Here is a 144,179-nt window from a genome sequence, read left to right as displayed (position 1 = left end):
TTCAGAGATGCTGGGCAGCCTATTCAGGTGTCTGACCACTCTTTCTGTGAAGAATTTTTTTCCTAACGTCCAGTCTAAACCTACCCTGTTGCAGCTTGAAGCCATTCCCTCTTGTTCTATCACTAATTACCTGTGAGAAGAGACCAGCACCAACCTCTCTACAGTGTCCTTTCAAGTAGTTGTAGAGAGCGATGAGGTCTCCCCTCAGCCTCCTCTTCCTCAAACTAAACAGTCCCTGCTCCTTCAATTGCTGCTTATAAGATTTATTCTCCAGGCCCTTCACCAGCTTCGTTGCCCTCCTCTGCACTCGCTCCAGCACCTCGATATCTCTCTCATATTGAGGTGCCCAAAACTGGACACAATACTCAAGGTGTGGCCTCACCAGTGCTGAGTACATGGGGACAATCACCTCCCTCCTTCTGCTGGTCACACTATTTCTAATAGAAGCCAGGATGGCATTGGCTTTCTTGGCCACCTGGGCACACTGCTGGCTCATGTTCAGCCAAGTGTCAATTAGAACCCCCAGGTCCTTTTCGCCAGGCAGCTCTCCAGCCACACTTCCCCAAGCCTGTAGCGATGCATGGGGTTGTTGTGGCCCAAGTGCAGGACCTGGCACTTGGCCTTGTTGAAGCTCATACCATTAGCGTTGACCCATCGACCCAATCTATCCAAGTCTCTCTGCCTCATGCAGAACAACACTCCCACTTAACTTGGTGTTATCTGCGAACTTACTCATCATAACTTCAGGTACATCTGAATACTATGTTGATCCCAAATTTAAACTGATAATACTTTTTACCACTCCACCATTTGTATGAGAATTTTGGAAAGTCTTGATCTTATGATACCAAGCACTAAGTTTATGAGAAACATGGAACAAGATGAAAAGGTAATTTAATTAGTTGCTGTAGGAAAACAAACCAAACAAAAAAACCCCAAACTCTAAACAAAAACATTGTTCCAATTGAATTTCATTCTAATCTCCTGAGATGTTTTTTTTTTTCCCTTCTTGCCACTTTTATTATGAGAATTTCTTGTTTGTAGAATCATTTTTTGAAAACTTCTAGTGCCAGACGGATTAGCAAAGTGCACTGTCTGACATGTTGCAATTTTCCCCCTTTTACAAGGCAGCCTATCCACAGCCTCTCAACATCAGCCGTTATATATTTATAGTCTAAAGTCTGGTTTTGCACTTCAAAAGTTGCTGTCTAATTTCTGTACAAGAACAAACCTCGGCTAATGTTTATGAATCATTCTTTCCCTGCTAGTCAGAGACTAACTATAGGTGGTCTGAACCACCTATAATGCATCTAAAACTCTGCTTCAGAAAAGCAATGGGACTGATCAAGTACTAAATGCTATGCAGATCTTCAAGTGCCTTGCTGATCAGGACCCGATCAAGGTCCTGTTACATCAATCCATTTAAATTAGTCCTGATCTGCAACCCCTCTACTCACTGCTATTTTTGAATTACAGTTTTCATTTACAGACTAGACCAGGTACCGCTGTTTTTATGATGAACAGAATATGAAGAAGGATGAAAGATTCATGAAATATATTTAATTTGTGATCTACCTAATGTGGAACAGATCTTGTATCTCTAGAAGTGAATGTCTAATATGTTACCTAGAATTGAACTGAAATTCGGGTTGATAAAATTAGGCAAAATTTTCATATTTTTAAAGAAACCTTGCTTTTACTTTCTTCATTGGCTTTTTTAGATCCAGTCCTGTATTCATGCTTTCCCTTTTCTTTATATCTTGGTCTGTCATTTGCCTCATAGCAAAATAAACACGTTTTCAGATACAAAATATGCTATTTATGCTTAGTTCATGATTTCCATTTACTGTATACTTGCTTCCTGCATAAACACCCATAACAAAATGGGAATGAATAATCAGATCAAAAGACTGCCTGATACAGTAAAACTAAGGGTGGGGTCATGCTGAAGCTTATGTTGTATAGAATCAGAGCTGAAATGTAGCGACAGTTGAAATTCAGATACAGCTAAAATCCCCTAAGTGTCTGTGGCTCCTTCAGTAAACTGTATTCAAAGTGAAATTATCTCCTTTTTCCTGACCTGACTATTAAGCTATCATCTCACTACAGTCACTCTAGCATTTTCTAAAATTAATGGATTTATTAGTGATTCCTGAGTCTGTGTGGCTGGTTTTAGCTGAAGCTACAATATCGCCTTCTATTCCAATTTTCTCGTACAGCTCCTTACTAAAAGAATAGCCCTATCTCTGTCTGAGATTTATATAGGTTATGCATAGTGTAATACCGCTCTGTTCACAGGTACTAGTTCTTAACATTACCATAATAAAAATAAAGTAATTAACAAGATATCTAAATAAGCATTGAGGAACATTAATGAGGAAGTTTCCCTGCATAAGAAGCTTGTCTTCTGAATGAAGTACACAGATAAATATTAATAAGGAAATAGGACAACAAAAGGTGTTAGGATTTACTAAGTTTCATATATATTGATACAGATGAAATAGGAAGAAGCGCAAGGAACTGTATCACACTTCTTTATAACTTAAAAACTGGGTACTGTCTGGAGACGGAAGAGCTATAGGTTTCTACCTTTTCTAGAGTAACCTGTCTGTGCTTTATTCTTTACAAATGATCAAATACTTGAGCTGCTACATAAAACCAGCGTTGAGTGAGCGCTCTTCAACTTCCATAGAGAATTCTAAGATACAGTCCTGCATTAAGGAAGGTATCTTCTAAATGTAATGAGTAACGTTCACAAATCACGGGAAGAAACAGGATTCAAGGAAGTCACTTAGCAAGTGTCTTTTTGTGAATATTATACTGAGATAAACCTCTCTCAAGGCAATTCTTTGGAGCATAAACACCTGATTTAGGATTGTAGATTCTGTTTCAGAAGTTATTCAAACAAAAGTTCAGTACAGCTCCTCAGAACACAGAGATTACAAAATCCCTTTTGGATCTCAGCTTAGAAATTTGTGGACGAAGATGAAAAATTAGCTATTATTGATAGCAGTCCATTTTTATTTTATTTTATTTTATTTTATTTTATTTTATTTTATTTTATTTTATTTTATTTTATTTTATTTTATTTTATTTTATTTTATTTTATTTTGCTAGCTCCAGTCTTTTAATCAAATACATGTGCTCAAATGTTTATTCTGAAACTAATTTCCCCCCTTTAATTTAGTCCACCTTTCAGTCTGAGTCTGATTTCTCCCAAGTAACCTTAAGCTTGTAACTGAGATTCACAGTTAACTGAGATTCTTTACAGTGGGAAAAAATTAGTATTACCTAACCAAAATAGTTCATGGATAGAAACTGATTTTCCTAAAGTACAGTGAATGTGTACATCTGTTTTGTCCGTTAACAATGAGAACATAAAATGTTGGCATTCACCTGCAAACTCCTTCCCCATAAGAACAGTCTAACATGCTCTAAACTCTTCATTGCTCCATCAGAAACATACTCATGGATTTTAAGGTCAAAAGAACTCAAAGAATCACACAAAAAATTACACTTGAAGTAACCTTTGAAGACCATCCAACCATCTGCTGAACACAGAAAGAGCTGCAAAGCTAGATCAAGTTGCCTGGCTTCGCTTTCAGACACGTTTTGAAGATGTCCAAGAGCAAGACCTTTCTTCTCTCCTTTAGTTTCAGTGCTTAACAATTTTTATTGTGTCTTTTCTTTCTATCTCGTATCAAATGAAAATTTCCCTTGCTGCAATTTGGGACCATGTTGTGCTGTCCTTTCTCTGTGTATCTCTGAAAAGAGACTAGTTCTATCATCTATCTTCTATCTTGGCTGTAGCTGAAGACTTGAATAATGCTCCCCCTTCTCTTTTCCAGACTGATGTACATGTAATATACTCCAGCTTTCTAACTGTTTTAGTCATTCTTTTCTGAAGTCACTTTTTTGATTGGAAGGCCAAAATTAGACAGAAGACTCTAGATGGCACGTCATGCGTGTGCCAAGTAAAGGGTAATAGTCACTTCCTAAAACTTACTGGTTGCGCCTTTGTTAATGCAGCTCATTATGTCATTATTATTTGTTGTCAAGAGGACACACTGCTAACTTGTGCTAGCAAGAGTCCTGGTCCTTTCTTGCAGAGCTGCTACCTAGCTAGCCATTCCCCAGCCTGTACTGGTGCATGCAGTTATTTTGCTTTGATAAGGGCACAGTTTATCCTATAGCTCGGAGTGCTGGCGAAATTGCTAAGCTAACAGTACTGGTCCCTGAGGAAGTTCACCGGTGACTGTCTGCCTGTTGGACTTCAGACTATGGACTGCCAATCTTTGATTCCCATAGTTCTGCCAGTTTTTCACCAACTTTGTAATCAAGCCATCCAACCCATATTTCTGTAATTCAGACAGAAGAAAACTCTCTCAAAGTGAAACTTTGGGAAACTATTTCAAAAGCCTTGCTATGAGGTAAATAGCATTCACTGTGCTCCTCTTGGCCAGAGAACCAGTCATTTCATCATAAAAAGCAATCAAATTGGTCAAGCATGATTTGTCCATCATAGATATGTGCTAGCTGTTCCCAATCACCTTCTTGTCCTTCAAATGACTGGAAGTAGCTTCTGTGAGGGTTTTGCTCCATAATTTTCCCTGTGGTGGATGTGAAGCTGCAGTTCCCTGAATCCTCTTTCTTACCCTTTTCAAATATATGACATTTACCTTTTCCCAGTCATAGCTGGAGCTACTTTACAAAGGTATCAACCAGGTTGCCTCACCCCTTTGAAAGTTCTCATCAAAATTTATGGACTTTTACATAGCCCATTTATTTAATTTTCTTCTATCTCAGTTCTACTTTATTACGGGTAGTACTTCTCTCTCCTAAACTTTACTAATAGGCATGGAAACCTAGGAGTAATCTTTGCCAATAACAACTCAGGCAAACATCGGGTACCTAAGCTTTTCCTGCAGTCTTCAGCACAAGGACTCCTGTCCTATTCAATAGCAGACCCATATTTTTCCTTGGTCTTCCTTTTGCTGACAGTATTCTTTTATCTTGCTGACAGTGCCGGTCTTGAAAGGGGTCCTCACCAGTTTTAACTCCAGCTGGGATATGGCCTTCTTAATTCAGTCCTTGGTGCCTGGACAATGTTTCTGTATTATTACTCATAGCTCCACATTGAGCCAAGCTGGCCTCTGGCCACGTCTGCCTGTTTTGTGTAGATCAAGATGGATCATTCCAGTGCTTTGAGGAGGCTGCCCTTGAAGATTTTGCCTTTCAGGGCAGCCTCCTAAGAGTTCACATTTACCAATTCCCCAAACAAGCCAAAACCTACTCTCCTGAAACACAGGATCTTTGCACTGCTGTTACCTTCCTTGCTTCCCTCAATGCTACCTCATGGTCACTGCAGATGATGGCTGCAACTCTCACATTCCTGATCAGTTCTTCTTTATGTGTACCCAGCATAACATCTCTCTTAGTTGGTCCATTCAGCATCTACAACAAAAAATGATTACAGCAATCTAGCTTAACCTTCTGTGTAGCATCAGCCAGATAATCGCACCCACCCTTGGCTCTAGAGTTGTGCCTGGTAACTTGTCTTTGATTAAAGCATCTTTTACAGAAAGGAATTCAGTATTGATCTGAGGCCCCAAAAATGGTGAATAAGCCGCCTTTGTAGACAGTTTTCCTTCTTCATGAAAAATTATTTTTTATTTGAATTCATCTGACTTTACCTTTCAAATTTGGTTAATCTTCTAGCCTTTTATGCTAGGATAAAGACCCCTTTGGCATTTTTTCTTACAAAGGTGCTTACACGGAAAAATTGTTATAGTGCAGTAAATATGGATGATCAAGTTTTCAAGCTGGGATAATATCTTTAAATATCTTTTTGCTTTCCGGGACTTGGAAGTGTAAATGTTTCAGTAAGGAGAAAGAGCAGTGACTCTTGATCTATCTTAAAGTTTGTCTAAAGGCTTGAGCTAGTTCATTCAGGCATTCACTCAGCCAATTCGCTCATTCCTTGGCTCTATTGTATATGTAATAAGCATTACTCTGGGCCTCAGGTAAGACTTGAGCTGGAAAGTAATAGTATAACCTTATCAGAAGCAAAGAGTGTAGCTTTTGAAACAATGACTTTTACATAGTGAGTATGATAAATGAAAGCACTTTCCTCTTGTTTAAGAAACTAGGTTTTTATGAGTTTATTGTAGGATATTTAGAGGGATGGAGAAATCCTTTATTTGAGTTTGTAAATTTTATTGGCACTAGTGTTCTTATCTTCTATTTTAATCCTGGGATTTATTGCTTTTTATTTCAAAGCAATAAGAACTGAAGAGAAAATTCTCAGCACAGTGTTTCACACTTTTCTGCTCAGGTGTAGAAGGGCTTTTTGCCTTTCTTTTTCTTCAGTTTAGCTGACACATTGAACCTAGTTCTTTATGTATTTGCATTAGTAGTCATTTAAACACAGGGTTTTAGATGTCATCATTTAGGAAGGGTTTTTGTTTGGTTGATTTTGAGGGTTTTGGCAGGTTCTTCTTTTTCGTTGTTCTTTCCCCCCAGTAAGTATCTTTCTTTGATTTAGTATTTATGAAATTAATTTAACTACAGACGTTCTAAAAATTTCCATCCTCATCTCTTTTTTTTTTTTTTTTTGTGCTCACTTCTCTCCTGTATTTAGTCAGCCTCTTTAGTTTTTCCAAAGTTGTATGTTATGTTTAAAAGCAACTTTAAGCTTTGGAGTTCAACATATTAAAGTATTCTCAGAATGATGGATGGCAATTTTCTGAGCTCAATTAATCTGCAATGCAAACTAATTTCATGATGTTGTCACAATTTTAAAAATCACTGAATACTCTTAGAAAAATCCATTTTTCTTTCACTTATTAACATGAACATCAGCTATGAACTTCATTGTGAATGTTGTTTTTTTTCACTTACACATAGTAAAAGTAGAGAGGTAAGTTTAATTTCCTGAGCTTGTTCTGTTCAAATTTCTGTGTTAGTTTCTTGAGTGCAGAACTTGGCATAGAACACTTGCTGTCTGAGGGTTCTCTAAATGGGAGGAGACAGGTAAAAATAGCAGACCAGAAAAGAAGAGTCTGAGCAGTCCTCCAGCTGAAAGATTATGCTGACTCTGATGTCTGGTCTAGGGCCTTTGCCATTAGTGGGCAGCTCATTTTCAAAGTTAGTGCATTATTATTTGATTTAGTGAAATAAAGGAGGGGATCCTCTACAAAAAGCAGTGAGTGGGAGCATCACTTACTCCTGGAGTGTGCTACCAGGGAAATTTAAATTAGATGTTAGGAAGAAATTCTTTACTGTGAGGGTGGTGAGACACTGGAACAGGTTGCCCAGAGAAACTGTGGATGCTTCATCCCTGGAAGATTCAAGGCCAGGTTGGTTAGGACTTTTGAGTAACCTGGTCTAGTGGAAAGGTGTCCCTGCCTGTAGCAGGGGTGTTGAAACTAGATGATATTTAAGGTCCCTCCTAACCCAAACCATTCTATGATTCTGTGACCTGTGATGCTTCTTAAGTGTAGACAAACAAAAAATGCAGTGTGGATTTCAGTTTCTCTCAGTAGGTCACTTCACTTTCCACTTACCACATAGCAACTTTAATAAATTCACAGCACTGCAAGACATCAATGACCTAAACCAATGAAATTAAACAGAACATAAAGGAAAAACGTTTCAATATAGGTACATGAAGTCTGTTACTCTCTGAAGTTTTGTCAATCTGTATTAACTTTCTAGATAATGCTGTAGAATCCCTCTAGCATCATCAGTGGGGGAGAAGCATTTCTGTAAATTCACACATCCATTTTTAAAGTGTCATGGCAAGCACATGGAAAAATCTCATATGTCTTCTTTTTCTTTTCAAGATCTACAGATGGAACCAAAATGATTACCTTAAATCACAGTTATTATACAAAAAACCATATTATCCCCATAAACTTTTGTTCTATTACAATTTGTTTTTATTGAAAGAAGGAACCCTTTTATCCCTATTGAACTAAACAGATTATCAAGTGTTATAAGCCCCAGCAAACTGGAAAGAGTAACTCTTCCCTTTCTGACCCAGTCCACATTCCATGGAGCATCCCATCCTTAAAATACAGCTGACAGCTTTTTATCCTTTTCCTAGTGCATACCTTTCTGTAGAGTCAACCTGCAAATGGGTGTTTATCCTGTTGGACTGAAGGACAGGGCATTTTCCTAAAAAGCAGCAATTCCACAATGAATTTGGTCAACTGAATTTGCAACTGTTGGCAAACAAGTTTCTGCATCTACCAGAAAATATACTCTCCAGCTTTATTGCAGCTGTGAAAAACATTATGTTGACAAGAGCTCTCTGCTTCAAACGCTTGACTTTACTTTGTCACTTAAATTATCCATCAAGAGTCACATTTTCTAATGAGCGTCCTTTGATGTCTTGTTCTTCTTAAAGTTAAGTATTTCAGTATGCCAAGGTGACTTCAAGGAGGAAATGCACTTAACTTATTGTTCATTTGAAGGGCTTTTCTTATGGACAGCATGATTATCTCATCTTGTCAGGGAGGTGGCCAGGGGTTAGCTTTTGTTCTATCTTTGTCCTTTTTCCTCCAGCTCCAGTTTCGTGTTCATCCTCTGCCAGAATACAAATCACGGCAATGATGTGTGTTGGACAAAATGTCCATCATCTTTCTGGGGCACATCTCTGTGAAACGATAGCCTTTGTAACAGGGAAGTGAATATAGTATTGGTACAATCAAACCGTGGTAAGGTATAAAGTTAGTTTACAAGACTCTCAGTCCCCGCAATAAGGGTGAGAGAGAAAAAAAAGGAATCTTTCCACTCTAATAGCTAACAGCTAAAATGAAGTGTCCCACAGCTAAGGGTTTCTGATCCAGATACTGGTCAGCTATGTTTAGAAATAACTCCACACTCTGGATTTAAGGCACTTGGGATGCTCATCTAAGACCTCAGAAGTGAGGATTTTCCTTTGCTTGTTATGGATTTCCTGTTTAACTTGGAGCAAGTCACCCAGGTCCAGTTACTGCTTATCTCCCAATGACTTTAGTATCTTAGGTGTGGCTTTTATTATTATCCAGTTCTGCATGTGCAACTGGCATTTCTATTCAACTATATGTTATTTAAACTGATATTCAGATGTTTGTTGATAAATACACAACAAAGGTAGGTAACAAAACACTAACCAATTAAGCTAGATTTACCATACAGTTAGGTAGCTTTCATTTTGAGGCAGGCACAGATTGTGCTTCTTGCTATATTCTTGAATTTCAAGTTTCCATTCTGACTGTGAAGTCCCAAACTAAAAACCCTTAATGCCTTGCTGGCACCTCCAATGCTTTACAAGACTTTGTCCTACATAAGTGGAAAAGTGGGACAGAGAGCAGTACTAATTACAGTCTACCAATTCTAGATTTGTTTTCTGAAACCTGCTACAGGGGAGGTCCTTCCCACCATTTTCACTGTTACAGAACCAAAATGGGTAATACTTCCTACTATAAAATAAAAGCTAATTTATCCCAACTAGGTAGGTCAAGTTTGTAGCCTGAGACCACATACGTTTGCTTGTAAGTCACCAAAAGCCATAATCCGTGAAATCTATAAAGAACTTGTGACCAGGATTTGTTCGTCACATATTTAGATGAGTCTGCATCTCTTGCTCTTGTCGTTAGATACATATGAGAAGATATTTGATGTGAACCAATCTCAATGGATATTTTCATGTTAATTTTTTTTTTCACAGTTGTTTCCCACAGTATAGGACACAGTACCTTTGGCATCATTACTTAAAATTTGGTCATTACAGTGGCTTTCCTTGTTGCTAGTGAAACAATAATATTTCCTTGCACATAGCAATTATTTTTATTCATCCATAGTCTGTGTTGTCAGAGCCTCATGATGAGCATGCTACCTTGATGTAGTCAAACGTATATCATGAAAGTAAAAACAAGAAAACAAAAGCCATTTGATGGATGAGAAAGCAAAAATAAATGAATGAATATTCTGAAAAACAGTCAGCTCAAGGAAAGGTTTACAAGATTAAATTTAAGTTTGGGAAAACTGACTGAGGCAAATGACTTTAGATGGGATTTGAAAGCATGGGGTGGAGACTATCTCTCCCCCTACCATCCACCATCTTGCTAGAATTCGTTCATCCATCCTTCATTTAAATGAACATATTCTGGTTTCAGTCTTGGAGTTAATATGATTGTCTGACAAAGAGAAACAAATTAAAGTCCATGAAAAAAAAAAAAAAACTATCTTCTGAATTTGAAAAGCAATAAACTTTAGATTAACAACTGCTACAGTTTTATTTTAAATTCCAAGAGGATTGAGGGTTTGGATATATATTTTTTTTTCCTTATGATATGACTTTGAAGGTAAAAAGGTCATACTAGTTTCACCTGCTCACTAATGGCTCTGTGGCAGAAACTATAATTGATTGTAAAGGGGTTTTTTTGTCATTCTTTATGGATTCAGATCCTGCAGATTAGAAGCTTCGGGGATTATCAGGCAGGCACAGTCAGAACTGAAGAATTATCAGAGGATAATCTTGTACTATTGCAAACTCCCTGCTATTAAGTATCATCCAATCATTCATTCAAGGAATTGTTATATATTTGTTCAGCTGCTCTGCATTGTTAAAGTCTCCTTCACTCCCTTTCAAATTTACTTTCATACACTGTAGAAGCATTATAGATAGTACATAATAAGTCTCTGCTGTAAAGAAAGAGCTGATTCTTTTTAATTTTAATTTTATTTAAACCAAGGTCAAGGTTGAAGAATCATGCCCACACACAGAACTTAAGGTAATAAAAAGTTATTTGTTAACTTTTTCTCTTGGTTTCCTTAGACTGGCTTCTCTTACTTTCTCTTCAACTCACATTTCTAGCTAGAGAGCACTACAGAGGCCTAACATAAGTGGGTCAAGAGGCATGCAAAATAAGAGCAAATAGACATGAATTTCTTTAGTTGCTGCTTTTGCTATTTAAGGCTGGCAAGTTCTAGAAGAAGGGGAATTTTGAGAAATCACAAGAAGACATCCAGTGCCCTATAAAGACCGAGGGAGTAGGTACCAATCTCTCTATGGCTTTGGCTACACCTCCCCACTTACCTTCTCCTATGATGCCAGCAAGAAAGTCATATCAGAGAATTAAGTTGAAATGTCTTGGTGACTGTACTGAGTTGTTCACTAAGAGATTGATGACATCTGTCCCTTTGCACGGATGTCACTGATGACACAAATTGCAGGGCCAGGGGGAATAAGGCCTTGACACTCTGGAGATAACCCTAGGCAATGGTGGGAACAGGTTGAAAAATTACATCATTTATTCGGCGGTGCTTTGTGCTAATTTTTAGATCATGAGTAAATGTGAAGGGCTGGGCAGATTCTGAAAGGCTAGAAAATAACGTCACCAAGACTTGGTATTTCATGTGATCTCCTGTGTGTGAAACGCACTGTTCTTTTACATTAGCAGAAGAAACTGCAGCCCCACATGCTTTTCAAAACTCATGGATAAAGGCAATTTCTCATCTCTGAAGATGAGCACTAATCAAACGTTAAAGTATGACAACTTCACAAATTACCTCCATTAGCTGAGCTGCTACATCATACTGTGTGTGTTCTCAGTAAAGTCCAATTTCTAGGGACAATATTTTAGCCAAAATATTGGTGAAATAAGATTAAGCTCATATGTTTTATAGCATAGTAATCACAGACAAAGCACACATATGTGGTCAATTACAGAAATGGATGGGATGTGATGTTACAAAACTTCCCAGTCTGTGCAATCAGCTGTGTGTGCCTACGAAGATGAAGCTTTCTCATTTACTGAAAACAGATGCTGGACTCCTTTTGGAAACCTTCTATCAACATAAGATGTCTATGCACCAAGTGAAAGATTCAAGAGTCACATTTCCACTACCATGATTATTGCCCAATCCTCCTCTTTAAATATACACGGTGGGAGATGGAATTGACAACAGAAGCATTTTTTTGACCTGCAGAAGTTTTGTATCTTTAAGTGACTCAACTTTCCAGGAAAAATATTTTCTCATCTGGAATTTTGGGCATCTAATAAACTAGATGTGTGTTTGTCTCTGTGAGTGAGTACATGCTGTATCCCATGGGCATGTCAGTACATGCCTAGGCAAGAAATTGGTGTAAACTGCTAGTGTCTCTCATGAAACCCCATATTGAATTAATAATAACAAATGAGAAAATACATATTTCATATCTTCTCCATTTTTTCATAAACAGTATTTCTGTTCATGAGAGCTGCAACACTGATTATCTAAGGGGAAAGAGATATTTCCCAATAATTATTTATCTGTTTATTTAATGGGCAACTTTCAAGCAATTAATTACATGAAACAAGCTGAATCTTTGAAAAAAAGAGGGGAAAAAGTGTAAGTCCTTGGAGGGCCTGATCATTTTTTAGCTTGTTACACAACTCTCTTGATGAGATTTATAACTTTTCAAATGGAAGGAGCAGTTGCCCTTCTGAAAAGAGTTCCCGAATGGAAAAGTATTTATTTCAAACCAAGTCCACAGGGGGAGTTAGATGTCTGGCCTCACTTGTGCAGCTGACAAGATGTAAGTGCTACTGATACTCAATGGGTCGGCTAGGAAATTCAGTGCATTCAGTGCTGACTGCTAGGACCCTGAATCCCATAGGTGACGCTAAGAAGAGAAGATGAGTCCCATATCACCCTGAGTCATACTGGACAATATTCTGGGCTTCCAAGAGCCTTAATCCCTTTCTTGAATTTAGACTATTCTTTTAAAAGTTAAAGAATACTTTGTTTCAGAACTGAAGTCCCTCTGGCTGTAACTGCGTGGCAGCTCCAGGACTTACTTGAAGTGCAGAACTATTCAGCTTCCCTTTTGCCTAAACAAACTTAAACTTCTCTTTCTAGGTATATGACTAACTATACATTTGTGAATAAAGCCCGATAAACAAATGGCATGCACCAGGAGGAATATTTTGTCTGCTTCCCACTGCTCTGCCCCAGAATGGCAAGCAATTGTGTATACCTGCCTCTCTGTTTACCAAATAAAATAACATTTACACCTTTTTTGGTTTATCATTATAACCCTACAAATATTCTAACCCTGAATCCACACCTTCTGTTTAATCTGTTCAATTTTGTATTACATATAAAATTATCCACTGGGCCAGGGAGCTTATGGACACAGTCTGCAGCCTAATATTTATGGAATTCATGTAGAGAGAAAAAAAAAAAGATCTTGACTGTGTTCTCTGGGTTTCATGGCGAGCATTCAGTCATGGGAAACAGTGTACAGGTTTCTTCCCCTCTTGTTATAGAACAGTTCAAAACTCTGTGATCATCCAGTGAGAAGGTAGTGCTGCCACCCAGAGGGAATGCAACTGGCTGGAGAAATGGTCTGACGGGAACCTCATGAAGTTCAACAAGGAGAAGTGCAAAATCCTGCACATGGGGAGGAACAACCCCATGCACCGACGTATGCTGGGGGCAACCCAGCTGGAAAGAAGCTTGGCAGAAGAGGACCCAGGCATCCTGGTGGACACCAAGTTTAACATAAGCCAGTGATGTGCCCTTGCTGTTAAGAAGGCTAATGATATCCTGGGCTGCATTAGACAAAGTATTTCCAGCAGGCTGAGGAAAAAAGATCCTTCCCCTCTGCTCAACACTGGTTAGATCACAAGCAGAGGTCCAGTTCTGGGCTCCCCAGTACAAAAGAGAAATAGACACACTGGAGAGAGTCCAACAAAAGTCCACAACGATGATCAAGGGACTGGAACATCTCTGCTATAAGGAAATGCTGAGAGAGATGAGACTGTTTAGCCTGAAGAAGAGAAGGCTCAGGGGGGATCTTATCCCTTCAATGTATATAAATACCTGAAGGGAAAGTGTAAATAGGACAGAGCCAGTGGTGTCCAGTGACAGGAGAAGAGGCAATTGGCACAAACTGAAATACAGCACGTACCCTCTGAACATCAGGAAACACTTCTTTACTGTGAGTGTGTCTGGGCATGGACACAGGTTTCCTAGGGAGGTGGTAGAGTCCCCCTCCTTGCAGGTATGCAGAAGCCACCTAGATATGTTCCCGGGCAGCCTGCTGTAGGCGTCCCTGCTAGAGCAGGGGAATTGCACCAGATGACCTCCAGAGGTCCCTTCCAACCTCAACAAATCCATGATACTGTGATTTTGTTTATCTGGAAATACTTGTTTTAATTGTAGTTTTTCTTCACCTTTGTGAAAAATGTGTGATCAGATTATAAATGTTTTAATTTATTGTTTTTCTAAAAAAAAACCCAACAACAACAACAACAAAAAAAAACACTCCCAAACCATCTAAGTTATTAGTCTGAAAGACCTTATGAATGATTCATTATCAGTGCCTGATGCTGGTTAATTACATTGTTCATACAGTATAATTCCTCCTTACTCACAGTTTGACCCTGTGCATTAGGTTCAGGGAGATGAGAGTTAACTACATAAATGTATGCACCCACAACTTTCTAGGCCATATTTGCCCCCAGATAATGATTCTGGAGCCCTAGTTCCTATCCTGAATTTATGTTCTTTTTCAAGATCAAAAACTACTCTTTTTTAGAGCAGAATGCTACCCAGCATACAAGCCCAACAGTTAGGATGAAAGACAGGCAGACAGATAGACAGACAGACAGAGTCATCAGGTATTTAATTCTCTCTGGTTCAACTCCTCAGCTCTCTAAACTCTCTCAGCTCTGCTTAAGCACATGCAAAGTCTTGGATCAGTAGCGAATGTTGAGTTTATCATACATAGCTCACAGATGGATATATTACAAATGCAAACAAATATAATGGATAGGTATTGAATAATTGCCATGTGTTCTGACTCACACCTAATGTAAGCAAGATCACTTTGGTCCCTTGTTTCCTGGCTGTTGTTAGATTTGGTTCATATTTATTTTGTTGCTTTAGCTGTTATTATTTTGTCAGTTTCAGGTGTTTCCTTTGATTAACACACAGCATGTTTTCCCTTAGTCTTTTTCTTTTTCGTACTAGCTCTGTCATAAACTGCCAGGTACATTATCTTTTTATATGTAAAGGTTGTTACAGAAAAATTCAATAAGCAGATTTTTAAAAAATCATATGTATATTTTTAATCTAAATACATATATATGTTTTAGGAAAGGAAAATAGATACATCTGACAGTCAGACAATTGTGATACAGAGAGCTATGTATTCTCAATACCTTTTATACTCACAGTAAATAGGAAGTGATGTTCAGAGCACTGAGAACTCTTCCATCAATTGTTTAGTCACATTATGGAGAAGATTCCACCTTATATCTTACCCCTTCTCTCTACCATCTCAAATGTCCCCTATGCGCTGTATTCCTGTTTTGTACCTGGTCTATTGGGATCCCATTACAATTGACGGTGGTCAGAAACAGTGCCTCAGGACTGAGGTTTTTGGTGTGGTTCATGGCAGAATCTGATCTCACTTTGAAATACGGATTTTATTGATTTGGATTCTGTGTCTTCAAAGAATTTTGTTCTTTTTACCACTGCTATAGCAGTCATATGGAATCCTCCATACTGAGCAGCTTGTGTGAGCCAGCCCAGTGCAAGCTCTCTGCAAGGTCTATGTAAAGTCTTGGACACAAATTCTAGCTTGAGTAGGACTTCTTATGTGGAGCTGGCTCATTGCTCCATTTTCATTCTGGGAGGGGAAAAAAAAAGCGTAAGAAAAAAAACGACCTCAAAAGTATTTGTGATCACTTCTGTTTATGTTCCAGAAATTCTCTCACTAATATCAAGACTGTTGTCATGTGGTGAAAAGGACCTGGTATTACAGCCTTTGAGTTGCCCTGGATATGTTTTGAATATTATCCCAATGCCACAGACAACTTAATGTGTTGGGCAACGAGTAAACCCATAGCAGGTAGAACCAGGAAACCTGCCTCCAGGCTTGAATTTATCATTAGACTGGGGCAATGGAAGGGGGGTGAGGTGGGGGGGGGGATAGACAAAGAAAAAATTATTTGTCTTTCATTTTTCTGATAAAGACAAATTTTGTTTTCTTTCCTTCAGGATGAGCCTTGAAATGTCTGAATGCTGAGAGATATTAACAGCAGACCAAAGTGCTATGGGTGCTATAGGTAACTACATCCACACATGCCACAGCAGAAGTCAGAGAAAATTTGCTCAGCATCAGTAGTCTCCTACATCCACAAAGGACTGGAGCCCTATTGAGAGTTTTGGGGAGAGTAGAAGAAGCTGTTGCATTGAAAAACCCAATGAAAGAGTTAACAGAAGACATGCCTCCTTCCTCCAGCAGCCTTGAGCAGTTGGTGCCTTTGCCATTAAATATTTTCACATGCAGGTTTTCTATTTGCCTTGAATTACTGAAATACACTAAGCACATCTCTCCAAGGACCCAAAGCGATGGTGTAATAGGTTCCTGCTAATAGCTTGAAACTGTACAGCAATCTAGTTTTAAAATACAACACAAATCTTTATCTAAAAGCACTAACACCTCACTACCGTGTTCGCAGAGTATGTTTTCACATTTCTTTTTGCAGTGCCTAGCAGGGAGGGGGTGGGCGGGGGGGAAACAACTACAAGAGAAATGATGCATTCCGGGCAAAGAGCCAATTTAAAAAGTCTGTTCCCTCCAGTTTGCTGTCACTTGTCGCGGTTAAACAAAACATGGAATAGAAAAAAAGAAATTGGCTTCAGTGTAAATGTCAACATTCTGATTAAAGCAAACATGAAGCACTCACAACTCTTGACAAAAAAAAAAAAATATTAAATTGAATTATGAAGGGTATGCAAATGAGGCCCTTGGTCTGTGTGATTAAGGGTATGTATGAATTTGCATTTTCTGTTTATATTATTAAAGCCAATGTAACAGAGCTGGGTGCTCAGGAACATGCAGACATGCTTTTGCGGGGGTCAGAGTTTTCCAGCATGTTTGTGTAAGTTGAGTGAATTAGCATGTAGGTGAAACCCCAGGTGTGGGCTGCGTATGTTGGGTCACCCTTAGGATACGCAGGTGTGGTAGGTAAATGCACATTTCTGATCTTTGTCCGCCTTGGTTTGCATGGATATGTAGAAGTGAGAAAAGGAAAAACAAGATGTTTCTTGGCTTCAGAGAGATATTCCACTTTCAATATACAAATATGTAAATAATGTTCTCAGTCAATGTTGGCATCAAAAAGAGACTTCTGAAACAGGGAAGAAGTAAGACTTGGAAGTTAAAACAGAATCTGGAAGGAAAAAAAAAAAAAAAACCCTCATCACTTGAGAATACTTGAAATGTGCTGTTTTCCAAGAAGGATAATGGAGAATTATAAAAAATATATTAATAATTTAAACCTGGGTAGGATATGGTCCCAGTTCCTCTGTAGCTCGTTAGGCACAGATCTTGGAAATTGAATTGTTTGAAATGTGCTTTTGCAAAGCTCTTGGTATGCATTCATGACATAAAATTTTAAAGCAAGTATAATACATTTGAATTCCATAATTAAAATTAATGGGAAAATGAAAAATAAATGGCCTGCACTGGTCCAGTTTCCCTACTGTGGAATATATTTTACTGGTATGCTGTACTGCGTACATGGTGTGTTCATGTGGTATACTTAAGATTTTTAGCTTTTTGTTTTGGTTTGGTTTTCCATATTGGTTTGTGTCTATGAATATATTTGTATCTATGCCTTCAACTATTCCCTCATCAGTAAATATGTAAATGCATAAAAATAGTACATAAACCACTGGACAACTTGCCTCACCTGGCATGAGAAAGCATTTCTACTTAGCCTAAAGCAATGGCTGTGTACTCAAAACATTTTATTCATGCCAGAATTACTTCAGGACACTACCTACTACCTCCTCCCTCTCCTCAGAGAATGGTATGTACAGAAAAGGAATCTGAGGAGATTACTACAGATTTATTTTTAATAACTGCATTTAAAAACATAAATTATGTTGTAAAACCTGTATAGCAAATTTAAGGACTAGTATGAAATAAACCAGGCATGTTCAAGTTGTGTGAGGGTTTATCTGGGTTGCTAAAAGCAATGGCTGCCTGCATTTTACTTGTTTGTTTGCTACAAGAAGACTACAGTAATGTGTTCAGTGTAGCACTTAAAATAATCTCAATCTGTCCCCTGGGTTCATCTTTTAGGAGTTAGCTTTTTCTTGCTTTCTCCCAGCTTTCTAACATTCCTCGCAGAAAATATTATTGCACTGCAATTAACAATCTGATTATCTATCCAATCTAATTATTTGTCCATACAAAGAAAGGATAAACATGTATTTGATATTTTTCTCATGTATCTTGTCAAAGAGATTGCACTCTTATGGTGGTATATAAGCCTCTGTTATCCAGTACACCTGTCCTCTTCACTTTTCCGACCCACAGGCACAAGGTCTTAGGATGTGATAATTAGTCTAAGATCCAGTACTGCAGCACATCCCATGCTGTATCTGTTGGATTTCTGAGATCTCTGTAGCAGTTCATCGTTTGTCTTTTTCATAAGAGGCTGCTGTGGTGATTTCAAAGCCTTTTTAAAATGACATTAGGCTCAGATGTTCCTCTGTATTCCTTCCCCAAACCTTTTGTCATTTTACTAACTTATTCACCCTTTTATGGAAAACACATTTCCTTTCCCTGGGGCATGGACAGAGAAATGCACTCGAGCAGGAAAGTGAACAAGCCAAGCTCACAGCCTAACTGTGTGAGACCTGATTGCTACAGACAGGTTTTCTACAAGTTTTAGTAGAACTCCAAAGACAGAGGGCTCTGCATGGGGCAGGCCTGGACACGTGCACATCGGACTGGTGGACTAACAGCAGTTTAGGGTTTAAGCCATAGCTGTTACATGGACTTGCACCCAGCAGGCAGTGAATAAGAAAATAAAGCTGTAAGAGTATTTTCTTTTCTCCCCTAAAGAACTGCCTACTACAACTCTACCCTGGCTTCCAACAAGTATGCAAAGGTATGTTCATTACTTGCAGTGATACTGTTTCTGTGGTCAAATGAAGCCTAACTAAGAGGGAATCTAGGTTTAACAACTGACTCAGTAGGGGCTGAAATGGCATGTTGAAGCAGGAACAGTCATAAGAGTACTAAGTGATTCTGCCTACTTTTAAGGACAATTGGGCTTTAGGCTTCTTTGTAGTCAGTTTAAAGCAACAGTCACAATGCCTTAATTAGACATCTATAATATACTTTCACTGACTTCAATGAGTGAAGGGCTGGCCAAACAGTAAGAGGAAAAGCTCAAAGAATTGTCAAGTCATCTGTCTGAAACCAAAGCAAACACATATATTTTCTATCAATGGAAAATTAAATTATGGGACTCACTGAGACTCAATTGTCATTGTAGAAATCATGATAACAAATAAATGACATCATCCCCCTTCCCCCGCCACCATAAAACAGATTACATAAACTCCTGAAAACAGAATTCCATCAGCACAAATTAATTATGATGGTTGAAAAGCAAAGTTGATCATAGACAGCTCATAAACTGCTAATTTAGAGATTAAATAAAGGTGAGTACTTGTGTCTGTTTTGTTATATTCTTTCCCATGCACCCCTGACCAGTCATTCTGGTGGAGAACATATTGGCTTTTCTGGCCTTCCGTTTTTAGCCAGTATGGCTGTTCTTACACAAGCATTTTATTCAGTTCTAGAATAATGGATTCTGAGGTTGAGCTTATAGTCATCACTTTATATATATATAAAACGAAAGAACAGCATGTATGCTTCATGTTTCATTAATACTAACCATGTCTGTAGAACTGTAGGTGACTCAAAGGCAAAGAAAAAACATAATAATGATTTTGGTGATGTTAAAAATAGATTTGGCTATCCACCTCATCACCTTTCACACACACAAACACTGAAAAGAATGCATTTTCCATGGATTTACCCAAATATTCTCAGTATTTCTCAAGTAAAGAGCCCACAACATAAGATATCACCACAATGTCATGGTCAAGATTCACAACTTCTGTAGGTTAGAGCATTGCAGAGTGCCTTAGTATGAACAGTGCCCTAATTTTTACAGACACAGACCAAACCCTCCTGTGAATGCAGTCACTTCATTGTAGAAGACCACCAGATCAGTCAGGTAGGAAATGAATTCTTAAACAATTAATTTAAGAAGAGTTCGATGGGGCTTTGGGCAACCTGATCCAGTAGAAGCTGTCCTTGACCACAACAGGAGGGTTGGAACTAGATGACCTTTACAGGTCTCTTCCAACCCAAACCATTCTATGATTCTATGGTTCTATTACAAAGAACGACAGAAAGAAAAAAAAATATTTACATATCTCTTTCTCTCTCTCTCTCTCTCTCTCTCTCTCTATCTATCTATCTATATGTATATATCTTCACTCAACAATGCAACTCTGGTATGAGACCAACCGTGACTGTAATGGTAAGTACAATAAAAAGGCTGATCTCTTGAGGGACAGGCATCGAAGAGAAGAACACTGATTTAACCGACTAAATAACCAGAGACTAAGAAGTGAGGAAACTTTTATCTCGCTGTAAGGTAGTTAATGTGGAGATAGAATAAACAAAGGCAAATAAAGCATCTGCTCCTCCAAGTATGTCCAAGAATAGGTTAGAAAATACCTTTTTCAGTTTCTCTAGGCCCCTGAGATCCATGTGTAATTTTCTGTAGTCTAAACCATGCAAAATGTGTGCAAACATCGCTTAACCATACTGCAGCAGCCCCAGTCACATCCTTGTGGTAAAATTTGTCCCCCCTAAAAAACAAACCTGCTTCTTTATTAACTGTAATTAACTGTGAATGTATGTATGCAACCAAGCAAATACTCCCTTGATTTGCAGATTAAAATCATACACTTAAAGCCATTCAGCTGCTCACATTTAGTTATAAGAGTTCATCTACGGGCTTAATGTTAGGTGTGTGCATGCGCACGCGCACACGCGCACACACACGCTTTCCTTCCCTAATCATGTCAAATATCTGATCCAGGTGCAAGGAGATTATATGTGCCAGCAGAGCCATCACAGTGGACAGTGCTTACTTTCTCAGCCCACACTCATAGTCAAGAACTGCAAGTAAGTTTAAGTAAGAGAGTTTTAAGCCACTAAGGTTCATCTCAGGGTTGAAAGGACCTATGGGCAAGCAAAGAATTGAGGGCTATATCTGGTCAAATGATGAGCAACAATGGCTTAAATAAGCACTTAGGTGCTAAATGTACCCATGTTTTTTCTCAGCTTTTCTATTGTGTTGGGTTTTTTTCCTAATTTGATTCTTTGAATCCTCTCCTGGCTACTCACAACCCTTCTGAACTTTTGCTGCATCTTAGCTCAAATGGAATGTCAAGCTCAAATTCAAAGTGCATGAAACACTTGCTTACTCAAATTCACCTCTTTAGATACTACATACCATAAGTTCCCACTAAATTCAGTAACTGTTAATAGAACCAGTGGTGATAATAAGGAGAAAAAGGCTTGATTTGCTGTTGTAGCAGGCAACCGAATAGCTGTCTGGAGTTAACATCAATATAAAAAGAAAATTTTGAAAATCCTGCTTCGTTTTACCAACACTGAAACCTACATTTTTAAGGGAGGATTGGTGAAACAAAGTGGTTAAATTTTGAAATATATTTAAAAATCCTGGCAATATCACCTTCCTCATAAGAGTGTCTTGAGAATTAATCCTTGTGTTCAGGCATTCACACAGCAATTGTCTTTTTTGAAATTTACACCCTGCTTCTCTGTCATCTTTATTACTACAAGGTTAACTCCAGAGAAACAAAAAGCTTTATCAGGGAGAATTTCCCAGTTATAGGCCTTAATAGACAAGCACTGACATCTCCAAATCCAGAATAGTAATTGCCATTAATTATCATTCTTCTTGGTAGTCTTAGACCAGAGACCAAATAGACCTTGGAGCTAGACCAGTAAAACGGTTTCTGCTACTCCTGATTATCTTGCTTTTTGTCCTTACAATTATATTAATTCTCCGATTACAGAATATTGTACAAATAATAACTAATTAAACAGTTCATTGAATCTATGCTTCCAGGTTAGAGGTTAAAGTGAAATATCATCACTTTCCCACTCTCTTATTTATTATTTAAAACTTCTTCTTTCTCTGCTTTTTAATTCTTTTTCTTTTCCCAGGAGAAAACTCTTAAATTATTATTATAAATATGATTTCTATTAAAGATAAGCTTTGGAGTGTATCTTTATTAATCCCAGAGAAGATAACATTCAATCAGCAGAAGAAAAGAAGTGTGAAGAGAAAAGAAGCATCAGGATGAAATACTGAGTGATGCAAAAGGGAAAGAATTGAACAGTTTTTGTCTCGTCTTTAGTTTGTATTAGATTAGTACACCAGTTACCGTGTGGGGCTTGTGCTGCTGGAGAAAAAAAACAGCTAAACAATTTCAGGGAACATAAGGTTTATCCCTCTATCCTAAAATAAGGATTAACTCACCACTGATCTAAACAGGTGTTTATTTAACTTCTTTAAAAATCTAGTCGAGACCTCACAATGTCATTTGACAATCTGTTTCAGAGTTTAACTTTTCTTATTGTTGTGAAAACTTTTTTTGTATATGTGATCTTAGGCGAGAAAAAAGAAAAAAAAAACATCAAACTGCTATTTATAAACAAACTGAAAGTAGGAACACCAAAGGTGGAGAATTATTCAGATTGATGTAGAGATTGAACATAACAGTACATAAAGAAATAAATGAACCTTAAAAATGTGCTACATCCTTCATCACAGAGTAATGGGCTGAAATTCTGTAATCTATAGAGTCTGAATTCTATCTTTGATTTTCATCTAAATTCTAGGATTAGACTTTAATCATGCATTTATTGCATTTCTGAATGTGGAAGTATGATTTGGCAGAGTTTGCAAAACAAGCCAAACAACAATTAAGCTAGACATAAAATTTCTGTACATAAAGACTAGAAGACATCATATCAAGAGATTATCTAGGTACATATAGATGAGACGCTAGAAAACATGAATGACACAGAAGAGCATTACAGCCAATATTGAAGCTAATGCTGCTGCCTGCCAGATGAGGTCAAAGTCATGCTAAATTGCTAATACGGCAATCAAAATTATTTTAAAGCTGCTGCTGCTGAAGTCAGGAGTCCTGGAGTCCATGTATCAGTATCTGGATTTTCACTGAGTTTAATTAAAGTTTTCTGGAGAAAACAGATAGCAGTTTTCCATACACAAAGAAAGAACATTGAATATTTATTTTGTTTTGGAAAGCTGGGGTCCAGTTTACACTTCTTAGGCTTTATATTCTGAATTAAAATTTAAACCCTGTGTCCTTCATGGAGATGTTTGCCCAAAGTACTTACTCCCCTAAGTAATCAGCAGAGGCAGATAGAGATAGGCATGTTAGAAAGCCTCCAAATGGCAACCTGTCATTAACTTATGCATGTTATTGTGCATTCATATGATCCCAGATTCACAGGTCCATGAGTTTGGAAGCGAACTCAGTAAAGCTGTACACCAACCTCCTTCCCAAAGCAGATTCAGCTCTGGGTACAGAACACACTGCCCAGGGCTTACATAAAATTGGATCTTCAAAAATCTCCAGGGACAAAGACTTCACAGTCTCTCTGTGCAGCTTGAGAGCTGTTATTAAAGAGCAATCTCACATTAAAAAAACATTAAAAACATTATTATTTTGGTATTAGCCACACTGAACTACCCAAAACAGAAACAGACAAAGCCAAATCACCATCTTTTACTACTACTGTGGAGCACGACGTGATTCTTCTATGTGCTTATACGTGCCTTTCCACTTTGCCCCCCTTCCCTTCCCTTCCCTTCCCTTCCCTTCCCTTCCCTTCCCTTCCCTTCCCTTCCCTTCCCTTCCCTTCCCTTCCCTTCCCTTCCCTTCCCTTCCCTTCCCTTCCCTTCCCTTCCCTTCCCTTCCCTTCCCTTCCCTTCCCTTCCCTTCCCTTCCCTTCCCTTCCCTTCCCTTCCCTTCCCTTCCCTTCCCTTCCCTTCCCTTCCCTTCCCTTCCCTTCCCTTCCCTTCCCTTCCCTTCCCTTCCCTTCCCTTCCCTTCCCTTCCCTTCCCTTCCCTTCCCTTCCCTTCCCTTCCCTTCCCTTCCCTTCCCTTCCCTTCCCTTCCCTTCCCCTCCCCTCCCTTCCCTTCCCTTCCTATAGGACTCAGATATATGATGTCTGCTGGAATCCATCCACCTCAGACAATATGTTAAATTTCTCTCTTGCACAACTACAAGTCACAAAAAATGTGAGAAGGAAGCTATTTGATCTCAGCCTCATTTTCTGTATATCCTAGCTCACAGAATTTATTTGTATGTTTGTTTTAGGTTTTAGTTTCCCCCCCAAAAAAAATAAAAAAAAAAAAACCAAAACAAACAAACAAAACACCTATTATAAAACACAATAATAATGAGGCTGAACATATCAGCCTTCAGGAGGCCTACACCACAGGTAAAGGACAGGACAGACTAAAACACTGTCGGCACATGAGTCCCTGCAACATGAGGACTCCGATCCTTGTTTCAGCCTGAGCACAACAAGCTAGACAAATGCCTAAAAGCATTCTCTGTCACTGTGTACCAGTTAATACTACACTTTCAGCCATGGCCAATCTCAGACTGAGGGGTTTTTTACCCTTTTTTTTTTCTTTACTTTTTCTTTTTCTTTTTTTATTTCCAGAAATGCATGCTTTTATATTATACGATGCACTGGAGGAAAAAATCCTTCTGACCCTGCCAAGTACTTGTCTATAGTGTGGTATTTGCTTATAAACAGTGTCTTTATGCAGAAATCTGAGAATGAAAATCCTACTAAAGACAATGAAATTTATTTTTTTTTTGTCCTCCCAAGTACTTCTAAAAACAGTGTACACGCAGGTGACTCCCACTATGTCCACAAATAACAAATTTATTTTAAAACTGAGATCAAGGCATTTGTTTCTGAAAAAAATAAAATAATAACATGATATCACCATCAGTTCTTTAAACGATAATGAATCAACCACTTTCAATGGGATAACGTTTTAAAGGTTCACCTGTTTACTTGCTGGACTGACTGCATTTCTGAGTCCCTGCATACAGGTGCACATCCTGTTTGCATCCTCATTCCATCCCAGAGAGATACTCAGGAGTACAGTAGCTCCTTCACACACTGTGGTTTCCAAATAAAGGTCAGATGAAAGTCCTAGCATAGTCCAGCAGTTTTCTGATCTCTACAATGATATGAGCACCCCAGGACAAACATTAGTATACTCCTCTGGGTCTTTTTAGACCTGAAGACAATATTACCCATACCAGAAATAGGCAGACTCTGCTTGCTGCTCTTACCCTTGACTAAATCACAGATATTTTCCAGTTTTAAGTACCTGCGTGAAGTTATTATAAGTCATCTCCTTGCTCTTCTTTCAGCCCATTGAATAAGTTGAGTCCTTGTTGGTCACAATGTAGATTTCATTTTCCAGTCTGTTTGCTGTTTTTATTTTGTGTGTGTTTGTGCACTTCTGAACTATTTTTGATACTTCAGCATCCCTGAACCATGAACACTAAAAGTAGACATCATATTCTAATGTCAACCATTAAAAAATCCCATACAGAAAAGACAGGCCACTGTCTTGCCTGTACTTCATAACTATCTTGTTTTCCCTATTCGCATGGAAAAAAAAGAACTCACATCTAATAGCTTATTTACTGTTGGATACATCTGACTGTATCACAAGGAGAGCATTTATTGATGTGATTATCTTCCAGGACCCTAAAATTTTCTTCTGAGTTCCCTGTTTTATAGAATAAGTTTTTTATTTCTTCAAGGTGTGGTCTACTTCCCTGATCTCCTAACACAGCATTTTTAATTAAAGTGTATTAAATCACATAAATTGCATTACGATAATTTAAAATGATCATTTCTGAAGACTAGCCTGTCCCATACTAATTTTCTAGCAGCAGTTAAAAAAGATGCCAGTAAATGCTGATATACGGTACATTACTTTAGGAGATATGGATGCACTTTCCACAAAAGTAAAACGTGAAAATAAATGATTTCCTGGGACTTAAACATTTTGATGCTACATTTTTTAAATGTTCATTCATATTAAAGTTTTAAAACCCTCACTTCAAACAGTGCTTGTCTCACAACTTCTTTTCATTTATAAATTTTATGAATGAAGATTTATAATCACTGTTTAGAATGATATTAAAAATAAAACAAACCCGAATGTCACAAGACGAAGAATCAAACCCTGTAGGACCGTACTGCAAACAACTGTACTCCCTGAGTTCTCCCCTTTAAAAGATCTCTCTTAAGATGAAAACCAGCTTTTGTTCTATCCTATGTATTCTCTGGAAATCTCATATAATGCAGACTTTAGAGAAATAATTATATAATATGAAATCAAACACTTTGGAGAGGTCAGCTGTATTCTATCAATGAACCTTGTCTTTAACAGTGGCCAGTATAACTGCAATTTTATTTATAAGATATAAAATTAATACAGACACAGACACAACTTCATATTTCCTTTTATGAGAACAAAGGATGAAAAAGTCATTTACTTGCCTTTGTTGGTACTGTCCATGTTCTTAGGAAAGGGGAAGGTGGCATATTAAAATTAGACACACATTTCTTCAACTGGTACAAGTGGGTCTCTTTGAGACGTCAATATTTTATGAACTGGTTTGCCTTGTAATTGGGAAAGCTAGTGATTTAAAAGTAAAATGACAATCAAGCAGCCAATGTGAGAAATTAGGCAATGTCCATTATATCAGAGATGTGCATAATTTATGAACTCTGAATTTCAGCAATGAAAATAAAAAAGTCTGATTGTTGTCTTAGGGTCTGATTGAACCTAGCTGAAGTGATTTTCCAGTGATATTGGTAGCTTGCAGATCAGACCCTTTTTGTTCAAATAAGTAATTACAACTACATCTACATAAACAAAGCTTTGGAGAGTTTTGTTTGTTTGTTTGTTTGTTCATTTAATTGGTCAAACATTTTAACTGAATCATGTCTTTGGGAATTCCTAATCCTCAGTGAAAACTAAGGGAAAAATAGCTACAAGAATACACAGAGCCATCACAGCCACCAGTAAGTGTAAACAGTGAGAAGACAGAGAAATTGTTTAGGTAACATGGTTGATCTATAACTAAGGCTAATTACCCAGGGTCATCGAAAGCCATTAACACATATTTAAGGTGTTTCTTATCAGGACCATACTTAAACATAGGCTTAGTTGTGACCATGTGCTGACATACAGTCATGTTTAATACTCTTCCCCTGCATCAAGGACAGTGGAGAATGACAAACACAAATTCAATTTCAGCAGAATAATCATGTCTTCCTGTATTGATGAAATCTACGGGGGATAAGAAAGTTTTCTTCTGCACAAACATCACTGAAAATGACAGCTAAATTTTAATGCAAACAAAAATAAGGAAAAAAATAACCTTGCAATCCTTCATCAGAAAGTTTTAGTCCCATAAACGGAATTTTTCCCATCTGAAGTCTGCATTTCTATGACAGTCAACAGCATTGTTCTGAAAGTATTCAGACAAAGAATGTATATGCAGTCTGTTTCCCAAGAAGTGTGTATTAATATACATTTAGATCTATCTATCTATCCTGCTAGCTATAGCCATATCTAACCACAATAAAACAGTTGAGCTCTCTCAAGTGTTATGCCTTTAAGTTAAACTTTATTGAAATAAAATAAGGAAAGAACAATACATTTTGCATTCTTCAGAAGCCAGTGTTCAATAAATACTAAGTTTTGATCGATTGATACGGTGTCATATTTGACTAAAGAGGTGGGAAAGTTGCTACTGTTGCTTTGTGCTGGCTAGAAGAAGAATGCACTATTGATTTTATATGTTGGATGGGCTGTCAGCGTACAGTGCATTGTTGATTTTGACTTTTATAGCCAACATGTTTCCTTTAATTGGATCATTTGTAAAAGAGAGGAGGGTACCTGTTCCCTTCTGACAGTGACTGATTACAATCATTTCATGTTTGTCAATATTTGATAAACCCACGGTTACCCAACAACATGGCTGAAAGCAGCATCTTTATGCATTTGCTCGTTTCCCCTCTTTCCTGCTTGTGATTTAAGTCTCAGTGTAACCAGCAGTTCTGCCAGCAACTCCTTCTTCATCTTTTCTTTTTTCTTTTTTTCTGAAATAATTTTCTTACATTCTTACTTCTTGTAGAACAAGATAAAGAGAGAGAGAAAGAGAGGAAGGAAGTTTTTACTTTGAGTCAACATCCTTGCCAGTATCTCTCGGTAACAGAAAAATTCTCGGACACACATCTATGTCCCGTCCTTGTTGCTCTTATCACTATTTTTGATGATAGGCACAATTCTGTAACCTTGTGGCTGAGCTTTCAACTCTCTAATAAGCTAAAACAAAAAACAATATCCCAGTATCCTATCATAAACCTTTGTCTTCCTCCTTCTTTTTCTCCTTCCTATTATTATTGGGTTTTTTTCCATATTCTGGAGGCAAATTAAAATATCACTACAGAGAGGTCTGGAGCTCAGGGAAGAACAGAGATGTGTGCACAAAGCATTGTTATAAATTATTTGAAGAGAATTCATGTTGGTATTTTAATTGTGTCTTTGATGCTCAGTTCACAGATGGCTGATAATTTCATCTGATGTACTGAACAGTTCTATGTTTTACTCTTGAAAGAGAAGATGTATTCACAAGTTAGGCTCAATCTTTGTTCTCTCCTGCTTAGTAAAGCAAAACCTTTTTCATTTGCACCTATGTTAATTAGGACTTGTAATGTAAATGCGATGCCATCAGGGCTGGCAGGAAAATCTTCAAGGCATACAGGGCGCTGAGGTGGGCAAACACTCCAGGCCACAAGCTTCACTTCACCATCTGAACTTTAAGAGAGCCTCCCCTGGGCATGTCAGAAGTGCCATATCTGGGATAAGACACCCACATTTGGGAACATCCAGAAAAAGCAGAAAACACCTGGGTTATTTGCACCTCTGGAAAGTCGCTCTGCAAATGGAGCAGCTGCTGAGCCTTGCCCCACCACCTGCCTTAAGGTGACGAACACCCTTCCTACAAACAACATACGGGCAGTAGCTGTAGTTGCTTTGCCATGCAAGCCAGATATGAAAAAGCTACGTAAAAACATGGAGCTTGTCCTGAACTTGCCTGTCTGATGGGAACAATAAGTTACTAAAATGTAGTCTACTTAGAGGAGAGGAAAGCAGAGGAACTGGGTCCCTATGTCTACCTGCTTTGCTCAGAAGAGCATGTGAACAATGTTGTCTACTGCTGTTCCCAGGAGCTGAATACTGAGCACAGCAAATTACTTCTAATTCTATGTCCAGAACTCCTAAGAGCCCTGGAGGCCTCCAAAAACAAATAGAAGGGAGTCAGAGGCATAAGCATTTACTTCAGATTTATTTTAATGCAAGCACAGGGGGAGAAAGAGAGACTAGCTTCAGAGATTAAAGGAACAAAAGAATTAAAGCTACTGGCTTCAGTGTCAGAACAAAGTCGAAGGCAATGTGTCCTTGGAAACAAGACAGCTCATCTTTGTCCAAAAGAATACAAAATAAAGTTTCAATGTGACAGTGTAACTGGACCAAGAGGTCACCAAGCAGCAGATGACAAAATAAGTGACGCTGAAAAGAGTGCGAAAAATTAAATTGTGTGGTAATTCACTCTCTCCCTTTCCCTTAATGCCTCTTAGAATTAGCAGGTACTTATCCACCAAAAATCACAGTAGATTTAAGGCAAGCAGCATCTTGTGGATTTTAAAACCAAGAGATTTCTCCTCTCCTTCAAGTAAAAGCCAGGCTGCATCTGCGTGCCTGCATGCCTGGCCAGTAACAGAGGTGTGCATGTGGTCCCAGTAAACACATGCACATGTGCACACACGTGCACATGTGCTGCATACAGATCAGCAAAGACAAGGAGCAGTGCCTTTACCTAGATAAACTTCAACAACATTCACCTAAACAGGCACACCATGGATGGCCTGAAACAATTCCTCCCTGCCAGAGCAGGACCAGTGTCACATTCATACTCCTTCACTCTCTTGATTTCCAAGCACACCTGTGCACATATCTTTTGGATATTAACACTGGGTTTCAGTCAGCCACTGTTCATGCCGAAACCCTAGGTCCCTACCCAGTCACCAGCTCAGACCCTGGGTGTGGAGGCTGGTCTCCCACTCACTGGTTACTCCAGCTTGAACTGCACAAGCAGTGATCAGGTGCAGGACTCTGCCAGATAAGCACTGACTAGATACTTGCTTACAGGCAATCAGTCGCTTTTAGGTCTTGGCTACATGGATCTGTAAATTTGAGATCAAATCTGTTAAGCAAAGCAGCAGCTTTAAGTGTTTAAGTAACTGAAACACACCTCTTTCCTAGTAAGAAACCCTTTTGTAGTAATGAAAGCAGCTTATTAATCAGAATGATTTTTGAATTGAAGTGCTTAAATTATTGTTTTGTAAGTGAAATAAAGATCACTGTTTAGGAGAGAAATGACATTAATCATTAAATCACTCTTTACATAGAAGCTCAGAGGTCATCTGACCTAGCTTCAAACATCTGCAGTGTAGATCCACTACACATAACCAGTCATGGTTAATGATCACTGGAAAGAAACACCTCTTTCATGAAGATATGTAGCAAATTCAGCTCTACTTCAATTTATATAGTAGTTTTAGAAATATACATTAAATTAGATGTATCTATTCTACACTAAGTGACTAGGTTATTAATACAAAAGTAGGAGATGTGGTTTCCATTTTCTACTGAGAATGAGTCTTCTAGAGATTGTTTTTCAATGTTTTTACTGAACCTGGGTACCTTTGAAAAAAATAAGGGACAAGAGAAAGCGAATGCCTCTGTAACATAGTTTGTTGGGCAATATATTTATGTCAGAGCGTTGGTTCTAATCCCTGTTCCCCAGGTTGTTTTTGTGTTTCATAGAAACAGTTACCAGATCAAATGTATCATTTAGTAAAAAATAATTTTTCTCAGCTTTCCTAAAGAATGGTTTTGCCAAAAATAGACATGAAAATGAGGACTTTTGAACTCTAAACCAACAACAACTTGAGCATCCAAAATATTTCATTTCTGTAAGTATTCAAAAATGTAACCTTTTCCAGTGTGAATTAGACTGGATTTGGAAATGCAAACTGCAGTACTTTATTTAAATGAGTGCTTCATTAGCTCTTTGTTGATATGTTCTAGACTTGGTATCCAGACCAGATGGATGTTATGTGTATATATGTTGATGTGTATATACGTCGATGTATATATATGTCATATATGCATTGTATCATATATACCAGGAAGAATAATGGTTGCTCGTGGATGTTCCACTTCAATGAAAAAACTTTGCCAGTATACTAGCCTGAAGTCACAAAGGTTTCCGTACTCCAGCTCCCGTGAGACATCACGTGTCTCACGTGGTGGAGTGATGGAGACATCACTCCAGCTCCCGTGCCCCTCAAAAATTTAAGTCTATTTATATTTTTTCTTTTTTTAAAGAGACATTTTATTTGCTTTTCTTTATTATTATTATTATTGTTGTTGTTGTTGTTGTTGTTGTTGTTATTATTATTATTATTACTATTGTTGTTGTTGTTATTATTTTAAAGTCAACATTTTGAGTGGGAAATGCTGAAAAATAGAATCCTGTGTTTCTTTTTTCACATTAGGAGAAGAAACCAAACACGTCGGAAAAGTGACCCCAACACACAACACATACACATTTCCTATCAATTTCTCTTCACTTATTCAATTTTTTTTTGGAGCCAGGGGATGGTGATAAAATATTGACTTCTGAGATTTCATTTTGGGTCTACCTGTAAGCGGAATCCAAATAAGTGTTCATCACATTCTGTGCAGCTCAATAAGATGCTCAGTCAGTCTAGTGGGTCTCACGTCCTGCACGGCATTATCATCTCTATTAAACATACCATTTTGTTAAAGATATGTATCCAAAAGAATGATTCCAATTAGGCAGTGATCATTATGAATGAGTGCGTGCTATTTTTTCCAGCAATGTGCATTTGTGTCAGCTCAAGAAAGAATTCCATATCCTATTAATTTTTATCCTTGATCTTATCCCTGCCACTGCATTCAGGTTCTCTCATCCATTTTAGGTCCTTCTTATTCACCTCGATACCTCTAACCAAAGTATGCATGGCTGCTAATATCACACCTTAATTGGGGATATTAGAAACATAGCCCAGCCTTAGTCTTTCAAACACCCTGGGTGAAATTTCTATAGGAACAGATTTGCAAATCACCACATGCTTGTCACAATCTTCTTTCTGAAAAACACAAGCGAGCCCACACACCCACACTTTCACACACAAACCCACATGAACTCCCCCTCATACCCTTTCTTTTAAGGGACTAGTCATTTTTATTCATTTCAATAGCAAGTGTGAAATAGTAGCTTGTCATTGCTCTTTTGTAGTGCTGCAACCCAAAATTATAAATGGGCTGACATTAATGGGAGACCAAAATTTAGTGTCGTATCGGTAGTGGGTATTGAAAATGTTTTGATATGACAGATGAAATACCTGCTGCAGCAAACCTTTGTTAGACTTTAGCTAACTATATTTGGCTAGAGGGAAAAAAGAAAGGGCTGCAGGCAACTAAGTTTAAAGGTATTTCATTACCTCCCTCCCCTCATTTCCACCCCAAGAGCCTGTAGGACCCATGTCTCCATCTCAAGATTTTAAAAACTGTAACCACTTGTCAGCTGCATGTAAAGTCGCCTCCTCAGCCTCCTGGTAATTTCTGGTGACCTGTGCACAATATTCAGTGTTGACTGAACAAGACAAGACAGAGCACCTATGGCAGATCCCATCCTGAGACGTAAATGCCCGTATTTCAGAACAGTCATGGTACTTGGTCAAAACCCATTGCTCTTCAAATTGAAAGTGCATTAGAAAGATGGTGCACATAGTGAACTTCGGTCAGAACATGTTTACATGAAAACTGTCTCAGCTGAGATTTATATTTAAAGTTCCTGTCTAATGTCTGCTAAATTGGTACTGAAGTGCCCCATCAGCAGCCCTTAGTCCAGATTTTCTGAGAATCAGAAACAGAATCCAAATAGTCTAAATACTGGTCCAGGGACATTTTTCCAGTTACCTCCAAAGAATCAGTGCAGCAGTTATTTTCAGCTGATGATCATTTATTCAGCTTCTTACCTGACCTGTCTGTATACTAGGAATAAGACTAAAAATCTCATGGGACCAGTCAGAACAAAACAATGAAGTAAACCAAAACAAATTATAAAAACAGATAAGCCAGTTTTGCTTTGCATTTAAGACTAGCTTAAAATTATTTTGAATATTGACTCAAAGCTCTGAACATTTTTTTTTCTTTTTTAATCTGAACTGCTCTACTTTCTCCATGATCTTATAAGCCTATTTTGAAACTCTTCATAGAAGGAAACAAGGCAGAGAAATGTACGAAAACAAAGACTGCAATTCATTAAAGTTATCTAGTTAATTTTCCCTGGAATCAAAGCAGACTGGACTTTTTATTTAGTTTGGTGGAAGTCCAAATTTGTAATTAGTAGGATGTCAGCAAAGATCCCCTCCCCTTTTCTTTACAATCCTTGCTTCTTTGATACCAACCCTTTCTAATGAATAATTTTTAGAGATGTAGAACTATGCTAATTACGAAATCAACTTGAGTTCTGCTATTAGACAAACTTGATGTGTCTATCATAGAGACATGGGGAAAAACAAACTAAAATATATCAATTCTACCTAAATAGATAGCATGCCCTAGATAAGATTATGATGAACACAAACTTTCATCTGTCCTCTTCTGTTGAACTGAGCTTCTCAAAGGATTTGAGGTTTTGCTTTCTTTTTACACTGTGCTGAATCCCTCCATCATGAGTTGCTACTTAGGAAAATGCTACGTGAATAACTGAGTCCATCCCGAGCCAAAACAGTTCTTAAATGTATGCTTAATTTAAAGAACATGATGATTTCTCCGTACTAGGAAAATCAATTCATACTGTGGTGAAAATGGAGTAACTATATTTTAGTAGAAGTAGTAGCAGCAATAGAATTGGCAGTAGTGGCAGTGATAGTAACAATAGTACTATTTATAAGACTAGCAACACAAGAGAAGAGTTGGAATGGATTTCAGAAGTTTAGCTACCTGTCCAAGAGTAATCTTAACTGTATGCTATCACATATGGGAATTATTATTGTTTTTCTTGAACAATAAATGCCACAATGGCTTGTGTCTATGTCAATTCGCTCTTCCATCAAAATATCGCAAAGTTAAATAACAATACAAATCATAATTATTCAGATAATTTTTACATGCTTGGTCTTTGTACTTTCCTTATGTTACTGGACTATAGCTATCTAAGACACATTGTACTGCACTGTAGTTACGACAAGAATTTGGACGCTATCTTCACATACCTGCTAGAATAAACCCTGTGATCCAGGTTGGTCTTCTAAAAAAAATCTCATGCATTTAGTTAGCAATTATTTGAGATAGGATAAGTCATGAACTAGAAAACCTTGTAGTTCTACAACATAAAATATTTGGATGTCAAATTTAAGAGATATCATCAATTTGATGATAGTCTAAATCCAAGTGGAAGGAATCAAAACTTAGATATTCTATTCTGTCCGGGCAGTTCTGCAGTGCGTATTTGTCTGTGAGTCCTGACTCAAAAGATTTTTGGGTTCATTTGTCTGTTGTTGTTTTTTCTGCTATGTGCAGCTCACAAGCTGTGGTAACACAAAGCAAAGGCCTGATTCTGCATCTTACTGTGGATTCATGAAGGGCCATGAAGAAGATCAGGGGACTGGAGCACCTCTTCTATGAAGGTAGGGTGGGGCTGCTCAGCCTGGAGAAGACAAGGCCCTGGGGAGACCTTATAGCAGCCTTCCAGTACTCAAAGGGGGCCCACAGGAAAGATGGGGAGGGACTTTTGATAGGGAGCTTATCGACAGGACGAGTAGTAATGGTTTTAAACCTAAAGAGGGGAGATTTAGATTTACTATTAGGTACTGTGGGGGTGGTGAGACACTGGCTTAGGCTGCCCAGAGAATCTGTGGATGCCTCATCCCTGGAAGTGTTCAAGGCCAGGTAGGACAGGGCTTGGAGCAACCTGGTCTAGTGCGAGGTGTCCTTGCCCATGGCAGGGGGGATGGAACTAGATGTTTTTTAAAGTCCCTTCCAACTCTAACCATTCCATGATTCTATGATTCTATGATAATTATACAGTCAGCTCTTTCATGCTTTACCAAAGGATGTTAAACATGATTAAGCCTAGGGTTCCTCTGTTCCTGGACAACTCCTTTCTTAAAACGTCCAATATACTTCTCCCTAACAGCCAGGAGGCTCAGCAAGTACATAGTTATTTATCAGAGGGAGGTTTTAAACATTCCTCCTATTTCCTACATACTTTCAGCCTTACACCTGCAGACACTCACGACTGTTTTGTTTTTATCATTTTAAAGTTAATTAAACAATTTCTCTACACATGCCCACACATATTCACAAAAGCGCATATCAAGAAACAAGTTCTCATTTAGTGTCTTTTCCCAGAGAGCCAAAAATGTCCCATTAGTATAAAGAACATGGAACTCAAAACCTGAGTTATTTCAACAGACCTGTATACTTCGGCTTGTGTACAAATTACACATCACTAGTTAAAAAAGAAGATGCACATAATGTATGGAACGAACTCTTTCAACTTTTTTTTTTCCTTTCCTTGCTGCTATAATTTTTATATCTCATTTTACCTCTGTAATTAAGACAGGTCTGGTAGGTATTTAAATTAGCCTGGCTTTCATCTCTATCACACATTCATTTCAAAACTTTTATGAATATTTAATAGAGGTTTTATAATTCATGGTGATGTGATGAACAGCCTTTTGGCCGTTAAGTCAATTGACAGAAAGGGAAGAAAAAAAAAACCTGGGGAAAAAAAAAAAAAACTCTCTTCAGGCAGAAATAATAACGATTCTATTTCTGTTCCTAGATTGGTGATTACACAGTCACCTGTTTTCACATTAAACTTTGATGATAAATTACTCAGCAACCATGATAATATCAGAAGTTTTACTGGCCAGAACAAATTGCCAGTAATTGCTTGCATGATAAAGGGAAAGAGCTGTTTCGTAGTCCTTCTGTCCTTCCCCTTAGGGAATATCTGCAACCCCATAATCAAACTGCTTCTCTCCATATATATTTCTTTTTCTCTCTCTCTTTCTTTTTCCCTTCTACTCTCTCCCATTTAATTTTTTTTTTGTTGTTTTATTTCAAATCATTTCAAAGGCAACTCTCTCAGCCTTTAAAGAATATATTAACATCCCATTAACACTGTCGTGATTTTTGCATGCACATCAAGAACATGGGCCAAGAAGGCCAGTTAAGTTTCAGATAAACTTGAGTTCAAACAGGTTCTTTTATTTATTTATTTACTTTTATTCAGTGCCCTTAATAAATACTTTAAAACTATATTTGGATGGGGTATTACCAATAGATTTTCAAGCCTATCAAAGATACAATTGTGAAGCATGTATTTTGTATAGAATTTTTCATAGCGAAATGGCTCTTATTATTATTACCCTCATCATCAGAGATAAATCACCACACTAAATCACCAGTGCTGCACTTATTGCTGTTATTGCTATCATTATTGTAATTTTGCAATTATTATGATTATAATTCTTCTTATCAATGTTAAAACTAGGAATACTGTTAAGATCAGAGCTTTCTTTATGGTAGATCTCTTAAAAGCACAGAGTGGTAGCATTTCCCCACTGGGAATCACAACAAACAGCATTCACTGCACTGGGAGAATTTCTCTGTGTGTTCTGGACAATAACATGATGTGATACTGCCTCTTTTGGGAGCCCATGTAAGTGAGCTCCAACCCTGGCAGCAGGAGACCTTCAGTGGTGCAATGGTGATCTGCTTAGACCACCACAGCTGTCAGCTTTCAGGACCCAGATAAGATTTCTATGACATGTTGGTTTCCATCATAGCTGGGTCCCTTGAACCTATTTGCCTTGAGTGCAGCAAGTTACACAAATAATACAATTTAATGTATATGTATCATCGTATGTATGCATACTAAAGGAGATTTTCCAGAGGAGGGGCAGGCTATGGGGCAGAAACCTGCTTCTGTTATTTTTTTGGTATTTTCTTTTTGTCTTTTTTTTTTTTTTCCCCTGAAATATTAATAACTTTTTTAAAGGGCCCAGAAACAAGGATCCTGACAACACTCACCAAAAAAAACTCGGTTTAATTCAGAGATGTCTGAACAATACTGATGACTGTATTATAACTATTCACATGTTTAAAATCACACTTGTGCCATACTGAGCCAGTGTACATAGAACTGGCGTATCTTCCCTGACCATAAAAAGTATTTTTTTTTTTCTTTTGTTACAAGAGGTAACTTGAGTGGTAGGTACCTGGATATCGTGCATGTTTGAGTGTGTGTGTGAGAGAGAGGACAATAAATAAATCAATAGCAAATTCACTTTCCAATTATTCCAGAATACGAATTTACTGAGTAAAAAAGCATAAAGGAAAAATATGTTCTGTATTATTATTATTATTATTCAATCTTTTTCAGTGGGAGCCTGGGTTTCACTAGTACATCATAAATAAGAACAAAAGTCTCACCGGATAGCCGGGGTTTGTACCCCTTTTCTTCGTAGGTTCTGTTAAGGTAAATGTACCGTAAAAGTTGGTTAGACCTAGAGGTCGATCTGGACATGATTATGTTTAGCTTAGTAGAGTAAGGGTTTTAATTAATCATTGATATTTCTATCTGCAGAATCCATTCTCTTCAAAGGAATCTTCAGAGCTTCAGCTCTAAATAAAAGAGGGGAAAAAGCGTTGTCATGCAAACATGAGCCCATAAACATGAATGCCTTCTTTCTATCGCTTTTGATGTGTGAACACAATGACATTCTCTAGCTGGCAAGTACCAGATGCTTTCTTCTTTATTGCTGGCTGGAGCACCTAATAGGCATAAACTAACTGCAAACAGGACCCACATGGATTTTAGCACATTTAGATCCTGAATAATTTAAATAATTTGACTTCAATGATGCAGGATTGATTCAAATAAGCAAATGTTTACAGGATTATAGGTGTGAAAGACTATCCATCTAAGATTTCAGACTATTTCTCCCCCAATATTTCTGATTTCTGTTGATATTATAAATCTTAACCCTACAAATCTTTATACATATGCTTATCTTTAAGCACATGTGTTTTCACATGTAATATAATCTTAGAATCATATAAAAATGTGGCTGTTCAGGATCAGAAGATACCATCTAACTCATCTGCCTGTCCTATGACAGGATCAGAACTGTCTTCATCATTTTAACAGAACACTGTTCTAATAATTCTTAGAGAATTCGCTGGTGGAGTCTCCACAGTGCTCCCAGCAGATGATTTCTATGCTTCACTGTCCTTTTCATTAGAAAGGTTTTTCTGATGTCTAGAGTGAATCTTCTTGCTGAGCCTTTAAGACCAATCCTTATCTTGCACGGTAAACAAATTATCCTCTTCCTCTTTCCATTTTTATATTGAGGCCATTTCCACTGCCCCTCTCTATCTTTTGTACACAAAACAACCATTTATTTCAACTCATTCATTTAAATAAAAAAAAATAGAAAACAAAAGATGTCATAACTTAGAAACACTAAACTGAAGGAGTTTAAGGATGGGTTCGTATGTCCTTTTTGCAATACTCCTTTCTATATGTAATGCCAATATCATAACATGAAGTTTGCCCTTTTCTTTTTTGCAATACAATTAACTATAAAGCTGTATCCCTTTCTTAAGAATCAGAAAATCACATATTCCATTGTTCCCCTTGATATATTTATGTAGCTGACTGTGCCTACTTCAATGCACTGTTCCCTCTTGCCTGTGCATTTCCCAGCTGAATCTAAATGAAAAAGCTTTTTTAAGTTAGAAAAAAAAAATAAAATTAAAAGTTTAAGAATTTAAATAAATTCTCTAGTTTGTCAGAACTATTATGAATTTGATTTATACCCTTCAATAAATTTACATTTCCTCTTGGCTTATGTAAGGAATGTGAAAAGCAACAAGAAAGGCTTCTACGAGTATATCAACAACAAAAGGAAGGCTAGGAAAAATATGGGCCCACTGCTGAATTGGCATGGGGAACTAGTGGCAAAGTACATGGTAAAGGCAGAGACATTCAGTGCTTTCTTTGCCTTGGTCTTTACTGGTATGACCGACCTTCAGGAATTCCAGGTCCCTGTCATCAGAAGGAAAATCTGAAGGATATAAGACTTTCACTCAGTAGAGGAGGATTAGATTTTGAAACATTTTGATAGAATGGTCATACTCAAGTCCATGGGACCCTATGGGGTGCACCAGCAAGTGCTGAAGGAGCTGGCTGATATCATTGGAAGATCACTTTTCACAGTCTTTGAAAGGTCATGGGAGACTGGAGGAGGTTCCTGATGTCAAGAAAAAAGAAAATTTAATCTCTACCTTCAAGAAGGAGCACGCAGGGAATCTCAGTCTGGTCAGCCTCACCTTGGTTTCTGGGGAGGTGGTGGAGCAACTAATTCTGGAAATCACTTCCAATAAAAATGAATGACAAGAAAGTGATCAGGAGTAGTCCGATGCATTTACAAGGGGAAACTCAAACCTGACTAACCTGATAGTCTTCTTTGATGAGATGGTGGGTGAAGGGAGACCAGATGTTATTTATCTTGGCTTTAGAAATGTTTTTATCACTATTTCCCTTAGCATACTCTTGGACAAACAGATGAAATACAGAGCCAGTATGTGGACACAGAAGTGACTTGAAAATGGGTTGACCTGCCGGGATTAAAGGGTTGTGACCATCATCATGAAGTCCATCTGGAAGCCAGTCACTAGTGGTGTACCCCAGGGGTCCATACCAGACCCTATACTATTTAACACCTTTGTTAATGACGTGGTGCTGATGTTGTGCTGTTATTCAGAGGTACCTGAACAGGATGGAGAATCTCATGAATTTCAAAAAAGGGAAGTGACAGTCCTGTGCCTTGGAAGCTATGACACCATGTACCAGCACAGGCTGGGGAACAACCAGATGAGAAGTAGTTTTGCAGGGAAAACACTGATGGTCCTGGTGGCACCAAGTTGACCATAAGCCAGAAATGTGCCCTTGCAGCAAAGGCCAACAGCCTCTTGCGCTGCATAAGTCAGAGCATTGCCAGTAGGTCAAGGGAGACGATGCACCCTTTCTGCTCAGCACTAATGTGACACATCTGAATTTCTGTGCCCAGTGCTGGGCTCACCAGTGCGAAAGATACATGGACATAATAGAGCGTGTTCAGTGAAGGACCACAGGAACAATTAAGGGACCGAAGCCCTGTCATACTAGGAGAGGCTGACAGGGCTGGGACAGTTTAGCCTGGAGAAGTCTCATTGGGAATCATACCTGTATGTATAAGTATGTGATAGGAGAGACTAAAGAAGACAGATTCTTCTCAGCAATATCCAGGGACAGGGCACGTGGCAGCATACAATGAACAAGAGTAGTGATATTTGAACTGTACTTCTTGTCAACTATTCATTCTTTCCTGATACTCCTATTTTCACAAAACTCATTACACTAGTACAGAAGGAAAGCAAATGAATTGTTCTTGACAAAGCGACTCTGGTTGCTGTATAACTCTTCCATGTCTGTGAGGCATTTACAAGTTGCTAAATATTGTATGATTTCTTTTTTTCTTGGAACTGAATATAGCCTGACTACCTCATCAGTCTTACCCTTCTTCCTCAGCTTTGCTCCTGTACCCCAGTTTTTAGACATTATTTCAAACCACTAGCAATGATTACTAAAAGAGGTATGATTTGGGGAAATGTGTCTTTTTGTGGCACTTTCAAATACCTTGATTTTCAAAGGATGTTCAGAATATACCAAAAAAACAAGTGCCCTATCACAAGTGAAACACCTTCAGAAACTGCCTGGTTTTGAACATCTTCTTATGTTGTTCAGGGATTTGAAATTATTATTATTATCCTCACAGTAACATCTTTGTGCCCATTGAAATTGAAAGACTTACACAAATATATGAAGGCAAAAAGCCTGGCCTTAAGATAGCCCTGACAGTATAAGTCGAAGAATCTAATGTTGGAAATTAATTATTTTTTTTTGGGGGGGGGGGAATAAAGAGTTTTAAATCAATGGGACATACTGTATATATTATTTCTTACTTCATATAAAAAAGGAGATTTTTCTAATGTGGATGGGCACAGAATGTTCTACAAAAACAAATAAATTTCTTGTTCAGGGAGAAGTCTATATCGTGAGGATTACTTTCTTGTATGTAATATTATAAAGAAAGGCAGCTGGAGATGTAGGTGCATTAACCCAGTTCTGAGGTCTTCATTGACATGTTTTATTACTCTGGAGAAATCTCTTAAGGTCTCCTTTCCTTTATTTCTCCATGGTGATATATTTTGTCTCTGTGGTGTTGTTATATTTTTACTAAGGTGCTACATGGACATATAAAATAATTTTCACAAAATTTACAGGCTGAAATGTTCATACACAGTAGCAGTGTCGTCCCTGAAACACGGAGTATGTTCTGTCTGTCTGCCTGCCTTTATCTTTCTCTCACACATATACTTACATATCCAAACCCAAAAACAAAATTTATTTATTTTTTTTATTTTTTTAAATAAACTGGAACTGAAAAAAGAACATCTGGAATTATTAGATAAATGTTTTGGTTTTGCTTTTTTTTTTTTTTTATTGAAAGGGAACTGATTTTTCTTTTCTTGTTTTTTCCCCTTTTGTATTCTTTTTACCCTGAACTCACATGGAGACTTTCCCACTTATTCTCAGTAGTGTTTAGTTCTCTCCATGAGTGCTTGAGGTAGTAGGATTGTTTCACTGATGTCAGTCTCCAATTCTTTTTGAAATCAAAGGTCCAAAATGACCTTCCAAATAAAGGGATTACACACTAAGTGACCTTTTCTGAGATTTTCCATAGCAAATATCCTGGTAACAGGTGTCCATAGGAGAACAGGGCTTTCTGTAAGCCAAGCAGCGTGATAGAATGAACCCCTAGTAAAGACAGCAGCAGGTTCTCAGAGGTTACCTTTCTGACCCTTTCTTTCCCTCAAGTATTACACAAAGTGGTAGTGCCTCACTACTTCAGAGGCCACTATTTCTTAAACACTTTGTAAGTCACTTACTATTTTTCTTCATCCAGGAACCCTTTCATACCCAACCCAAAATGTTCTGGACTGATCTTACAAAGATTGCTACAAGGTGAGGAAGACAGTGCCCTACAACATTTGTGTTATTTTACAGAAAACTAGTCTTCTTGAGACAATTCATATTTTGGCTTGGGTACCATTAACAAATATGTTAACTCTATGTGACAACTGATTAATTTTGGTTTAAGGTTATGAATACAAAACAAAGCATGCTGGTATGTAACGTGAATTTTAATGATGTCACAGCACCAGTAAAAGATGAGAAAGATAATTCAATTTGCTTTCTCTGAAAGGTCAGTTCTCTTGAGATGAAATTTTCCCTGAGGGTGTCAATGCCGCTCACTCTTTTTCTTTCTTGCTTTTTCTCGTTCTTTGGAAAGTGAACATTTATATTTAAACAGAAGAGTATCTGGACTTTTTGTTTTGTGTTCCTTTTTCTTTTGGAAAAGTAGTGTCAAAGAGGAAAAAAAAAAAAGAATTCCAGATGTTTCATTTTTCAAACTCTAGTCCATAAATATTTAAACAATGTGCTTCTTGCTATTTTAGTTACTTTTGTCTGTGCATGTTGCACCTGATTAGTTAAGCATTGCATGGAATCTGGAAGCACAGATACAATCATTTTCTGGAACAATTTTACATTTGCACCTTGGAATACGGCAGTGGGGAACAAATGATAACAGGGAATGGGATAATTCCATTTTTGCATTAGACATGAAAGATTTCATTTGGGAAGGTACTAACTAACTCTGGCAAGTGCTGAGCAACTTCTGTTGCCAGCCAGGTTGATTCTATAGCGCACATTTTTGTAGGAGACCCTTGACACTCCAAAGCTCAGGGATCAAAATCACAAGTTTATAAGAAAATAGAGTATTACATATATGATAGTTAAAAATAAAATGTGGATCATCTAAATGAAAGCTGATTCAACTGAATAATAAGAAACTAAATAAACTGAGATTGATAACAAAGGATCTTGATCTCTAAAGGACAGTTTCTGATGGATGAGGGGAAGCTAGCTGGGCTAAGGAGATCTTGAGTGAAGAGCAACTCTGGAATTCGTTCAAGGTATGTGATTTGAAAAAAGAATCTGTCTCCCTGCTATAGGGGTTAGTGCGTGAGAGGCGTAATGACAATAGGTAGAGATGGGTTGAAAAAAAAGGATATGAATAACTATCTCAAGGGCTCTAAGATTAATTAGAGAATGTAAAAGACAGGACTTGTAAAGGAAAATGAACTGAAGCTGGCCGAAGTGTAGAGCAGGTCTATTACACTGATCAAAACGACGAAAAGCCTGTCATAGGAGAGGACATGAGAAAACAAGGTTTGTTTACCGAAGAAAAATGAAGACTTAGAAGGATATGATAGTTGTATATAAATAAATGAAGGAAGAATTCACCACGGAGAGACATGAGCTATTTAAGCTAACACCAATGTTGGCATAAGAATAAATAGGGAAGGTTGGCCATGAACAAATTTAAACTGAAAAGAAAATGAAGAAGATAAAAATTGCTAGAGCAATTCAGTTCATTCAAGAGATCAGTAAATTTATGGATATAATTATAATGTATAGTGTCTATAGGGGCAGAGGACTAGGTTTCTTAGGATTTTGCTTCTGGTCTATGTTCCCATCTTGCGAAAGCAGAAAGTAATGACAACTGAGTAAGCAAAAATTATGCATAAAAAATAGCGCATGGACATTTAACTGCATCATTTGTATCAATTAATCATTTATTTATGGCATCCTAAATTCTGGAATTTTTTTACTTATACCTGTTTAACTTGGAACTTCCACAACCTTGTTTTTTCATGTATTTTTCTTGTTCCTGATGTTCAAAGAACAAAACATTAAGATATTTGTGTAAAACAAACAAATAAAGCATCCTACCCTCAACCTGCCTATAGTTTTAATTTCAAAAACATCATGTCTATTATATATATGACCGTACTGCGTATTTTTGGAAATCTGTTAGATGTATGTGTTCGCTGTTGACTATGAGTGGTATGCATCCAAGGATTCAGTCAGACCTCAAACCCCTTGAGAGCACTGCCTATCCAAGTTCTTGGTGAGACTAACAGAATAATATCTAAACTACATGCTTTCAGATTCCTTCTCTCTATGAATTTAAGATCGAGGTAATCTGTTTTCTTCACGTCAGTTTATGACATCAAGAGTAATTGTCATCTAATTCCCGGTTGTGCTAACAATAAAAACAGAAACTGCTTTTTAAAATTAATCTCACTACTATACATGACTTAGAATTATTTAACTTTTTAAATCAGTATTTAAATGAAGCACAATAAGGTTAAAAAGTTTGATTTAATCATCTGCTTAGGGAAAAGAGACAGCTAAATTTCGTCCTTTTTAGAGATGGTTTTTTTGTTTGTTTGTTTGGGTTTGGGTTTTTTTGTGGGGTTGGTTCTTTTTTTTTTTCCTTTTCTTTTCCTCTTGGGAGAAACATCAGGCTTACAATGTAAGCCAAACTCATAATTTTCTGACTTGTCAAGCTCTGTAGCTCATGCCTAAAACAAATCTTTTCTACTACCACTGTTAATTTTGACTTTCTAAAACTCTAATGCCTTGAACAAGTGCAAATAGACAATCACTGGTAGCCCGTTACAGCTGTTGAGCTGGTATACAGAGCCAGCAATCACTCTCACTTTCTTTCCTTCTTTCCTCCCCTTTCCTTCATTCTTCCTCAGCCTAATACTCACATACTTTTCTCCCTGAGCTACCTTACCTCTTCCCTGATTGGGAAAGAGAGTTGGGGTTTTGTCAATCTGTAGAAAAGAAGTCTCCGAGGAGACCTTATTGTGACTTTTTAGTATGTAAAGGGGGCTTATAAGACAGACAGAGGCCTTTTTACCAAGGCCTGTAGTGAGAGGACAAGGGGCAACAGTTTTAAACTGCAAGGGGGTACATTTAAATTGGGAAGAAGGAAGACTGTTTTTATGATGAGGGTGGTGAGATACTGGAACAGGTTGCCCAGAGATGATGCAGATGCCCCATCATTGTTAAGTGTTCAAGACTAGGTAGGATGTGGCTTTTAGGAAACTGGTGTAGTAAAAGATGTCCCTGCCCATGGCAAGGGCGTTGCACTACATGATCTTTAAGGTCCCTTCCAACCCAAATGATTCTATGATTCTATAAAAAGAACCACTTTGAGAGTTATACAGTCAAATATGGCAAACCCTGTAAGTTTTGATTTAAATGCAACATAGAAATTCTACTGAAAAACTCAAAGCAATTTATTATAAATATATTCCACTCCTTTGAGATTTTGGAGTGGGGTTTGTGTGTGTGTCTTTTGTTTGGCTGACCCATTTGTTGTTTTTTTTTAATATTATTTTTTAAAGTGATCTAAGATTTTATTAGACAGGATACTTTCTTATACAGTCTTTTAAGTTTCTTCGGACAATATTTCTATTTAACATGTGACATACAACTTCTTTATATGAGAGATCCACTGTTAGTTTCACAATGTCATCAGTGTTTTGAAGGTATAAATTAAATATTAGTGGCAGTCTGAGAAGCGCACAGCAAAGTGTACAGCAAATGTCTTACATGCTGCCAGTGAAATCCCTCACAGACATAGAAGAGCTGTCCAAGGTTTATGAATCTGAGAGGAAATGGGGGTAAGATAGAAATAAAATCTGCTTCTGCCCATTCCCAGTGTTCATGAGTGGTATCGAACATCACACTGGATCCCACACCTTTATTTTCACATATTCAGCTCAGATTTTGCATGCCATGGATGGAATTGGGGGGAGAAAAAGTAAGGAAGCACTGTCTGGTAACCCTCAGCCTTTAGTCCTTTTCATGACTCAACTTTCTCCCTCTGTTCTGCTGTAGGGAGTTAGTGGTAAGGAGAGCCCAAAGTTACCTTTCATTTTTCATTTGGAGCGTAAATTTTACTTTTTACAAACACAAGAGGCAAAGACGAAAATAGGGTGGAACAATGGAAAGATGATGTGCTGCAGAGCATTTAACTCGCTTATCATTTTTTCTGTATATAAGCTGTTCCACAGCCTTTTAAATATGTTACTTTATCCTTTGAAACTCATTTAATGAATCCAGTCTCTCCAGTCTCCCTCATGGTAGATGGGAAACACTGAACTGGAGTTTTTCCCCACCAGACTCAGATGAACTGCACCATGTTTATTAATGACTACAGAAATCTTTCATGGCAACGTGCCTTCAAATTTTGTACTTCTAAAGGAATAACGACAGACTTACTCCATTGTTTATGTTATGATGTATTTTATGATTTTATTTCTGCCTCCTCTGTCCTCATGCTGTTTGCCATGTGCCTGTGTCTCTTAATTTGGCCTTGCAATACTTTTGTATGTGTCAGTCTCAAGCTCCAGGTATCTGCAGACATGAGAGGTCTGAATAGCAGGAGGTAATTATCCTTAATTTACAGACCAAGGTTAACCAAGATACATACAGTCTTAAAGATAACAGGTCTACAGGGGTTTGTAAGACCTTCCAAGATTGTTAAAGTCAGGATTTTAAGCACTGCTGCTCTTCTCCATAACCAAGGGGCTAGACATCGAATAGTATCCTGCATTCACATTTGCCCCCTAAAAAGTCTGCAAGCCAATGAGGAAAGGTAGGTCGTCTGCATGTTCTCAGGAGTATTTAATCTTTTTTTTTTTCTTTTGAAGAAATAGGAGAAGAGCTGTGTGCTTTTCAGTTATGGTGTGTCTTTACTTTGCACTGGAACAGGTGGAAAGGCATCATACTAACTTTTCACTCAAGGCATGGGAGAGCTCTAAGCAATCAACTGACACTATGTTTATGCTAGCAGATGAATGCGCCCAAAATCCTTTTACTGGCACAAAGAGCCAGTGTCCATACTATTTAATTTCTTAGCATGCATAAGGGCTAGAGTTACATGGAACCAGCTCTTTTTTTAATCCAGTCTGGCTGTTAAATTGGAAGCACAAGACAATAAATTGCTAACTTGTTTTCATCATTGGGTTGTCTTTTTTGGGAGGTGTTTTGTTTGTTTGCTTGTTTGTTTGCTTGTTTTTCAGCACGGAAACAGGAAGGGAGCTTGGTTCAAATTACAATTAAACTCCTGTATTTAGGTCAAACTCCACATAGGTCTCAGTGCAAACTAGTTTACTTTCCTCAGTTTTCAGATGCTAACCTGCAATGCTGAAATAAGGATTACAGTTGCCTTAGGCTCCTGCTATTCTCAGTAACAAGAGACAAGTATCTCCAGGGGACAATTTAGACCACAAACTTCCAAAAAAAGCAGCTACAATGAATCCATGCCTAATATTCACGAGTATCTCAGTTTCCTGTCTGGAATATTGTAGAAGTCCTCTTTTCTTTTTATTAGCATTTGCACACGCAGGGTAGAGTCTATAAAACATACAACAGGTAGTTTGGTCCCACAGGTTTCCAGTCCATTTAGATTAGCATTCCTGTTGTGCATGTGCATGAAGAAAAGCTGTCACAAAATTGCTACATGTCAAAGACTAAAAGTATCCAAAACACCAGCATCTTGATCATAACTTTATCTTTCAGTTTATGAAATTGTAAAAGCCTTCTAAAACAAAGTTTGCTGTAGGTTCTTAAAAACAATCTCTCTGCCTTATATCACTTCGGAATCCTTATCCCTTTTATAAACTGCTTTTTATATGCACTCTATATGTAAATAAATTCTGTTAACTGCTGTAACTGATATCCATATTAACTTTAACGATGTGCGAATATGTACAGTCCAGCACAAAAAGAACACCATGAAGACTGTTTGTAGTCACTGAAAGAGAAATAATCTGTACTTTTTTTTGTCCCTCTGATTCTTTCCGCTAATACAGCACTTGCTCACAAAATAAGTATGAAGAAAGAAATGTTGAATGTGTGGATTGCAGACAGCCTTTTCCCGAATGAGGTGAAGAGGAGCTGCATCATCATTTCAACCTCCATCCTTACCACCTGCAGAGTAAAAAATGAAATCTTGTCACGCATGACAAGGATAGATTCATGCTTACCTTTGTCTGTGAAAAGAAGGGGAGAAAAGTAAGGTTGGGAGGGAGTGGGGGTAAAGGACTAAAGAAAAGAAACTTTGTAATAAATTTCTATTCCAGATGTTCCACAGATCCAGAAATGAAATGCCACCTCCCAGCAAGATACAGGCAGTAACAGTAAGCAGCTAAACTTTTTGGCCCCAAAAGAAATGGAGGAAAACAAACCTCTTGCTGTTAGGTATAGGGCTAAGCTTTTGAACACACAGAAAGGGGAAGACAAATCCTATTAGAAGTGATTTAAGGGTCAGGATTCTTCAAATTAAATGTAAACACAGCATAGACATTGACATTTGAGTTTGTTACCTTTTGTTGCCATTAAAGGCAATGAAGTGATACAAGCATTGATAGACCACACCCATCCTTAAGAAGATGTTTAAATAAATCAGATGTACAGCAGACTACAAGGGTCAAGCTTTTTATTCTCTCCGCTTACCACAAAGCTTACTTAACTCGGCTTGCATTATGCATCTACTTTGTAGATATCAAAACATAGGTAACTCCAGTGGAGAATATCTTTACACAGGAAGAGCAAACCTGGAGATACCTCCAGGTCAGCTGGGACCTGACTTAATCCACGCTGACGAGAACAATGGGGCAGTTGAACGCCAGATAGAGCACCAAGCAAGTCTGTGCTCCACCACCGTATGGGTGATAGCTCACTTCTGGTCTGTCTCTAGGCACATGTCCAGGCAATAATAATATTAGAAATAAATACATTTGAGGGCAAGCCTATGCTTGTTGTTAACAGAACCTGAAATAAGAGATTAACCTTGATAACTCAAGTCTGTTGTTAGATATGGTGATGAAACGCTTTTAAAGTTCATCCCTTGCAGTCTGAAACAAGGCTTCCATAAAGATTCCTTGCCTGTATCCTTTTAATTGTATAGCCAAGTGTTCATGAAATAAGTTAATTGTTCTGCAATACAGTTCTGTTGACAACACAGATAATACCTATCCTCTGTTTGGATCTTAACTGTGTTATTCCAGGTTTTAGACCAGTAAGGGTAATGTGTGAGAAGGACTGCATTTTTTTACAATATTGTAATCTTGTCAGGATAACCACATTTAATTGTCTCCCCAGATTCATTTATGGATGTAATGTAGCTGAAACCTTGAAGACTTCTGGACACGTTGTTAATAAATCTTGAAATATAAATAGTGTATGGCGTTTTGGAAATATCTTACAAACATTTCTGCACACTGAGTGGCTCTGTAAGGTGCATGTTAGGACCACATTTTAATTATTATGACTACTCAACTTCGAAGACTATGGTCTATTATTGTTTCCTATTATCAGAGTTAACTCAAGTGGTGGGGATCAAAGCTCTGGTGTTGCAGGTATAAGATTCAGCACAGGCTGGTGCTCTGCGATTAGAAATATTGCCTACACCACTGTAGAAAGATGAGATTTCTCTCTAGTTGAATAAGAGTGAGCCTGTTTCTGTCTTTTTTTAATGACATCTTCACAGCTGGACTGACATAAGTGATTTTTGGTGCTTGGTTATTTTTGTTGTTTTTGTTTTGTTCTTTATTTTCTTAATATAACTCAGAATACTAATATCTCTTAGTGTAATTTTCACAGTTTTGGGGTTGCCTTCATTCAGTAATATTTCCACAATTTCTATTTAAATAGTAAACCAATAATAACGGCAGTTATAATAATAATTACATAACTAGAAAACAAACAAACAAACAAACAAACGAACAACAAAGGTGAATGAAAAGTAATTGGGGAAAATGCTATAAAACCTGAAAATGGGAAGGGAAGACTAAATTTAGGATTCCTGAGGTTTTCACCAAAATATTAACACATGTGCATGTGCTTTATTACATACCAGTCTTTTGTTTTGGCACCTTGTTTAATATCTAAATCGTTTGTTGTGAAATATAAGAATGCTATGTTCATCCTTTTTTTTTTTTTTTGGTTTCTTGTGTCTTCCTTTCAATTCCTCTCCCCTACCGTGTACTTACCCATTTCACTTCATGCCTCATTAGGGCGCCGAGTCTAAACAGCCAGCTGGATGTGCCTGGCCTGTGTATGAGCATCCCTGCACCATTGTTCTGATCGGTAACGCTGCTCCCTCTCTCCCCTTTGAAGCTGCTCCAAAGGAACTTTATCCCTCTGTTCCAGCTGCCATTTCATTAAGCCCTTGCTTCACAGGATTTTCCACAACCATTGACACATCAGAGCAAGGATGTAGCCATTAAAATAATGAAGGGGAAAGAAAAAAAAAAAAAAAGAAAAAAAAAGAAAAGGAAAAGAGATGGGAGCAGTTCTAAAATGACAATTGAAAAGGAGTACAAGGTTATTTAAAAATAAAAGGCCAGGTATAACCTATTTTTTTTCTTGATTCTCTCTCTTTCTCTTTCTCTTTCTCTTTCTCTTTCTCTTTCTCTTTCTCTTTCTCTTTCTCTTTCTCTTTCTCTTTCTTCCTTTTTTCTTTCTTTCTGTCTTCCCCTTCCCTCTCTTTCCTTCTCTATCTCTCTTTGTTCTTCCTTCCTCCCTCCCTTCTTCCCTTCCCTTCCCTTCCCTTCCCTTCCCTTCCCTTCCCTTCCCTTCCCTTCCCTTCCCTTCCCTTCCCTTCCCTTCCCTTCCCTTCCCTTCCCTTCCCTTCCCTTCCCTTCCCTTCCCTTCCCTTCCCTTCCCTTCCCTTCCCTTCCCTTCCCTTCCCTTCCCTTCCCTTCCCTTCCCTTCCCTTCCCTTCCCTTCCCTTCCCTTCCCTTCCCTTCCCTTCCCTTCCCTTCCCTTCCCTTCCCTTCCCTTTCCCTTCCCTCTCTCTCTTTCTCTCTTTGTCTTTCCTTCCTTCCCTCATGATCTAATTCCTCTGCACACTTTTCTCCTTGTAGAAACTTCACGCACACACATACATATGCAAACACAGACACATGATCACAATATCAACATATATACTGATAGGCTACAAACGTGCTTCCCACCTCTCTCTGCGCATCAGAGAGGTCCATGAGTGGAAATATTTGATGTCTAGGAGGCTCAATCATCCCAAGCTGGCAGCTGAAGTCCGGGTGAGGGAGGTTTTTTTGTCAGAACTCAAAATTACAGAATCACAGAATCACAGAATCTTAGTGGTTGGAAGGGACCTCTGAGATCATCCAGTCGAACCACAAAAAAAAAAAAAAAAAAAAAAAAGCACCCACCTACTAAACTCCACACCCACAACCCCACACACAACACCCCACCACAAACCAATAATCTTGGGCACTAGAGCATGCCCTGAAGAGCCATGTCTACACGTTTCTTAAATACCTCCAGGGATGGTGACTCCACCACCTCCCTGGGCAGGCAGTTCCAGTGCCTGACCACTCTTTCAGTAAAGTAATTCTTCCTAATATCTAATCTAAATCTCCCTTGCTGCAGCTTCATACCATTTCCTCTGGTCCTGTCGTTATTCCCTTGGGAGAAGAGGCCAACTCTTGCCTCTCTACAGTTTCCTTTCAGGTAGTTGTAGAGGGCAATGAGGTCTCCCCTCAGCCTCCTCTTCTCCAAACTAAACATGCCCAGCTCCCTCAGCCTCTCCTCATAGGACTTGTTCTCCAGACCCCTCACCAGCTTGGTGGCTCTCCTCTGGACACGCTCATTTTTCATAGGTGGTGAAATCAAAACCACTTAAGTCTGAGCTCCTCTCAATTTGTTTTATGTTTTTGGAGGGAAAAAACACTCCTCACAAACCATTTTTGGAAAGGACTAGAATTACATATAGGAGTTTAACACTGGTGAAATTTAATTTTAAAAGGTGCGCCATGACAATCAGCATTTTCAAAGGCTTGTACAGGGTATTCAAGTAAAATTTATTTGTTAACCTTAAGTGCCAATCACCTCAATTACAGCAACAATATTCCCACTTTAAGTAAAAGAAGACAGATGAGTGGAAACTCACACTCAAAAGCATTTAACTCCTTTCCATCCCCCCAAAATTATCCTGTTTTATTGAACAAATTCCAATTCAGCCTGAATAATTGTGTCAAGATTGCAGACAAAGATCAGAACTAATCCTTGCCAACCTTAGTATGTGTTGGCTGTAGAATTCCTCCTTCATCATTACAAAATATAGGCAGATCTTAATTGCAACTTAGTCCACATAAAATCAGACTTGATTATGGAAGGTGTCTCTTTCCATCCATTGACTAGAAAGGGAGCCAGACTTGACTAGCTCCCAACTTAGGCACCTCAGTTAATTGCCTAAATTTAGCTAGGAAAAATCTAGGCCAGAGCAAATCCTGCAAGGTCACACAGCATGTTTATGACAGAGCTGGGATTCAGTTCACAGGGGTCCTAGTCCCAGGCAAATGCTATTACAAGACAGTCTTTCCTCCAAGTAATTAATTCTCATTTTGAAGGTTTCAGATGAGGTAGTGGGACACAGCCACTATTTGTTCTGGGTAATTATTCACACTACTATCCATAAAAGTACTAGAAATCAGATATGACTATGTTTATGAGCCTTTGTATTCTTAAATTGTTCGAATTTAAGCCTTTTTTGCTATTTTATTCCCATATACATGTGTGTGTACACTTGTATGTGTATATACATCTGTATGTATTTTCACATGGATGTGTCTGAACAGTTTCTATTCAACTTCCAGTACTGTGTTTATAGTTTATTTTGATTTTATAAGATTTACTTTGTTTCAGTAATGGTGAAAACTTGTTTTTTTTCTTTTTGTCTTTTTTTTCTCTATTGCGTTCTCACACACTCTCTCTCTCTCTCCTTTTTTTTTTTTTTTTTTTTTTTTTTACAGCAGGCACATCTGCCCTATGGATGAATTTATTTCCTCAATCTCATGGTGCAATATTGCATTTCAGTTGTCACTTTTGATTTATCGTTACTTTAAACATTAAATCTTCCTTTGCATTTTTATTGGTTTCATTAAAAACATTCTGCTCGTCTTTTCATTTATAACCTATATCAAGGGAAAAAAAAAGAAGAACAAAAAACCATCCCAGCTTCTGCCTCTCTGCTTTCCTTCCTCTGTCATATTCAGGATGCTCCCTTTCAATTTCACCCATTTTTCCAGGTGATAAAGTCAAAGCAATCCACTAGCCACATGTGAATAAAATAAAAAAATTTGAAACTTAGATCTTTTGTTACAAACAGAGTTTGTAAAAACATTTATTAAATCTAATAACTTTTGTGTTTAATGAGGCACAGAGCATATGTCAGAAGTATGGTGTCCAAAAGGCAGAAGCACAGAATAGTTTATCTGGCAAATGTGTTACACAAGGTTTGACCCTTAAATTGAGCACTGGGAGAGATAAATAGGGTAATCAAAAGCACTCCCTTACAGTCACATGAACTTGGAGCCATCTGGTCAAGGCAAAAATAAATCAGTAATGCAACTGGAAATTATCTGTAAAGACCTTTGGGGATTGGTTGAAGCATTACTACAGTCTCTTTCATATCAGAGAATAGAAAGAAAAGAAAAAGAAAAAAAAAAATAAAACAAAGCCCTCAAAACCCAAAACAAGCAAACTGCTTGTAAAGATGATGAAAGTGACTATAGTTAACACAAAAGCTAAGAAACCAACAAGGTTCTTTCTTTTTTTTATTTTTTCCCCCTCTTTTTTCTTTAAGCTGGAAGGAAAGGTTTTGATCCAACAAGTTTATTCAGAATTCCAACAAAACAAAAAAATATTTTTATGTTTTACTTTTTGTTGTTACCTATCAAGGCTAAGTTCAATAGAGAAAATTTTCCTTAGCTTATGAGATATCAACAGATAAAAAGTTAGTTATCTTTCAATTCCATTTTTTTTTCACAAAAGGTTAAACTTGTGAAAAAAAAATAGGTCCTCATATCTTGCTGAAGTAGATTATTTAAATAGATAAATAAATAAATAAATAAATAAATAAATACTTCTCTGGTATAGGCTTTCAGCTTTTCTGTGATCAAATCCATGCTAAATTAAACTCTGTAAATCCTGATTTTGATACTGAGGTTTGAAAAAAGGTGAACTGTTGTGTCCTGTGGGGGAGAGCGTCTGTCATCTCGTCATTGGCCAATGCAGCCTAGACCACGACATACTGACTATTTAAATTTTTCTTACCTATATTTTGTTTTCCCTTTCCATAGCTGTACTTAGAAATATACCCTGTCCCATATAAGGCACAGCAGCCTACAGCTCACATTAGTCTCTCAAGAATATGTTCAGCATACCAGAATAGTTTGTGATTCACTCTGGTCTTCTCACTGTCTCAGCTGCAAAACTACATCGCCTCAGCAAATATGTTTAAAGCTGTTGTGTCTACAGTAGCTGTGGAAACTAAAGTGCAGACGTCTTCTGAAAGACAGAGTATGTCCTAGTTTCCATTTTTAACTCTTTCTGGGACCTCCATGGTGACCTAGTTGGTGACCCAACTACCTCTGTTACATACTGCACCATTTGTCTATGTATACTGCAGTTTCCTTGAATGGGGAGTGTCTCAGACTTTGTTTCTGTACAGACTTTAGCACAGTCTCTTTTGTACCTTTCTTAGATACGAAAATTGTGGGAATAAAACTATGAAAAAGAAAGCAAAACCTATGACCATAAAAAGAATCACATATCCTTCCTTCATGTATAATGAACACGAGCTTCTACTGGGGATTTTCTTTCCATTGCTCTGCAATACTTTATTCTTCTGAAAAAGCCTATTATGTGCAGATTGAAACATTAGGATTAATTACACCAAATGCTGGTGTAAATCCTAATGAAAAACATACATCTCTCCCACAGCCTGAATTCCCTGGAGAAATCTTGAAAATATTGACTTTGACAGTTTTTGCTGTGTGACTGATTGCATAAGTAATATAAAATACTTTAATAAGTAACATTTTGTATATGTGTATAAGTGTACACATGTGTATGTGTATGCATGTATATATGCCTTCCTAGATAAGACAAAAGGATTTCCTGAGGCTAAATTAGAGCTCATAATTCCAAAGAGCTTGGCTCTTTCATCATGATGCTTTTGTCTCGATTATCTCTGGATTCTCTCCCTCCCTCCTCCCACACCCATTCTCTTTTTGCAATAAGGCTTGTGTTTGATCTCTGTGTAAATAAACCAAGCATCAGGAAGTAGCTAATGGATCCATCATGGGAGTTTGAAAATAAAGTTGAAAAAATTGCTTACACGGTTCATTCACCCAGAAGGTGTGTGCATTTTGGTGCTGAAGGTTATGGAAATTTAGCTGGTGATAGACAAAACTTCTTAGACTATAGCAGGTGATTTTCAGTCACAAAGGGAAGAGAGACGCCCTGCTCTCTTTGACTGTCTATGGGGGTTGAGTGCCTGGTTTCCATCTGACTTTGAAACTTGTTCTGTAGATTTAAGGCCTGAAGGAACCATTACATTCAGCTTGCCTGATTGCTGCATGAAATAGGCCAGAGGATTTCTCCTAATAACGCCTGCATAGAGGAGACAAATTGTGGTGGAACAAGACAACCTAGAGTGCTGCTCACGTTTCATACATAATCTCATTAATCTGTAAACGGGCATGGTAAACGTATCTTCCTTTTCCATCCCACCCCGTGGCCCAAATAGTCTTTGCACTAATAAGTGCAGTTCCTTTCATTGACCAGGTCCCAATATCCGATAGACAAATATCTCAATACCTGTTCATCTCACATCACTTTTAATCAGCTATTTAGATGTAAAAAGATCCATGGACTCTTGGTAGTCAGTTGAATCATTCAGACTTTCTTTTTCCTAACTTCCATTAACATGCACATTCTGAATGGATGAAGTACCAAGAGGCACTAAAAACATAACTCTGAATGTATACAATTAAGAACTGTAAAATAATCTACTTTCTATCTTGGTATTCAGAGGTCCAGAGAGCATCAGAAAGGATAAAAGATGTGCTTTGAAAAGTTAAGTTAATTTTGTATGAACAGTATGCAAAATAGGTCTCTGTATACAATTTCATATCTCTGTTATCATCATGGCATAAAAATGCTCATATACATGGATTGTTTTCTTTCCTGAATGATCAATAGATTTATGTATCCACCTATCTAACTATCTATCTAGTGTGACACCGATTGGTGTCACTATGTATACACCCTATTGGGTTTTTTTTCATGTTAAAATGTATTTCTATGTTCCAGAATCTCTCTGTTTTATTTGGGTATATTCAAAGGCATTTTTCTCCTGCCTCATTAGAGAATAATTTCTGGAAAGGTACCATTCTTCAGACAAAGAGTAATACTCTGGAGTCTAAAAATGGGGAAGAGGAAAACAAGCTGATTTATGTTAAGGGATACAGGACTTGAAAATATACCCCAGGGTGAAATAAATATTACAATACCACAATAATATCCTTGCTTTGCCTTGATGTGCAGTACAGTAACATTATGAATCTCTCTGTATAGTTCTGTAGTCCTTGGAGAATCCTGCCAGGGACAGATTCCCATAGGGCTTGATACACTCAAAATGGGCCCATCTCCGCCCTGAGGATGCGTGGGAAAGAAAATAGACTATCACTAGCAGTTTAAGGTCACTCTGAAAAAAAAAAAATAAAGGAACCAAAAAAACCCACCAAAACCAAGTACACCTAGGAGGGTAGTGCAGACCTTCTAAATTCCAATCACATTGATTAGATTAATTATGATATTTTACTCATGAGGCTGTTCTTCAGACCACCAAGCATATTCAAAAGATGCATGAAAGAAGTTTTCAATGACAGAAATACAGCCAAACATCAGACTAGCTGTTGACACAGTTGTCTTGTCTAATAACAGCTAATGAATACTGCAAGTGAATGTGTGGGGCTGGGGGATGGTAAAGGAAAAGGAAGAGAGGGAGCTACATTATGAGAAGGAAGGACTTTCATGGGAGCAATATGTCTTACAATCTAATTGCTCTGTGTTTTATAGAACTTGATCATTAGGGTATCCTGCTTATGGTACCGCAGAGATGTAATGGTGAAATAAAGCAAGAGGCTATTAAACAGAAAGTTTAAATATAGCTACAGGGACAGATACTTCATGACAACTTGACAGATGTCTTGGAGTGATCACTGGTTCCTTCATCACTAATTACAAAATCATTTGTCTTAAGGAAAGGACAAAAGAGAAGTAATTATGAAAAACATGATTCTTAGGGGATAAAAAAGATAACATCAGTTTAAAACATTGAAGCGATCATAACCATTTAGAATCATTATTAGTTTGCTTGAGCCAATGACAGCTTGGTTTTCGAAGCCAGTGGGAACAGAGCTTCCTATGCCGAAGAGAAGAAAACATTCAATTTCTTGTTATGCTAAACTTATCCTCAGACTCCAGAGATTTCTTTGATGAACAGTTCATTAAAATTTCCGACCGCAGATGAATTTGAGCTAAAATACACAAATGTTTTAATTATACATTCCTTTTTAATTACACTAACGACTTGTAATGTGTTTATGTTGGTTTAGAGTTTAATTTCTTCTCTTAGATTAGGTGGTTGACTTAAGGATTGTGCTTTTCAGTAAAATACCATGATTCATCAATGTTTGATCATGAGTTAATCCAAAAATATTAAAGCGTTGCAATCCTTGGAGGAATAGTAATGCACACACATACACAAGTACAATTGCATTTTCCTTTCTTTTGCTTAGGGGCAGCTAAACCTTTGCAACATTGCATAGCAAGGCACAAGTGTCAAGAGACAGAAGCAACATTCAGGAGATCTGCTGCTGTTAGGATTGCAGTTGGGAGAGGCACAAGATGCAAAAACCAGTACCTCTATGATTCAAGATTAGTTGGATGATTAGTCGTCAGAAAGAAATGCAGTAGAGGGGGCAAGATTCACCTTTTAGATAGTTTTGGGCAATTGATTCTTAATCACAGCCAGTCTCTGTGTTGCACATAGAGTACAAGAATGACCTTTAGGTGCTTGCTAAGGCATCTATGATGTTTAAAGTTAGGAATCTAAACTAAACTCTTTGTGCAGGCTTCTTCTAGTCACTGGAAACACATGGCACCTCCAGAGAGTGGTTCGCATCTATTTTAGACACCTGTATAAATCCTGGTTAATCTGCCACAGACATGTATTTTACCTTGTGTCTATAGAAGATGACTAAATGACTAGTTTAGAGAACATGCACTACCTGTGGGTGACTAAAGTTAGGTTTTACACTTCAAGAAAATGCATCATGAGTTTTGTGAAAGAAATTAAAAAATGTTGCTTCCTAGGAAAATGTTAGGGCAAAAAAGGTAGGGAAATTGCTTGCCTGCCTTTATGGCCAAGTGACTGAATCAGGTAGGATGCAGAGTTTGGATGGAGAGAAAACATATGGTTGATAGGCAAGACCACTAGGACATATGGATGCCCCCCCCCCCCCGACAAATGCAAAATACATATATTTCTACAATTGTTTCTGGCTGTGTTTATGGGAAAACTGGACCATGTGTAACTGCACCAATACATTCATCCTCACTTCACCGATACATTGTTTTGATCCACTGATACATGTGTTCACTTTACCATTAGATTGCATCCGCTCCTGGTATTTCAGAAAAGGACTATTTGTCTTAGTTCTGGGACATCTGTACTGGTTAAGTATCCACATCAAAAAGCAGGTTGCCAAATTTAGGTAGTAATTGGGCCCACTGGCTCAGCAAGCTTTCACCATTGAAGATATTACAACCTTCTTAAATGGCATTCACTGCTGTTGGGGACTTCCTTTAAATAAGTCTGCCTCCTTATCCTCTTTCAAATCCTCCACTATTCTTCTTCCTTGGCTATAAATAAGTAAGCCTGACAATAGTCAAACTGCCCAAGGGCTGCAAGTATATTGCCCATTATGGAAATTGCTATACTCTCATCATTTTCTTACATTTTGCTTTGCTTGCCTGTCTGCTGTCTGTAATATCTTACAAACAGGGAGACTTTTTTTTTTTTTTTTTTTTTTTTTGTATGTGAATATACAATCCTCAGGGTGATGGAAATCTTGCCTATGGCTATTGATCATAATTACTTTATTTAAATAATAAAGGCATTGTCTGGTCAAATCTGGGATGGGCTGATTTCTAACTGCTTTGATGAAGATACCTCAAAACCAAGCAATGGTTTTGAGAAGCACCAAAAGCTACTGTCACCCGGGTTACCTATCTGTCACACATTTTAAGCAGAAGAGAACATAAAAGTGATTCAGGAGACACTGAAGGGGAGAATGTGGAAGGGGGGGGAAAAAAAAAAAAAAAAAAAAAGGAAAAAAATGTTTTAGCAGAGACTGTCCTCAAATAGGAGGTATTTGTTTGTGACCTGGCTTATAAAACATCTATCATACTTTCTGTAATTCAACTGTATGGAGTTGTCTGTTGTCCACAAAATCCTTGCCACTCACTAGCAACTAAGAAAACAGTTGATGTGCTTATGTGCTTGCACGAGATCTGCCTGGCACTTGGACACGCAGCAGCACAGATCCCACTGGAGAATATCACATTCCCCTTTCAGCAAGATAGAATAAGGCCTGTTAATTAGAGAAAAATCTCACAGCTGAATTAGTAACATGATCAGGTGCTCACACTGGGACAGCATGTAGTTGAGGAAGGTGAAATTGCTTTGTTTCTGGGATGGGATTCAGCTCACTAAATGTAGGCATTGCAGAAGTTCCTATTAAAACTCCATCTTCACCAATTGTCACTAGAAGAATTAGTGCTAGGGTGCAATTCATTTATCTCAGAATAGATCTGTGAAATGGGTCAAATAAACTATTCCTTAAAAAGTTCTTCTATCTCTGGGATCAGCTATGTCTGTACTGAAGATAACTGCAGTTAGATGAGATGAAAGCCACACAAAAAGTTGTACTGTTGTCAGATGATAAAACCAAAAGGTATCTCTACCCATTTGTGTTATAATCATCATTGATAATTATGGTGATTTCAGAGATTTATGTCAGGCTAGGATACTGCTGTGGTGGATATTTTAAAACCAGAAAGGGATGAAAAGACAGGAGTTATTGAATTGAATATGGATTTATATACATAGATTCAGGCTTTAGAGGTGTACAGACAGACAGACACAGTTTGCTCTGTTGACTCTTCAACTTGGCCAGACTTCATTTAGTGAATGCTTGGCCATGAAGAGGATTTGCATTTCCTAATTCAAGCACAACTAGGTTACATTAAAGACTTAAATTTTTGAAAAATGATACATAAAATCTTACATCTTAAAAACAATACTGCAAGTCTTCCTCTGTCCTGCCCTGTAGAAAGTGTTCTTATTCCTTCCCCTGCTTCAGACTTCTTGCAGGATCTTTACAAACTACTTCATACCTGCATACCCTACCAGCTTCATCCATGAACTGGGCTGTTGGTGCTTTTTCACAACAATATTGTGAAGAGAAATACATTCAAGGCTTTGGGTTTCCTGCAAGCTCTAGAAATGAAATCTGTATGACTAGACTAGGAACACATACTAAATGGCAGGTTTTGTATGGCTTCATGTTTCATATGACACCTAATCGGGGTGGAGAAAACAAAATCTATTGTATTCAGTTGAATTTAAAGTTACTAGTTAGTTGTTAGCTGTTTTAGACCATTCTATATGATTTATTTATTTTTTACACTTACTTTTTCCTCCCTCTTACCCCCCTTTTAGGTGGGTTATTGGGTTGCTCTGTGTGAAGGAAGGTAAAAATGTTCTCCAGCATGTATACGAAGCACAGCATTCTAATCCCCACCGTCACCTTTCCATGAAGCTACAGTAAGATAAATAGAGCAATATCCATATTTTACAGTCTATAAAATCCAGATCCTCTTTAAAAAATACCTTATGTGTAATGCATACACTTGCTAGCTTATTTATCAACATACACTTATGCAAAATGTATATAGATAGGACATTTTGTTTTAGGGCTAAACCAATATTTACTTGTGGAAAGCACTCAAGTGTATGTCTGCAGAATGGAGGAGAGCTTGAAAAGACTCAGACGCTCTAGGAAACAGTAAGCAATAAAAATACAATATATCAAACTTGTAACTAACCTCACACCTCCCTGAAAAGAATAAGGGTTGGATTGTGGTTGGAAATGCTTGCTTGCAGGAGGTCAGCTGCAGAAGGTCGGGGGCAGGGGGGTGTGGTGGGGCGGGGAGAAGAGAGGGTTGACCACTGACGTAAGACATTTCACAGTAATGTTTCCTTTCTTTTGTTGTGATGTTTTGCAGTAATTAATGCATTTTGGGGCTGTAGTTGAGCAGGACTAAACCAATAATATTTTTCACAATGAGAACAGTCAGACAGTGGGGGTGGTGGATTCCCCAACATTGGACACTTTTAAGATTTAGCTGAACAGAGTACCGGGCCAGCTTGTCTAAACTGTGCTTTGCCAAGAAAGGTTGGATCAGATGATTCCTGAGGTCCCTTTCAACCTGGTATTCTATGATTCTATTCTATGATTCAATAGAGTCCTGTATCTTCATTAAGACTGGGTAATAAGATTGTATTAGAATGCTATTCTTTTTGAAATATTTTTATTACATCACATTTCCTTATAGACTGCTGGCCGTTTCAACCCTGTTCAAGAGCTAAAGCAGGTCTCAACTCCCTCACATGCGAAAAAATGCAAAAACAAAGGTCCCAGCTGCTTCTCTCCTTCTGCCCCCAGTTCCAGGCAATGTAGGTTTTAGATATAATACTGGAACTGAGAAATAGGAGCTGACAATGAGAAGTTTAAGATGAAGCCTGGACCTGAACATATGAAGCTACGGGTCATTAGGCATGGCTTCAAAGTTTGTGTTACGAGTCAGCTTTTCAACAGAATTTTTGGTAGCAGAACTTAAGTTTAAATTTTACTTAAAAGGAAAAAAAAAAAGAAAAAAAAAGAAAAAAACAAAGAAAGAAAGAAAGAAAAAAACCCAAAAAAGATAAAATAGAGGAAAAAAACAGTTGAAAGAATCTAAGATAAGAAGTTTTGACATTAATAAATCCCTTCTTTTTTCATTATTTTTTCCTTACATTCTTTCTGGTGCCCATTTCACCAAATACAAGAGCTGTGAGTGCAAAAAACCACACATGTCCAAAACCAACTTTCTTCTTCCTATCTTTGATACAGTATACTTACTGTACTAACTTTTACCTTACTGAGATCTAGTTATGTGACTTACATCTACTCATTTTATGAAAGGTGTGGAGAAGAGTTTGAGTTCTTGTTAGAGCTCAGAATTGCAATGTCTTATATTGAATTCTCTTTGGGTGAGTTTCACAGTTGCACAACACAAAAGATTTCAAGCAATTTTCAAGACTTTTATGTTGTCGTGGGTGCTGGGAGATCCATTTTTGTGAGTCATTTATTGATATTATTGTCCCATTTTTCTCCCTTCTGGGAGTTACACTAATCAGTTCTGGGGTTCTGTCAATGGAATAAAAAGAAAAGAACCACATCAATTTGTATAGCTTCTCCAATGGTAGTGAAATGCTTCCCTTACTTTCCACATATTTTACTCTCCTCATCATCGCTGCTTCTAATATTTCTGTGTATTGTCTCAACTGCCTGGATAAACAGAGGGAGACAGTGAGCTGAAAGTCTCCCATAGCATAGGAAGACATTGATTTGGAGACCCATAGATTTAAAGAGCATCTTTGTGAACTGGTAATAACACACATGCATTTTTCAAAGATTCTGGAAGTAGGTGGTATATGCAAGTGATTTATAAATTAGACCCTTAATCTCTAAATTGATTGTACTAAACACCAGATTAGGTTGATTGTTATTTTGAATTAGTCTTGTTATGTGATTACAGCAGGGCCTAAGTATTCACATTAAAATAGCTTCAGTTTAGAAAGGATTCTGTATCACACCAGGAACAATAGAATCTTTCAACTAGTTTTGGATTTATTCTGCAAGCCTGTATTCTCATCATCAGTGCTACAAATTCTTCTTTGAGACTATATATTCTGTTTAGCCACTAATGTTTGGACTTCCAGCTGCACTGAACACTATTGCAGACAGTTCCTTATCTTTCATATCCCACTGCATCATGCAAATTGTTTGGCTCCCAGGATGTTCTGCATTTGTCATCATGGCATACTAGACAGACAGACAATTAAGTGATGAAAAACTTTAATTCAGCTTCCCAAACTGTACTTTGGAATTAAAGGGTAAAGCAGAGAAGAAGTCTACAGATTTGGGGGCTTTATCTAAATTCAGGATATTCCCTTGTAATTTGTTAGCTCCAAAATGCCTGTAGACACAGGCAAAAAGAAAACCTCAGCAAAAACCTGTCTTACTAATTAAAACACCCCTGAAGCATAGCCAGTAGGTAAGATATTTAACAAACATTAAAGAAATTGCAAAAGATGTATTTCTCAGATAAACTTCCCCAAAGAACTCCGAGGTTTCAAAATTGTTTTCTGGAAAACAGACATCAGACACAAACTTGTGAGTTTCAAGCAGGTCTCTTGGCAATTATTTGCACTTACACTGAATATGCTGCCTCGCAGATCATTGTGCTCACCAGTCTCAGTGCCCTGAGTGCGCTCCCCTCTCTTTTCAGTTTGGTTGCCTGCGCTTAAGGCCAGCTCTCTGATATGGCTCAGGTGCCTAATTTCAGTTCAGACATTGTGGGAAAAAAAAAAAATATGGGTGAAGCATCAGGGTAGGCTCCCTGCTCTTGGGAGCTGCTTTTAGTCCAGGGCTCTCAACATTGGTTTTAGCTGTCGGAACTGGGCTACGCTGTATTGCAGCCATGTCCATGCCTAGTTGTGTACCCTGTTAATGCAGGCCCTTGCCTGGATGCTGACCAACAAACTTGATTTTCCAGGCTGATGTCAGACATGACTCATTGTGCTAGACTTTCATGGCAACCACAGAACACAATTTTGACTCAGGTTGCTATGTCCAGATCTGATCCTGACCCTGGATTGTTTATTCCCCTTGGATTTCTATCACCACTAGGAAGCTGTTCTGTGGCCACTGGATAGTCACCTCAGCCTGGTTACCCTCCCTGGACCCTCTCTGGTTGGGTACTGAGGGATGTGCCCTTTGTTGGTGAGGCCACTACCCTGCTTGGCAGCGTGCCCTTGCACAGATTAAACTAACTGCCTGCTGGGTTTCATTAGTAAGAGTGAAGCTTGCAGGCCTTGGGAGATGATTATTCCCCTCCATTTACCACATGAGAGACCTCTCTTGAAGTACTTGCTCCCCCATACAGGAAAGACACTGACATAGTGGAGTCAGTCCAGCAGAGCAGCTCCAAAGTGGTGAAGAGACTGCAGCATACCATGTATGACATGGCTCTCGTAAACCTGTAGAAGAGAAGGCTCAGGGAGATCTTATTGTTGCCTTTGGAGGTACCAAACAAGAGGTATCAAGCACAAGTTGTAACATAGGAAATTCTAATTAGATACAAGGAAGGAAACTGTTACCATGAGAGTGGTCAAACACTGGATCGAACACTGGCTGTGGGATATCAGTCCTTCGAGATATTCAGTACTTACCTATATATGCCTTGAACAACCTGAACCAGTAAGACATGCTTTGAAGAGGAGCTTGGACTAGATGACCTCTGGAGGGCCCTTCCAAACTAGTCGATCATTCTCAGACAAGAACTTCATGGCCAGCTAAGATCACACATTTATCAAGATCACTTGTTCAGAATCGGGCAGTGAAATCACAGGTTTGTTTTGAGAAGGACATGCATGAACACCATGAACCACTGTCTGGGTGAAAATCCCTCAAAGTGGCCTCAAGTGAGTTAACTTGGCTTCTTTTGCGAGCACAGCTGATTGAAGACCTCATAATTTATAAGCCAGGACATTCACAAAGGTATTTAAACCATTCCCTTCAAGTTCATGTTTCAGTTAATTCTGATTAACACTCTTAAACTTTCCTTGATTAACTAAAGGCCCCTTGTGGGACAGGAAAGATGCACACTTGAACTCTGCTCTTTTACTTCTTGAGAAAGTGCTATAATTATTGTCCTCCTCTGCTGTTCAAGGCCCAGAATGTGAATAATTCTGGCTGTTATGCCCAAAGTTAAAATCACAGAGATGTAGAACACACAAACCTGACCTCCCTGGAATTCTGAAACTTCTTTGACTTTTGTGGGATAGAGATCTTTCACAAGTGTTTAGGCATCTGTCAGTTACCATTGTAACTTTGAAATTAAAAATTCAGATAGATTTAATTCATCTGTGTTTTGAATTATGTGACTAGAAATTAAGTATTCTGTAGACTTGAAATTAAGTACCCTGTACTGCCTTCTCAGATTTCAGCATATAAACTGACATTTGGTATCCTTTTGTTTTAGGTAACATAGCTAATCTACAATAAAAGATGAGACGTATGACTCCATATTTTGACACAAACACTGACTTCTGAAACGTATCACCTTATTTCTCCTTAAAGGTAGGAGCAAACTCCTAAACCTTTATTTATTTGAGTCTTAATTTTCAAATAAAAGCATAGAAAATCCAAGATTGCCTGTAGTAAGAGGCTATTTTTGCCATTCCTTCTATGTTTTAAAGAATGTGGACTTCAGCTGGTTTTGTGTTGGGTGTAAATTAACTGCCAGATGGATTCAGGGAGAGAATCTTCCTTACTGCAATATTGTCCAATTAGATGACATACTGCAACTGCAATTAAAAAGTCAACACTTGCCACAGCACAATATGAAAGATATGCCATAGAAAAATAAAGCAGTATATCAGATACTATGGTTTAGTGACTGTAACTGATGGCATTTTAATAACTCTTATATTGTGGTTTTAAACCTTCACTGGTAATATCTAGTAGAGCTAGCGAAAACTAGCAGTCACAGTTCCACAGATATTACATTATTCTGACTTATTCATTTAGCTGCATAATTATTGTTGAGTGTTGGATCTGAAGTCAACCCATAATATTTCAAAATGGCTTGCAGGACGATGATTTTTTTTGACAAACAGTAAAAAAATTGAGTTAAACTGAACTCTCTATGTTAAGATATCAAGATGTTTCAATTTTTTTGTGATGCTATGGCCATAATCTATTTTTTTCCCCTAGTAAGCTAAAATTTCATGACACCTGATGTTGTTCCATGGGAAATTTTTGTTCCCGATATAGGAAAATGTTTAACCTATTATGGAAACTCTAATTTAATTGTACCCTCTGTAGGAGACACAGAGGTGTATCACTTCTTGGGTTTTCTGTTTGATTGTTTTTTGTTTGGTTGGTTTTTTATGTTTCCTATGGTTCCTATGTTTGTTTTTAAGTCATTATGTGACAAGGAAAATTCTGCAAAGACTATTTCACTCCATCATAAATAATCCTTTTTGTAAATAGGTCTATCTAATCTTGCAAGTTTCAGGATGGTTCCCATTGTCTCTTTTCCCTAGCTACAATTCATTACAAAATATGGCAACTACCAAGCCTCATTTTTCATTATTTATTATGTCCAAACCCAGTGGTGGATTCTACATGCATTTTCAGGCATCCAGCCACAGAGATTTATGAGTCAGTGCAGCTCTATTTATGGGTGGAGTTTGGCTCAGAAGACATTCAGGATAATGAATGAGTTGCTATGTTTGGTATCAACCAGATATTGATACATTGCTGCAGAAAAGGAAGAAAAAGGAAAAAAAAATAAAAATCAACACCTACTCAGTGATAAAAGATAGGACTAAAACCTGAAGATCTTCTTTCTTTTCTTTTTCTGATTGTTTCATTTTTCCTCAGACACAAGCCTCCAGGAATGCTGAGCTTTTCTGCTTGTTTCTTTGTTTTTCAGGGTGAATGAAAAGTGAATCAGAACTCAGATTTACCTGAATATGTTATGATTTCTGACCACAAGGTGAAGACCAGTGCCATGCTTCATGGAAAGGACTAGGAATTAAGCCTCTTAGATTGTATCCATTTCTCCATGAATGATTGGTGAGTGTTTCAGTGCCTCAGTTTTCCTTGACTAAAGCAGATTCTTACTGCAAATGCAACATAAGACTATTCATTGTGTTTGATTAGTTGGAATTTGAAAATAGCAATAAGAAACTTAGATTAAGATATGATTATCAACTGCTAAGTAACTTCTAGCTGGCTAACTGTTACTTTGCACTACTCTAAAAGGGACCTTTGCACTACTCTAAAAGTGTAGTACCCTTTAGGGTATCTTGGATTTCCACCTGTCACAACGGTGTGGCATAGAATAACAGGACAAAGCAAAATTCTGAGCATACAGGGCACAGAACAGTATATAACACATGCATTAAAATCTTAGGCTCCCATCTTGAACATAGGAGCATCAACTTGTCAAATCCACTTCCCAGAAATGCTTCCAGTGAGATGTGAAGTAGAAATCAGAATTGTGACTTGAAGGGCAAAATAATAAATTACTATCTTCCTATTGGGAACACTGGTGGCTATTTTCTAGTGTGGGCCTCAGAACTTATGTTTTTGGTGCTTTGGTCAAAAAAGAGTTCAGGTAGTTCTAGATCAGTATTTTAACATCTGATGGCCATTTCCTCTGATCCTTACAGGAGCAATTTTTAAAGAATGTTGGTTGAATTATACCACATAGTTTCACAGCAACTTAACTTTTCCTAAAATATCCCTCTATTGCTTCACTTGTTTGGGAACACTAGTTATACAGTTCCTAACCTGGGGGTAAGTTTCCACTACAAAGTGGTGAAAACAGGACAGGATATGAGTCAACCTATGGCCTAAAAGAGCTTTGTATAAATTTAAAGTAAGAATTAACAAGCAGGTATACCAAATAGAAAAAAAACAAACAAACAAAAACAAAAACAAAAACAAAACAAACAAAACAAAAAAACACAAACAACAAAAAAAAGTGAAACCCAAAGTGGCTCTTGGTGTGACCAGGAATTGACCCTATCTTCTGATTTTGCTCCAGGAGGGATAATCATCTTGTGGAAAAGAAGTATAAAGTTGGAGAACAGTAATACTTCGACCCCTTCTGCTATTCAGTCGATGACTTTAACTCTGATCTCTTTCCTTTGTTTAAAAAAGGAAGACTTAACACTGACTGAGGCTCTTAGTTGAGCTGCCTGAAGACACACAATGTCAATACACTTTCTTCCTTCAGTTTCCTCCCCACTGGACAGGGACATTTGCAAAACCCTTCAAGTCAATTAAGCACCAAACTGCTTTTGATTCAAATAACAGTCCCATACCAAACACTTTTTCCTTTTTTTCCAAACCACACAGAACACCCTGCTTCATTTTTTAGAATTCTTTAGATAACACTGAAATTTAAAGTAGCTAATTAAAGTTGATTGTAGGTGCACATGGAGGACAGAGTGGTAGATAGATAGGGTAGACCCTAGTGCAGATGTGTCAACATCAATAGGAAACTGGGGCTCCTAGTTCACCTCCTTTGTCCCCTTAAAATTAGTGAATGCCCAGGGAGTCGGCAGGGGAAAAGAGAGAAGATAAATCACCTGGCTACAGCCCTTGTGAAATGCAAGCACGTTCCACACTTCTGTTTCTTAATAAAATACACACTAGTCCCCAGGAGACATTGGTAGGGAGCTGGGGAGAGAGTCATTTTTAATGGGTTCATTTCATTTATGAATGGAACACTTTCTCCATTCTTCCTCCCCTCCACCCCCCCCTTTTTGACAAAACTCTCAGCTTCTTGAGATGTGAAATAGGTGAAAGAAAATACAGTTTGGGACCATTAATTATGCTTTCTTATTGAGTATATAAATTTGATGTCAAGCAGGCCAGGCTGAATGGTATATATTTATTTCAAAAATATCATCTCTGTGAGGCATTGCTGCATCATCCTATTGATTTAGGTATTTTTTTGTTATTGTGCTTGATGCTTTTATGAAAGGCAGGCTATTAACAAACTAAATTGAAAAACTAGTGAGTCAGACTTTTCTTGGATGATCCTGAGTGCTACTTGCATGCAGCTTTAAATTGGAAAATACTGTAAAAGACTTATTTTTTTAATGGGGCAGTCTCCTCTTTGCAATCCATAAACCTTATTTGTTGTAAAGAGAAAAAAAAAAAAAGAAAAAAGAAAAAAACAAGATAGAATTCTCATGCTCCACTGCAAGTTGCCTATTTTCCTCTCCTATCTATAAAAATGTTAATCTTTTCATTTCAAAGGGTCACTATTTTTGACCTTGTTGGACGTTTGTATTAAAATCCTGTGTAAAACAAGGTCCTTTTAAAAGAGCGACATAGAATATTTTGTGCTCATGCAAACAGGAGCCAAGAAGTAGCTGTTTGCTGCTTTCCTCTCAAACACAAATCTACACCAGTAAGGCTGGGTGGATTGGGGTCAGAGACACCAAAGGAATGAGACTGACTCTTTTTGGTGCTGCCTGGGGCTCCTCCCTTCCTTTCTCCCTCACTCTCTCCCCTTTGCTGCTCACAGGTTTTCCTCTAAGTTTCATCATCAAGGAAAGGGAAAAATCTAAAAGGAAAATTAATGAAAAACCCTAAAATTACACTTGGTTACATTGGAAAGCCATAAATCACCACACAGAAGTAGGTCACCTGGAAGGCTTGAGCACCTTAGTAAACATCGAAGGTCCTGATCTTGTTGCCCTTTTTGTGTGACAAAGACAAATTGGTCAACAATACAGTTGTATTGACTTCATCAGTCTGTTAGCATGAGTCATGAGCAATGAGGGGTGGTCCTTGGCTTTGGAACATGATTGCAGCTCAAAAAATCAAGGTTAACTTTCTACCCCAGAGTGTAAGCACAAGTGGAGTAATTTTTGTCTGTCTCTCTTCTTTTTTTTATTCCCCCCCCCCCCCAACTTGGTCATAGAATCATAGAATCATAGAATGGTTTGGGTTGGAAGGGACCTTAAAGAACATCTAGTTCCAATGCCCCTGCCATGGGCAGGGATGCCTTCCACTAGACCAGGTTGCTCAAAGACCCATCCAGCCTGGCCTTGAACACTTCCAGGGGTGGGGTATCCACAGCTTCTCTCGGCAACCTCTTCCAGTGTCTCATCACCCTCACAGTAAAGAATTTCTTCATAATATTTAATCTAAATCTCCTCTCTTTCAGTTTAAAACCATTAACCCTCGTCCTATCACTCCACTCCCTAATAAAGAGTTCTTCCTCATCTTTCCTGTAGGCCCCCTTTAGCAGACAATCTTAGCAGAGATTCCGGGAGGATCTGCTCCATGATCTTTCTGGGTACAGAGGTGAGACTCACTGGGCTGTAGCTCCTCGAGTCTCTCTTATTTCCCTTTTTGAAAACAGGGGTTATGTTTCCCCTTCTCCAGTCAGTGGGAACATCACCAGACTGCCACTACTCTTCAAATGTAATGGAAAGCAGCTTAGCAACTCCATTGGCCAGCTCACTCAGGATCCATGGATGTATTTCATAAGGTCCCATGGTCTCATGTACCTTCAGGTACCTTAGATGGTCTTGAACCTAATCTTCTCCTATAGTGGGTGGTTCTTCATTCTTGTAGCCCCTGTTTTTGCCTTCTTCAGCTTGAGTGGTGTGGTCAAAGCCCTTACCAGTGAAGACCGAGGTAAAAAAAGTCATTCAGCACCTCAGCCTTCTTCATATCCTGGGTGACCAGGTCTCCTGTCTCCTTCCGGAGAGGGCCCACATCTTCCCTTGCCTTTATCTCTGACATACTTATAGAAGTTTTTCGTGTTGTCCTTGATGTCTCTGGCCAGATTTAATTCCACCTGGGCTTTAGTTTGCCTAATCTGGTTCCTGGGCACTCGGACAGTTTCCCTGAATTCCTCACAGTCTACCTGTCCTTGCTTCTACCTTCTCTAGGCTTCCTTTTTGCTTTTGAGCTCCTTGTTCATGTTGGTGATGCAAGTGCAGGAGAACTGACTTACTGGGTCAGGTCCATGACAGAGATCAATAAAGGAAACCTAAGAAAGAGTATAACAAATCAGATAGTGACTGATACTTCTTCCACATACTGTCTCAGACCTTAATAAGTTGCAGCTCTGGGACCTGTACAGTCAAATATGTAATCTCCATTTTTCACAGTCTTCAGTGGATTTTTCTTCCAGTATTTTTCCCTGTTGCATTTTGAAGTCATGAAAACTTTCAGTGTCTATAATACTTTGTAGTATTGAGTCCCACATTATAACTCTTCACTGTGGGAGGAACCACTCTCTGGTCTATGTTTTGGATCCATGTGCTCCAGCTAATGAGTCTCAGTTGGTGTCAGCTTTGAGAAGAACCAATAAGCAAAAAGCACTTCTGCCTTAAGACTCAAAATGAGAAATCTGATGAGTTTCACATAAAATGTCATGACTGTTTGCGGATTTTGACTGCTAACTACCAGATTGGATCAAAACAGAAAATACTGAAAAACATAAAAACATTTTAAAAAACCCTCTATTGGAAAATGAAATATCAGAAATTTCAGAAGACATGCTGGCCTTATTGTAAGGTTCCATACAAAAATTTGTAGATTTTTCAGTGGCCATCTCAGCAAACGTATTAAAGACTCACATTCTGCAGAAATCAAGCATATAGTGAATCACCAGCTGTTCGGACTGATTTTGCCTTCACTCCAGATGCAAGATCAGATGGCACAAACCTAAGCACTGAACCTTGGTGACAAACTTAATTCTACCCAGACGCTGTATGGGGCCCTCATGCACATGTTATTCCAATAAACCATCTCAACATGGGCAGTCTTCTGAATTTTTCTTTACTTAGAAGTTTCTAATGGCAGTATACTTTGAAGATATTTATTCCAGCTGTTTAGTAGAGGACAGAGAGGCTTGAATTTTCTATTTGCCTGTTTCAAGTCCTCACTGATAATCAAGACATCATACCAAAAGGAGATGTGTATTTGTGATTTCATTTAATATAAACCTCAAATGGAAGGGAAATGTTTGCTGTGTCTCAGGAAGGTGACTTAAACCAGTGTTTAGTGTATGCCTTGCCTCTCAGTGCTAGTGTCTTTGATAGTTGTAAATGTGATCCTCAGTGACATGTAAAAACATACTTGTTGTATCGGCACTACTGTGATGTCTTCATAAATTATAAACAGAACAACAAATTAAGCCTTCTTCCAGTTCTCCCTTTTTCCCAATATAAATAGAAACATTGCAAAGAAGAAGGTAATGTACACATGAAAGTCTGTCATTAGCTGGCAACTCTCAGGGCATCCCAGCTGCAGTCAGACCCACCTCCCTTACACTGAAGGAGGAGAATACTTATTGCACCACCAGCTCTGGGCAACTAGTGGACTCCTCACCTCCTGACCGCTGGGGATGATAATGAGTTTGCTACGCAGACCAGCAAGCTAATAGGAAGGAGAGTTAGGATTTAGAAATCTGGCTGGTTTCCAGGTAAACAGGATCTCAAGAGTGGTTCATTTCTGCTGATTTCCCAGGGCCTACACCGCAATGCTGTGAGAACATGTGATTTTTACAAAGAGAGGCAGAAAGAAAGGTAAGCAATACTTTTTTTTGCCCTCATCTCACCTCTTGTCTCCTTAGAATGAGACTTTGTGATTTCATAGGACTCTTCAAAATTGCAGGATTTCTTATCCTCCAGTTGGAATAATATGTTGGCCTAGCCAAAAAAAGCAATAGAATGTAGGAATAGCAGAGCACTAAAAAATGCTGCAATGAAAAAACTGAGTCTGAGAAACAGACACCCTGGCTATTTAGCCAGGGTCTAAATAATAGACTCTAATACTAGCCTAAATAATAGACTCTTTTGGTTTTAACATGCCCATGCCAACCTTTTAAGAAAATCTTAACAAAAGAAGAAAAGGGTCAACCCAGAAGAAGACAAATGAGATGCACTTGAGCTTTCAGGTAGATAGACAGAGAACAGTTTCATGTATGGAGTGTAGACACTTCAGAAACATTCCTCTTCCAACAAGTATTGAAATTCAGCAAAAAGTGATTATAAACACACCTTTTAAATTTGGTCTCAAGCTCCTTCTGGGATGCAAGGAATTCAGGGTTGTTGCTTCCATATCAAAAACCCTTCAGCACTCACAGACAGCACAAAACCCATCTCTGACCCAACCTTGCCTTCTTCCTACTGACAGATCATGCCCTCTCAGCCTCGACAAGCACCACCAGAGTCTGAAGTTAGTTTCCTCCACGGAGGCTTTGCCGAGGGTTACACTGTGGCAGGAGCAAGCTGTTTTTCAGAGCAGGGAAGGCAAGGAAAAATGAAGCTTGATGCCAGCACAGTGGGGTATATAGTCTCCCTGTTTGTCTTTAAAGGGGCACTACCAACTTAAAAATCACTCTTCTGTCTGAAGCTTCCTTATCACCTGCTGTTACAAGTAGCACTGTCAAGTACCGTAGCTGAGAGAAAGCATGTACTTGGAGTTTTCTGGTGTATTTTTGTTTATTTGTTTGTTTGATTAGTGTCAGTTTGCACCTTTGTTTCATTATCAGTATTGGGTCTAAAAGCTGCTTAATCATGCTTCTGGCACAACCCAATTGGTTGTCAGTCTGTGTGGGTTTTCATCTCAACAGAAGAGATGTTTTTTGTGTATGACTGTGCATGAAGGGAGGGGTGAGAAGGAGACAGAGAATGTAATTCAAGAAAAGGTGAAGAGAAAATAAAAATAACAGTCACCTTCTAAAAATTAACCGGGTACGCTGAGAACATCTCTTTAAAGCAGTAGCAGACTCAGGAGAATAATCAGTGCTAGCGCACTGAAAGTGCAGCTTTTGCTTCAGACTACTAGGATACAGGCTACCTTCTTCTACTGTAAGGTAGTATTTAGGAGCAAATTCTTCCACAAAATAATATTAAGCTGTTTTATACAAGGGGAAGTTTTTCTTACTAGTAAATGGAAATTGGAACCTGGCTGTAGTAGAGCTCTTTTTTGACCTATAGCACTGTATTAGGGGAATTATACTGTACAAGTAAAAGAGAAGAAATAGCTTAAATGGCAGCCTACCCCCCAAGGGAAACCTGACTTCAGTGGTAAACTTTAACTCAATTTCAGTTCCTTTGAGGTCAAATCTACTTCAGTTTTGCTTGGTTTCTTGTTTCCTTTTTTTCCCCTTTCCCTTTCCCTTTCCTTTTTTTTTTTTTTTTTTTTTTTTTGACTTTCACACTGACATTTGTTTTGAATGGGATCCTTACCTCTTTTTTTTTTTTTTCTATCATTAAAGGAAAAAAAAAGATCATTCTCTTTCCACTCTCCCCTTCTGCTTGAAGATGAAAGCTATGGGCTTCACTAGCCCTAGAAGGGAAATAATAATAATAATAGCATCTTCTATTTAAATAGTGCCTTTCATCCCAAAGCAGATTACACGTTGGGCCAATTTGTGCTTCCAGTTACATGGCTATGCATCCAGAATAATTCTGTCAGAATCAATAGCGTCTCTCTGGACTTATCCCAGAATTAATTTCTATAGGATTTAGGTATGTAGAGGTCACTACATCACCCTTCCCTGTTTCAGCAGATGTTCAGCATTCAGCAGTAGCATGTTAGTCCCCAGTCCCCCAAGCCCCCACCCCTGTCCATAGATGTTCTCCATCACGGCTACAGCATGAGCACAACAGTTTATGGCTGCACAAACCTTCAGGTTCAGTCATCATCCAATGGCGTCAGAGGGTTCTGATGACCCTAGACAAATTTTCTTTGATCTGAGGGAATGTGTGGCATAATAATGTGTGTGTGTTTTACAAATCACTCTGCACTCATCTATATCAGAGATAGGATCATTGCAGTCCTGACTGAAGAACCATGCTTCTGAGGTCCTGGGCACTCCCATCCCTCTGCATTACATAGTACTGCAGGTAGCAAAGAATAACATAGACAATATGCACAAATAGAGCTGTTGAATGATCTGGGCAAGATGCCAAGGTTAGGATACAAAACCACTTCCCACTGCTTCCATCTTAGTGTTATCCTTTTCTTATGTCCAGTTGAAATTCTGGGGGCACGGTTCTTTTTTCCCATGGTTTTATAGTGCCTAGCATGGGGACTATGCTTCTAAATGTTACTACAAGAAGCTAAAAGTTATGTTAAAGTGTTATTGCAATATCTCTATAACTGTAAGATGAAGGAACAACTGTGCTGAAGTGCACACTTTGACCACACACTGACTGCTTGTCAGGATGAGGCTACAGCATGTATCATCCCCACAAGTGCCTTAGTTTCCATGGACTAAAACCCCAGCACAGGCAGGAATAGATTGACTGTACAAATTCTGCAATATGTCACTCAGCGTGGACACTCAGGCACAGAATGGTGTGAAGCACATTGGAATGTCTTTGCTTAGCAATCTTGGCACAACTACTGCCAATATCTGAAGTCTTTCAAATTAGATTAGCTTAGTCATGCTTTGCTTAAAAGGCCAATGTTTTATGTTTTCTGGTGTAACCTCTAATTGTTTTCTTGCCCAGACCTTTGTAGTTATCCCTTGAATTGATCCCTTGCATTTGTGGGCTTTCCCAGAAATCTGACGTGAATTTCATTCAAGAATTTCTCCAGGCAAGCTTGCCTAGAGATCAGTCTAGGACTGAGCTCTTTCATGGTATTTCTGGTACTTTCTACTTCAGGGTATGGTTGAAAATACCATAAGAACAACCTATTTCACAGCATTTTCACATGAAAATGAAACTTAAAAATGAATGAAGCTTTTTCTAAATTAGAAAAAAGGATGTTTGGATCAAGTTCAGTTTGAAGTTTGAAGGGTGAGGGTAAGGAGGATTTATTCTATCCAGAGAAATTGGTTTGGTCACCCTCAGCTACAGACTGTACAAAATTCACAATATTATGTAGCTGGTTCTTGTATAAATAGATTGTACATTTACAAAGAGAAGGATTAATACCATCTTCCTTAATTACATCCTATAATTCATAGCAGGATAACCTTGTAAAAGATCAAACAGTAATGGGGGCAGAAAGGGCTTAGTGTACAGTATAGCAAGAGTTTGCCCTTTCCAATATACCGTCTGCAAAGAGTTGTGCAGGAAATGACCGTTTAGAAACTCAAGAGCCAAGACGAGAGCCGGGGTATTACTGTTGCAGGGCCTGAAGCTGTAAATGTTTATTCATGTAGCAATCAATTCTAGCTAGCTACCTCTGATGCAGACACACATACATATATGACCTCTCTGTATCAGAACAGATCTCAATAATTTATACACTTCTCTAAACAACATCTTTATGAAGTGGGGTGTTTTTTCTTATTCTACTCTTCTGAGTAAGAGGCAGAAGTGCAAGGACACTGGGTCTGAAATGTTTTCCAGTATCAAAACAGGATTTATGTCCTCAAGATAAAGAAAGGAATTCAGAATCATCCAGCATTGGCTTATTTCTAGAATCTGGGGGGGTTATAATTTGGGGAGTTTATAAACAGTGCAGCATAAAATAGAGTCAAGCTCACTCCAGATTGTCTTTTTGCTATCTCCATGTTTGTTTTCTTAATGAATGGACCAACACCTCTACCCCATAATTTTGAGGGGCCTACAGGAAGGATGGGGAGGAACTCTTTATCAGACAGGACGAGGGGTAACGGCTTCAAACTGAAAGAGAGTAGGTTTAGATTGGATATCAGGAAGAAATTCTTTACTGTGAGGGTGGTGAGACACTGGAACAGGTTGCCCAGGGAAGCTGTCGATGCCCTATCCCTGGAAGTGTTCAAGGCCAGGCTGGATGAGGTTTTGAGCATCCTGGTCTGGTGGGAGGTGTCCCTGCCCACAGCAGAGTGGTTTGATCTAGATGTTCTTTAAGTCCTTTCCAACCTGAACCATTCTGTGATTCTGTGATAATTGACTTGACTGTATAATGTGGTGTTTAAGAAATTCTACACAGAGTGGATGATGAACACTTGCCTTCATTTTTGCTAAGGATCCTTACTCTGTGTGTGTTCATTAGCCAAAAGGTGAGCACGCCAAAGTTGTGTCATTTCCACCTCAAAAAAAATTACCTGTTTTCAGGCTGTAGTTCCACTGTCTTTAATGTTTGTAACTCCTTCTTTATGCAGCAGTACAAGTTTGGTGTAGATCAGGTGAGAGCACATAACCCATTGGTTTCAAATTGGAGTAGACAAGTGACAGATTTATATTTTGAGGCTAGTTGTATCCCACCTGTAGAAGATCACAGATCTGGCCTGAAGTTAGAATTGTAGTCATCAGTTCATCCAGCATAAGGCTTAAGAGTGCAAAGGTAATTCATCAACACCCATTGAGCAGGATTTAACAGAAGTCTTTTCTTGGTCCGTGTGGTGCTTTGAGTTGACCAGCTGTGGGGCTTTTGTCTTGTGGTAGGAGGTAGACTGTATCAATGCACCAGGTTCTCTATCAGCCATCATTATCAGGAGGTATCCCATTCTTTCAATCTTGGACATATTGCTGATATGAAGTGTTAATTCAGACATTTTTCACCTTAAGAAGGATGAGAGTTCAGATATGTTCCTGGAGTTAGTTTTGCCTGTTGACTAGGTCTGCACTGCTGCCTGCTCAACATATGGGTTTTGTAAGCTGCTACATGCAAAGTCCCTGCACTGGTGTCTGCAGACCTGACACTTGGCTTAACAAATCACTTTGCTGGAAAGAGGCATAAGATTTATCAAAGATAGTCCAGTGCTAAAGCTGGAGTGTCCAATGGGTTCACTTTGTACCTTACCTTCAGCAAGTTGCCTGGAGTCACAGAGAAAGGCTGAAAAAAACCCAGAAACATGAACCTGTGTGTTTGACTAGTTTCTTATCCCAAAAAACTTTGTAGTTTGAAATCACTGGCATTGAGATTATTCACTAAAGATTAAGGAAACCTTCATTCATCTTCTTTTTTTTTTTCCTCAGTTTGATGGGAAATATTTTTATTACTTTTTTTTTTCCCTGTCCCCTACAACCTCTACAGTGTCTGCGTGTATCTCTGTTTTATGCCTCAGCTTTACCATTTTATGTTTTTCTTTTGCTAACTGGTGACAATTATTCAAACCAAATGTAATTTTCTTGTGATTTCATTTCTTTGGAGTAGAACAGAGAAAAGGACTCCAGCTGTTTATATGCAGTATGTAACAATTAGAAATTTAATTTCCAGAAGCTGGCTGCAGGTGTGGTAACAGTACCAGGAGAGCAAAGCCAGGTCGTTACAATGACTCATCTCAGAGTGAATTTTTATCTGTAAGCCCATATACACAGCTTCCAGAAGAAACACTGACCGTATACTAAGTTGGTAATGTGCTACTGTCCATCTTCTTTCCTGTGAGGGTCCACTAGCTACAAAACATTGAAGATGTAATGTACCAGCAAAGTAAGCTACAGGTAAGGGACAGATCATTTATCACCACAAGTTATCAGGGCTGTTCCTATGTTTGAGGTAGGAAACTTCAGTTTCATAATCCCATCTCTCTGCAGCCATTCATGATGGGGAATCTTGTTTCTCCTTCTGGAAAGCTAATCTTCAGCCTTAATGTTTATGAGTAAATTAATATGAACCTTTTATTTCAGCAACACTGTCTCTAGCTTGCATAACTTCTCCTTAAAAGCCACAATATTCTCACTTCAATGTATGTATAGAGAAAAATTGTACCTTTATTCAGCCCTTGTTTTCCCAGGTTAAACCCCACAAGTTATTTTACTCCTCTCTTAAATCAATATTCTAGTCCAATCAAAACTGATTTTTCCTAACACTATTTTCATACCAGAAAGGGGGACACTACTTGATATACCAATTGACTTATAAAATCACAGTCATGCTTCCTTTGAATAGAATTTTATTATTATTATTATTATTATTATTATTATTATTATTATTATTATTATTATTATTATTATTATTATTATTATTATTGTCACCTCACATTTCTGATCAACAGCTTCTGATTGGCTAATACATAGAGTTTATGTTCTCTTGTTTCTTCCCTTTTCTGTTATTCACAGTTCAAGAACTTTGAACACGGCACAAATGAGATTATTTGTGCCTCAGTAAGAGACGCTATACTTTTCCTAATATATTCCTTTCTAGGTCTATTACTTAATTCCTCCATCTGCTCCTTTTCTGCAGTCCCGATTCCCCTTTGTGTTGACAAAGTGTCTGGTTTTGTGTCATCAGCAGTCTGAAATAACTTACTCCCGTTTCCAAGTAATGAAAGGGAACAGTGGTTCTAGCCTATCTGATCAAGAATACTGTTCCCCTTGTCTAATAATTCACCAGCCAGCTCCTTATACATTTATAGTTCCTCAGCTAACTCCTCAAATAATCTCCATCCCCTCTAGCTTCAGTAATAATTTCTAGCATGGACCATATTAAATGGTTTCCTGAACTCCAGGCAGATTAGATCTATTAAATTTCACTTGTCTAGAAAATCAGTTATTTTATCATGGAATGGTATCAGTTCAGTTTGGCAGTCTATCTTTGGCAAACCTATTTTATCTTTCTTATCTTTCTGTCTTTAATATTTTTTTTCAAAATATATTCTAAAACCTTGCTTACTATTGAGTCTAGACCAATTGGTCTATAGTTTCCTAGGCTAGGGATCTGATTTAAAAATAACAGGATGATTTTTGCTCTCAGAGAGGATGCAAGAAATGCCTCACAACCCAGCCCAGCTAAGGAGAAACAATATGTGCAAAGAATACGAAATGTATCTTCCTGAGACGAGTGATGACCTCCTCAAACATAGGTGGTTATGAAAAGCATTGTCTTCTGAGTACCAGGTGAGCATCCTTGGCTTAGGCAGTTCAAGCACTCACTTCATAGCGCTCCTCTCCTCACTGTCTCTGGGTTCTGCGTAGGACTGCTGCTGTCATGCCTGGTTCTGTCCAGGCTGGTCACAGATAGAGAAAGAAAGAAAAGAGAAAAAAAAAAAAAAAAAAAAAAGAAAAAAGAAGGATTGACAAAATTTAATTGAACTGTATACTTGTCACTTTCAGGGAGCTTTATGAAATCATTTGCAACTTCTCCTCAGGACCACTCCTAAATAGCACAAATTATTTTTCTAGTTTTTCCTCCTGGGAGTTTTCATTTCTTATATTTGCAGCCACCCCAGTTTAGCTAGACTTTTAACCACTCAAAGAGAGCATCCTGAAAGATACTTTCCGCTGCCCAAAAGACAGCTTAACCTTCACTGCATCAGTCAAGGCTGTTTGGCCCTACTCAGAATATCCTTAATTGTGTCTGCATCAAATTGCAAAGTTCTCTTCTCCTTTACCATCTTCCTCTTGCTTTCCCTTTTTTTATAGCTGCTTTCTAAGTTGCCCCGGTTCCCATGACACTATGATGAGTTTAGGATCATTCACGGTGTTTAAACCTTTCAAGAACATTTTCCACATGGAGAATCCTCTTAAAGTGAATACATCATTGTACATGATTATCCATGCTTAAAGGAACAATCAGCAGAACAATATGTCCTGTTCTCAATGTTTCCTGTGAACTGTGCTTTCTTCTTGCTATTTCTTACCCCTCCTGGTTGGTTGCAATTAGTTTGTCTGAATAGTTTCTGGGTTGGAAAAGAGCTGCTGGTAAATTGTCCATCAACAAGCCATAAAATTTTGTTCTGATTAGAGCAAGTATGTTTCAAAAAGATTGCAATGTGAGTTTGAGGCTCTTTCTACCCCTCAAATCATGACTTGAAGCTGATCAGGAAATGTTCCGTTCTGTTAAAACTTAGCTTCCTCAAATCACTTTCCTGCCTTCTGTACTTTCTGAATTTCCTGCTCACTTTGCCCTTCTCTCTCTCAGATTTTTTTGGACACCAAAAAAAACCCAAGGCTCCAAACTTTCACTTTTCTTCCTCTTCTACTTAGCCTTCGTCATACTTACCTGAATTTACTGTCAATAAGTCTGTTCAAAATGGGAAGAATGTCTGGGACATGTGGTTCCCTCTCCATTGTTCCCCCTACAATCTGAGCAGGTCCCATCACCATTTCTCATATCAATGTCTTACATCAAGAGTTTTTCCTGAGTGACTTGACCCAGGTAAGGATTTAACCATGAGCTCTAATGATTCCCATTTCTGCTGCATTAGTAGAACAGTCCTAAATTCTAAGTTTACCATAGTAAATTAAACAGTGCCAGATTCACAAACTCTTGAACTTAATTAATGTGCATGGGGTGTTCCTCCACAGCATTCTCTCTCAGTCAGCATGGCACATTGTGCTGAGGCATTGCAGAGTCTTTCACATGGTGATTGTTCCATTCCTGTTCATATCAGTGCCAAAGAGCAACCCTGGATATTTTTACATGAGTAGTGTGGATGTACTATAAACATATTTTGAACTGTTACTCTTCTGGGATTACTGGGAGCTCACAGTAGAGATTTAGGTGGCCTATCTATGGTAGCCTCAAAAAGGCTGTCTCGGTTAAAATATATTAAATATACCTATTATATAAAAATATATATAATATATTATATTTTATGTAAATGTGTCTAAATATACGAAAATATTTTAAATATAATATAAATATACCTATCATTACCACCCTACCCCTGGCTTCAGCCACACCATTCTCCATTCCTTCCCCCATCCTTGCTGTGAGTGTTTTGTGTTTTTTTAAAAATAAAGTCTTTCTTATTCACTGAAGAACTGCTTGTATGGGAATTTTTCACTGGCTCCTTGTAGCAACTATAGAGAATTTAGAAAACACTAAGTGGTGATTGTTAGCTGAGTTGGTTATTTCTTTTTTTCCTATGTGACTGTTAAGGATGTGTGTTTGTATGTCTGTGTGTATCTATATACACAAAATAAATCTGGAAAATGGAAATTTCAATTGGAAGTGTTTTCTTGTAGTAAAAAAATCCAGAAGATTCAGCTTTCTGTTTTTGAAATACAATGTATTCAAGTTGCATGTGCTTTTAACAAAATAAGTACTTTCACCTCTGCTTATGCTTTCTTTTCTTTTTTTTTTTTTTCTCCAAAGACAGAAAACCTACTATACATAGCCTGCCCTCTTCCCTCAGGCACAGAGGCATTCTCAGTGTCTTTCTCCATGTTCTAATACTTCTACAAAATGGGAAGTTCATATGACAACTGCAGTCAAGTCAGTGTAAAACTTACATTCAACCTCAAGTTCACAGTTCAATGGAAACAGCACTCAGCTTCGAGATCCTTATTGCATTTGGATTTTTTCTTTCATAAAGCACATACTTTTCCTTGAGCAATAGCAACAGCTCTGATGAAGACAATAATCTCTGCAAAAGACTTCATTATAAAATATAAGTTCTGAAAAGGTTACACATTCATTTCAGCTGTTGATGTTTAATACTTCAGCCAATTATATCTAGATAACAAACAGATATCTATAATTACAAATATATATTTTTCTCTTCATGTTATAGTTTTGATGGGATTTTTGTTTGTTTTGCTGGGTTTTTTTTTTTTGTGTTTGTTTGTTTGTTTCCATTAGTCATTGATTTGCATACATTTTTTCACTAGATAGGATACCTGTGACAAGTTTCAGGTTTCCTACATTTAGTCATCTCTGCAAAGTAATGTCCTAAATACTTTAGGCACAGACATTTGTAATCACTATACATCTCTGCATAAATAGATATAAACATATGTGTGTGTGTGTATCCATATAAAGTATCCTATAGGATACAATCTGCAGTCAATAAACAGGGATTCTGAACATTATATTGTTAACTAAGGTAAGATCCAGTTCAACTAATTTTATACCTCTTAAAGTTGGGTGTTTGAATAATTCATTTGGCTTGGCTTCCTGTACGTTTATTGGAGAATGACTGCAGAGGGATCTTCATGACAGGTCTCTTAGGTATTGACCTCCGGCTGAGACTATGGATGTCCTGGAGAATCTCCCCTCGTTCCAAGACATGAAGAGGACACAGATGAACGACTTGACTAGACAGCTCATTTCTTGGTAGCAAAGCTTAAGTCAGATAGATGACTATTTAAGTACAAGCTAAACTTTTTAACAGGGGAGATACACTGTTGCTATCATGAAGTTTCTGAAATACTCCAAGTTAGACTGTGGTATTCCACCGCTTTGTAGCAAAGGTTGAAACTGAAGATTTTGCTCACAAGAGCAAATTGAATTGCACAAAATGTTTTAGTATTCATGGGATTTGTCTCCTTAGTTGCTGTGCAGCATCACAGGTCACAGATAAAAACCAAGGCTGCATCCCCATGATTAAGGAAGTGATTTTGGTGCCCAGGCACTGGGACCTTCTGAAACAAAAAGGCACTGTATAACTGTGAAGATATGACTGATAGTTATTATCAATAATAATGCTACTAAATAACAATCTGAAAAAATACAAGTACTCTGGTGATGAAAAAAATATTTAGCTACTGCTCATTTCATGTTAATGAGATTCGATTTTTCAATCAGTATGAAGGACATCACCTGTGCTCCTTGCCTCCAGGTTTATCTACATGGGTGGAATAGATTCTGAAAACTAGCACTTACAGAACTTTCTCAGAAAGATATTTCCAAATGTCAGCATTTTCTATTACTTTGTCATTGACTTCTAATATGTTTTCAGAATGATTTGGTCCTTTCTTGGGTAAAGAAGAAAAATGGAAATTGAAAAAAACTTATATCATTCATTATTATGCAGCTTTCGCATTGCAAAACACAATTTATAGCTAAAAACTCACTTTCCTTTCTGCTCTGCCACTTCAAATGTCCAATGCTAAACAGAAAGTGCTATAAAAATGTCTGCCCTCACTCGAAGAGATTCAAATGATTGACAATAAAGTGGAAAACTGTTAAACATGTAACCTTGGCATGAGTTCCATGGAATATTTATTCATCCACTGTTGTATTCTTTGGTTTGTTTTGTTGTTTTATTGGATTGTATTCTATTCAGTTGTGCCTTGCAGCACCTATACATGAGTTAAATGTCTGCAGTGGTACTCCTGGCAGAAAGAAAGCAACAGGAGACAGCTCCCAGACCCAGAACGTATGTGCTACGGGCTGGCTCAAAATTTTAGGGACCTGTAACTGTCTACTCTGAGGGTCAGCGTGCCAACACACTATGTAGGAAAAAACTACAGAAATCACTGAAGGCTGGATGGGCATGATCATTTCCAGTTGCCTACCACTCTGAGGCAGAAAGTCACCTCATAGAGCTATGTTACTGCTTTGTGCTTGGATGGCTTCTCTGGGTGATGAATAAGTTAAGGCTGAAGCCTAGACAGCTCCTCACTGGGTGCAATATTGGGTGAGTAGTTGCTGTAATCCCATATACAAGTGCAGCAACACTAAGTAGGGCAATGGGGAGGGCTTACTCCTTCTTCCCCCTAAAAACACTTTCCTGTGAATTTAAATACGGTTGTTGCAGCCTAATCCTATATAATTCAAAACATAGAGGTGACTATAAATTAAACCTGAAAGAATTATTACACTTGAAAGGTATTTTAAACATCCACCGTACTGCTGGCTGCCTGTTGTTTCTCTACCTTTGTGGGATTTTTTTCCTCTTTCCCTGGTAAGACAATGAATTATTATTTTCCACAGAAAAGAAATCTCAAAATGTAACACTCTCAGAAACAATATATGAAATAGGACATTTCCAAAACAGAATCTTTTCAGCTGTTATTGCAAAACTCCACTGTGGTTCACGAGTAAAGGAGAAACAAACAAGAGAACAACAACAACAGCCGGGACTAAAATGCACACAAATAAAAATAATAAAAAAAATAAGGAATATAGAGGAATTTACTAAGTTTAGCTAGAATAAGCAAAGGGCCTAATGCACTGACTTCATTGATGCTGAGTGGACTAAGGTTTTGTGGGGCTGCAACATGTATGATTGTTTTTAACATCACTTGAAACTGAGGGTTCTCATGTAAAAGGCTACAGCACTCTTAACCCCTTGGTAAATCTGCACCTGTGCACAGTCATTTCCTGACTGGGATCATTTTTTGCTTGAAGAGCTCAATCCCTCACTCTTGTAGGTTAGACTGGTTTTCATTTGTGGTTCACTATCTCACCATTGTCTGAGGTGTCACTGCACTCTGAGCAATGGCCTTCAGAACTAAAGAAAAACTTACTTTAGCCAGTATGTGCTCTACTTCACCAGGTGGTTCGACTGTGTTCTGTTGTGGTTGGGGTTTTTTGATGTTTTGGGGCTTTTTTAATTATATTTTTTCCCCCTACTTCTCCTTTATCTTCCTTCACACACACACACACACCCCCACACACACCCATTTTGGGAACAACATGGGTCATTCACATAGACTAATATGGTTAATGCCCGGCCTTCTTCTACAGTGATGGTGAGGAATACATCTCTCTTTGGGACAATTCAGAGTCCAGACAGCATTCCAAATCATGCTCTGGGGGATCTTTTTCGACAGACTTTTCCAATGCCTGTTGAACAAAGACAGATGCCCATAAGACTAAAAGCAACCATTTTGTGGTTTATGTTTTCCAGCATGAAGTTTTTGTATCCTATTTAAACAGTGGTACTACAAATTATTTTGATAAACTAACTCAAGATGAAGAGGGAGCATGTTAGATGGCAAAAGTTCTCTTGTGGGAGAAAATTTTTGTTTCTGTTTAAAGGGTATGACTCTAATGTCAAAGGAAAATAACTGCTTTCCCTCAAGCAAGGGAAAATAAAGGAAGTAAAATAGTTTTGGGGAGAGGTTAATATGTGATGCAAATACTCAATGCAGCACTATAATTTTCATAGCTTGATTAATTTTCTATAACTATTTCTTCTCTTTCTTCTATTTCTTCTCTAGGAAAAAAAAAAAAAAAGGAATGTCAGTGAGATTTCCGTTGTCCGAGTTAGAGCTTTGATTTCAGAGTTTCCTAAAATTTCTGAAGTGTTAGGTTCCCAGAAAAATATTAATCCAATTTCCTGATGACAGAAAGAGTACAAATAAGCAAGCTCATCTGTTTGTTTGTATTTGTTTCTCTGACCGGCATATTTGTGTCTGAGCATATAAGTATTAGTGCTACAAGGATCATCTTGCAACAGTAAATGCTAAAAAGGAGCAGGAGATTATCCACAGAAAGGGCAGTGGAACTGAAGGTCCTGAATGTTAGTTTTCTGGTTTAGTCTTGAGAAGGTTTTTCTTACTCAAATTTTCCATGGTGAGGAGAACCACAGCATGTGGAGCTTTAATGCTGGGCAGGTTACAAACATGGGCTGAGTAGCTCCCTCTGCTAACACACAGAATCACAGTATGGTAGGGGTTGGAAGGGACCTTCAGAGATCTTCTAGTCCAACCTCTCTGGCAAAACAGGTTCACCTAGAGCAGGTTGCACAGGAACTCATCTAGACGGGTTTTGAATACCACCTGAGATGGAGACTCCACAAACTGTCTGGACAGCCTGTCCCTGTGTTCTGTCATCCTTAAAATAAACAAGTTTTTCCTCATGTTCAGATGTAATTTCATGTGTTCCAGTTTGCACCCATTGCCCCTTGTCTTGTCACCAAGCAACGCTGAAAAGAGTTTGGCCCCATCCTCTAGACACCCCACCATCAGATCTTTATAAGAATTGATGAGATGTCCCATGTTGCCCACTTGTTCTCTTATGAGGTAATGATGATTCTATCAGCAGTAAAAAAAATCCTTATGGTACTGAAATTTTTTTTAGCAACCCTTGAGTTAGGGTGTGCCTTACTCTGTCCCCGTGATCCATTTCTTTTCTGTTGATAGGTGAATTTCAGAGGAATGACAATATGTCAGGGTCACAGATAAGAACAGTTTATCTACTGCACATTTCACAGTTTGACTGAACTAGACCTCAGTAACCAAGTCACTTGGTATAACTCTATCAGGGAATGAAATTATATTCTTGGCACACTGCCTTCATTTTTAAAGGCTGCCTTCTATTTCGTTTGTGCATGGCTTCTTCTTCCTGGGATGCAGCATGAGATATTTTGACTGAATGACTTGCATATGTAATGCTCTGCTCTTGTTTAGGTTTATCGATCACTGAATCACACTATCCCAATTGAAACATACAGCCTACATTAATGTCCTTTTCTTTAAATAAGGATAGATTATACAGTTTATGAAAAGGAATGGCAAAAAGGCAATAATATTAACAATTTCTAAAATCATGCTTCTTTTGGCTGCCTTCTTACTCAATTAGGAAGTGATGTTTCTCTGATAAGTTAGAGAAGCCAGTAATATGATAGGAAGTCATTAATACAATATAATCACAGCATAAGATCAAACTCATCTCCTGTCTCTTTACCTTGTCAAGAGTTTCAATATTTTATGTTGTAATGTGATGACCAGAACTGATCGCTGTAATCTAAGTGTGGATCTGACTAATGCATTGTATAATCAAAGATTTTCATCTGACTTAAATTCATTTGCATTTTCTTGCTCTTATTGTAGAAAGGGACCCCTAAGATTTAGTGTGGTTAAAGATCAAATTTCTTCATAGTTTCTCTTCTGAAAAGCTGTTAAATTCCTTTTTGGCCTTGAAAGTCTGCATCAAATGTTTAGGCATATCTGCTTTCTCTCTCTCTCTCTCTTTCTCACTCTCATGGATTTTCTTGCTTTCTCTTGCTCTTATTTCAGACATTCATTAAAATGTGTCTATTTATTACCCACAGGGCATGAAGAAAACATAAGCATATCTCTTTCTCTCCCCCTTTTTAAAAAAAATCTTAATTGTGATTATTTTTTTTTATTTTATAATTATTATCTACTGTTTCTTTTGATTCATATCAAGAAGGGTTAATTACAGCTAATGATAAAAAAGAATAAAAGGTTGTGACCTATACCTTCTCCCTTTTCTGCACATGACGTATGAGGTCTTTAGGCAAGGCAGTGCTCAGAGCGAGCCTAGACAGTCCCCTTCATATTGGTGCTACCCTGCAGATCAGCAAAGGATTCTGTTCCTAGCATTGGGGTAGATGTATCATATTCTAATAAATTGCCCAGACACCCACAATCCTTTTACAAACCTGAAGATGACTTTTCCACCCTTTCTTGAAATATTTTTCTACTTGTATCTGAGTTTAACATGGTTGTGACACTTGTTAAATCAAAACTCATGCCAATGGCACTCGAGCTTCTTTTTAGGCATTCTCACCCTGTGCATAATAGCTGAACAACATGTTGTGAAGGCTCTCTAACTATCAGCCTTTTTCTCTGTTGTACATGTAGGTTGCAAAGGCAGGAAGGACTTATACCCTTAAGCCCTCTAAACCTAATGGATAGAGTTGGGTAAGAAATAGCCTTGCAAATATTTTTGAGCTACCATTCCCAAACCTTTGTCATGTCGAGTTTCAAGAAAACGTGCAACTCACAAAGCCAGATTATTCTGCACTTTTAGAATCAATCAAAATATTTAACTGGATAATTTGGAAAGGTTTCATTTCTAGATCAACATTTTCCTTGAGGTTTTTCCTGTTCCTGTCATTTTTAATTTTAAATACGCATCTAGAACCATAATAAAAATGTGTCCCTTGTCCCTTAGAAATCATGAAAATGCCACATTTTTTCGGAAAAAGATAATACAGTTCTGTTACTTTAACTGAGATAACTTTTAGCTAACTTGGCAAAACACAGCTCTAATGGGAGTCTGCCTCTGATTTGGGCATCTACAGTGCTATTCTTATAACATGTGCTTTTGAATTTTTATCATAATACAACAGATGGAAGGTGAATATTTTTCATAACTACCTTGGCAGAAGAGCTAAATTTCCATAGGTGAATTTCAGAGTATTGACAAAAATTGCAAGTCAGAATTGTCAATTGGCTTGAGTTATAGCTCTGAGCTATTGATTTGAGTGGAACAGCTGAAAGCACATAAAGTTGAACACAAGCATGAGTGCCTACAGTAGGACCTCAGCCATATGACTTAGTAGAAGGCATTTATCTAAATCCTCAAGGGGAATCTGAAAATACTAACCATGTACATTAAATCAACAATACTTTACAGTTTCCGGAGTTAACATCAGGACAACATTTTCGCTTAGAGATTGTAAGACCTTCATGACAAGGATATAACAATAAAGCAATAATAATAGTTTTATATAAAGGCTAAAAAATACATAAACATATCAGAAATTAACTCCAAACTTTTACAACATTTAATTGAAAATTATAACCTTCCTATAGCTTGTTTTTGTCCACCTTTCTGTGTTTTATAGCAAAGATATAATTTTCTGTTTAATGCTCTAAAAAACAAACCAAAAACAAATGAAATGTTTTCATCCTCTGTTACATTCTCTAGGACTTTTTCCTTCTGAAGTGGCAATTTCTGTGATTCTCAGTGCTAACCTAATGGACTTAATAGCTGAGCTCCAATAAAATGACCAAGAACCCTGATATTTCTCTACTTAGTCACAATGGCACTTTAGGTTAAACAATCATTGGCTCAGTTGTGAAAAATGAGATAAATTAAAATTATTTTCTTCGCAAGGACCGAAGACTTGGCAAGTAATATATTGAAGAAATTTCCTGGACATAATGGGTTACATTAATTTTCAACCGCAAAGCAATTCCTTCAGCATTATTTTTCAAGCAAGGAAAAAAAACCAAAACAAAACAAAACAAAACCCAACTTGCTATTTACGCTATTTATTTCTTACTGAGAAGTGAAAACATGTTTCATAAAAGGGATTAAGAAAGGCATATCAGGTAATATTACAAAAAATACTGTAAAGGATTTCAGCTAATTGGTTACCCATTTGCCTTTATCCAAATGTGGTCAGTTTTGGTTATAATGGAATAAAAGAAAATAGTCTCTTACTTTGTTATTTTCATCTGAGAACAGTTTTCTTATTTAAAAAAAAAAAAATTACAGAAAACTGTCTGTTCTTCATGGAACTCTTTTCTCACTCACATTGATAGTTGTGTGTCATTTGAGTAAGCTGAAGAGAATACCATTTCTGCTCAAGGGGGCAGCCCTCAACCTCTTCTGCACAACTGATAACAAATGCTGTTGTTCTCTGATCCCAATGGCCTCCTGCTACCTTATTTAAAATGAATGTAGTGATTACAGACCTGTTTCAATAACTCAGGGCTTTACTCATTCCTAGTATAAATTGGCATTGCTGTATTGTAGTTAATGGAGTAATGACGACTATGATCAGTAGAGAATTCAGCCATCAGGGAGCCCATCATTCAAGTTATCACTGAAATTGCCATTAATTGAGACCTCTGTGGGCAGTCACAGCAGAGAGGCCAAGGTGTGAACGAGCAACGGTCTGATTTCTGATCCTTTCAAGTAGACAGAAGAAGAACGAACAAAGGAGAAGCCAGAGCAGGTCACAACAAGGTATATCTAGCCCAGTGTCCTGTTTCCAATGCTGGCTGCTTCGGTTGCCTGGAGAAGCAAATAAGATTAGGACAAACATTTTCCTGATACTTTCTCCCAGACATCAATGACTTGTGCTCACAGGAACTTTCTGAGACATAAATGGCCTCTTTGTTGTATAAGGCTCATTAGAATTTTCTTTCTTCCATTTCTTCTTTTCCATTTTGAACTTATGCATGCTTTTTACACACACTACATCCTACAGCACTAAATCCCACAGCTTAACTGTGGGTTTTGCAAAAAATCATGATGTGCTATCCATAGCCAGATATATGTAGCTTGCCACAGATCATCATCTCAATTTTTTTGTGGATAAACTGAAAGTTAAGTGTCTAGTTGTGCACTTAAAAGAACAAAAGTGCACTTTTACAAGGAAAAACAACAGCAACAACAACAACAGCAACAACAACAACAACAACAAGACGAAGCAGGTGTATCAGTAACTTGTGGGGACCCTCAAAAATATTGAAGTTTGCCAACCTCTAAATTAATTGTTACAAATGGGTCCACCATCTCTGATATAGACCAGCAATTACTAAAGGTCTTACATGTTTTTACTGGCAAAATGAATCACAATCTTCCTTGAAATGTACTGCTCCAGGAGCTGCTCTGATTGCTTAGCAATTATGACATTTAAAAAATAAATAAAATTAAAAAAAATAAATCTGAAACAGACTTGAAAACATATGTATTTGCATTAGTAATATTAGAAATGGTATCACAACTGTATTGATCACATCATCCTTTAACCTTATGCATTAACAGAGAAAAATGTGAACATCTTGGATGACTCGGCTGAATGGTCAACATCAAAGGCAATCTTTACTGTGGTAGAGCATGCTTCAAGTCTCAGTAGTTTATGTCAGGGCATAAGAGAAACCCTAGTTTGCTATACATAACTTAGCCTCCCATTTCATCCATTTCTCCTTTGAACATTATTAAAAAAAAAAAAAAAGTTTGTTTTTTTTCACTTTTATGCAAAAATGCCAACATTGAAAAATGAATCTCCATTCCAAGTGATAGCACAAGTTAAATATTATCACTGATGAATAAACATTGAATGATTCAGACTGGAATTGTAAAAGTAAAAATGTCAAAAATATCTTAAAATTAAACAACCCAATAGGAATAAACATCAACATTTATACAACCTTTTTTATTGTGTTTGAAAAATACATGGTTTTTCTTGAAGGTCATTTTGAAATGGAAATATCAGTGTAATTTGACTGTTTCATTTCAGTTCTTTGAATCAGGGTATTATTTAAAATAAATAATATTGATCAGAACACACTTCCATCAAGAAACATCTTCCTTCAGAATTTTTTAATATGTTGATTGTTTTCCCTTTCTTGGTATATTTATTCTTGTAGGTATCTGTACAACATCACTCTCTACCATTTCTTATTAGATTTTTTAATATGGATGTATTTATTGAATTTATTCTAAAAAAGGGATATAACAGTATATTTAGTGATGTTCATTTGTTTTTGACTTATTTATATTGTAGACTACTATGGCATTTCTCAAAGCAGCCAGTATCATATGGAAAAACTCTCTTCATGGCTTTAAATACAGTTCAGTCTCGGTTACTGAGTAATCCAACATAACTTAAACAGCAGAGTCAATAGAACAATGTAAGGAAAGGAAACCACAGCAGAACTTAACAGAAGTGTGGGGGGTTTTTTTGGGTTGTTTCCATCCTCAGCTCTGCCACACATTTCTTAGACACGTCATCTAGGTCCAGAAACATACAAACTATTGCAGAGGGGCCTAATTTAGATTGTAATTAATCCACACCCCTAGTAGCTGATGGAGAAAAAGGCACTTCCAGAGGGTGATTCACCCCATCTCTGAGCTAAATAACTGTTTGGAGACACATATCCATGTTTTGTCGTGAAGACAGAGCTCAAGGTGACTAGCCTTTTATTTAGTCTCTCAACAAAATACATAAAATTAGGTAGAATAAATCTAGGCCACAGTTTCTCGGAGCCTCTTGGAACTGTTGTGGGGATGAATATCTACAACTATACACTAATGGAAGCTATCTAATTACTTTAGATGGTAGCTAAATGCCATATGAATAAGTTAATTAATGTCTGTGACAAAATAAGATCTTTATTTTCTTCGAAGTGTTTGACATGCAAGACAACATTGCCTTAGCTAAGTTATTGAGAATTCAGATATGATTAAACTTCCATGTGCATTTTGATCCCAGAGAGTGCATGGGAAGCAGATAGATTAGAATCTGCACGATTAGAATTTGGTAGAGACAAGGTGTTGCGTGATGGATGCTGTAAGAAAATACTCCCTGACAGATTCAACAATGAGCCATGCTTAAGGTAGTTTAGCATAAATGTTTCAGATATGCAAATATGTGTCCAGGCAGGTCTTGGGAGGCAAATGATAGCACAAAAGGGAAGTGTGGATGGTATTTAAATATCATGCCAAGTTCTGAAGCCTCAAAACTGTACATATTCCATCGAACATGAATGTTTGATTTACAGCAAGTTAATGGCTAGAAATTCTGTGGCATTTATATAAAAATGAGGAAATTTGAAAGGCCAAAAAATCCAAGCTTTTTAAGGCTCCAAGGACATAATAATGGAAAGGCTATTTCAAGATTTTGGATTCAATTCAAGGATACTTTGTTTGGAGTAACATCATCCTGTTAAACTTTTAATCAGGATCATAAGGCTAATCCTAATGGATCAAATCTATACAGAGTTAAAAGGCTGAACTAAATCCAAATATTTGAGCCAAGAATGTCAGAAACTTTTCCTTGCAAAACATGCTGATAGTTTCATATTTTTTCCTCTGAAAATTGACTTTCTGATAATTTTGCGACATTTCTCTCCTGATTTGGAAAGAATTAAATTTGTCAATTAGTTTGGAAAGATTTAAAACACATTTTTGTATGATTTCACTAGAGTTAATACTTATTATCACAAAACGATTGGATTCTCTGCTGATTTGCTATCACTATCTGCAGAACCTTAATAGCAAGAGAAAAAAAAAACATATTTTCAACTAGTTACCATCATGCCTGGTCCAAGATGCATAAAAAATACCCAGACTGGATTATAGCTTCATCTAAGCTAAAGCTTGAAGCTACACCCCACTTTGTGTGCAGGAAGAGGTAGAAGTTTTTCTTTCAATTATAATTAATGTTTGCAGTTCATGCACTCTACAGTAGCAAACCAGTTGCTAATCCATATTATAAACTAGAAAAAACTGACTTTTAAAGGGACATGAGTTAAGAAAAAAGCTCGGTTTGGACAAATGATTTTATATTGTTTGGGTCAACAATATAAGATTTAAACTGTTTCTTACCGTTGCCTATTTTCAAATACAGTTTTGCTATGCTCTTCCTCTCCTCTCTTTGTTTCTCTTTTTACAAGTAACTAATAACATCATTGATATTTTTAACAATGTATCCAACTCCAAAGCTCCTCAGAGCAGGATTTGATGCCATTTGGGGCTGATATCGCAAACATCAAGATCTCTAATCTCAGCTAAGGGGACTTTGATCTCTACTCATTGATGTAAAATTAACCGACCTGAATGTGTTTTGGTTGAATTGAGGTTTCTTTGAGATGTGAGATTTTCAAAGAATTTTAAGGTCACTTCACATGGAGCTACCACTGACAGTTTCTAGGTTTGGGCAAACATGGGTTTTTGGCACTTTGCTTCCTTAAGCTTTATTGGAGTTCTGGCCTCCCTTTCTCCAGGTACTAGCATGGCATTGGGTACTGCTAAAACTTCCCGTCTCTCAGGTCTTGAAATGGAGATTAAAAGGTAACTGACAACAAAGGGTTTAAAATTCATGCTGCATTACATAGCAGAAACATCACAAGTGGACTGACTGTGGGTCCAAACTTCAGCCTCATTCCAATACGAACTGCAACTGCAAAACTGGCATTTGTGCAGAAAATCTGCGTTCCTTCTTTCAAAGGCTGTGTGATCCAGGCACTGACCCTGCAGTGCATCACAGGCAGATATTTATCTCTGAAGACCTAAAGATGCGTCAGTTCCATATTTTCCTGCTGACATAATTTTGACATTTGCTTTATTGGGTCTGACCTCGCACTAGCCTTCATTTTATTACTTCGGCCCAACTTGAACAGAGAGCCTAATTTACAGTAGGGTCTGTCAACCTGTTTTGGAACACTTTTCATAAGCGTAGACAGCCATTGGGATTTATAGAACTAAACGGCTTGGTGAAATACAAAGATCCACGCCACGCAAGCTGAGAAAGAGTGATTCTTCATCCATGAGCTGAGCCTGCTTTCTCTGAGACCCGAAATACGTTGCTGGAGCTGTGGCTCCAGTACAAGCTAACATCTGCGAAAGGATATGGAGTAAAGTATGTCCCCTTATGTCACTGCCACAGCTGGGCTTCCTGCAGCTTAATTTGCCCTCTCAGCATGTTGCACTGATTATAAATACAATGCTGGTCTTGTTGCCAGAGGCCATGACATATCACTTGGCACTCTGCAACCCTCAGAACAAATTTTTCCCTTTCCCTGTTCACCTCAGTCAATCACGGCTTCAGAAAGCAGCCCTCTGCCACCCAGCATAGGATTACATGTCATTTATAATTTTATTCGCTTCAAAAAGCTAATGCTTAAGTTAATAAAGTGGAAAGATAGTGAGTGTGGTGTCCCGACCAGGAAGAGGCAGATTGAAGTTTTTGTTGTTATTATTTGGGTTGTGGGGCACGGTAGGGGTGAGAAAAAGGGAGACATAAAAATAAAGCGCTAATAGCTTCTCTGGTGTCAAGAAGAAAGAGAAAAGGAAGCAGCTTTTCAGCAAGACATAAAATATTAATAGCTCTCATTGGAAAACGATGCTTTTTTTTTTTCTTTTATTCATTTAAAAATATATATGCATTTCTAAGCATGAAGTTTATGCAAGTGAAAGGTTTCTGCTGGGTGTTTTAATCACATGAGAATTCAGAGAATTTCCTGCACTTGCTGTAATTTACCTAAAGGATCAAATGGTTTCATAAAGTTTAAAAAGAAGAGACACTTTTCTAATTTCAATCTGATTGAACTGAGAAACTTACAGTTTGTCTGCGCATATGTTGTAGGGGCTGGGGTTTCAGTAAATTTGCTGAAATATCCTTTCTTCACAAATTAGGTTAACAGAGATAAGATGCTGTAATTCAATCACTGACAATACTTGAAATTCAAATATTTGGAGGATTTGCTTTCAGGAATTGCAAACAATTTGCAACAGGAATTGCTTTCAGTCGTACAAGAAAAGAAAAAGTCTATTCCAAACCCAACTGATTTAAATATCATTGGATCAGGTTCACAATAAACTAAAAATTAGCGAAACTATAAATCTTATATCAAAACAAATACCTTATTGGAGTAGTAAACTGTACTGGGCGACTCAGATATGATCTTAAATACAGCAGTAGAAGCTGCAAATAGCATTGATAAGCAAACAAAACAAAACAAAACAAACCCAAAACAATTAACCATGGAAAACAAGTTCTTATTTTGCCTGCTAGAGGAAAATACAGAATAACTTACTGGGTTGGGTTTTTTTATTTATTTATTATTCTTTTAAAAAATATATATATTTGTGTATATGCTTTATTTCATAGTGGACCTAAATACCTGAATGTTAATGTACTGTAAATATTTGGTTAGAGTAGGTATGTACTTCAGTGGTTTTAACATCAAGATTTATGCTTAAGTGCATTGCTGATTTGACATACCTGATCATGTCAACATATCATTTATCTGCTGATGCAGATGCAGCAAAACTACAAAATAAATTGTGTTCTCACTAACTTACCAAAAGAACAGAAAGAAAATAACTACACATTCTCTCCACAGTGAATCTCCTTATTCACATATATTATTGAGCATTGTGTTCAGCTCTGGGGCCAAATCAGAGGTCTGGAGCACCTCTCCTGTGGTGGTTCAGCCTGGAGAAGAGAGGGCTCTGGGGAGACCCAGTACCTAAAGGGAGCCTTTAGGAAAGATTGGGGGAACTCTTTGTCAGGGAGCGTAGTGATAGGATGAGAGGTTACTGTTTTAAACTAGAAGAGGGTAGATTTAGATTAGATATTAGGAAGAAATTCTTTACTGTGAGGGTGGTGAGACACTGGAACAGGTTGCCCAGGGAAGCTGTCGATGCCCCATCCCTGGAGGAGTTTCAAGACCAGGTTGGACGTGTCTTTGAGCATCCTGGTCTAGTGGGAGGTGTCCTTGCCCATGGCAAGGGGGTTGGAACAAGATGATCTTTAAGGTCCCTTCCAACTCTAACTATTCTATGATTCTATGATTATTTTAGTCTGATGAATAAAAGATATGCGAACATATGCTTGGAAATTTGTAAAGGCTCCATACCGAGTTCATAAATGTTATACAAAAGGTTGATTCAATGGTAACACCTATCTCGATTTAAATATATATCTTCATATGCAAGATGTAGTAACAAGTTATAATTCGTTCTGTACACCTATTGACAAAAATGCTATGTGACTAAAGTTGTGGCATTCGCAACTTGTATGTGAAGTCACAACTTGCTATGTGACTAAACTTGTGGCATTCAGAAGGGACGAATAGTTGATATGGTAGGCAAATGTCACCAGAGTTCCATTCTGTTATTGGCTACTACAATAGAAACCTCAGAGACACTAGTAGCCTATTCTTCGTCTAGATATTTGGTGTGAATAAATCAGAGTAACTAAACAGACTTTAGTCCATTCATGTCATTGTGTAAATTTTGACTATCCGTCATTGACTTGTAGCGTTACAAAACTTGGAGAATTATAATCCATAGTTACATGTCCTGTAGAGGTAGCTAACGGTTTCAGTTTGCACATTTCAGATTTAGGTAGCTGATTGATTGTCCTTCTAATTTAGTAGCATATTTCAAATTCATAAATAAACCTGTGCTTCTCAGTAGGTATTGTAATGGTGAAATATGCTCTTTTCCTCAGAAAATATCATCTACCTGCAGCCAAAGTCCTTGCAGAGTGCACTTCGGCAGACTGCACAGTGCCTCAGTTTTACTAGGTTTTGTCAAGAAATAATCTCTACAGAAACTTCTTGAGAGGAATGGGCTTTGTGTAGCCCCAAGCCCTGATTTCTCTGGTTTTTGAGTAGCTATGACCTGTTGCATAATTACTCTAGCCACCATATTAACATTGCCAGAGACTAAAGTACTTATAGGCAATTGAACAACTTCAACAGGAGAGAGAGCAGTTTATTCTACTGACAAGCGATGGTTAGAGAACATGGTCTGAGAGCTCCATGTCTCTCATGTATGTAACTGCCCTTAGTCCTGGGTTATTGCATAGTCCATGACACATACTTTTTCTTTTATTTTTGTTTGATAGCATTTTGGTCGTTTGCTTGTTGGTTGGGGTATTTTTTTATTTTTTTTTTTTGCGGTAACAAAAAAGAGTTTTATTTTGCATCTATAGTAGAAAGAAAAAAAATGCAGAACTTTTTTTTTCTTTTTATTTTAAACAGAATTCTTGTTTCCAATTACTTGTATCATGGCCAGTTTATTCTCTTATTTGAGTGAGAGCTATACTTGAGCAAATCTTCATCTCATATAAATTTTGCCATTTCTGTTAATTTTGCCTGGGTCTGTCCCAAAGGATAGGAAGTTGTGATGTCCTTAAAAACCTCTCATAGAGAAAACAAAATAGATTTTGAATCAGTCTTTCACTGATATTTACTTTTCTACTTTTATTTTCTGAAACAAAGACTGTCACACTTTAAAAAATCTTGTGTACTGTACTTTTTGCACCTCACTTACCTCATTTGATCAAAGTAGACAGGTTAGTTTCACTTTCTGGTTCCCAGTGATGAAGGATATAGAAAGCATTTTTATTTTCTTCAACTTATGTAAAAATCACTGACCTATGAATTCTAATTTTAAATTAGTAGTACTACTTTAACCTTACCTGAACTTAGAAATACAAATAACTGTATAGGAGCAGACAAACAACCGCTTATCTTGGTATCCCATCTCACACATTTACAACAGTCAAGTCTCAGGAAAGACTCCAAATATAAAATAAATATATTGCAATACTGTGCAGAATAATTTTATAGCTGCAATGATTTTCAGAAAAAAAAAAAAAACAAAAAGAACAAAACCCCAAAAAACTTTCTTCCCTAGAGCTTGTGTCTTTGCATCTAACAAATTTCAGTAAATTTCTCTTCCATGACCACATCCAATCATTTTTGTAATACATATAAAATTGCAATAACCGTTGCATCCTGAAGCAAGGAGTTTCACAATGTTATTGTTTAGCCCGCTTTCAGATTCTTAGGCATATAGGCTTCAACAGAGGAAAGAAATTGCATTATATGTTATTAGGAAAGTCATAATTGTTGGAGATGGGGTTGATCTTATCCAATTTTAGCCATCCAAGCGGAAGAAGCTGGTTCAAACTATCTAAGTTCCTGTTATGAACAATGATGAAAGGGAACTGCACAGGACAACTCCTTAGACACACCTCTATCTTACCACTGAACAAATGAACTTATACATATGTCTATTTCTCTCAATTAACTGAAATTGGAGCCAGGACAACTAACTTTGGTGAGATGTCAGAAATTTTAATCAAGTGAATGTAAACGGAGTGAATCATTTCCCATATGACTTTGAACAGGATGCGTCTTTATTTGCCTCAAAAACATCTAAAACTCCAAACATTACGTGAACTATTATTTATGCTACATGATCTATATATACCATCTAATGCGTGACTGTATTCTCAGGTGTTTCAGAATGGATCAGGAAAGCGTCACATCTTTTTGCCAGAGGAGTATACAGGAGCTAGATTATTGGCAATGGACAAATTTTGTATTCAAATCTTGGTAGACGGGCATATCTTAAACCTTTAATTCATCTTGAAAGAGGGAGATATTGATGTGCCAAAATTAGTTTAAATAAAGATTGTCCTATGTTAGTCAAAACTGGCTTGATTACCTTGAATTGGGGAAATCTTAAATTTACTGGAACAGGTTTGGGACTACCATCTGAGACATATTTTTGAAACCTTTTTTGTTGCCTCTTATTCTTTCAAAACACTTCTTAGGGTAATCTCATTATACAGGATAGCATTCACAATTAATAGATTTTCTAGGATTATCAAGAGAGTTTTAAAGCAACATAAATGAGGAAAAATGGTACTACGACAATCAAGTTTTGCATACTTACATGTTAAAACCAGCCTGTAGGCTCCTCACTATGACAAATCCCTTCACAAACAGTAAAATGTAATTTGTTGACCTGAATTTTAGCAGTCATCTAGGTCCTAAAATTATAATCTTTCTACATTGTTTTTTTTTTTTGTAATGTCTTTCTAGTTATCTTTAAAGCTACCCTGAAATCAAGAAAAAGAAATACCTTTTCAAGTAATTCTTCACAAAAGTTTCAAATCTGAAATAGAAATAAAAACATTGAAACTATTTAAACATACTCCACATCGTCCATCAGTAGTCAGATTCCAAAATATAGACACTGAAAAGAGAGAGATATATGATGATAAGTCATCCAATTTAAATCAAGGCGTGAAAGTATGTTTGTTTTTTCTTTTTTTTTTTTTTTAAATCAGTATTAAAAATATGGAAATAAGGAAATATATGATAAAAAATATGGATTGTTAGTTAAATAATATAGACATCAGATAGGGAATTTAAAGAAAAAAAATCTTGTTGACTGATAGAGATTATGAAAGAAAAAAAGTATTTTAAAATTTAATATGAACCAAAAAGAACTTGCTGCAGATGGTAAAAATATAAATAGGTACTTAGAAAAATCAGAAATATACAGTATATATTTCTGTTCTGTATTTGGAATGTAGTAGGTGGATGTAGCCATCCCATATGATACTGTGGATAAAATATAAAGTTTACCATCTGTAACAAAGGGAGGTATGAGGCAGCATCTAAAAGCTGAGACATAGCTTTACAGGCTGAGGCATAAACAGATCAGTTTAGTCGTCTTGCCAAAAGGAAGAAAGAGAGGGACTTCATCTTTATCTGAAATCACTTTCACAAGGAAAAGTGTAAGTTACTCAGGGGACTTTAATTCTTACCAACCAAAGCATAACAAAAGTCAACTAGACACAGAAATTAACAAAGTTCAGAGCTGGAAAAGAATCTAATTTCTCAGAAGGGAGAATAATTAAACAGAGAATTGCATGCAATGGGATGGTTAGTCTTTAAAAGCCAAGGAATTTAATTCTAACAAGCAATTTAATTCTTGTTGCCAGGAGTGAATGGGAGCACCTGGCCAAACCGGTTTCGGAACAAAAAATGTGAGATGCAGGGAGTTGTCATTCGACTCAGCACCATCTCGCCTTGTCAGATGCTTATTGATCCCCATCTATGCAGAGATAACTTGCCAGGAGCTGTGGAAATGGCTCAGCCTGGGGTGGTGTCAACACTGCATTACAATAAGAATCCAGAACTGAAACCCGAATGGTGCCTTTAACAAACAAATTGCCCTGAGTCACATCCCACCACTATTCAGTGAGTGTGAGACCAGACATCACAAAATAAACATTGCTATCTGAGGGGCCATCAAATCACCAGAGATAACCATCCCAGACAGTGCAATCCATTCAGGCACAGTCCTGAAACAGGATATTTAAGTCCAAAGTTTTGGGGAGCAAAAAGGGGAGTCTTCCAAAGATACAGCTGGCCTGTAGGATATTCTTGCCCACCTTGTCCAGGACACTGTGCAAGGTAACTTCCCGGGATTGAGTGGCCTTACCTGAGAGAGAAGGTAAGCGATCTAGCGTGCTGGTAGTTTGTGTTGTTACTTTTCAGGATCACTTCTTAGGTGGTAATTGTGTATTCTGTGAATTGTTTTTGTTCTTTATCCTTAAATTGCAATAGTGCATTCTTCCATTGTATCCATAAGAACTTGCAATAGTGGCATATTGCACCTATGAGTGAAGTCCAAATAAATTGTTAATTTGAACCTCTCAGTGAAGTCTTTTTCTCTCTGTCAACAGGAGAAATACCTTGAACCATATGCTCTGGGATAAGGGATAGATGTGATCCTGGACAGATCTGGCAGACCTTCCTGTTTTGACATCTCTCAAGTCTCTTATCTTCAGAGATTTGCCTCTGCAGTCTTCACTGACTGCCCTCAGTGAATGTTATGTGTTACTTGGGAGTTTGTTACTTGAGAGTTGAAGTCCAATGTGGAAGAAGTGTGAGATATACTGGGAACCATGAGTTGGTGACCTAATGGTCCCTTCTGGTAAAACACAGGGTGCGTATGCATTTCTAGTTTGGGAATTCTTCAGGATGTTAAACGGAAAACAGAGTCCCCCTTTCTGGACCAGTAAGATGTACATAGTGATGCCTCTCTGGGGACTACAGAGAAGGGGTTAGGTTTGATTCTAGATAGTTCTTCACATCCAGACAAGTAACAACCATATACCTCTTTAGAGTGACTCTCTATTAATGTATACACACCCTAGGGTTACTATTGAAAATATTAGTTAGGGATAAGCATTCATAGCCTATGTTAATGTTAAGAGAATTGTTGTAATATTAGAAGAGATCCATCATTTTATTTTTAAAATATGGGGGGAAAAAGAAGTAAAAGAAAATGAAAAACCACAAAACACTTATCAAAGTCACCGTGCTGGTTGGATTCTTTCAAATCCCTTAAGGCTTTGGATGTATTAGTCTGGTGTTGGTGTTGCTTTCTGGGCCTGCATTAATTTGATCCATTCTTTTAGAACATGTGTATAACACTACAAAAAAGTATTATTGGTTTATAAATTACACTTGTTGTTTCAGGGCGATAGAATGATGAATGCAGTCTTTTTTCAATCACCTTTTTATTCATGAAAGGCAAAACCATGGGTTCTAAAAACATTTATCTACATCAGAAGTAAGGCATAAACCCTTCAAAAATGCTCCCAGTAATCCAGGAAGGAGCTGCTGATTACTGTCATAACAAAGAAGATTCAATAATGCTAAAGACTTTTCTTATGATAATCAATAACCTGGTGGAAGCCTCTTGAATCTTAACGAATATCCCAGATCTTACCCCCTTCTTGCAAAAATAGAAACAGTTAGTGTGTGTTCATGAGAATAGTTGAGCCTATCAGATAAATCATGGAGAGATGGACATGTTTCCATGAATGAGAGCTTCCTGCTAGTGGCAGATGAGTCTGAAAAGAAAATTTCTAAATTCAAAGTTGGAAGTCAGCCTGCTGTTTACCTAAGCAGTTTTTTGCTTAATGTCTCCTGGACTTCTGAGGGCAGACTCAGAAATCAATCACATCTAGAAAAATTTAAGGTTACGTACCTGATCTCTAGACCCTAGGATAAGTGTGACAGTATCTGGCCTTAGCTCCTTGTTTTGCTGTAAATTATCGTATGACTTGGGATTCACATGTTCCTAACTCTAATATTTTCTCCCTGGCTGCATGACCATGATGAGATACATTTTGGTTAACTTCAGCTGTATCCAACTGGGCACTTCAAGTGAATGAAAAGGGAGGGGGGGTGTGCCTTCCAGGGACAATTTGTCCACCTGTCTTGGATAAATATTTTAGGAAGTAACGAGTAATCTTCCTGAGGGTCCTTACTGATGAACGGTGTAACAAATTACTAGTTTATGATAGATACCTTTTAGATGGTGAAAGTTATGCAGTATTAATCCTGTTCATGGTGCGCATGCTGTGGCCTCAACAGCATTCAGATAAAAAGAACTTTCTCCTAAGACACCCAACTTATATATCCAGTGAGATACTGCAGGGGTTTAAACATATCTATATTTATACCAAAGCCATGGAGAATCAGGATTAGATTTCAGAAAACAGACAAGCCAAAGTAAACTGTTTCAATTCAGCAATGCTAAAATATCAAAAGAAAAGTGATTTCTGAATGCAAGTTATCTTAACTTTCTGATTAATCTGTATTTATTTAGATAGAGAGATAAAATCAGTCTGAGGTAAAACATACATTGAAATATTGAAATTTCCACTCCATATAGAAACCTTCACTTTCTCTCATATATCTGATTATACAAACTAGTATTGTCTCTGGGTATAACATGTATCCTGATATTTAGCTCCTGTTCCCCATTTGGTTCATTCCAGGGTTGGGTTTTTTTTCCAATTTCTTTTTTTTTTTTTTTTTAATTATTGTAAATCTGAATTGCAAAATGGTCATGAAAATACCACAAATCTGAACAAAACCCACCCTTTTCCAGGTAGTATTTGTGATAATAAATGTCCCTAGCCAACATAATACATGCTATCATCATAAATGCCACCACATCATCACTCTGAATTTAATCAAAGTCCAAGGGCAAAATTGTATTTTTTCTTACATCTCTCCAACATTTCTACATTATGGCCCTCCTCTGTTTTTCCTTGGTTCAAATGGGATCGTTATTTAGCTCTGCAGAATCTGCCTAAATACAAACAGCCTGCATGTTCTTACATGGAAGACAGGGAGGTGATTTGAGACAGCCAGCATGGCTTTACCAGGGGCAAGTCCTGCCTGACCAACCTAGTGGCTTTCTACAACGGAGTTACTGCATCAGTGGACAAGGGAAGACCAACGGATATCATCTATCTGGACTACTGTAAAGCCTTTGACACTGTCCCCCACAATATCCTTCTCTCCAAGTTGGAGAGATACAGATTTGATGGGTAGGCTGTTTGGTGGATAAGGAACTGGTTGGATGGTTGCATCCAGCGGGTAGTGATCAATGGCTCGATGTCCAGATGGAGAGGGTGACAAGTGGTGTTCCTCAGGGATCGGTACTGGGACCGGTGCTGTTCAGTATCTTCATCAATGACATAGACAGTGGGATCAAGTGCACCCTTAGCAAGTTAGCCGATGACACCAAGCTGAGTGGTGTCATTGACAGGCCAGAGGGAAGGGATGTCATCCAGAGGGACCAGGACAAGCTAGAGAGGCGGGCCCGAGCAAACCTTATGAAGTTCAACAAGGCCAAGTGCAAGCTCCTACACTTGGGTCAGGACAATCCTCATTATCAATACAGGCTGGGGGATGATGTGATAGGGAGCAGCCCTGTGGAAAAGGACTTGAGGGTACTCATGGATCAAAACCTGGAAACGAGCCAACAATGTGTGCTTGAAGCCCAGAAGGCCAATCGCATCCTGGGCTGCATCAAATAAACCATGGCCAGCAGATCCAGAGAGGTCATTCTCCCCCTCTACTCTGCTCTTGTGAGGCCTCACCTGGAGTACTGCATCCAGGTCTGGAGTCCTCAGCATAAGAAGGACATGGACCTGTTGGAGCAGGTCCAGAGGAGGGCCAGGAAGAAGATCAGACATCTGGAGCACCTATGATATGAGGACAGGCTGAGAGTGTTGGGGTTGCTCAGCCTGGAGAAGAGAAGGCTCCGGGGACACCTTATAGCAGCCTTCCAGCACCTGAAGGGGGCCTATAAAAAAGCTGGGGAGGGATTGTTTGCAAGAGTATGTAGTGATAGGATGAGGGGCAATGGTTTTAAACTAGAGCAGGGTAAGTTAAGATTAGATGTTAGGAAGAAGTTCTTTACAATTAAGGTGGTGAGATGCTGGAACAGGTTGCCCAGAGAGGTGGTGGAGGCCCCATCCCTGGAGACATTCAAGGCCAGGCTGGATGAGGCTCTGAGCAACCTGATCTAGTTGAAGAAGTCCCTGCTTCCTGCAGGGGGGTTGGACTAGATGACCTTTAAAGGTCCCTTCCAACCCAACACATTCTATTATTCTATGATTCTATGGAAATTTAAATTAATAGATGTAACTCATGGGCTGTCAAATGGATCCACAAAAGTTGAGGACTCAACTTCATGTCTATTTTACATAAAGGAATACATTATTAGTATGAAAGAGACTGAACTTGGGGAATAAGCCTGGTTTTTGCATTTCTCTGAAGAGTCACAACTTGACTGATTATTTGATTAATTGGTTGTTTTGTTTTGCTTTGTTTTTCTAAGAAAGTGTCATTACTGATGGTATCTTTTACACCTCTGTGCCTGAGGCATCTCTCTGCAAACTTTGTGCTTGTTTTTAAACATTTGAAGAAGAAAGTAACCTCTTCAGTTCTTATGTTTATTTTGGGGTTGTTTGTTTTTCCTAATTAACTATATGCTTACTAGCCAAGTGAGCATCTAAGAATCATTACACCATTCTCCCCATATCTGAAAAACTGTATGTATCTTATAACACTTGTATAAGTAGAGAATTGTTGATAATGCTATACTACACATAGGGAACAGAAAGGACATAAATGCCTTGTCAACGTCCGCTCAGTGGTAGAGACTAAATAAGCAAAAAAAAAGACCACAAAAGACAGTCCATTAATAAACTACCCCCCCCCAAAAAAAAAACCAACAAAAAAAAACATTCAACAAACAAATAAACAAAAGAAGAGAAAACCAAAAACAACTGAGACTCAGGGTTGGCTATGATTTTGGGTTTATATTGAACCATAATTCTCTTCCATTAAAAAAACAAAAACCATCCCAAACAAAAAGCAAACACAAAAAAAAACCCCAAAAAACAAACATAAAAAAGAAACGTCTTAGACATGCCAAAACCCTACATTTATTAAAAATTATTAAGAAACAGTGAAATTGAAATGAATATTAATTTTGTAGAGGAACCAGAGTGGTAAATTGGAGTCCCCATCTCTAGGATAGATGAAGCACAGACAAAATTCCCTCTAAATCCTGCTTTGGGCTTTGATGATGGGCAAAGAACATGAGGTATTCTGGAAAAAAAAAAATTAGCAAAAAAACTCCCACCTTTGTCCACTATTTTTTTAATAAGGCCGTGAAGAAATTAAGCTGATTCAGCTGAAGCCCACAGTTAAAAACCTAACCACTGTATCAGAATTATGGAAGTCACAGAGCCACATCTAGAGTTCTGCCTGACTGCATCTTGCCAGACTTCATAATGTGATATATCCCACGACCCTACACTCTCACCAATCTCCTTGCACGTAGAGGAGCAGCTGCTATACTTTCCCTCTTTGAAGGTGGTACAGAGCTGGTAGTGAGACCTTGCTTTTTATTCCCCACTAAATTTCCCATCAGACTTCAGCAAAAAAACACACCCAAACAAACAAACAAACTAACTAACAAACAAATAAATAAATAAATAAGACCTTGTAGTAGGCCATTAAACCAAATCTGGTTGGGATGTCAAGCATATGTCTCCCATTTTTCTAGAAAGGTTAGTATAGCTCTAGAGTAAGGACCTTACATGGTCTCATTACTTACTCTTTAGCAGTAAATAAATTATCACCAATATGAAACTGAATGCTAGACTGGTTAGTTATTCCATTCTGTCCATCATGTATCTAATAATGCCCATTCAATGTAGCTTGTGCACAATATATTTTCTGTGCTCTTAAAGGTGATAGTATAACAATAAATTGGATGGTTTTCTGAATTAAGCTGTCTTTGAAATTAGCTGTTTCATCCACTTGAATATACCAAAGCAAATTTGTGATGATTAATTGTATTACAATGAACACCAAAGCACGTAATAATGATTTGCTACTTATTACAAAGCTTTGCCAATATTTTGTAAGCCCAAGCGACATGATATGCAAGAAATCCAATGAAACCCTCTTAAACAAACAAAGGGGAAAGGGAAGAAAGGACAGGTCTTGCAATGCTAAACATTTCTAAGGACAAACAGAGGCCACAGGAACTCTTTTTTTCCATGTCAAAACTTTGCCAGGTTAGCTCCCATTAAATTTAAGCAAGGGAGAAAAGGAGAGATGACAAGAATTGACGTACACTTTCACTCAATATTCAAGCTCTTATTCAAATGGAATCTTACAAAATTACTACATTACTCTGCTTTTTTTGACTCTCTGTTATTGTTTTTGTTCTTGCCAGCATTAGGGCTATTTTCTTTTTAATCTTCTCCTGTTTGAACTTCCCTTTAAATTATTTATCAAAAATGTATTAAAGCATGAGAAGCCAAATCAGTACCGACTGCAATAAAACAACTTCAGTAAGATTCAGTAAATTACTCTCATATTCAGCTCAATAGCTAATACATAACTGGGGAAAAAAAAAATCACCCAAAAATATGCTGCCCTCAGTTGGAGACTACTCAGTTGAGTAGTTACTCAGTTGGAGTTACTACTGAAAACTCTTTTCTTTCTGATTCAACAGGTGTAAGGCTTTTGAACTATAGTGAACTTCCTTTCCTGCCCTTATGAGATAAATATGTAAGAGCAAGGAGCTTAGCAAAATTTTGAGCCCATGCTCTAAAAACTTACAGTTTGGAAAACACCTTGCTGGAGGTCTACTTTTGCAGCTGAGAACCTGTGCCATTTCAAAGATTTATTCAGAGTCATAATGCATGATTACAAAGGATACATTCCAGTTCCTTAGGTAAAGCATACTGTTATATTTCAGGGAAGTAAGGTGGGCCAGGAAATCATTACGGTCTAAAAGGAACACATCATGCTGTAACTTTTCTGGCTGGCTGGCTATCATATCTATAGAGCATTTATCACCTCAGCTGTTCAGACGGGGTGAATGCCTTCAGGTGATGAAACTTCTATATTGTTCCCCTAGTTTTCCTAGTAGTCTTAGACTTGTACTACTGATTTGACTGTTCAATCTATGCTAAAGTAATATAATGTCAACTTCTTGCAGTACAGGAAATAATCAGAAACTATTTTTAACTAATAGAATTTCTAGAGTTATATATTTATTGCTCATATGTAACACATTGAAGACTGGGGAGTAAGAGAACAAGGAAGGGAGGAAGGGAGGAAGGGAGGAAGGGAGGAAGGGAGGAAGGAAGGAAGGAAGGAAGGAAGGAAGGAAGGAAGGAAGGAAGGAAGGAAGGAAGGAAGGAAGGAAGGAAGGAAGGAAGGAAGGAAGGAAGGAAGGAAGGAAGGAAGGAAGGAAGGAAGGAAGGAAGGAAGGAAGGAAGGAAAGAAAGGGATGGGGGAGAGAGAAAGGACATTTTTTACAGTTGATAGTAGCTAGCACGTCAAGGGAACAAAAACAAAGGTCAAACCAGAATAAATAAGCCAATTTATTACCACTGAAGAGAGAAAAAAAAAAGTGGGGGCGGGGGGGGGAGGCGGAAGGGGGCAGGGAATAAGGAAAACCTCTATCTTGTTCCCCATGGAACCTAATGAAAAAACTATCCCGCCATAGCTGCAGATTGTAGGCTAGTGAATTCTGCTGTACCCTACCTTTTGTCAGCCTGCGCACTTGAGATAAAGCCTTCTGAACAGAAAGACAGGTCAGTCTCACAGGCTTGGGAATACTGGCTTTCTGTGGCAGTGTCTGGTCTTGATCAAACAAAAACGTATTGCTGTTTAGAGAGAGAATGATTATGATAATGCAGAGTCACTTTGTGTGTGTGAAGTACGGAACCCCCAGAAAGATTAAAAGAGAGGGAAAGAGAGATAGGTGGACAGAGATTACTTGTGGATGAAGTAGAATGAATTGGACGTTCATAACCTGCCCCTGGAATGCGATTCCTACGAACCATAGTCAGTCCAGTCATGTCTGGAACACCCACCTGAGGAAATATTTAGCCTATTAGTCTCTGATCCATACCTTTGTATTATCACGTCAGCTCCAGGAATGTCACATCAGTCCTTAGTGCAACACTTCTCCGGGAAAAATCTCCCACTATTTCTTATTTATGTTATTTTCATTTACAAATACAAACACTTACAAATAAAGGAATAAATGAGCATTCTTTCTTTTAAACTGGATACCTCTAGCTGAAATTAGAGATGTCAAAGAACTGAAGTGGAGCAACCAATAAAATACATAACTAGATTTTACTTTATTTAAAACAACAAAATTCTTTTGATTCCCCAAATCAAATTCATTTACACAAGGATGGGTTTGGTTTGTGATTTAATGCTGACAAACTATTTTCTTTCACCTTTTTATTCTGTTATACGCCCACACTCTCTAAATGTGAAGCAAAGACTAAAGATTAAGCAACCTTTAACAAGCTTGATCTCTATTGCCCATTTATCTATTTATTTTATGAAATACATAATAACTTATTTCAAATTATTTAGCATTCATTCTGGGCAGAGAAGAACCTAATGAGGTTCAACAAAAGCAAGTGCAAGGTCCTGCACCTGGGGAGTAAGAATGCTAAGCACCAGTATAGGTTAGGGGTGGACCTGCTGGGAAGTAGTTCTGAGGAGAAGGATCTGGGGGTCCTGCTAGACAGTAAATTATCCATGAGCCAGCAGTGTGCCCTTGTTGCCAAAAAGGCCAATGGAATCCTGGGCTGCATAGGGAAGACTGTGGCCAGTAGGTCGAAGGAGGTCATTCTCCCCCTCTACTCTGCACTGGTGAGGCCACAACTGGAATACTGCATCCAGTTTTGGGTTCCCCAGTTCAAGAGGGACAGGGAACTACTGGAGCGGGTCCAGCGTAGGGCAACTAAGATGACTGAGGGACTGGAGCATCTCCCTTATGAGGAAAGGCTGAGAGAGCTGGGACTCTTTAGCCTGGAGAAGAGAAGGCTGAGGGGAGACCTTATTATGGCATATAAGTATCTAAAGGGTGGGTTGAAGGGGGATGCTGCCAGACTCTTTTCATTGGTTCCCAGTGACAGGACGAGGGGCAATGGGCACAAGTTAGAACATAGGAAGTTCCGTTCAAATACACGGAAAAACTTCTTTACAGTGAGGGTGACAGAGCACTGGAACAGGCTGCCCAGGGAGGTTGTAGAGTCCCCTTCTCTGGAGATTTTCAAGACCCGCCTGGATGCAGTCCTGAGTAATGTGCTCTAGGCAATCCTACTTTAGCAGGGGAGTTGGACTAGATGATCTCTAGAGGTCCCTTCCAACTCTGAAATTTCTGTGATTCTGTGATTCTGTGATTCCCCCTGTCTCTTCTCCTGTGGAAATCCCCTGGACAATGGCTACTCTCTACCTTAGCCATAAAGAAGAAAACTTGGCAGTCAGATCTATATTTTGTTTCTTATATTTTCAAAAATTGTCTGCATTGTATTACAGACATAATTTATTCGTGGTTCTCTTTCATCAGCTATGTATTGATACTAGCCTGCTCAAAAACTATGTGACAACATTAATTCTTTAATCACTGTAAATTACTTTGAGAACCTACTTTGAAGGTATGTCCACGTGTATCTAAAATCCAGAATATGTGCAGATGCTCATAAACAATCAGGTTTCAAGGGATTAATGAATTACCGTTTATCAGCAGAGGTGGAACGACTGGATATACTCTGCAACTACAACACAAACATGTTTCCTGTAGGTAGTCTAAAGGAAAAAAAAAAGCAAGCATAAAATCTAAACTTTGGTTGGATGATAGTAAAAAATACTTAGAAAAAAAAGCAAAAAAGCATAAAGACTAGGATTTTGAATACAGTGATTTCAGGTTTGGCTCTGCCAAAGATATTTTTTTCATATTTTGGACAAGTTAATGTGTCTTTTAGCTTTCTACCCAGAGAGAGCTAAGCTTTTTGCAAGGTAAATCAATTAATGCATGAAGAATGCTCAGGTAGTATAATCAACATATGAAAAGAGATAAGTTTTTCTAGTCTTGCTGGACAGAGAAAAATGTCGGTTTATCTTTCTGTTGACTTTTGATTGACTTTGGAGCAGGTCGATAATCAGCTCTGTTCAAATAATGAAAATGTTTCCTATAGATAATTAGAAAGTAGAACAACCCTGCACAAATGTAGAAAAAACTCCAAATTACGTTCACCTTGGCTGTTAATAGTTTTTGTGTTGTTTTTTTTTCTCCCAATATTTTTTGCAAATTTTTCGTAGGATGCCTCAAAAATTGCAGATAAGGCAATCAGATAGGAAAGTCTCCCTCTACTCCAAATTCCTGCTGGCAAATGTTATCTTGAGTTTATTCTATTTTAAGTTAATCTTCTATTATTCAGTCCTTAACTCTTCCTTACATTTTGTAGATACTTTGCTATCTTCAAACAGCTGCAAATTTCTAAATATCCCTAGCTAATAATAGAATGTTAATAATTTGATTTACTGACATTTTACAGCCCACTACCTCTAAGTGCTGGAGTCCAACAAATTTTTTTATCATAGATTCAAGGCAGGTGGTGTCTGTTTCCTGAGTAACAGCTATTACTGGCAAAAGATTGTCCGTCCCAGAGTAAGTAATGGCCTCCTTATATCACTCCCTCTATATGCTGATGCTATAAAACTCCACATCCACACTGCCTCAACAGAGCCCATAAGTCTCTCTGTCCTGTGTCTAGATAATAACATTTTAAATTAGACAACTTTAATTTAATCATTTAACTGTTGAAACCTTTGTGGAGCTGACTGCCTGCCATTCCTCTGATAGGAAGGAGAGATCTTACATATATCCTTTATCACAAGAGAAAAATAAAGACAAAATTAAAGAATATAGCAAAAATTAACAGGAAAAATCATCCATCCTTTCCCAAAAAAGGCATCTACTTTTTCTAAGTAAATATGTTCAATACCTTCTGCGCCAGGAAATTATTGCAAGTTATAAGGTGGTATTGTTGTTGTTGCTATTATTATTATTATTATTACTACTACTATTATTTAGTATTTGTCCTCCAACATGGTCTTCATGCCCCAAGAATGTAATAGATCCAGAAAATGAGCTATGTGCTGTAAAAAATCATCCCTGAAAAGACTATCTATTCTCTCATGGAATTACTATTTACATATCAAGAATTTCCATGAAGATGACAATTCAGACTACAGCCCAGGCTGGAAAGATTCAATTCCTCTTAAAAGATAAGGCTAAGAAAACTGCAGTATTCAGCCCAGCACATCATGGCCCAAAAGACAATGAGAAAACTTGAGTAAGTCACCATGTGGGATTTGGTACCAGATTCAAGTATCTGTGAGAATCGTGTTAGACTGGTATTCAAGCTTCCGGTGTCGACATTTAGTCATGAAGGTACAGTTCAACCACTGTAAATGACTAGTGACATTTTAGAAGCCCTACTGATACTTCATAAATAATGGGTCTTCAAGAGGGCCTGTATTATATCTTTTAATCTGAACTGATGTCTCAGATAGTATGGAGTTATGACACTAAATCATAGAATCATAGAATAGTTTGGGTTGGAAGAGACCTTAAAGATCATCTTGTTCCAACACGTCTGCTATGGGTAGGGACACCACCCACTAGACCAGGTTGCTCAAAGCTCCATCCAACTTGGTCTTGAACACTTGCAGGGATGGGGCAGCCACAACTTCTCTGCTTGTATATGAACTATATCATTTGCAGAACTAACTGCTCAATGAACTTGTTGTCCAGCCAGATCTCTGGAAGTAGATTCTCTGGGATGTCTGCATAGCTGTGTACACTATACTGTGTCTTTGGTACTGGACTCAATGGTGGAGTCTCTAATGGGGTCTAGATAACTAGGACATGTATAGACATCTATAATGCAGAAACTTAAATTTAAGTCTTTGAATCTGAATCGGAATGTTACCCAAGAAATATTTTATTTTCTACCAAGGTTCAATTAGGTTGGCTAGTTAAATTAGACAAAGATTTTTTGGAGAACAATTATTTTCAAAGGGAATTTTTTTAGGGCTTGTTTATTTTGATATATCCCTCTCTGCAGCATGGAAGAAGCTTATTTCCATCTCTGAGTGCTTCTGAATATTAAAGAAAAAAAGCTCATTAACTGCTAATGCAGTATCTCTATTTCTATGGCAGAAATTATTACAGAATTACATAATAAATCATCTGTCCTTAGCCAGTCAATATTAATTCTTAAGTAAAGACATGGCTATTGCAAATCCAGCTGAAAGGCCTGTCAGTCTGAGCTCCTTCATGCCAAGAACAAAGTAAATTCCAGATAAGTCATTCAGATAAAAAGATTAAATTTGTGAAAATGCTTTTTGCTGAGACTCAAATAAAAGGAAGTTATCTCTCTGTAATGGTCTGTAATGGAACCTATCCTGCATAAGTTAGGTACCTAATTTGTACCTAACTTTCAGGTGCTTTATGTGTCTTTGAAGACTTGCAGGAAAAGTTCTTAAGTGTCTGACATAGATATCTGAATGTAGCCATGCAGACTCTCTTTTTTGGATTTTTTCAAATACCTGTCTTCCTGTACTGCTAAGCAGCAAGCTTGGGAAATATTTTTCTGTCCTTTGGGCAGAGAAGTTTCATTTTTAAAGGATTTCCAGAAACAGGGTTTGGATAAGACACAGGTATGTCCAGCTTACAAAACATGAGTTAAAGAGGATTCAGAACAAAACCACCATTCTCAATTGTTGAATATTTGATGACTGTCTAGACCTTTGAACAAGACATTGTTAACAAAAAGAGCACAAGCTGGCTTTAAAAATATATGGGATGGTATCATGCTAGCTACGAAATATAGGCCCTCCTTAGAGGTTCTGACACTTGGAGAGTGGGTGATTTTGCCAAATCCCATAAAACTCAGTGTTAGTATTTCAAAAAACTTCATCAGCTCTGGAGCTATAATAATTTGGCAGCATAGTTTGGCAATCTGAGCATTAAAACCAGTTAAAAGTCAATTACTTTCTGAACAAAATGGATGTGATGTCTTCATTTCAGATTTGGAATGACTAATCCTCTGTATTTCACCCTGGCTGCAGAGGACATGGTGCTTCTAGGCCACTAGTCTGAATGTCTATATGTTTGATGCATCAATAAATTAAATGTGTTTCTTTACTTTAAGCCATTGCCAAGCATTCTATGGGGACACATTTATTAAATAAATCCAGATCAAATAGATACAGACTGTTCAGGGACTTCAGGAAAGTCTGAATCTAGACCTTGTTTGTTGCCTACATTTCCTATCAATGGCATGTCTGTATGGTTTTAGTCATTGAAAAGGTAGAGGGCAAAACAGGAGCTTTGCTCCCTGCCTAAAGCCTTCCTTCATGTCGTCAGGTATCAAAACTGTTCTTCAGGGATCATTTTGCAAAGCAAGTGGGCAGATCCTCCACCACTCAGCTGGGACTGCCGACCAGGGTACCAGGTAGTGCCAGCTGTGTGATGCGCACTTTGATGTGCTCACTGGTCTGAGACTACCAGTTCAGTGGAGGATCACTGACAGCCATCACATTAGAAAGTGAAAAAACTAGGTACAACTAAGCACAAGATTTTAAGTGGAGAGGTAGTGTGCTGTGAAGCAAAAGAAAGGGGAGGTAGGGAACAGCACATCTAGGCTCCTATACTTTGTTACATGTTGTCATTCAGCTGGCTTCTTTAAGATATTTCAATGGATATCTGGCTTGTAAAAAGTTAAGGCATTAGTGCTTTGGAATGTATCTTTATTTAAAATTTGATGTGAAGCAAATAATTACTATGCCTTTTTGCACCCTTTTTTTTGCTAACAAAGAGCAGTAAAACACACGTAAGAGTAAAGGATCATTTTCTGTAGGGAGTTAAACAGTCCCCTGAGTTGTCCACTCCTGTTAAAATCTAAGAGAAGTGCTAGGAGAACCATAAGCAAGCATGTTTCCTGAAAGTTAAAATGTCCTTATTTTCCAAGGTCCTTCCATCATTTCTGAAAGTTTCCAGTGTCATTGTGGATCTTTAATTAACTGGTGTTCTGATTAATTGTCTCGTTTCCTTAAGAACCTGTTCAATGACATTATATGGATGGAGGTTGAAAGGGATCAATAAAGTTACATCAGGATCAACAGAGATTCCTGTAATCACCAGTTTTTGTGCTAGAAATGGCATGAAACTGAAAAGCGGTGATGGGTGGTAGAGGACTGGGGGTGGACTTGACAGAGTCAATCAGAAATGTCCATGAACTTGAGTGCATTCATCTACCCCAATGTTACGTGCCTTCACATGCACACACACTCGCATGCGTGCACACACATAGAGGCTGATCATACAGATACTCACATCTGCTGCTTACACATATGACAGTGATAAACAGGTTTCTACTAGGAACAATTTAGCTGGTAATAAATCACTCTGGTAGGGGCTAGTGTGCACAGGTGAATAGCCATGATGCAAGGATATAATTGTGCATAATCAATGCAAACATGCTCTAGTGGAATGTGACAAAGACTTATTTAAACACGTTTAGCTAGAGCCTAAAGGTTAAGGCAGAAGCAAGGTGATGGGGGTCTCTCAGATACCAGCAGGATATCTTGCTAGTGTCATAACAAAGGGAAGCATAAGACAAGCTTTGGCTGAACTGGTATAAGGAAAAATATGAAGAAATAGTCTTTGTAAACCCCAAGAAGCAGCCTGTCAGCATTCCTCAGGATTCCCCACCATCGCAGGAGCCAGGAAAATAAAAAGTACAATACAGAGTACCTAGGGTAACTAGAAATTATGACCAACTCCTGCAGAATGGAGAATAGCCTCCTAAGAAACTGCTTAGGACTTTGAGTTTTCATGCTGTCTCCCTTCACTGCCCCCAGTTGAAAACAGAGTCTTTAATGAGAAAATGTTTTGTTAGAGTCATAAATTTCCCACAGAGGCATATTTGTTTCAACTAAACTGTCATTAGAAAAACATCTCAGATTCTCAGTGGAATTTTTGGGCAAAGCTCAAACTCTAGAAAAGATCCCACATCATAATAAAATAGTTAAGGTATCATGTTATGAAAGTTCAAGCTAAAAATCTGGTTCTGATTACATCAGATCAAGGACAAAAACCATTAATGTTCTAGATGAGTATTCTAATAAACAACGGTCATTATGCTAGTTCTTTTATTCTTTTCTGTGTTATTGTCATAGATTCAATCCAGTTAGCCTACCCTGCAGTCAGAGGAGAGACATATTTTTTTCTCTAGAAGTAGCTTCAGCCCATCCAAAGTTTGACTGACCTTTGTAGTTGCTTCTCTCACGTTTAACTCTCCAGGGATGACAGAGCAACTAAGCATCCTGTATTAAGGCCTAAAAATACATGAGATTACCTTAAGACTATTCCATTTTAGGAAACTATATCAACACACAGTGGACTGAGTGACTGATAGACATTCACCTGTGTGAGTGATTAGAAAGCTCACTTGAGAGGTGGGTGACCCAATGTCAAACCTCTGTAAATAAATCAGAAGTTCTGATCAGTCTTACAGGCTCTGGATAAATCTCCTTAGAGCTGGCCTAATGCAATAGTGCTTTTCCTGGTTTTGACTGCTTTTTTTTTTTTTTTTTTTTTTTTTTATTTTTTTGGCGCATGGGCGGGGAAACTCTTGGTTTCATTTGAGGACAGGACATGAACATCTTTGGAAATCTCAGTAAAATAATTATTACAGTAAAGGAAAATCATCTCTTCCTTGGATCTATATACAAAGAAATAGACACATCTTTGCTCTTTCTGGTCAGTAAGATAAAAAGGTATTAAAAGAACTGTTCTGGTGCAAAATGCTGTATAGATTTCTTTTTAAAAAATGCAAGCTATGATCTGCAACTGGCAAATTGCCCTATTAGTGCAAGTTTAAAGAAAAGGGTTGAAAGGTGCAAATTGGAAGGAAACTTGCTCCTAGGAATCAATAAGTCCAAAAGAGTCTATTATAATAACATCATGTCCCTGAGAGGGCATCAGGGATAAGTATGTTATTGTTAAATTAGGTGGCGCCACCTTTGCAAGGAAAACAGAAATGTAATGTTTGCTAATTGAACTATAAAAATAATAATTACCTTTGATGTAGGGGAAGGCAAAGTCACTCAGCAATGGCTCTGATTGTATAAATTGAAGCCGTTATCATCAGAGCCCAAACTAGATTAGAAGTGAGCTTCTCAAATTACATTTGGATGATACCAAACACACACAAGGCTTTGAATGTTTTCAGTACGTGAGAAACAGCTTACTCTTCCCTCCTCCCTCACTAAAGAGCCACATGTTCTTAACTGTAGCAGCATCTCCTTCGCAGTAGTGTACATTTCTTTAATCAGCTTCATTCTATCTGCAATTTTTTTCCTGCAGAAAAAGTGGTTTACAAACCATTATTAACTTAGGGGACATTCTACTTTTGTGAAACTGTATTGGTTATGATTCTTTCCTGGTTCAGGATTTGTTTAAGGGGTATTGCTGTGATTTGAAATGGGTGGTGGGTGTGGAGGTAGTTTTTATTCAGAATGCTGGGTCCTAATTTCACTTGAGATGCTATCAATCAGTTATTAATTCTCCACTGTTAATAAAGGGGTAGAGCTAAGGATTGAGTGTTACTGAATAAGCCAGTTATAAAGGGAATTTATGAGGAAACAAGATTTTGCAAAGGATTATGATTTTTTTTTGTGTGTGTTCTGTGTTATGCACACACTGTGTTAAGTTGTGGTGAAAGATTAGTTCTGACTTGGAAAAATGAATGAATTAATTTATTCATTTTTATTTATTAATTTTCTTCTCAAAAATATAAAGAACTGATATTTGAACTGTATTCAAAACCAAGAGAATTTACATTGGAAGACTAAATACCAGAGCTCTGATTTTATGAAGAATCATAGAGTATAACAATTCTTGGGCAAACAAGGACTATGCTCTTTGATTCTAGGAAGGAAAATACACTAAAACAAGAGAGGGTGAGGGAAGCATTGGAGTGGGAGGCTAGCAGCTGTTGGAGTGGGAGGCTAGCAGCTACTGTCCAGCATAAGCAACACATTTAATTACTATTCCGTATGACTTGAGACAAGGTGGTGAGCAGATTTACTGTCAGAAAGAAAAGGATGAGCAAGCACTCTGCATGCCTGGCCATTTCTGTTATCAACAGATCTTCAATATGGAAAATGAGGAAAACAGTCTAAAGGCACACTTGAGAAATAAACTGGAAATATATAATGTACAGTTGTGGGTAGTGGTTCCACTCAAATCCTAGTAAAATGAGGTGTCCATCTGAATGAGACAGCCAAAGCTTCTGAGATATTTTTTACTATCAGGAATAGAAACAATATTCTGAAACACGAAGAGTAGGACAGCCTCAAGTCTTCCCAAGCCAAGGCACTAGAGACATGGATAAAAACTTGTAGAAAATCCTAAAGTTAGCGTGCAAAGGTCTTTTAGCTGTTATTAATAGTGTATATTCTCTTTAATGGCAATGCTTCTGAAATGTCATACAACCTATATAAGACATTTCAGGGATCTTAAAAGAACGCTACAAGAGAAGATTATCCATCCAATTTTCTCGGAGATCCTTTCTGTCTTGTAAAGGCAAAACACATGAAGTGAAAAACAGTGTAAATATGGTCCCCCTAAAATTATAACACATTTGTCAATGAAATCTGTGCGTTTTCTGTCTTAAATGAGAGCTCTTAGATTTTTGGATCACTTCTCTTTCAGAAATTAGAAAAAAGCTTCTGGACCAGCAAGCTGTCTAGAAAAGCCCAGAGTGCAAAATTATTTTCCCATATGACAAAATACTCATTTAAAAACACTTCCCTGTGCCATATTTGGCTGAAAGTTTCATATTTAAGTGTATGTGGATCGGTGTATATTTAAATGAGGGTAAGTAAGTGAAGTGTGCCAAAAGGACATGCCAAAATTATATTGGCTCAAATATTTTTCTTATACCATATAGAATATCAAATCATACTTTAAATTATTACTTAATTTGTAGATCCACAACTAAACACATATGTAAACAAACATGCCCACTGGAAAAATCATAATTAGAAAGGCTGAAATTTGATTACTTGAAAAAAAAAATAAAAAATCCTGCAGATTAGAACACTCTTGTGGGAAATTGTATTTAAAACTGAATAAATGTCCAGCTAGTGGCTACTCTAGACTTGTGCTTCTGAACAGAAATTATCCTGGGAATTAAAATCTTTTTAGATTAGAGTTTAATTGAAACTTGTATATTCTTGTGTAAACTTTTAGGTTTGGCCAATTAGTTTATTCTGATTAAAACTAAATTACTGCAAAGAAATAATTGTAAATAATTGTAGTCAGGCAGGTGTTAAGCTAAGAAAAAAAAAAAAAGAAGGTGAAAAGCAGGAACAAACATGTACTCACTTAGAACAAAATCAGAATGTTGAGAACCAAATTAATCAAGATACTGAAGGACATGAGGAGAAGAAATTATTTAATTGCCTGTACACCACTGCTTGGAGCCTGGATAATAAACACAGGGAATTGGAATTGCTCATTTATGAGCATAAATTTGACCTAGTTGGTATTACTGAAACCTGGTGGGAAGAGTTGCATGACTAGAATTTTAAAATAAGTGGATATAAGGATATAACCTTTTAAACAAGGATACAGTGGACAAGGGAGAAAGGAGAATGGCAACCCATCTTAAAAAAAAAAAAATTAAAAAAAAAAAGAAATTTTAATTGATTAGTACTTATGAATCAATGTATTTCTGCCCTGTACTTGGGGAAAAGATAGAAATTGTTTTCAGATCACTGAGTGATGGAACTGAAACACTTTGTATTCAAACACTAATTGTAGAGAAAGTGAAGGAGGACATCCACAAAACCCTAGTATTTACACACAAGTTTCAAAAGACCCGGGTGAGGTTTCTTCTGGAATGTAATGGATAGCAGGGACTCTTGTAACACAGAAAAATCCCTAAAGATCTGGAAAAATTCAAGGTACAGACACATTTAGAAAAGAAAATGGGATGACCCTGATAAATGTCCTTTTGTCAGTTTAAAGTTAACCTAAGGCAAACAATAAAATGTCTAATATGAGATTTAATTAACATAGAATTAAAGGAAGGTAATATAACTTATCAAATAAAATTGGTAAAGATAGACCTACAGTAATTTGATGATTTTTTTGTAAAATACAAGTGAAGAGTGATGATGCCAATTCTTATTATCTAATGTTTAAACTTCCAAAGATTCAATCTGATATCAGAAATAGTTTTGTCAAGAAATTTGAGCACTACGAAGTCAACATGTTGTCTTCAAAATAGGTTAGGTCTCAAACTGCTATGAAATTGAGGAATCCCTATAAATGCTTTTGAGCAGAACATCGTCCCTGGATATGTTTTCTTAATGGGGACCGTTAAAAAATGAAGAGCAAAAGCCTTTGGAACTGATCCTTTGACAAGTGAACAGCACACACACACACACAAATATATGCATCTATATGGATTTGAATGTACATACATGTATAAATATACATAATGAAATATAAAACTATACTTTCAGAAATTAGGAACATAAGCTATTCTTAGAGAGCAGGGAAACAACTTTGAGAATGGGTGATTCTGGAAAGGAGTTCATCAGAGTGGTCAAAAGAGTTAATGTGAAAACTGAACATGCAGAGAGGGCAAATTAGACCAAGCCAGTTGCAATATTTCTTTATTTAACACTGGTATAGCTGTGATTGGAATACTGTGTTCATTTCTTAGCTCTGCAGATCAATAAGGAGATCCGCAAACTGGAAAGAAAGCAGAGAAGAACCTCAAAATTGAGTGAAAGCCTGCTTTTATTGCTAGACTCAAGGAGCTCCATCTCGTTAGGTAACCAGAAAAAGGTTAAAGGTATGACTGGGCCTAAGACAGTCATTCACCTTTTCATCTACACTTCTAACTGTTATCAAAGTCTAAGACTGTTTGCTTTATCATAGAGCTGTCTCTAGCAGTGATTCACTAGGCTCTACAACAGCTGAAATGTATCACCCTCCGGAGGAGTCTGTTTCTCACTGCACTGACTACAACGGGAGCTGAGCCAATTAGCTTTGGCTAAGCCAACACTTAAAGTTAACTGACATGAATCCTGCTTTAAATGTCCTTGCAAGGAGCAGAAGTTTGCTAATAGAAGGCTCTTCAGCTTTGTGAACAGATGTGTGAAATTCAGACGCTGAATGCTGAGCAAATGTATTTTCCATCCACCTGGTACCTTAACCATTCTTGCTAAATCTTTCTTCTCCAACTACTGAGGAAAACTGAGGTGATTACACCTGGAAGTATTTCATTTTGGTACTTCAAGTTAGATCAGATCACTTTAAGCTATTTAGACTAGAAGTTGTGTGGGTTTTTTCCTTCCTTTTTGTTCTATAAAAGCAGTCTTCCACTGTTCAACAAATTTACAATGCATTGTTATGTGTGTTCCCTTACTAAGAGCTTCTAAGTGAAAGCAGTAAGGTTTCAATTTGTTTCTCCTACCTAAAATAAATCACTTAATTTAAATGATTGTTGATTTAGTGAATTTCTATAGATTGTGTTTTTCAGCAAGCCTTACTACAATGGTTGCACCTGACTTGAGAACTCATTTTGAGACTATTTCTCCGGGGATGCAGGCAGTAGAATATAACACAAAAGTATCTGATGTTGTGGTGATTAGATCTGTTATGTCCACATAGCTCAGTGCCAGTGATCTACCAGCTTTACCTCAGGTACAGACTAGCCACATGGGTACAATTACTTTTTAATCTTCATAGGTCTTGTTAGATGAGATCTCACCCTAGGATAATCTCCCCTTGTCTCATTCTGTTATGTCCTATGAATTGTAACGTATTAACCATCTTAAAATCTGTATGTGGGTAGACCTGGGATTTAAGGTCAATCTGGAAGGTTTCACAGTTACTTTAGTCCAACCTACTACACCACCCTTCCATACCAAGGGATACTATGAGCTGCCATTAAGTGGAACACCTCTCCCAGAAGCAAAGAGAAAGGATGCTTCACCTTTTAGGGGAACTCTTTTATTGTCTGTACAGAGAACCTGTAATCATACTCAATATATCTCAGAAAGTAAATGGGATGAGTTTGGCCTCTGTGCCAGGCTGGAAGCCATTAGAAGCACTCCTCAGCCTCCTGGTCTTGCTCCTCACTGGTCGGAAAGACTGGCAGACCTTACTTGTAAGCCCTTCAGATTCAGCCCAAACAATAGTATTAAATGACTTCCACCAGTTGCCCCACAAGAACTCTCTTCTTTACCATTTTTATATTATATTACTTATGTAATTTTTGTGCTTAAAAGAATCCCTTGTGCAAAATGGTACTCAAAGAACACACGTCCTGTGAACAAAAGATTGAGTGAGGGTGGGTTATGTACGATTTTGTATCTCATATATATATTCATGGGCGTTAGATGAGGGCTAATGTTGAAATGAAGCTTTGTTTTTCTTTTCAGGTCTCATGACATCTGTCTTTCCCTCCTTTTGTGTGTCTCTCTCACTCAGATTCCTGGAGTGAATATGGAAGGGACCTTCGATATGGAGTGAATTCACATTACGCCCTTCTTTCAGTAACTAATAAGGAAAAAAACCTATTTTATACTCATTGCCTTTCCTCATAGTATTTTTATGAACTGAAATATCTCTCAGACTTCTACGTTTTCTGTCAAATTTGATTGAAGTTGGCCAGAAGGTTCAGTGATATTGTGGAGACATGGACCAATTCAGTATCACATGGACAGTGTGACCATGTAAGCCATAATGCCTTAGGAAAAAAGCAAGAAAGGCATTTTTCTGACACAACATGAGGAAAATCATTGATATAAAAACAAAACAGTAATTAGATATTCAGACTAAATTTCACAGTGTTTTATTCTATTATAACTCTTTCAATGTCTATTCCAAAAATGATGTCCGCCATCAGGAACTTTCCACTGACTTAAAAGCAGTTTGAGGAAGGCTTCTAACAAAAGGCAGAGAAGGGCTTAGAAACTGAAAATGCAAAATACAATGATGTTGACTTACTGCACGTGCTGGATAAGTACCCTGGGTAAAACCACCATTTTCTTAATCTTCTTATTTTTTGTTTCTAAAGATTTTTCATCCTGGACCTAATGACATGTTAAATTGCCATACAATGGTTTCTCATACTGACTCAAAAATGATGCAACAGCATAATGCAGTAGAAGGATAATTAGCATGTGGCTCTATTCAGTGATGAAGTGGCACTCCAGTTCTCCAAGGTTGAGAACGACTGCTGTAGATATTCTTGTTCTAACACAAGAGAAACTTTTCAGTTTCACCTGCAGGAATGTTTTCTTGGAATTACTCAAGGCCCCACTTGCAAAAACATCTGTTTGCCCCAAGTGCCAGAAGTATTGCTTCAGGGTCCCAGCACCTGGGAGTCATTGATTAGGGGAAAAAAAAAAAAAACAAAAAAAAAACCCAAAAAACAAACCAAACCAGCAGCCTTGAAGAGTTTATTTTCTATTACAGTCTATTACAGAAGAAATTAAGGGAAAAAAATGGGATATTAGTGTGGGGAGGTTGTAGTGGGGAAGAACACATAGGTAGTGAAAAGATTGGAATTTTAGTGTTTCCTATTTTAAACAACTTAAGCTGAAGATATTGAATGGGAAAGAGTGAGTTCTGTCATCAGCTGCCGATGGGACAAAGGTGCCTGTTTTGATCATAGTGTTTTAAAAAGTCAAATAACATATTAAAAAATTATGCATATTCTTTTGAAGCACTGATTTTAAAGTGTATGAATTTTAAGTAGGAACGTCCTTCTGAATGTGAAATAACTAGCCACCTCCTTTTGTGAGACAGTTCTGCTCATTCCACAGAGAAGCACAGCTGCAACTGTAGTCCATTAGGGCATTTCCAGTTTAATAGTTCTGTCTTCCTTAATAAAATTCAAATACCTGTCCTTGATGGCTGCCGTTCACAGACTCTTTGGTGTGTAGATAGAACTTCCTCACAAGACGTAAACTCCTATATGGTGCTATAGCAAAGCTGTAGCAATTTTGGATTTCAGAGTCACCTCTGAATTGCACACCTGCAGCTGCTCAGGCCTCCATGCTGTGAGCAGGGCTGCCACTGCTGTTTTAAAGGCTAGTGTCTGCTTCTCTGTTATTTACACTGCAGGTTAAGTATTTTTCAGTTTAGTAGAATACTGCCAATATCACATACAGGACCAATAAAACAGGGTGAGTAGCTTATGGGTCAACCGCTGTGTCTGTGGGACAGATACGTGTTTGACTACGTCCCTCAGTAAGCATTAGGAAAATTAGCTTGTTTTCTTCTAGTTCCTTCTTACATAGATAAATATGTATGGTTATACTGTTTAGCAATTCTATGTTTCTCTCTGCTGCCTGCCCAACGCTGTTCAATTCTTTCTGAAATTACTGGTGAGCTTGAACCCCAAGTGACAAAACAAGGTCCCTTCCAACGTAGACAATTCTATGCTCCTATGATTCAAAATATGAATCAGTTTCTATAAAGTTCAAGCATATTATGAAATGACACTTTAAAAAAAAAATCCAGTAAACAGAAAGCCTTTTCCGTTTGTTTGCCTCAAGACAAATAACATTGTTACTGCAACAGTTATTTTTAAAGGACATCTTGTATTTTTACTCCAAATTTCTCTCAGAGTCTCAAGCTGTAATTAGTGCTAATCATCCTCTATTCCTGGTAAAATAACTGAGCAAAATTCCACTACCTTTCCAGCCAAAAAGAGTTGTTGCTTGCCAGCTTCTTTATATTAATGCTTGCAGCCTTGTAAATAGAATGGAAGCCACATAAATAAAGTGGAAATCTGAAGAGAGCACTTCTGGAAATTAAAGATGGTTTGAAGCAGTTCCATAAATGTGGGGCACGTCTCCATGGGCAGACCCCTTGCTTGAAACTTAAAAGACATAAACCATCGCAGGTACAGAAGCTGTGTAGTTACATTAACACACTGCAGTAACCAAGATAATATGTAATTTTCTAGGTACCAAGCTATTGCAGTGAGGAGCTTTTTGGGTCAGATTTGGCTCAGAGGCAGTCAGTTGGGAGCATTACCAGCTGCTGCACAAGACATTCTCCAGCAAGCCATGGAACCAGGGTCTTTGTGGTTGTTTGTTTTCATGAGAATGTGCAGGGAAAATAAGGAAAACCTATAATGAATGTGAAGATAAAGCAAGTAAATCATCATAGACAGTTGCTTCACTTTGCAAAGATGCTGCAATTCACATGAAGCCTCCATTTCCAGTGATATCTTACCCTGTTAATAGAGAGTTCTTTTAGCAAAGTAGAACCTTCTAAACTTGTTTCCATGTCTGCCTGGCAGTTCAGTTCAACACAAATTGCAGCAATTGTTAAGGCCATTAAAATGTCTGATGATCATCACAGTTCTGAGTGCTGTATCTTAGTTTGAATCCTTCCATTTTCTTTAATCTCCCTTACAGCCTTTTGATTTCTAGGAAATGCCATTGATTTAAAACCACATAAAGCAAGTGGAAAAGTTAAAGTACACTTGCATAACATTTGGATTAGGTGCTTATTTTAAATTTACCAGCAACATTCTGCAAGTTTGCATTAGAGAATGAGAATATATCTCTTTGGGTAGCTCCATGAACAATGCTGCAAATTTATCTGAATGGAAAATGTTAGATTTTGTCCAAGGCAGGACTCAACACCTCTTTTTTCTAAACCAGTTTGCAAATTCCCATGTTCCAACGAGCTTGAAAAATTCCTTAAACATACAAAAAAATTTCTATTTTCTTTTTTCCTTATAAATACTATCCTTCCTGAGATCAAATATTCACTGCTGTAGAATCCTGGAAATCAAAATCTACATTGCCACCTCTGTGTCCTTTTATAAATCTCCATTCAAAACTCTACCTTTTCTGTGATGCCTACAAATCACTGTGATCTAGTATTGTTTAGAGATCAATAGAACTGTGTCAGTTTCAGAAGTTATTGCTTGTCACCTGAGCAATGTAACTGTTTGCTTATATATTCTTAGCCTAATCCAAATGAAAAGTTAGGTAACATAACTTTCTTTGGTGAAGTGAAAATTAAGTGACATTAGCCAGCAATTTGAGTGCACAAAGAATACAAATTTTAGGTATTTTACCAGATATAACCATGTTACTTTGCATTTGGCAACCCAAGCTGCTAGTATAAATCTACTTATATTGGATTCCTAAATCTGGTGCTACTTACAACCACTTAGACAAGCAAAGGATTTAAATTAGGAAAATCCTTTTTCTTATTGTAATGTATTTTCCTCTCTCTGAACCTCATTTGATGCTTTACTTACTTGTCTGATATTTCTGAAATCTTAGTTTAAGAATTTTAACAGAGCAAGAATTGGTTTTGTGTTTGGTGGTTTTTTGATAATTATGTTTCAAATTATAGAATGGTAAGGGTTGGAAGGCACCTTAAAGATCATCCAGTTCCAATCCCCTGCCACGGGCAGGGACGCCACATAGTAGACCAGTTCGTTCAAAGTCACATCCAACCTGGCCTTGTACGCTTCCAGGGATGGGCATCCACAGCTTCTCTGGGCAACCTGTCCCAGTGCCTCACCACCCTCACTGTAAAGAATTTCTTCCTAATATCTAATCTAAATCTACCCTCTTTCAGTTCGAAAACATTACCCCTTGTCTTGTTGCTCCACTCCCTGATAAAGAGCCCCTCCCCATCTTTCCTGTAGGCCCCCTTTATGTACTGGAAGCCCTCTATAAGGTCTCCCCAGATCCTTCTGTTTTCCAGGCTGAACAACCCCAGCTCTCTCAGCCTGTCTTCAAAGGAGAGGTGCTCCAGCCCTCTGATCCTCTTTGTGGCCTTCCTTAGGACTCACTTCAACAGGTCCATGTCCTTCTTATGTTGGGGACACCAGGGCTGGATGCGATACTCCAAGTGAGGTCTTACAAGAGCAGAATAGAAGACCAGAATCATCTCCCTCAACCTGCTGGCCATGCTTCTTTTGATACAGCCCAGGATGAAGTTGGCTTTCAGGGCTCCAAGCACACGTTACCAGGTCATGTTGAGCTTCTTATCAACCACCAGCACCCCCAAGTCCTGCCCCTCAGGGCTGCTCTCAAGCCATTCTCCACCCAGCCTGTATCTGTGCTTGGGAATGACCTGACCCCCGTGCAGAACCTTGCATGGCCAGCAAAGTAAATGATCATCAAGGTAAAGAAATTTCCTAGTAATACACAATTAAGAGGGAATGCTAAAGAAGAAAAGTTGCTATTTACCATCCAAAATAAAAGAGATAGCCTCAGAAACTGAAGTAATAGAAGTAACATTGGATATAAGACAGTGTGCTGAAGAATTAAAAAATTAAAACTTTACAAAAAGCCAGGAATTTATTTATTTGGTAAAGTCCAAAGGAAAAGAAAGGCTTGCTTGTCTTATTTGATTACAACTTGACTTTGAAGCATCCATGTGCCTATGGAAAAAGCAAATGCAGTCCTAACAGATGTGAAATAAATATTCTCTAGTAGTGGTAAGGAAGAGCTAATGTTATCAAAGTGAGTTATGTGATCTCCCCTAGAATATTGAATTCCATCCTTGCCACTTTCACTCAGAAAAAGACTTTGATAGAGAAAGAGCATCACCAGAGCCGTAGAAAGACAGTTTAAATAAGGAGAGAGATATTTTTGATATCAGAAAGGAAACCTCTGGAAGAACCACAGAACATAATGGGCATCACTAAAGGCTCTGTATCTTTCCTGTTAGTTTCTAGGTTTAAAAATTAACATGTTAATTCCATCCTGGATATTCAGCACCCATGTAGGTACTTCAGCTCTCTGCAGATGCTTAAATCTATGGGAGCATGCTTTGATGGAGTCTACAAGGCCAATGGTTCTCCAGCAGACACTGCCCAAACATACCTCTCCTTTAGTCTGGATTCTGGCTTCAATTCCAAAATACTATGCAGCATGGCTGAATGTTGTTAATGTTGAGTAGCTGTAATATTAACCTTTCAGAATGCTCAGCCTATTCACTAGGTGTATAAAGAGGTGCACGCATAAACTAGAAATATTTCCACAGAAAGCAATTAAATTACATCAGTGCAAGACCAGGAGAGAGGCATCTTGAGTCTTTGTGCACCCTCTTTGTATGCCATATTGCAAATATAGACTAAAGGGAATGTGATTAATCTGGTACTGTGATACAAATCTAGAAGCCGGGACCTCAATCATAAACCAGCATTCTTTGTACCTGTGTCTAACTGAAAACTCAATGCAAGGGAAAGCTCCAGAAGTACTCTCCTGAGGTGAGAGGCTCTTCTTACCCTCAGCTGTGACAGTGTTAATAGCCATGCAGCTAATCCTTTCCTGAACCGCCACAGCACAGACCCTGACTTCACACTTGCCTCTTTCTTCCTTTGTCTTTTTTAATTAATAATCATCAAAATGTGTCCGGATGGTTCTCCTCTCTCTTTGCCACTCTCCCAACACCCACACTCACTCAGTCGGCAAGGAGGAGGGAAGAAAGAAAAGCAGGGTGGGGGTGGGGGAGATGCCAGCTTGAAATTAACGGAGACAATTGCAGTTGACATAATGATACCACATAATCCTAGCAATTAAGTCACAGAGCAGCACAGCAAGTTCATTCTCAATGCTTGCGGCGTTGCTTCCCTCTTCCCCTCTGTGCCTTCCGCTGCACGTAGGAAACAAGGGATTACAGAAGGCACCGTTCTCTTTAAGGAGCCCGTTCTTAAAGACTTTACCCATCCTGGCTGTCATGTATGGATGTGGAAGCTAGACGCAGCCATCCATCCATTCAGTCCATTGGCTGACAGCGGATGAGTTTGCACAGGAGTGGCACTTGGATTTACCCCGGGGGGGAGGGCTGAGGCTGAAGCTGCACACAGCTGTGCCATCTGTTCGAATAATACCACATTACTCTCTAAACTCAGTAATGAAGGCTCTTGAGTAATCTTTCATCAGAATGACTTCACGGCATTAAAAATGCATTTCAATACACAGCTTGTTTAAATATTTAACCCTCTTTGGCTTTGAGAGATTGATTCGGATCCGCAGTGTTTATACGTGTAAGAAACATTGATTTTCATATGTAGGCCTGCATTAATTCATGAAGACATGAGCATACACAGAGAAAGACTGAGCTGTGATAAATGGACTCTCAAACTTTGGAATGTGATTGGGGACAATTGGTCTTCTGGCTTTGATTTTCCTCAGTGTGAACTTTGCCTTTGGAATAGATTTAGGTTGGACTAAATAAGCCAAGCACACCATGGGCTGGTATCCAATTAGCTTTAATGGCAGTTGTATCATTCTCATTTACCTGCCACTCTCTTTTTCTTTCATTCACTGTCTGTCCCTTGTCCTGATTTTTGACCTATCTGGCATTGTCAGTTCAAGCGGTGTAGTTTTATGAATACTTTTTTTTTTTTCTTTCCCTTTTTTGAAGTGCTTTCCTGAAAAAAAAAAAGGGGGTGGGGTGGGGTAGGGAGTGGTTTGGGTTTTATTTTTTGGCTTTGGTTTGATTTGTTTTTTTCCCTGGCAATTTCCTTTTAGGTTTTTGACATATTTACCCAGCAGAAATGCACGTTGTTCTAAAACTGTCAGGCCATGGAGGACCTGATGCATGCAGGGCTGTCAGATCTGCTTTTGCTGTAGAACGTTTTGAAGCTTTGCACAGTGCTAAGACTTCCCCTACTTATTGGTAAGTCGAGGGTGAGAGATCCTTGGTACTGTCCATGGCTAGCAGTGATTATGAATGGCACATTTCTCTAATCATCCCTTTGGCTCTTTGGCAAACAAGTTTTGTAATGGTAAAACACCAACAGTTGTGGGAAACACCATAACAAGGACCCAGTGGGAACACGAGCTGTGACACAGACGAGATATTCTCTAGGATATGCTCTTATTAAATAGCCATTATAAGGATTGAAGAATCATAGAATAGTTTAGGTTGGAAGTGACCTTAAAGGTCATTTAGTTCCAACCCCCCTGCCATGGGCACGCAGACCTCCCGCTAGACCAGGTTGTTCAAAGCCCCATCCAACCTGGCCTTGAACACCTCCAGGGATGGGGCAGCCACAATTCCACTGGGCAACCTTTTCCAGTGTCACACCGCCCTCACAGCGAAAATTTTCTTCCTGTGAATCAGTGAAGAGAAAACTGGTCAAAATTACAGAAGTGCTTGACATATAGATACTTAAGACTAAACGTGAGCTACCCAAAATAATTTTACTTAGATATCATCATCAGTGTCCCTCACCACTTAGAAGTTACACTTAAAAGTAGTGGTACATTGTGCTGGTTTATACTGGGATTGAGTTATTTTTTTCTGTAGCAGCTGGTATGGGGCTATGTTTTGGCTTTGTACTAAAACCAGTGTTGATAATACAGGGATGTTTAAGTTAGTGCTGAGCAGTGCTTACACAGCTTCAAGGCTTTTTTTGCTTCTCACACCACCCCACCAGTGAGTAGGCTAGGGGTGCGCAGAGTTTGGGAGGAGACACAGCTGGGACAGCTAACCCCAACTGACCAAAGAGATATTCCAAACCATATGATGATGTGCAGAACAATAAAAGCTGAGGGGAAAAAAAGGAAGTAGTGACACTCTGAGTTATGGCATTTTGTCTTCTCAAGTAATCTTATGCATGATGCAACCCTATTTTCCTGGAGATGGTTCTAAACACCTGCTTGCCAATGGGAAATGGCAAATGAACTCCTTATTTTCCTTTACTTGTACATGCGGATTTTGCTTTACCTGTTAAACTCTCTTTATCTCAACACACAAGTTTTCTCACTTGTACCCTTCTGATTCTCTTTCCCATCCACTGGGTTACAGTGAGTAAGCGGCTCTGTGGTGCTTAGTTGCCAGCTGGGGTTAAACCAACACATACTTTCATTGTATTTGTAGGAAACTGTATGAACTATTTGTTCAGAGAATCTGCAGGTGTGAGTTTGTGTACCAATTATTTATCGTTACACTTTGCATGAACTCAAAGCAGAACGTGAGCTTTATGTTCTCTGTTTTTTTCAAATGTGATCCAGTTCCAGAAAGGGAGCTAGGAGCTACGTTTAGTATGACTTTAAGTCCAAAACCCTGAAGGTTCGTTAAGAAGAGTCTGCAAAAGCCTACCTAAAGGCAACGATAAGTTTGGAGAGGTAGACATATTTCTGTGTTAGATATGTAGTTGTCTTGTAACAGCTTCCACCACCTACTTTATCTATAGACATAATGATTGTACAGAGTTCTCTTTTCATTGCTACCTGTCATGGTTTAACCCCAGAAGGCAACTAGGACCATGCAGCCACTTCCTCACTTTCCCCCCTCCACCTCAGTGGGATGGGGAGAAGAAATGGAAAAAATAAGGAAAATTTGTGGGTTGAGATAAAGACAGTTTAATAAGTAAAGCAAAATCTGCTCACAAAAGAAAAACAAAAAAAGGAATTCATTCACCACTTCCTATTGGCAGGCAGGTATTCAGCCATCTCCAGGAAAGCAGAACTCCATCATGTGTAATGGTTACTGGAGAACACAAAATGTCGTACCTCCAAAAGTGCCACCCTTCCGTCTTCTTCCCCCAGCTTTATATACTGATCTTGATGTCATATGGCATGGAATATCCCTTTGGTCACTTTGGGTCAGCCGTCCTGGATGTGTCTCCTCCCAACTTTTTGTGCATTCCCAGCCTACTTCCTGGTGGGGCAGTGTGAGAAGTAGAAAAGGCCTTGGCTGCTTAGCAACAACCAAACACATCAGTATGCCATCAATATTTCTCCCATCCCAAATCAAAAATACAGCATGACACCAGCTGCCAACAAGAATGTCAACTCTGTCCCAGACGAAACCATGACCCTGCCCCATCAATCCTTTGCCATGATATGCAATTTAGAATGTTGTCTTCTGGTGCACATGCTAGTAAGGTTCATCAAAGCCATTGTGAATAGTAGATCCCTTCCTTTGCCTCTTCTTCATTTGAAACATAAGTGATAAAAAAAAAAAACCATCAGAAAGACACAAATCACGGACCAAACAGCTCAAACTGCAGAGTAAAAAAGATGTGGGAAATGACAAGAAATATCTAATATCTTAAGGTTAGTGCATGACTGCATTTCTGATAGAAACAGTGGGATTGCTATTTAATAGCATGCATTTATCCTTTAACAAATCCAAGCAGAGCTGTTCTTTCCTGAATATATATTTATATATTTCCTCCTATGTGCTCACATACACGCACAATCACATATATATGTATACATATATACACACACACACGTGCTCAGAGACACTTACAGGAAATATTTATTTATTTATTTATATAAATCTAGATGTAGCATTATCTATCTCCATAAACTGGCTAGCATAATTGCCCTATATCAGCAAGTGCCTGCTGACTCCCACTGAAGATAGTGTTGCTCCCAGCTACAAGGGGTTAAGGAGGCATTTGTGGGAAGGCAGGTAACCAGCACCAATTTTAAGATATTATTAACAGATATTAAGGAACAGTCTGAAGAAGGTATGAAGATTATCTGGCATGCTGGTGTTTTCTTCAACTTTATTTTTTAAACGTACATTACATATATATTTATAATTACACAGTATTAGCAGTTTTCTTGCAATACTTTCTGTGCAACATTTTAATTTCACTTTTGCTCATGTGTATTTTTTCTCTTCTTTTCGTCATCCATTTCGTATGTTGTACAAGTGCTAATAATAATAATTCAATTTAATAACATCAATCCTTGCAGAGCACTCGAGCCCATCCGCTCCTCAAGGGCACCTAACCCTTCACATCCTCAACTTGCAGCTTCTTTATCGCACTTGAACCACCCTCATAAACTACATCTTCTTCAGACCTTGTCACAGAGGGCGAGTCCAACATCATGGAAATGAACTGAGAAAAATACAACCTTCAAATATGTCATCTCTTGATATTACAATTTCCCTTCCTTTTTGCTGTGGGGACTGAAACAGGTGTTCTTGTCTTTCCAGTCAGGCTTTTAGGATCTCAATTTTACTGTCACTCTTCTATCACAGTTTGAGCTAGAAAAATGTCCTCTGGAGTTAGGGGAATTCTTTGAAAACATTTCACTTTGCCCAAACTTCTGATATGAATCTGATCAAGTTACTGATATGACTTACGTGACTTTAGTGATTTTAGATCAGAGAAGGTGCTAAGGGTTTTTATTGTTATTGTTTGGGGTTTTGTCTCTATTTTGTCTTCATGTGAGAGAAACTTGCTTGCAGACAAACACTGGCACTGTCCATGGAACAGAATCCCCTAAAGGAATTAAATTTTTTGCCAAGCCTTACACTTTTTCCAGTTCACTCAACACAAAATTTTTATGTACCTAATTAATACAGGCCGTATATGAATCTACTAAGTCTGGAGAAGAAGAAAACTGATTGATCCCAATTTGTCCTCCATTTTTTAGTCTGTCTGGTTTGTTTCTGGATAATGTGTGAAATAAACTTATGGTGTAAAGTTAAAGATAAACAAGTTTGACTGTAGTAGCAATTTGGGCAGCTTTCATTTTGCCCAACAATGCTATGCTGCCAGAAAAGAAGCATTTGCTTTCCCATTATCACTAGTCTCTTTTAAAGAACACCATCTTCTCCATTAAGAAAAATAATCATTCAAAGGCTCTAATTTATTTCCAAAATCCTGTTCTGAGGAAGGTCCTTATTATTTATGGTCAATTGGGATACTAAGGTATGGAAACTATGACTCAGGTAGTGTTGTACCACTATTAAAACCTGCTGTTGCAGCATGGTTGGACCATTTCTGAGCATAGCAAGTATGTAATCCCACAATAAATTGTGTTCAGTCTGGACAATGATATTGGGAAAAAAAGGCTTGAGATAAAGGGGGAACATCAAAATCTGTTGGAGTAACCACAGCAACCTGAAGACAAAATATTTATTTTAAATTATATATAGATCTACCTGTCTATTGTATAAAAGGAAGGGTGAGAAACTGTTCCAAACCCCAAATTTTCTCCATGTCTGTGGTTGGTAATGTTATGTATCATTCATTTTATCTGATGGATGATATTCCAGATAGAGTTCTTGACTTTGGTATTACTCTCTGCTTTGCTTTTCTTTGGACTTCCCTGGGGATTTTTTCTTATTCGGTTGAATGTCTAAATTTTCTCTTTTTTTTTTTTTTTTTTTGAAATTAGACACTATTCACACTGCAGGATTTGAGGTTATGAATTACTGCTTCTTAACACAAATATCCCTTTTGAAATATACAGCCGGCATTATTGATCTAATTTAAGTGTCTAAAAGTTAGATGTGTAAGTCTGACCAGCAGTCTATGCTCCTGTTATATCTAATGGAGAGAAACCAGCACCTTTCAAGGGTAAGAGTGGCTGGATGCACATGACAGCTGTCATCCACCTATACCACAGAATAAGCCATAGTTATGCAAGTTCTCATTGTAAGAGAGTGACTTGTTCAAAAATTGTGCATTGAATTAATGACAGAATAAAACCCAGGTTCCTTGAATTCTACATCTGTATCATAGTCATTAGGGCAGGCAGCCTAATGACTACTTAGTAGAATAGAATGCATTGCTAAATAGTCATACGCAGACAAATCTGTTGTTCAACTAAATTATTAAGATATGTTCAAGAGTGAGGATCTGGAGCAGAAAATTCAGATAAAATTCATAAGCACCATTTTGCTTGCCTGAATGAACTCAAGGTTCTGCTATATATAGTTGATTTAACCAGGTAAAAGGTACTGCAGTGTTGTTAATTGTGTACATTTGGATATGTCTCATCTGCAAATTTTTTGACTGTATTAGCTACTTCAGAATAGGTAAACATATATCCATTCTATCAAGGACATGTTTAGGTTTTTCGTTTGTTTGTTGTAATGGTATATACCATTATAATGCATAAGAACACACACAATGGAAAGGGAATTCAGAGAATTCCCTTTCACAGGAGGGATTCAGTCACACTCACAGAATTCAGTCCCCTGTTGACATAGGAAACTAAGGTATATAATGTCAGTAACGAACTGGTTCCAGTCGTAATCTTAAAAAAAAAAAAAAAAGCCAGCAAGCAAAACATAGCAAAGAAATCTCTGATTACCTAGGTCTTTTGCACTCAGTATTCCTGCTAGAAGGCTCTTCCAGAATAATACTTCTCTGATGGTTAGCAATTTCTTTAACTTCTAACAGAAATATCTTTGGTTAGTTGTTTGTATTAAATACCTCAGCTTACCAGGACATCAGTAAAACTAACTGAACTACTATGGTAGTGTTTATTTCTTTAACAGGGAACAGTTTACTCCCTCTGTCTTCATTCTGCTGATCTAACAATTAATATTAATTTAATAAAATAAGTTCTCCTTTTCTAGATCATTCCTGGAGCCTTTCAGCAACTTGATCCAATTTGGCATTTATGTTCCTTGGTCAAGTCTTGTCATGTGTGTGGGCAATTCTCCCAAATGCTCTCTGAATTGCATTAATACTCTACTTTGATTTCACTTTTTTGATTACAAAAGCGTTAGCTCAGCCTCTCTCTTTCTCTTTTCAGAGTTGCCTAACGTTAGTTTGGGATTGTTGTAGATATCTTCTCAACCCCTGGATGGATGCAGCCTTAGACTATACTAGTCCTTCCTTCTTCCCTAAAAGAAGCCTATTTTAGCCCATATGTGATGCAATTCAATAAAAGAAAACCATTGAGATCTCAGAGAAGGAGGTAAGTTTACTGGGAATCTGTGGTAAATTTTTAGAACTGAGCAGAAGGATATTAATGAGTTTCAGTAAGAGGGTTTGGGCCTTTTCAGAACACGAGTTGAAAGCTAGAGAGGGATTTGTGACTTGAGAGGCAGTTCCTCCAGCACTGGTGGATCCAGCACGAAGTTCCTAAGGCCACCTAAAACTTTGTGCCCATCACCAACACGGTTATCACTTCCTCCTTCAGTTTAAGCATCTGCAGACTCATATGAGTGAAGCCGACATCATCTGACTGGAGCCAATACCCTCCTGCCCTATAATCATGAGCTATTTTTGGCTGGTTCTAAAGGACATTAAAAATAAAGTTTTGTCAAAAAAAAAGAAAAAAGAAAAAAAAAAAGGTAAGTTTTGATTCCCTTATTAGAAACTACGACCTAAGACACACAAACTTCACAATAGGACGAAGTAGTGTGAAAAAGGGAAAAAGCAGGCCCTTTAAAGTTTCCTTGTGCCTTAGACAAGCTTGAAATCTTGACAGGCCTCCTCCACTCCTGACTGCACAGGGATGGAACACCTAAACACTAAGTGAAACCCTACACATGTTGGATTTTTGCAGGGGATGTCTGCTATTTGCAGGTACCTGATTGAATTTCCAGCGGATGCCTAGTAGGTCATTTCAGTTGTCAACCCAAAGAAGGTAATGAGAATTTATCAGCTCCTCGCTCACATTCACAGCTGATGTCTCACCAGTGCATTTCTATAGATATTGCTCTTATTTATCTGAATGTATCTGGAATTAGCAGCTTGTTTTATTTCATAGTGTTTGTATTTATTTATTTGGTTTATACAGGCAGGCTAAATAACAAGATAGTGTTTATAACTCTGTCCTTACAAGTAACACCATGGATGGAGACCTCAGCGTAGTCAATGCTTCCATTGACGTCAACAGCAATAACTGCATTAATAGCAAGTCATGGCAGTCTCATTGGAAATTTGCCTGGGAAATATAGCATGGGAGCTGTGAGCCATTGTTTCATAAAAAATAAAGAAACCTATAATTTTATTGAAAGCAGAAGGGCACGAAAATGATATTGTTTAGAAACTACTCGAAATAATAGCCGTTATGTCACCAGGATTGTCAACCTTTATGTCAGCTCAAGAAAGCTGCAAAGAAAAAAAATCTAAGTGCTCAGACAATTATAAAATTGGACTTGAGAGGTTACACGGGGTCTTAGGAAGAATTTTAAAGCTGCTGTGCTTTTGTAACACTTCTTCCAACTAACTTTAAATTCAGAGCTCAGGTAGGGAGGCAATAAGAAGGTTGTTAAAGGATTATAAAGTAAAATTAAATAAAATTAAATATTTTACATTGGTGTTTCCATGCTAAGGAATAATTTTAATTCTCAAGCCTGCAATTCTGTTTCTCAGCCAATCTGGAACTACATTTGGTTTGCCAAAAGAAGGATCATTTCATTTAATTCTGCTCAGTGAGAATTTACTTCCAGTAAGAGAGACAAGGTTTTCAGGCTACTTCATGTGAAAAAAAAAACCAACGAAACAAACAAACAAACAAAAAAGGCTTCTACACAATGAATTCTCCAAACATTTCAAAGGTCACATTTGATTCTGTTCTTCAGAGTATGATATAAAAGGCCTGGGATATCTAACAGATTTTGCCACTCTCCTGTGTGTTGCACTGGTACAGTGAAACTAGAGATTAAGAGAAAGGAAGCACCTACTTTCAAATGAGTGTAGAAACAGAATAGGAGGAAAGGTAGGTAGGAAGAATTGGAAGGATTTCTTGGTTTTAATTCAAATATTGTTGGAAATGAAGAAATTATGCCACAATCTTCACGCTCATTTGTTTTGTTTCTTTGTTGGCATTAAATACATTTTAATCTGAAGCTTTGGAATCCTGTCTGTTGACATGGATACCAGACACAGTCTTTGTCTCCATCAACACAACCTTTACCTGTTTCTTAGCTGCTGCAATGACTGGATGGGTGTTTACTTTGTGTTGGAGAAATGAAATCAGTGTTTGTACTGTTTCTATCTAAGCCAAAAGGTTAACTAAAGCTCACTTAAGGTTGACTAGGAACTTGGCCTTGATTTGTGTCAAGAAAGTATTTTATTGTGACACTAAGTTTGATAGATTTTATGGTTTGGGACTTCAAAAAAAAAAAAAGCCAACAAAAAACGACATAGAGGATCAGCTCAATTTCTAATACTTCCTATTGTCAAAAAAAAAAAAAAAGAGGAAATAAAGAACTAAGAGGGTCAGTTTATAACTGACACAGTTAAACAAAGAAGAAATGAAAGTGTGGCATGTCTTTCTTCTCAGAAACACAGAAACTCTTCTTTTAAAAGTGTTAAGGTTTTTTGTCATTCTTTTCTATCCTCAGTTCTCCCATTTGAAAGCTGATTGTCAAAAACCTTCTTTCTAATGTCCAATTTCAGTGCATTATTGCCTTCACAAAATGACGGATCTATCTCCATGACCCACCAGTGCATCCCAAAGCCTTGGTAACATTTACATGCCCAGAAATACTTGCCAGGAAATCAGCATAAAACTGAATGTCAGCTGCCATGGAACCGTTGCATTGACGTAAATCAACAGCAACACCAACAGTAATTGTGACATGTCATTCTCAGCCCCTGTTATTAGAGTGGTGTAGCCGTATCCGCTAAAACCACCCCCAGGCTACTGTGGCTCCATGAATTGCTGTTAATTCCGTTTTGTAATGATACTGGGACAAATTTAATCACTTCAGAGGCTGAGGATGACAAAACTTTATTTAACCTAGAGGCACAAGGATCTGCATGTCTCAACCTCTAGCTCTCAGAAGAAGCCACACAGCTTTTCCCCAGCTTTGAAGCATCCATCTGCTTGCATGCCTTGCTTTTGTGTGCAAAGAAGAATCAGCACCCAAGGGTCCTACTCTCCTACTGTCCTCTCGTCAGTGATGGTCAGTGTTTGATAGTCAGTGTTTGATACTTGAGAGCAACAGGCTCTGACATGCAGCCAGAAGAACCAATTGTTCGGTATTATACTTCAAGGAAAAAGGGGTGAAAATGCCTTTCATCTTTCTTAAACAATTCATGCCCTGAAGCAGGAGGGTTGAGATCCCCTGTTGTTTTATCCTTGCTAGTGTCACTCATTCATAACTACTGGATTTTTCATGATGCTTCACCCTGTGAGATTACACTTTGACTTCCTAGAATACACATCCTATTCTGGCAGAGTCAAGTGTTTATTTTGAGCACTCAGGCAATGGCTTTACTGCAGATGACCCAGGCTCTCACTCAAGTATTGATCCAAATATTTCCAATCACACACAGACATTTCTCATGCAACTTAAACTAATACAATTTTATTCTTTCAACCTTACTGTAAGTATTAGTTTGGTCTATGGCTTGGTTCAACTTGCATGTTAAATGTTGGAAAATTCACATATTCTCATCTCTCAAACTTGTAGAATTGTTTCTTTATGTATATTCCAGCCTGGTTTTCTAAGTAAACAAACCTGATAAAATAATATTCTGTATTTATGTCAATGTATGCAAGTTTGCTGGTTTTTTTCCTCCATGTGTCAGTGCTCCCTCTTCAACAGCTTGCGAACCTGTTACTCCGTTTTGTGCGCAACTAATACAGAAGGCATTTACAACTGTTAAGTTCTAATATGTTCCATGAAAATAATGTTTGAAAAAAGAAAAGATTTTATTAATTCATATCATCATCTGAGGGGTAGGATCATGAAATCTATCCTTAATAATCACACTAGAGCTCACATGGGAAACAGGAGCTATAAGAATTTCAATTTCAAATGGTTTTCTTGCAACCCTTAGGAACAACATACAGGAAGTACTGCAATCAATATTCATACTTTACAAGACATCAGAAAGTCCAGCCATGAAATAAAGCCATACTGCACAAGGTTCTATTACTTATGCTACTTACGTGTTTCTTCTGTATCAGTTGGTGCAGGATTTAGGGCCAGATCTTTTTAACCTTTCTTCAGAGATCAAGAAACAGGAGTGCATTTGGTATTTTCATAACCATGTAAAGGGAGAGGAGCAAGTTATCTGAGCTGTCACCCTTCTTTAGCCTGGTTGGGATCAGACCCATCATAGTAATTCTTGGCCTTCATATAGCACTTTTCACTCTTAGATTACATAGCACTTTTCGAGGAAGCAGAAGAGTCTTTGACAGAACTATATTCCCATCAGGAATGTACAGTTCACTCAGAAATGAAACACTTCACAAAATTGGGTCAGATTCAATGTAATATTGTTCTGAAGAAAAATGGAATAAAAGCTCTCACAATTCAAAATACTACATTTGACATTGTTGAAATAAGCTATTTCTTTCTTTTTGTCTTTTTATTCTGAAATTACCTTCCATTTCTGTGTTTTAATATTGCATAACACACCATACAGTACTGTTCCATAACATACTACATCATAATACAAATGATAAAAAGTCAATTGAAATGTTTCAAATGTGTCATAACTATCTAAATCAGATTTTTTTCTCGATGAGAAATTAACAATTTCAGTTCTCCTTTCAAGCCATATCCAGCTGAAATTGGCAATTCTGTCAGTTTTCATTAAGTTGTAATTACATCTTCTGTATAATCAGAACAAGTATACTTATTCCTGTTTTACAAATGAGAAATTTGAGTCATGGAGAAGAAAAGAACTGAAGCTCAGAAAACATATGTCATCAGAGCTGCAGGTAGAAGTTCTAATTCTGAATAGAACTAAACATACAGGGGTTATTTGTGCAGACAGATTTTTTTCCGAATTTCAAATATTTTTCTTGCAACCCATAGCAATAAAAGCAAAATTTTTTTATTTGTTTATTACTCACTAAACTGAACAAATTCAGAACCTCTACCAGCCCCAAATTTGGACAATTGTTCTACTCTGCTAAAGAATGAAAGTCCATAGAAACTCTGACTAGAACAAAGAGAATTTGCACAAAAGAAACTTTATGAGAACTCCAAGGTTTTCAAGTCAATGTATCAGCATTTTCAAGTGAAAAATAATTTAATCTGAATATTTCCAGCTATATTCCTAAATCTTAGTACTTTTTTTCCCCTGTAAAATTTAAAATCTTGACTTCTCTACACTTTAATGGAAAGAAACAAGACCATTGAGTGAAATATGCAGTAGAAGCTGATTTGAGGGTGGTACAGCAGTTTCCAAGAGCAGAATTCTGATACACAACGATCTGATATGGTAAATTAAGTATATTTGAAGAAAATCCAGGAGAGCAAATCAAGAACAATAAAGAAGGGTCTTCTATATTCAAGAGGTGTGGCTGAAAAGCCTGATGCTTACACCCTAGAGAACTTTTTGATCTCATACGTTAAGAAGAGTATTCAGGCTGTCAGCAGTAAACTGCATTGCCATCTTTTCACTTAGGCTTCCCTGTTTTGTAATTTCTGTTTTGGAGAAAATAAAAATTTTTATCTTGAAGGTTTTTGTTTATATAAAACTTTTGGATTTTCCTTTTCAGAAAGCCTACTCAAACAAAAATCATATTTCAAAATTTCTTTGTTTCAAATTTTGTTGTTGAAAAGGGTTGAAAAAGTGGATAAAAAGCAACATTTACTTCAAATCAAAAATGTATTTTTAAAATTCCAATTTGTCAAAGTTTTCAGATAAAAGCTATGTCTGGCTCATCAAATATATTTTCTTTTTCACAAGCTTTGTGGAAATATTATCTAAGCGAAAAATAAATCCATTACTTCCACTCATTTTTCAATAAATTAATTCCATTTTTCTGTACTTGAATGTCCTCTAGAATGTCTAAACTGAAAAGAACAAATCTCACTTTTTAAAATTTAAATGATATATAACCCATGCTCTTTAAGCATGATTCCGTAATGTGAGTCTATGTGGAATAAATGCGGCAAAGTTTATGTGCATGTTTTACTGAATGTCTCGGACCGTGTGTAGAGTCAGCGTAAGGGTGCAGAAGTGGATCTGAGGTTGTTTTTTTTGACCAGTACATATCTAAATGTAGTTTCTAAGGTGGAAGCTGCTATGTGTTTACACAATGTGTGGAGAAGTACCTCGGAGAGGCTAAGGGTAGTGTGTCAGCATGTGTAATTTCTGGTGAATAGACTGTGGAGGCCTTTGGAAGTGAGGGGACAGGTTTCATTTTGAATTCTGTGTATGAGAAGATTTTCCAGCAATTATTTATTTTTAATTCATCTACACGTGATGTGTAAAGGCTGTTGGCACAGTATTGCTTTACACCTACATTTTTCATTGCAGCATAAAAAAAAAGAAAAAAAAAAGAGAGAAAAAAAAGAAATGTTGTCCTTTAGATGATAATAAACCCCCTGTGTTAGAAAGGAGCATTATATCTGTCCATTTTAAAACCTACCCTTACATCACATGTAGGTGGTATTTACAGACTAAAGAATGGTGACATTTACAGAAGGGAGATGTTTTAGCCACAGATCAAAGCCTTATGTTGGAAGACAGTTCCCCATTCTGAAGTCACTACAGGCTATATCCAGGCCGTCCACATCCAATTTTAGTTCCAATCCTCTTCTTTTCCCCACAATAGGCATACAACCTTGGAAACACTTCTAGCCTTCTGAATACTGAAAAGATAGTGATGCCCACAGGGAAGACTTAATTCACCCCTGGTTCAGACACTCACAGGCCTTAAGTATCTTCCTATGCAATGTTCCGGAGCCTAGAAGTGTTTGCACTCCTTACATAGTCAATACAAAGAAGCGAATGTCTCAGCCAAGGGTTCTCAATTACTTGTATGATGCCTGCTTTTTAAGGGCTGCAGAGTCTGAATAGGCTGCTAATATTTTTCCTTCTAATCATAACTTATCTTGCAGACTCCCTGATGAAAACAAGATTTTTTTCATGTCAAAATGTCTATACAAAGTAAAACAGTCCCATATATTAAGCCAGTAATTACTTCTAATACATGGTCTAGGAGTACAATTGAAATTTCATTTTTGGCATCTGTCACATTTTTCTCCTTCTTCTGCCCAGCCCCTGGAAACAAGTTTCATTCAACACAGATTAATACAGAGGCTTAATTTTCAAGGTTTCCTGCAATGCCACCCCTACTCTGTTTAGCTTGTAAGAGCTGAGTAATATGTAAACTTCAGCTGGGTGCACACAATCTTGGAATTGTTGAGTTCTCTGAAGTCTGAAAATCCACATTGTGCCAGGTCTCTGGGGCTGTTTACCACTGGACATTAATGTGTATAGGAGAAAACACCTGCTTTATCTTTATACTAAACTATTTTATTGAACGGTTGCATCGCTATTTGGGAGCATGAGGCACCCTCTCTATGCAATCTGCCAAAGCAAAGGGCTGAACTTGAGTGAGAATTTCCTCACTGAACACTGTTCTAAGGTAAGAAAAGCCACTGCTGACAGGGTCCTAAATTTAAGTGTATTAAGAAAGGAGGATGGGATCAATCTGTGTCATTCTTCAAAACATTTCTAAAATGGTGTATAGAACAAGATGAACCTCCATGATCTTTCACTAAGGCAATTCCTCATCATTGCCTTGTTACTTTGTCATCCTTTCTTAGCTAGCCATATGGTCTTTCTTACCAAAGATCTGTCATATAAAACATTACAAACTGAAAGCTAGGTGAGTAGAACAAGCTGAAAGTCTTTCAATTGTTGGAGTACAGAAATAGTGACATCCAGAAAATCATCCATCCACTTTAAAATAAATTTCTAAATTAAATTAAAGCAGCTGGTTAGCTTCATTGACCACATGCAGAAATGGTCTTCTATATAACTTTGATGACTAAATTTAGGTGAGATGAAACATGCCTTCAAGAAACTCTATGATAATTCTGTAAACCATATCCTTTTGTTCTCCCTCTCTCCCCTGCTGTTTCTTTTGTTCACTTGTCACTTCTTATTTCCATGTCATGTACCTACATTTAGACAGTAAGCTCTCTGAAGCAGAAACCAGGCCTGGATGTTGTCTCAACACCAAATAACAAGCTTAATCTACTAGGAGGATAGGTGCCTGCAGAGTGCCTAAGACATTCTAAACAAATTAACCACGTATGATTAGAGTTTTATTAGAAAATCTGATCCCCCTTTCCAATACACTAGAGGAAATTCAACAATTCAGGATGTACTGAGTTTTAGTTTTTAAAATTGACTACAGTTTTAACTTTTAAGTTTTTTAAACAAGTTTAGTTATAAACCCATAGTTTTACATAGATTTATTACTGCAATAAACAGCAAAAGACTCCTGATCTTGACAACTCACCATAACACCCCACTACAACAGGATGAAGCCAGCGACCTTGGGTCTATGAGGAACAATAGAAGAGTTAACATACCACCAAAAAAAGTAAAACCTAAGTGCTTCATAACTTCATAACTCTATTGTCATTATTGTTGAAACTTTTTCTGCACAGAATTATTCTTTTTCTAAAATAATTAGATTTGAACTAACAATTATAAGACTGGTAAGATTTCAATTATACTAACAATAAATACTTGGCTTTATATACAGATAGATACAAAAAAGACGTGACCTTCTCATTGTTCAGATTTTCTTTAGATTAACTGAATGTATTGCGATAAACAAA

The sequence above is a fragment of the Chroicocephalus ridibundus genome, chromosome Z, assembly GCF_963924245.1.
Source record: "Chroicocephalus ridibundus chromosome Z, bChrRid1.1, whole genome shotgun sequence".
NCBI classification, from domain to species: domain Eukaryota; kingdom Metazoa; phylum Chordata; class Aves; order Charadriiformes; family Laridae; genus Chroicocephalus; species Chroicocephalus ridibundus.
The sequence above is the reverse complement of the archived record's forward strand: the minus strand, read 5'-3'. Positions refer to the sequence as shown.